We start from the raw sequence: 129,457 nt of genomic DNA on the forward strand, positions 1-129,457 counted from the left end.
AAAAAGGACGCCAATTTTGTTTGGGAGCCACGTCGCACGACCGCGCAATTGTCTGTTAAAGCGACGCAGTCCCGAACTGTAAAAACCCCTTGGGTCTTTAGGCTGCATATTGGTCCGGGGCTTAAGTGGTTAAGGGGGTTGATCTGAGGTCTAAAGAGGGGCTCATCAGAGTTTGAAAAGTAGTTTACAGGAGAAAAGGTAAGAAAAGAAAAAACTCTCCCATCCACCAATTGCCTACTTCCCCCCATCTTCCTCACCTAATTATTCTCAAAATCTTTCTTGCTTGCCCCAACCCACCAACATATACAACTCTCTTCTTATTTAATGCTATGCTCCTCCAACTTGCTAAACTCTTGCCTGCCCATGGGAACTTCTACAAACCTAATGCCAGGAGCCTTTTAAGAGGGAATATGCCTCCATGGCACCATGCATACACTATGCTGATAATAATATGAGTTTTACACAGTTGCACTGCTCAGCCCACAATGCCATTGAGAGAGTCTGTTATAGACGCAACACGTCAAGTGGAATGAGCAGTGTGATATCACCACGTTGGACACATCCAAAGCACCAGCTTGGATTCCCGTACTAGCTAGTATCTGTGGAGTGAGTTGTGCATTAATGCTCTTGACTATTTATAAAGCTTGTATATGCATCTTTTAACTTAAAAAAAAAAAAAAAAAACATTGGCTGATTTTATGCTATTGAGCTTTCTTTTGATTTATAGTATGCCCTGGATCATATGTAATGATGTATTGGATGACAGCTTTAAAAAAAAGGATATCTGTGTAGCGCCCCTCTGCTTTCAGCATGGGCACTACGCTAAAGTTAATGGGGAATGGGAGAGTTACCTTGCTCCCATTCATGGTTTGCTTAAATTTTGGGACTTCTGTCATTCCAGAAATGTCCACTGGGACAGTCTGTGGTCCAGGGGTGCAATACCACCCCTGGCCTGCAGTTGGCGCCAGAGGGGTTCTGGCAGAGCGAGTTTTCCCCAGCAGCCAATTGGAGGAGTTTTTCCCTCGCGGGGCATTCTGGGGGAGAGTATATCTGTGACAGGGGTCATGTGTTAAGAAATCTTCGCGGGGTCCCCATTCCAGGTGCGGTATCCACCTTCAGGGTACGCGCATCCATGGACCCCGCCGGCGCGGCCCACCTGGCCAAAGCTGCAAACTGCCTCGAACCTCATCCGGAGGTAAAGGGGGACCCCAGTGCTTCACTGGGTTCCTGGACCTGTTGAGAAAATCCCAACCTGGGATCAGGTGTCCGGACCGCTGACAGGTATGATTGCTGTCATCCGGGGGCCTATATAGGAAAAGTCTACTGGGAGGATTAGCTCTCTTTATTCACCTAAGTCCTTTATTGAAATTGGCCTGTGGCAGAGGCCCTAGAGCCAGGTCAGTGAGAGAGACCTGTTCCTCCCAGCTAATTCAGAGTGATGCTTCGGCTGCCAGGCCTATCATAGGGGTCTGTCCGGGGGCACTTTACCCACTCCAAGCCGAGTGGCGACGAGTAACAAAAATTGGTACTATACAGAGCAGTACTGACTGCTCCATTTGATATCCAGGCCTGATACCGCAGGTTTCTCTTTCTTTCCTTCATCAACCTTGACCTTTCCAATTTATGTTGATGTTGGCCGTGTTTGGCCTGGACAATAAAGCATTGAAAAACCCTTTATTGGCTGTCTGGACCTTCGCTCACTACCGCTGTTCTCACAACTACACCCCTAGACAACGCCAGGGTAACTTAGTAGGCCAAACCCAAAATCAACCAGCGACTCCTTCGGGGGTGAGCGCTACACGTGGGGGCTCGTCCGGGATTCAGCCATTACCATTGGCAACCAGAAAGTGAGATTATTTATTAAAGAGCGAAGAGCGTCTGGTGTTGTGTACTTGGAACTGTCTGGCAGCGAGGGGGTTAACCTTGCATCGCTAAGCTTGGGCGTGTGTGCGGCCTAGCACGCGCCTGCAACGTGTCCGGACAAGTTCATTTCAAGTGGGCGGTGCCACCCTCCCCTGCGTGCAACGTATGGTGTAATTTTGCGCCAAATGAGGAGGAGAAACGCCCCAATTTCGTGCCAAGGGGGCAGAGCCACCATTTTCTTCGAACAGGACGGATCACTGTCGGAGAGATGTCCAAAACTTCGAAGATCTCAGCTGCCCTAAGATGCCCCGTGACTACACCGAGGCTGCCCTCTGAGCCTGCAGAGCTCGTAGTGCCCGTGACGGATACGGGCATTCGGCTGTCCACGGCGGGACAGTTTGTCTTGTTGTCCTCCGAGGGGACAGAGATGTTGGGCCTCTTGTGCCCCAGATGTGAAGAGCTGGCCGTCCTCCTCCTGCCCTTTGGCCGATGCCAGCAATGCCGGGCTCCACTGTTTGTGACCATTCCAGTGGTCGGACCCCCGCGGGACTATCACGTGAACAGGTCCTCCGGAGCCATCACTGCGGAGGTAGAGACCGCGTGGCCAGAGCCCATTGCTCCGGCTGAAGGAGGATCCGAAATCCAGGAGCTGAGTGTTGTTCCCTTCGCCTCCTCCACTAAAGTCCCATTACCGGTTGCTGGGATCATTTACCCCCAAGAGGTGAGCCCGTTGGATGGGATGGGAGAACTGAGCGACTTCATGGCCCGCGCGGCCTGCTTACAGACCGAGACCACTCATGAGACCGCCTCGGCTGGCGCGGCCTCCATTTGATGCGTGCCTGCTGGAGAAACATCTCCCAAACCGATCGACTGGGGGGAGATACGGAGGACCATTCGATCTAATCCAGCCACAACCTTGTTAACCTACCTTCCCACTGGAGCAGAGGACTCTTCGAACCTTGATCGTTGGTCAGAAGGCTTCCAGACGGATGATGGCGATCTTCCTGACCACTTATTCAAGCCACGATTCCCCGAGCAGCAGGGCTATGGGGAATGTTGGGGCTCCAGGAGAAGAAGGAGGAAGAAGCGCCCGGTTCAGGACGCATCCTGCGGGCCCAGTGGCCCATGTTTGCCTTGAGGAGCAGGTGAGCCCGTTGTGTGTTTTCCTTTTAAACTAGACTCACCGCTCCTCCAACCCGGGACATGCCGTCCTGTGCGGGGTACCGATGTTCCCGTTGCCAGGCCCTGTGTGTGATTAGGCGAGCTGCCTAATTTGGGTGCTCACCCAAGGAAGGGGAAAGTTACGGACAAGTATGCCCCCCACTCCATTTAAATTTTCTTCCCAGTTTCCCCTTTTCCCCCCTACTTCTCCAGAACAACATAAACTGTTGTGCAGAACTCTTGGGAGGGGTTTGGGCTCAGTCAGTTAGAGTGGGGACTTTGCCAACTTTCTTTGAGCAGCTTTGGAACATTCCACCAAAAGAAAGAAATATTTTTGTATTCACTTCCCTTTGCTGCTATTTTTGCACCTTTACATTTGTGACTGTTGCAGTACTAGTGCACTGACCGCTAGGGGCAGTGTTCTGCACCGTTCTTGTAGGGTTATACTGTTGAATTTTAACTTTGATAATTCTTGCACAGAGTATCTTCCACAGCACTTACAGTTTAGAGCTCTTTGGGGGAGGAGACTTTGCGTTCAGGCTTGAGCGTACAGCCTTAATCCCAACCTCAGAGGTTGTAAATATTAGAGAGTATATTGTACATCCTGTGTGCTTTCTTGTGTTTTTTTTCTCCTATATACAGGACTTCTTCTGGACTCACCTGCTATCAAACACTGCGGAGAATGGGCAGATAGATAGCAGGGTTGTGTATGTTGTATGTCTTAGGCCATTTTAAGAATTGTATTACCATGTGTGAATTCTGTCCTTCCTTCTTTTCCTTTTTTTTTTTTTGCAGGTATCAGGTCAGCATTCGGGCTCGAATGCTTTTGGACACTGGGAACATTTCAAGTGGGGGGAGTATGTAGCGCCCCTCTGCTTTCAGCATGGGCACTACGCTAAAGTTAATGGGGAATGGGAGAGTTACCTTGCTCCCATTCATGGTTTGTTTAAATTTTGGGACTTCTGTCATTCCAGAAATATCCACTGGGTCAGTCTGTGGTCCAGGGGTGCAATACCACTTGGAGGAATTTTTCCCTTGCGGGGCATGCTGGGGGAGAGTATATCTGTGACAGGGGTCATGTGTTAAGAAATCTTCGCGGGGTCCCCATTCCAGGTGCGGTATCCACCTTCAGGGTACGCGCATCCATGGACCCCGCCGGCGCGGCCCACCTGGCCAAAGCTGCAAACTGCCTCGAACCTCATCCGGAGGTAAAAGGGGACCCCAGTGCTTCACTGGGTTCCTGGACCTGTTGAGAAAATCCCAACCTGGGATCAGGTGTCCGGACCGCTGACAGGTATGATTGCTGTCATCCGGGCTTTTGGATGTCTGTCTACAAAATGGTTACAAATAAATGACATGCATAAAATATGCTAAATTCACACTTATTCTTATGAGAAGAGTTTTGTTGAAACGTGTGGCGACAGGGTCTGTTAAGGACTCAGATGCCATTGTACGAATTACATACTTGTCACTTACTGAGTCTAGTGATCAGTTAGTACCCCCAAGCTTACTTATGCTATATCCTAGCTCTCTCTGAATATTTGAGAGTATGCTAGGGCACAGGAACAAATTGATTATCCAACCTAAGGCTAAAGCCGCTAAGCAAAACCTAAAAAAGCTCCCTGATACCTAGCAAGTTCTAATTGCATGAGGTACAGCAACAATCAGCACTGTGAAGCAAAATATGCTATTTTAACCAAATCTATTGCTTTACTGTTCATTCTCATTTCAAGCACGGTTACTGAGGCTACATGTTATTTAAAAGATAGAGGTTACATTACTTTTACACCATACCATTTACATATTTAGGTTTTCACAAAAGAATACAGATTTAGCTGCATACTTCTAGCTAGATTCAGGATGGCGAGCTTTATGTTAATTTTGGTTGACCTGACGTGATTGACGTTTTTTTGGAACGGCGCATTCGCGCTGTCCGCCTACATATCCCAGTGTGCATTGCGGCAACATAAAATCCCTATTCACGGACGACTTACGCAAACGACGTAAAATTTTCGAATTTCAACGCGGGAACGACGGCCATGCTTAACATTACTATTCCAGCTATTTGATGGAATAACTTTAGGCCTGATAATGCGTTACGTAAACGGCGTATCTGTACAGCGTCGGCTGGGCGTACGTTCGTGAATAGGCGTATCTACTGATTTACATATTCTACGCCGACCGCAATGGAAGCGCCACCTAGCGGTCAGCCTAAAAATTACACTTTAGGATACGAGGGTGTAAGACACTTACGCCGCTCGTATCTGAGCCTAATTTAAGCGTATCTGGTTACCAGAATACGCTTAAATTAGCGCCAACGCAAATTCTGACTTAGGCTGGCGTATCTACTGATACGCCAGCCTAAGTCTCTCTGAATCTAGCTATTAGTCACAAGATATAGTTATATAGGAGAAAAACTATCACATTCCAGAAAGTCACTAACATATAAAGAATAACATACCTCCCAACTTAAGACTTTCGTAAAGAAGGATAGCTTGTAGAAGGGATAATGTGGTGTGCTCAGTGTGGCGCAATGAAATGCAGGCATGGCTACATTGCACAGAATATTAGGCATGGTTTAAAGGAGTATAGTTAAAAACTGAGTTTACACAGAGAATACACTTCAGAGATCTAGTGGAGTCCATGGCTTGACAGGTCATGGTGGCTGGTCATACACACCCATCAACCATAGCATTATGACCAGCCACCATGACCTGTCGAGGCATGGACTCCACTAGAAGATATTCTGAACAAGCTATTTATGATCTCTGTAATAGGGATCCATCTGATCTGGTAAGAGGCCATCCTTTTTTTCTTGTGGACGGAGCACTTTATCAGTTCCCTTTGAGAACTGGTAGACACAGAGTGGAATATATTTACACATTGATTCATTATACACATTTTATGTGTGGACTTGTTTATGGACTTGAGTTTAATATACATATTTTTTAGCACTTTTTTTTTTTTTTTTGCACAATGCATTTTTTACTGTATTTTTTTCCACTAGTGATGAATTAGAGTATATTTATATATATATTACTTGTGTGAGCACTCATTATAGAAGTGATTGTATCAATGTATTCACCAATATTGCTTGTTGTTGTTATTTAAAGGAACAGCGCACCATTAGTAATTTTTGTTAGTGCTGGGAAAATGCCTGGCATTATTGGTCAAAAGGAAGAAAAACACCTAAGGGGTTTATTTACAAAAGGCAAATCCACTTTGCCTTACAAGTGCACTGAAAGTTGCTGTAGATCCGAGGGGGACATGCAAGGAAAATAAAAAACAGCATTTTTGCTTGCACATGATTGGATGATAAAATCAGCAGAGCTTCCCCTAATTTCAGAGCTTCCCCTCAGATCTACAGCGACTGCACTTCCAAGTGCACTTGTAGTGCAGAGTGTATTTCCCTTTAGTAAATCAACCCCTAGTTTCATTGGTTAGTTGGAAAAAAGTGCCTTGCCTCATCAGTCACTGGGAGAAGAATTCCCAGCATCATTGGTTAGTGGGGAAAAAATGCTTGCTTTAAAGGAACACTAAAGGTTCGTTTTTTATTAGATCAATTGATTGCTGTAAGCTAGAGCATTTAAATATCACTTTCCTCGTTTTTCCTTTTGACCTCCAAAATACAGTAATCCAGGTTTGAAAATGCCATTTCCTGTCTCTCCTCTTCTTGCTTTCCACCAGCATCTGAGCCGTTTTGCATGGTGCAAAGCAGAATGTGCTCACCCCCTCCCTATGACTACAGCTCTGCGTGAAGATGGTCTCTTATCCCTCACAGGCATGGAGGCTAAGCCTAATGGGAACTGTAGTTCCCATTAGGCCGTGATGTAGCAAGAATGAATGTGCACCGCAAACCAGGAAGTCAGTGAGACTAACGATTCAGGAGTGCTGGAGGTGAATAAAACAGCTCGATTTCAACAGGTATCAAACTAGTTCTAATGCAAAACATTACTTTTTACTTTATCAGCTACTGTCAGACTTTAATTTAAGAGGAAAATATTTTTGTCTTTACAACCCCTTTAATGGTTGTGGGAGGAAAAAATGCCTCAACATTAGTTAGAGAAAAATTTGTTCTGGCATCAGCAATAGTAAAAAAAAAAATACCCTGGCTTCAGAAAGAAGTCAGAATCACAGGTAATTTGTTACAACAATAGACAGTGCCTACACACTGTCATTCAGTAACAATATTTGAAATTCACTGCTATAAGCAAGTATAGTATGTAAAAAAAAAAAAAAAAATCCTGATCAACTCCCCAGAGCGGTAAAGTGTTACCATGGTAACACTGTATTGCTCTGGTCACAGTATGTTAAAAAAAAAAATACATACTGTCACCAGTTATTGTCCCTGACCACCACACTAGTTATCTGAGGATGCTGTACTGCACTGGTGACAGTAGTGAAAAATAAAAAGTAATGTGGGAAAAACTATTTTTTCTTCATTTTCTAAAACAAGAGGCAAAAAAATGACAGCTTAAAAAAATGCGCCATTCCTCTTACTAACTACCTCAGACGGTCTACTTTAAAAAAAAAAAAAGGGTAATTTGGGGGTTATTTGTACTGTCCTGGTGTTTTTGAGCCTCAGGAAAGTAGATGGGCCATCAGTACATCAGGATTGATCAATTTTTTATATATATATAGTATACCATAGTTTGTAGATGCTATAACTTTCATATCGACTAAATAATATACACTGATTTTGGTTATTTTCACCAAAGAAATGTAGCATAATACAATTTGGCCTAAATTTATGAAGAAAGATTATTTATTTGCAAAATTTTATAACAGAAATAAAGAAAAACTTTTTTTTTTTTTTTTAAATGTTTGGTCTTTTTTGTTTATTTAGCAAAAAAAAAACAGTGGTAATTAAATGGCACCAACAGAAAGCTGTATTTGTGTGAAAATGTCTTGGTAGGTTTGCAGTTGTGCCAAACTCTTTCCATTTTTTATAACCTAACCCTGCTTTAAACTTCTCCACAACTTTACCCCTGACCTGTCTGGTGTGTTCCTTGGCCTTCATGATGTTGTTTGTTCACTAAGGTTCTCTAACAAACCTCTGAGGGCTTCACAGAACAGATGTATTTATACTGAGATTAAATTACACACAGGTGGACTCTATTTATTAATTAATAGGTGATTTCTGAAGGCAATTGGTTCCACTAGATTTTAGTTAGGGGAATCACAGTAAAAGGGGACTGAATACAAATGCAGATATGTATTTGTAAAAACACAGCACAGACACAATTATATCAGCAAATATACTAAAGCCCATAACCAACATCAAAACTCAAAAACATAAGAAATTGCAAAAAAAAAAAAAAAACGATTTTTACATCACTTAAGACTTACGCAAATTGGTTAAATGATTCTCAAAGGGCTCAAAATTATTACATTTCTCTACCTGTCCAGTAATGAAAGAGTGTATTTGTTGGAAAGAATGTCAGCTATTTCTGCTGATCCAATGCCAAACACCTAAGCATAAGAAATGTAGCATAGCAGACTAATTCAAACATAATAGTCATTGTACTCAGAAGATTATTTATTCTGCAGTATGACAGTACAGAAGAAGCCACAAAGGAAGCAAAGGCATTGCTTGGTGTTTCAAGTTTCAATCCATCTTTCATCACCAATAGGAAACTTATGACTGCTGCTGCCACTCAATTCTTATCTCTGGGTGTGTTTGGCCAACAACTTGATGCATGTACATAATAGACCCCATATATACTCCTTAATAATCAGAGCAACCCTCATGTTTCTGACAGGTGTGTAGCGCCTGTGTACTTTCGTACAGGTGCTATATTCAAATTTAGTGGAATGAGAGAGTTATGTTACTCTCATTCTGTGATTTGACAAATTTGGCTGTCGCCAAATCTGGATTTGTTCTGTGGGTCAGTCTGTGCCCCAGAGATGCAGTCTTATCTCTGGGCGGCAGGTGGCACCAGAGGGGTCCAGATGGAGCCGCTTCTTCCCAGCAGCCAATTGGAGGAGTTTTCCCTTGCGGGGCATGCTGGGAGGGGTATTTCTGTGGTGGAGGCCGTTGTTCGGGGGTTCTTCGCGGGTTCCTGGTTCCAGGTGCGGCACCCACCTTTAGGGTGTGCGCACGTCACGGGCCCCACCACTATGGCCTACCTGGCCGGGGCCGCGTGCTACGCAGTGTTTCTGACTCTGGGCTCTCATAGCCCGTATGCTGCAAAGGTCCCCAGTGACTTACTGGGTCTCCACTTCTATTGAGAAGATCCCAAGCTGGGTGATGTTCGGTGGGGGATCGGTCTGAGGAGAACCCGGAGGCAGGTGATCCAACAGGGCTGTAACGAACCATCAGGGATCTGGGCACCGGACACTGACAGGTCACATTCAAGCTGTCAGTCGGTGACCCCGAAAAGACATACTGGGAGGATTTGCTCTACCATCCTAACTTCCAAGCACTAGGCCTGTGGCAGAGGTCTCATCTGGACACCCAGGGCCAGATTCCAGACAAGGCCAACAAGGCCAGGCCTTGGGGTGGCAGTGGGTGCAGGGGCGGCACTGCGGCTGAGAGGAGAGGACACTTTCACTTTCCTTTCCGGAGTTCCCCCCTGTCATATCACGGATGGTGAGAGGAGAGAAAACAGAGGAAAGAGGAGGTGAGATGGCAGCAGCAACCCCCCCCCTGGTTCTCAATGTCATTTTGTCAGACCCCCCAATGTTCAATGTCACCCTCTCTGCTTCTTAATTTTCGGCAGCAGCAACCCCCCACCTCTCAATGTCATATTCGGCAGCAAAAACCCCCACCCGCCCTTCGTGTGTTGCCGAAATAGTCCCCCGCCGGACAATGTCTCCCCTGTACTGCGCAGGCGGGGGCGGCATTGAAGGACTCGGCCTTGGGGCGGCAAAGGGAGTAAATCCGGGCCTGTGGACATCCAGATCTAATTTAGAGCCAAGTCTGTGGCAGAGACTTGTTTCCTTTCCCAGAAGCTTTAAGTGGCGCTCTGGCTGCCAGGCCTGTGAGAGGGTTCTGTCCAGGGGCACTTCACCCACTCCGGCTGGAGTGGCGACACATTCAAATACCATTGCTAAAGGGCAGGACTGCCTTTACTATCAATGGCCTGATACTTTGAAGTTGCTCTTCCTTCACCAACCTATCCTGTCTACCTCAAGTTACATGTTGGTCGCGTTTGACCGGGAAAATAAAGCATTTGAAAACGCAATCAACGGTCCTGGACATTCTATCATTGCTCTCAGCACCATCATCACCCCTAGACTCAGTACAGAGGTAACTTAAACACGCCGATCCCAAATCTAATCAGCGGCTCCTCCGGGGGTAGCGCTACAGGTGTATGCTTCCTCCCAGAATATACATCTGTTTTATGGACAGATGTATTAACAGTTTTTCTAATGACCAAAGGCCCAGATAGTTACCTTACTGTTGTATAGATTTTGTATTGTAAGTGCATTTTTTGCATAACATAGATGAGCATAGTCATCAAAAAAGTGTCCCCCCTTTCACTTGCTTTCTTCCTTTCAATGTTATGTTGAAATACTGTGTAAAATAATTTATTTGCATAAATTGTTTGCGCATAACTGCTTTCGTAATAACAGATCAGGGAGAGTGGGGTATAGGCCAATATAAATCTGCCCTCCAAAAATACCATTCCTGTCTCCACGCTGCCAAACAGACTTACTTTCTCACTCTCATTAACACCCTGTCACGCTGTTCCCGTCAACTCTTTTCTACCTTTAATACTCTACTTCGTCTGCCATTACCTCCACCCACTCATTTTCTCAATGCCCAGAAGATTGCTAATCACTTCAAAAATAAGATTGAGACAATTCGTCTGGAGATCTTCTGCACTCTACAGATATCTCCCTCACTTTACACTGTGTCCTGTACAATCAATACTCTTGTTTAACCCAACTACTACAGAGGAAGTCAATAAACTTTTTTCTAACGCCCACCTAACTTCCTGCCCGTTGGACCCCATTCCTTCTCAAATACTACGGTCACCCTCTGACTCTATTCTACACTCTTTAACGCATATCTTCAACCTCTCCCTCTCTACTGGCATCTTCTACAACTCTCTAAAACATGCACTAGTCACTCCCACACCAAAAAAGGCCTCACTGGACCCCACCAATCTTAACAACCAAAGACCCATCTCCTTACTCCCTTTTTGCCTCTAAACTCCTTGAACGTTTAGTCTATAACCGACTGAGCGACCACCTCACCTTCTTGATCCCCCTACAGTCTGGATTTCGTCCGCAGCACTCTACAGCACTCTACAGAAACTGCTCTCCTAAAGCTAACAAACGACTTACTAACAGCTAAAACCAACAGTCATTATTCCGTACTCTTACTTTTGGACCTCTCCGCTGCCTTTGATACAGTTGATCACCCCCTCCTCCTCAAAAAACTCAATTTGCTTGTTATCCATGGTTGTACTCTCTGTTGGTTCCAATCTTACTTATCTCACCACACCTTCAGCGTCACTTACAACTCAACTTCCTCCTCTCCAACACCTCTTACCGTTGGCGTACTATTCTCGATTTACACCTCCTCCCTAGGTCAGCTAATGGCCCCCCATGGCTTCCACTACAATTTATATGCCGATGACACCCAAATATATCTCTCTACCCCTCAGCTCACCCCATCAGTCTCCTCACGCATTACTGATTTACTAACAGACATATGAGCCTTGGATGTCACACCACTTCCTCAAAATGAATCTAAAACTGAGCTCTTAATATTTCCTCCCCCACATTCCGCTTCCCCTGAGTTCTCTGTCAAGATCAATGGAATAACTATCAGTCCGTCCCCACATGCCAGGGTACTAGGGTAACCCTAGACTCTGAATTGTCCTTTCAGGCCCACATCCAATCCCTGTCCAAATCATGCTGCCTTAGCCTCCGCAACATCTCTAGAATAAAAACCCCTTTTTAACCAATGTCACCACCAAGCTTCTAATTCACTCCCTGGTTATTTTTCGCCTTGACTATTGCAACTCACTCCTCATTGGATTACCTTTACATACACTATCCCCCCTTCAGTCCATAATGAATGCCGCTGCAAGACTCATCCACCTTACCAACCATTCAGTGTCCTCCACCCCTCTCTGGCAATCCCTGCAATGGCTTCCACTCACCCAACAAATAAAATTCAAAGTACTAACAATAATAATTAACATCACTAATCTAGTCTCAAAATACCAACCAATCTGCTCTCTTCGGTCCTCTCAAGACCTCCTGCTCTCTTGCTCCCTTGTCACTTCCTCCCATGCTCACCTACAGGATTTCTCCAGAGCTGTTCTCATTCTTTTTAACTCCCTACCCCAATCTGTCTGGCTGTCCCCTAATCTATCCATCTTTTGACAATTCCTGAAAACCCTTTTCTTTAAAGAAGCTTATCCTGCTTCTAACTAATGCACTGTTTTTCCCTTTTCAGATTATAAGCACTAGCGAGCAGAGCCCTCTGATTCCTCTTGTACCAAATTGTAATGTCTGCCTTCATTTTGTTAAGCGCTGCGCAAACTGTTGGCATTATTCTGTATAATAATGATAATAATAATAATACAGGCACTATTTTCAGATGGCTTCAAATCAACAAGTTACACTTTTTTTTGCAGGTGTGTAACAGATAAAATAAATCGTAGAAATATCTCATACATGACAGCCATTGACATGGTACAAGAATCAAATCAGAGAGGCAGGAAAATAATGGGTGCCAATCAGTAAGCAGTCACAATGAGCAGCCTTAGTAAAGAGAAGCAGTGAACACGTAGAAGTCAAACAGTTAGTCAAACACATCATTATATGAACCATAGGTTCCTCCCAGGGTGACATATCAGGGACTAATCCTGTTTACCTAAAAAAATTCCCTAATTCCCGGAAGAGACCACTCAGTCATGGGGGTAAGTCTAATGCAGGGTGTCAGTCTGAAGCCGGTGCACTGCAATTTTCTTTGTTTGGAGAGAAAAGAGGAAGAAGAGGAACGAGCAAAGAGGAGAAAAGAGGGCAAGAGAAAAAAAAGGGGGGGGGGCCATACCAGTGAAGCATGTTGTACCTACTATAAGTGGCATAGGTTAGGACTATTGGAGGAATTTGTCGGAAAAGCAGTAAAGGTCCCAATGCTCCTCTGATTTGTCCCGCAGAATCAAAGTCAGGTTTTCCATTTGCTCAAAGTCATCTACTCGTGCAAGCCATTGGGCCACTGGTCGAATGGACTGTTGTTTCCACATACAAGGGCTGCATTAAGATGCTTGAGAAGGGATTTATGATACCATTTCCTAGGAAAGGGGGTAAAATTAAGTAGAACCGCAGGTGGATCGTCCTGCAGGGAGACATCTGTTAATATATGGATAAGTTGGAGTCCCGGTTGCCAAAAGGACTGCAACTTGGGCATTCCCAGAAAATTTGCAGGATGGTACCCAAGTGTAGTCCACAGAGCTAGCATCTGATTGCTGGGGAACAATTTAGCTAGAACCAATGGGGTACTGTACTAGTACGTGGGTATTTTATAGTCTCCTGATATTTACTGTAGAGAGATGACTTATGCGCAAAGAAAAGTATACACTCTTTTTGAGGTTCAAAAAAGCGGACTCACAGATCCCTTCCCTTTTCGCCAAGTAAGACGGGTATGATGTGGCATGTAAATCGGTGATGCTTCATTTTAAGTTAATAGCCAGTTAATCACTGCATTTCAACATCAGAAATGTTGATAAACAGTGGGAAATTTTGAGAGATACTGTATGCCCATTAATAGCTGGCTCATTAATTTATTCTGAGGGGTGAGTGTCAAGAGAAGCACATTTCCAGGACAGGTATTTTGATTTAAATCCTTGTTGGCATCCTTCAAGCTGAGTTCATTTCAAAAACCTGTCAAAGTTCCATGGTCACTTTTATTGATGCCTTTGTGTTGATAAAAAGCTTTGTGTATATGGCCTGTCAATGTGATAGGCCTAAGCCATCAGCCTCAGCTTTATTGAAAAGTCTAATGCAAAATGAAAAACATTTTGACAAATAAAGGCAAATATATTTGTGAACATAATGTGCTTAAAGTAGAAGTAAACCCTTTTTTTACAGTTGTACCTACAGATAAGCCTATGATCAGGCTTACCTGTAGGTACTGTGAATATCTCCTAAACTTGCATTCACACTTCATGCAGCCAGTGATGTCACTGGCGCATGCGCTCTAAAGGGATGGCATAGCTGTGCCATCCCTTCAGAGCTCTGCTGTCCGCATGCACAGGAGTGTCATGAACCCGGAAGGGAGACCGGGTGAAGATGAAAGCACCTTCCTTCTAAGGTAAGTATTGTATAATGTGCTAGTATGCGATACAATCAGTGCCGATCCTGACCTCCCTGGGGCCCTAAGCAAAATTACGAAAATTATGAAATGATGACATGTCACATTAAAGTTGAAAAGTGTGTGGGGGGGGGGGGGGGGGACTGCCGACAGTGACATGTCACATTAAAGATTAAAGTTTAGAAGGGGGGAGGGGGTGTTCTGTTGTTAGAAATTACATCTTACAGTAAAGTGAGAAGCGGGGGGTGCTGACTTCTTACCTCTTCTCCCATGCAGCCAGTAAGTTGAGAAGCAGGGTGAGGGGCTGAAAATTACTTCTCACCAGGCGGGTCCTCTAGTAATTTTGGGGGCCCTCTGCAGCTTTGCGGGGGCCCTAAGCGGCTTGCATAGTGAGCCTATAGGGCGGATCGGCCCTGGATACAATTGTCTTACAGGGTTTAAAAAAAGAAAATGCGGTTCATTACCGCCTTAATTCATTTTTGGACTTTGCTCCAGAAAGGCTGAAGCAGAATTCTTGCGCACAGGCAAAACATAAATAAACCACAGACAATAAAGAAGACTTTTTTTGTCTGTGATGTGAACATTTACTGTTGGATTTCCATGGTTTGCAGGTGACGCTGGAAGAAAGAGGAGACCACAATACCCCATATCTAATTTAGCTGTGGGGAAAAAAATTATTGCCCTAAAATATCTGACAAAAAGAAAACACGTGTTTTCCTTGAAAATAGGTCAGCAGTAGATGCTAGTTATGGCCAGTAATTCTCAGAACTGGGATCTCAGCACTGTTACTTTATGAAGCTGTTATCATAAGAATATGACAGCAATATGCTGCATGACAGGTAGAAAGATTAGAGTAGAGTCAAAGGTTAAGGGTTAAATTAAAGTGTTAAGCCCTGTACACACGATCGGATATCTGATGGAATCTAATCCGATGGATTTTTTCATCGGATATCCGATGAAGCTGACTTTCATCAGTCTTGCCTACACACCATCAGTCAAAAATCCGACCGTGTCCAACGCGTTGACGTAAAACACAACGACGTGCTGAGAAAAATTACGTTCAGTGCTTCCGAGCATGCGTCAACTTGATTTTGAGCATGCGTGGATTTTTCTCTGATGGAGTTCCACACAGACGATCGTTTTTTTTCTATTGTTTTTTTTATCAATAGGAACATTTTAAAACATGTTCTATTTTTTTTTCATCAATGGAAAACAAACTGATGGGGCCCACACACGATCGGTTTGTGCAATGAAAACGGTCCATCGGTCCGTTTTCATCAGACAAACCGATCGTGTGTACAGGGCTTTAGTCTGCTTTCACACTGAGGTGGTTTTCAGGCGTTTTAGCACTAGAAATAGCCTAAAATACCTGAAAACCGCCTCCCCATTAATTTTAGTGTGACTTTCACACTGGGGTGGTGCAGTTGCAGGTCATTCTGAAAAGTCCTGCAAGCAGCGTCTTTGGAATGGTATACACTGCTTCCAAAATGCCCTGCCCATTGAAATGAATGGGCAGCGCTACTGAAGCTTCTGCAAAGCACTTCGGCAGCGCCGCAACATGGGCACTTTTAGCCCTTTCACAAGATGTGGGAAGACAGTAAATGAGTGGACTGCATACAGTGTGAAAAATATAAGTAGATGTGGATGGTATACTCCCATGGGCAATAAGTTTAAAAGGCTAAAAATAAAACCTACATGGCTCACGTCATTTTTATAGCACTGTTTTATGTATAAATGCCAATGGTCCCAAAAATGTGTCAAAGGTGTCCGATGTGTCCGCCATAATGTTGCAGTCCTGATAAAAATCACAGATAACTGCCATTACTAGTAACAAAAAAAATTATAATAAAAATGCCATAAAACCACCCCCTATTTTGTAAATGCTATAATTTTTGTGCAAACCAATCAATATACGCTTATTGCGTTTTTTTTTATTTTTTTATTTGGGATATTTCTTATAGCAAAAAGTAAAAGATATTGTGTTTTTTTTTTCAAAATTGTCGCTCTTCTTTTGTTTATAGCGCAAAACATAAAAACCACAGAGGTGATCAAATACCACCAAAAGAAAACTCAATTTGTGGGAAAAAAAGGATGTCAATTTTGTTCGTGTACAGCATTGCACGACCGAACAATTGTCAGTTAAAGCGATGCAGTGCCGTTTCGCAAAAAATGTGCATTGGGCAGCCAAATCTTCCGGGGCTGAAGTGGTTAAAAAGGGAACAAAAATGGACTCCAGATAGAGAGATATAATTTTGCCCCTGTACAAATCATTAGTAAGACCTCATCTGGAATATGCAGGTCAGTTTTGGGCCCCAGTTCTCAAAAAGGATATTGGAACTGGAGAAAGTGCAGAGAAGGGCAACCAAACTGATAAGAGGCATGGAGGAGCTCAGCTATGAGGAAAGATTAGAGGAACTGAATTTATTCACTCTTGAAAAGAGGAGATTAAGGCCTCTTTCACACGGGGTGGATCAGTAATGACATACGTGGCTCCATAGAGGAGCACGGAGCGCCTGCTCAAGTCCGCCAAAAAAACTGCCAGGCGGACCTGAACGGGCCACCAGTGTGAAAGAGCCCTAAGGGGGGGATATGATCAACATGTACAAATATATAAGGGGTCCATATAGTGGACTTGGTGTTGAGTTATTCACTTTACGGTCAACACTGAGGACAAGGGGGCACTCTTTACGTCTGAGGAAAAGAGATTTCACCTCAAAATACGGAAAGGTTTTTTTCCCCAGTGAGAGCTGTGAAAATGTGGAACAGACTCCCTCCAGAGGTGGTTATGGTCAGCTCAGTAGATTGCTTTAAGAAAGGCCTGGATTCTTTCCTATGTGCAAACAATATAACTGGGTACTAACATTTATAGGTAAAGTTGATCCAGGGAAATCTCGGGGGATCAGGAAGGAATTTTTTCCCCTTCTGTAGCACATTGGATCATGCTCTGCTGGGGTTTTTTTGCCTTCCTCTGGATCAACTGTGGGTATAGGATTGGGTATATGGGATTGTTTGATATTATTTTTTAATTTATTTTTATGGTTGAACTAGATGGACTTGTGTCTTTTTTCAACCTGACTAACTATGTATCTTTGTTATATGGATGGCGATGATTCTCAGTCAAAAGTCAAGCCAAAGGTAAAGTTTTGGTAGGTTCTGTATTTTTCCAGTGAAATACCACTGCCTTTTTGGCATAAAAAAAAGGGGACAGAGAAGTGTTTTTGGGGTCACTCTTATCCCTTTCTATGAGAAATCTTTCAATAGACATCCTAATGGAGTGAAAATATTTGCCAGTGCTAGTATTTACAAGACATACTAATTGATGACATAGTTACTTGCATGCTAAAAATATCATCCCTTTTTTTTTCCCCTGTATGAATGGAGTATCCATCTGCCATTGCATTTTAACTTTGAGATTTGTCTTCAAATTGTATTAAATCTTAACATAAGGCATTAGAGTGTTATTGAGAGGGGTGAATAAGGAGCACAGAAAAGAAAGTTTTGCATTCAGTTCTAATTTAAAGGGGTTGTAAAGGTAAAGAAATGTTTTCCTAAATATCTTCCTTTACCTTAGTGCAGTCCTCTTTCACTTACCTCATCCTTCCATTTTGCTTTTAAATGTCCTTATTTCTTCTGAGAAATCCTCATTTCCTGTTCTTCTGTCTGTAACTACACACAGTAATGCGAGGCTTTCTCCCTGGTGTGGAGAAAGCCTCTTGAGGGGGGAGGGGCGAGCAGGAGAGTCAGGACGCCCACTAACACACAGTTCCTTTCTCTATCTGCAACATAGAGGGCGTCCTGACTCTCCTGTATTCCAAGGGAGGGAGCGAGCACGACACTCCACACCAGGGAGAAAGCCTTGCTTTACTGTGTGGAGTTACAGACAGAAGAACAGGAAGTGAGGATTTCTCAGAAGAAATAAGGACATTTAAAAGCAAAATGGAAGGATGAGGTAAGTGAAGGAGGACTGCACTAAGGTAAAGGAAGCTATTTAGGAAAACAATTGTTTACCTTTACAACCCCTTTAAAGTAGGGAAGTGTATTAAGATCTGTCAGAAATTTTTTGGGTGTCTGTGTTTTTAGTGAAGATATTGCATAGCCTTCTGTCACAGGTTACACTGTTATTTGCCAGAGGAATTGAAGGAAAAGTACTTCAAAGTGTTGCAGTCAGTAAAAACGCCTGAAAGATAACAAAACCCTTCAAAGCACAACTAAAATGTTTTTTTAGAGGTTGTGATCACTTCCAATAATTTTTTGATTCAGTTGTCAGAAAGTAAATTCAGAAAGCAGACATTTCAAAAAGCTGTAACCCTTCACAATTGACCTATAATAGTCCCATTGACCAGAAGTTAGCCACAAAAGACAGGAGTGGGTACCGACAGACCCAACACTTTGGAGCAGGACACCATTACCCCAAAAACTAAGCTGTAGGGGTTCCCATACTCTAAACTACAACTTATGCCCCGTACACACGATCGGAAATTCCGACAAGAAAACCGTGGATTTTTTCTGACGGAATGTTGGCTCAAATTTGTGTTGCATACACACGGTCACACAAATCTTGTCGGAAACTCCGACCGTCAAGAACGCGGTGACGTACAAGATGTACGACGAGCCAAGATCAATGAAGTTCAATAGGCAGTTCGGCTTTTCTGCTTGATTCTGAGCATGCATGTTTTTTTGTGTGTCGGAATTGCATACATATGAGCGGATTTTCCGAAAAATAGAGAACCTGCTTTCAATTTTTGTTGGCGGAAATTCCGACAGCAAGAGTCCGATGGAGCATACACACGGTCGGAGTTTGCGACCAAAAGCTCACATCGGACTTTTCTTTTCGGAATTTGCGAATGTGTGTAATCATAAGTCATAAGGCTCACTTGTATGACTCCACGGATGCATGATTTCGGATTGCAACTTTGTATGAGTGCGACTTGGATGCGACTTTAGCTTTGACCAATAATAATAGACAACTGTTGCACAACTGTCGCGTGTATAACATTCAGGTCAGACTTTCATGCAATTTTTGAGGGCTTACATTGCAGTCTAAGGCAATCAAGCTGCATGAAAGTCGGACAAAAGTAGTTCAGGAACCTTTTTTAAGTCGCATATATTTTAATGGTTGTCATTGTGTCCAAAGTCGCATGACAAGTCGCACAAGTGTGAATGGAGCCTAAATCAATATGCAGCTTCTAGCATATGCCTTAATGGTAAACTGTCCAACAGTTTGACAGTGATCTCTAAGGCCCCGTACAAACACATCGAGTTCCTCGTTGAGTTCAGTGTGGAAGCCGCCGAGGAGCTCGGCGGGCCGACTTTCCTCATTGAACAACGAGGAAATAGAGAACATGTTCTCTTTTCGGCCCGACGAGTTCCTCGACGGGTTCCTCGCTGAAAAGTGTACACACGACCGAGTTTCTCGGCAGAATCCAGCTCCGACCGAGTTTGTGTCTGAATTCTGCCGAGAAACTCGGTCGTGTGTACGGGGCCTAACACCTGTCTTGCAAGAGGAAAAGATCAGCCAGGTCACTTTTATGTGTATTCTCAAAAGGAGATATTTGCAGCAGACAGTTGAACTGGCCATTTATAGACACCCTATGGGTACCTTAACCATGCACTTATGGGAAGCAATCACCAGGATCTGTTAAGTTTGTTGGAGGCAGATCTAAACACTGTAATTTACCTTAGCCAATTACTATTAACTCACACAATGCAACCCTGATCGATAAGGTGTCCGTGCATTAATATGTACCTATCTGGAAGCAATAAGTACAAAAGCACAAAGATTATAATACCTGTAAGTTAAACATTGACAAAGGCAATGTCAATATTTCACACTCAGATGTTCTATGGTTCAAAGGGAGAGAAGCCTATACTTGCCTTTTACTGAGCAGGTAAATCTCTATGCTGCAGTCAACAAACAACTGTTATTTAAGAAATGTTTCTTGAGATTGGCTCCTTAAAGGTTCCAGGCCTTTATAGGTAAGGTTTACTCAAGAACATATAAACATGTCAATATTTGTATGCGGTGATCACTGCGTGACAATTATTTACACATAGTGCATTGTGATGAATTACCAGGTATTAAATCTCCTTCCTTGTCTCCTGCCAATATATGATTGACTCAGAAGGTAACGCATTTGTTTATCTTAGACAATGGAATAGTTTTCTAATCAAAGTACCTCCCTCCATAAGTGGATAGCCAGTGTGCATCTTTCAGCCATCATAAACATGTTTCTATTGCCTGATCCAGCAGAGACTACCTGGGCCGGTGCTCCCATTAGGTGAACTAGGCAGCCGCCTAGGGGCACATTGCTGCCTAGCCTAGCTGGGAGGATTCAGGGCAGCCCGGATGGATCAGTTTGGCGCGGCTCCGCCGGAATAGTGCTGCCTCAGTGTGTGCTCTGTCTGTGCTGTGCTGATGATCCCCGTCCTGAGTGTCACTCAATGTGTGCTGCCTCCCTGTGCATAATTGCTGCTGTGCAGTGCAGTGTACAGGGAACAGTCTGTCTTGGCAGCGCTGTGTGTGCATTGGTGGTGAGTGAGTCTCTGCTGCCTGCCAGACCCCGCCATCCCTGCAGTACAGGCCCTCCTTAAGGGGGATCGGGCACATGGGGGGGGCCCGAATAGTAGGGAAAACCAGCTGTGAGCAATACTGGGAGGGGGAGCAATCACAGGAATGATGCCCTGTGTCCCTCCTTCCGCCGGCTTTTAGCTGCTGCTGGGAGGAAGAGACACATACACAGGGCATCTTTCCTGTGATTGCTCTCCCCATCGCACCTAGGGTTGCCACATTTTTCAGCCTGGACTGAGAAGTTTTGGGGGTCTCTGTAGTGGGAATTCCCAGGTGTCCCACACTAAACAGTGCTGTTCTTCCCGGTGTTCATCCCCACCTTCCCGGTGAACTGCACTCCCCCCTCTCCACTTCATGGTCAGCAGCTGGCTGCGAACTTTGATGGCCATGCCTTGCTCCTGGAGGGCCTGTTTCTGCTCTTCACACGGACATCACTGACATTTGCTGTGGAAGACCTAGCCCTGGGGGACCTTCAGTGCCAAAGCCTAGTATATGGTGAGTGGAGGCAGGAGGCCAGCTATGAGCTGAAAAGTGGACTGACACCTGCCAGCTGTAGTCGAACCAGAGCTCCCAGCATGCCCTGACAGCTTCTGCTGGACTTCTAGCCTGCCCCTATACGTCTATATACTGCCCTAGCCTGTCCATATACCTGCAGACCATGGCTGGCATGAGGAAGCAAGCCAGTGCCGCCACTATTTGTCTTAAGGCCGAGTCCAGAGGCACAGGTGCAGGCCTGTGGAAATAGGTAGAGAGGCGCCGCAAAAATCTCAGTCAGGGGGGCAGCCAATGGGGGCGAGCAAAATTAGGTTTCGCCTTGGGTATCAAAAATCCCTGCATCAGCCCTGGAGACTACTTCAGAGTTACTGAATCCAATGTGCAGTTTGTTGGTATATAGAAAATAGGTTTGTTTTTAAGAAAGTGAAAGTCAAATTCAATAACTGTACTTTTTAGGATTCAAAGATTTCCCAACATATAGGGCCTTTTTCTACAATACCATATGTAAAATCCGGATCTGATGTGATTTCCAGGAAAGTAGAAAGTGTCCTTTTATGAATCTCGATTCTGTGCCAAAGCTGCAGCTTGTTTCAGTCCTTAACTGCATTATCCTCTATTAAGCCTCTTATGTTTCACAATAAATCAAGCAGATAAAATATAATACTGGTACTTATGTTATTTTATGTAAATTGATGTAATGTGATTTTGGTCTAAAATTTACCAAGCACTGGTTGCAATGGTGATTGCTTGTAAAATATTTCACTACACTTCAAACATATCAAAAACACAGTGTTTCAAACCACTTTTGGTTGAAACACAATAAGGACCCCACTTAACTTAGGTTTTGGGGGATAAAGTATGTAAACATTGGAGAGGCAGTGATATGAGAACTAGGGTATCGTAGCAGGAGACCAAGTGGATGTATGAATTGGAGTCTTTACATCCACATGGCCTCGATATTGATTTGAACTGCATTATAACAGATTACTACATTTTAATGTGGGAACAGTAGCTATCGAGTGTGGGTTAATAAATACATTTTTTCTGGTGGAATTTTTTTCTGGTATGTATATAAAATTCAAAATATTGTTGTGTTTGATACATTATATTTTACTATTAAATATAAATTTTTTAGGTATGCATTTTTAGGTATCTTTTTGAGTGATTTTTATTAATTGAAGATAATTATTATATACTTCTCACATCACACCATGAATTTTAAAGTAAATTGGTAAAATAGCTGTTTATATGGGGCAACGGCATCAAGTAAACAATTATATAGGTGCCATAGGCAGCGAACATGAAATGTTTTATTGATGGACCAGATTGCACCAACTGCCCCTTTGCCTACCGCCTTCTGATGTTTATTACCCCAGGGAATATTTGCCTTGGGTTGGGTAAGACACAGCCAATGGGCCATTTCATATTAGGAAGCTTCTTGTGTGCTGCACAAAGCATGATTGGAAGTAATTAATGGCTGTTGTGAAATATGGATTTGATCTTCAATAATATGGTGTAATCTAAAACAGCTTTTTTAATTTATATGCTAAAAAGGGAGGTCGTGAGAAGAATCGTAACTGTGAAAAAGAGCTGAAAAATATTGTTGCTCTGTGAAAATTATTAGAACTTACCCAAATAAATTATTAAATAAAATATGCTTTCATCACATATATTTTAGCAATTCAGCTTCCGCAATAGATTATACAGTTTTCTATTATTGATACTAGAAAAGAGCATGGTGCTATACATTTCTCAGCATAGCATGTATACATTTTTTTTTTTACATATTTTTGTGACACATTATTATTATGTAGTAAAAGCTTAAAAAACATAATTCTAAAAACAGTGTATATTTTTATAAATTAAAAAACATTTATTTCATTTTAACTTCAAAAATTACAAAAGATAATATTTAACATTTATTGCAATCAGATGTCAAGAAGGTTGACAGCTGAGCCAAGATAAATCTTGCACCCACTTCCCAGAAGCAGTAACTTTCAGCGTGTCCTGGTCAAATTTCCAGTATTTTTCACCTTTGAAAAAATAAACTGAGCCATTTGGATGAGTCAGTGCTGCATTAGCACTGAGAGGAACACCTTTCCAGTCCTGTATGCTGCGTGGATAGTAGGGCTCCACCGTCATAGATTCCTCATTGATCACATAGTACTTTTCGCCTTTGAAAATAATTAAATGTCCAAGTGGTGGAAAATATAAGGCTGTGTCAGGATGTCGCGGGAAACCATTTTCACTACACTTTTGAGGGAAACCAGCCTCTAGTCTAGAACCTTTGTATCTCCAGCATCTCCCACCTGCAAAAAAAATAAATAATATGTTATACTCTGCACAATACTGCTCCAGTTATGGACCTAAATAATCATATATTAAAGGGACTTTGTCACATAAAAATAAAAATAAATAAATAATAAAATAAAAAAAAACTCTCAGAAGCCCCATATAGCAGGAGCAATATTCTAACTCACAGGTTGTATACAGGCTCGTTCACACCATCACATTAGAAAACACATAAATGTTTGATATGCTGCATTAAAATGTAATTCAACACAAGATAATTTGTATGTTCAATTTGATTTTGTCAAACAAATGAATTAACACAAAGTATAAATAAAAAGGTTAAATGGATAAACCATAAATAATATAGGGCTGGGGAAATTAAAGATTAATTCCTCGATTAATCTTGAATTTTTTTGATCGATCAAAATTCTTGACGTCACCGGACAGCCTGGACAGTGAGACTTACCCTGCTGGATGCAAGCAAAATGCACCCATTGGATTGAGGTACCTTTGCATCTGTGGAGCAGGAGGATGCATCAGGCTCCATCAGGGGAAAGGGGCAAAAATATCCATTGTTTTCCTGTCCTAAGCAGTTTTGTGCAGACAATTCTTTGTGTATCGGCAACATCTGTTCCGTGCGAAAGACTGTTCAGTTCTTCAGGGTATATTGTCAATAAAATGCATGTCTGCTTCCAGAAAATGTAAACACTCTGGTATGTCTGCGTGACTGGCTAAAGTGACGCCTACTTGCCTACTATAAAGTGACTGACAGTCAATATACTAGATACGTTTTATAATTAAAGTTAAACTAACTTTCTACATACTTCTTAAAGTTTAATAAGAAAAAAATTGTGTGAACTGTGAAGTTAAGTCATGGATTGTGGAAACTAACTAGTGTCGGGTGATTGTATATAGTGTATACCACATTTACCACAGACCAATGCAGAGTTGCAATGCAAGGACATCAGCTAAAAGTAGTTGGATCTGTATGTGCGTTATAATTAAACGAAATTAGTCGATTAATCGATTAAAAAAAAAAAAACGATTAATCGAACACGAAAATTTTAATCAGTAATGCCGCGTACACACGGTCGTTTTTTGTAATGAAAAAAATTGACATTTTTAAAAAAGTCACTTAAAATGATCGTGTGTGGGCTAAACATCATTTTTTGTCTTCTGAAAAACGACCAAAAAGAAATTCGAGCATGCTTCAATTTTTTGTGTCATAAAAAATGATCGTGTGTGGACAAAAACGACATTTTAAACCCGTACATGCCCAGAAGCAAGTTATGAGACGGGAGGTAAAACTACCATTCATAATGGAGTAAGCACATTCATCACGCTGTAACAGACAAAAAAGCACGAATCGTCTTTTACTAACAAGTAACCAGCTAAAAGCAGCCTCAAGGCGAATAGAACTTCCCCTTTAGAGTGCCGTCGCTTTGTTCATCATTTTTCAAAAACAATGGTGTGTGGGCAACATCATTTTTAATGATGAAGTTGGAAAAATGTAATTTTTTTTCATGATAAAAAATGACATTTCTTTTCATCACAAAAAGTGATCGTGTGTACGCGGCATAACAGCCCTAAAATAATACAATAAATTTACAAATGGAGATAAATAAGCAAACATATATGCACACCATGGGATTAGGGTGGGTAATGTACAATAATGGTGCTAGCACAGTTGGGGAGAAACAAGCTAAAAACATTGTCGAAGCTGAATACAAGTTGAGGTATACTATTCCAAATTATGTGGTAAAAGGTCAACAAACCACTGGTGCAAACAATTACACAGTATAGTGCAATGACAAGGGTGACATAATTAGAGAGATAGTGGTGAAAACAATATGTGGAGCTCAACCCCTTCCTATGGTGCAGAAAAAAAATGGGGATGGGGTAAAGAAGAGGGAAGGCAAGCAAGAGGGAGAGAAGAAGGTTGGGAGTATGGCCCAGATGAGGCATCCAGAAATAGTATAGAATAGTTGAGGGCTTACTGCTGCCCTAGAAGACAGTTTGTAAGTTCAGAGGATTCCCTATATATATTCCAGGAGAGCTATGTCGGATGGCATTCTTCATAGGTGCCAACTTAGTTCCTGTGCCAGGAGTGACTATGCTTTTAATACTTTTGGTGCTTTCAGTCACAGGATGCTTTTTAAGAGCATGTTACATGCATGTATACTCTTTTTAAAATAACTCCCTGCAAATGTGAATTTGTGGACATGTAACTAAAAGAACAAAAAACAAGTTTATAACATTACATTCAGTATACCTCAAACATGTACAGTATGCCGTTTTTGTTTTTTTGGGGGGGTGTACATACGGTATTATCGGTATTTTCCTCCCGGCTTCCGGGTACTCGCTCCCGCGGGAGTGGGCGTTCCTGTGCAGTGCCGCAATGTCATCTGGGACTTCGCCCATATGATTGACGTGCCTGAGAAAAACTCCCCCCGGCGGATAAGGCGTGTCACGACTTTCCAAAAGTAGCCGAACCGCGAGTCGGCTCTATACGGCACCTGCGCACCGACTAGGAGCCGTGTAGAGCTGACTGCGCAGACGCCGTATAGAGCCGACTCGTGGTTCGGCTACTTTTGGAAAGTCGTGACGCGCCTTATCTATTCCTTTATTAGTAATAACATTTTAAAATATGCATTATTTGTAAAGGAATTTTGTAGTGCAGTTATACAGTATAGTACAGTACAGTATATGGCAGGCCCAGCAAATGCAATACTGTGTACAATTATTAATATCATCATCACACTCCACCTGCCCAGGCAGCAATACTGTACAATATAGATTCAGTGTGCACTGCAGCAGTGTCACTCACACTGCACACTGAATCTATATTGTACAGTATTGCTGGGCAGGTGGAGTGTGATGATGATATTAATAATTGTACACAGTACAAAATGTTCTAAAATACTGTATATAGTGTTTTTATTCTTCAATCAGTTAATATAAACATCTTTGATACTAAAGATGTTATAGAACGTAATAGCATTGTAGAATATAAAAAAAAAAATCTCAGTTATTTTTCCGAGTAACTAGTTACTTTGCCAATAAAGTCACTAACTCAATTACTTTTTCGGGCAAGTAACTTGTAATTGTAACTAGTTACTTTTTTAAAGGAAGATGAACAACACTGGTAATGTGTGCGGATTTTACTTTCCTATCTGTTTTTTCTCCTTTCTTTTACAGGGAGAAGAAACAACCAGATCACTCTTCCTATGCACAGAGTTGTGTGTTTGTTGAATTCTGTGTGATTGGACACAGCCAATCAGCTGACTTCAGCCAAAATCACTGGCTGAATTCAGCTGCCAAACTCGTGCTGTGTCCAATCACAACTTGGGTCAGCAGGGGGCACGCACGTGCGCATCGCCACACCTGGAAGAAAGGACTGATGTACAGGTACGTGATCGTGCCTGCACCTGCTCGCAGTATTTTTACTGTGAGTGGTCGGTAGGGGCGTACCTAGAGCATTTGGCACCCGGGGCGGATCCTAAATCTGGCACCCCCCCACCTTAAAATGTAATAATGTAATGTCCCAATGTGTCCCCTGCACACCTCTGCATCCTTAAATATCTCTTTGTCACTACTGTGTACCCCTCTCCACAACTGCACCTCTGGACCCCTTTACATTAACATTACACAGCACCCCGCACCTCTAGACCCTTTTACATTAAACAGCACCCTACACCTCTAGACCATTTTACATTACACAGCACCCTACACCTCTGGACCCCTTTACATTACACAGCACCCTACACCTCTGGACCCCTTTACATTAAACAGCACCCTACACCTCTGGACCCTTTTACATTACACAGCACCCTGCACCTCTAGACCCTTTTACATTACACAGCACCCTATACCTCTGGACCCTTTTACATTACACAGCACCCTGCACCTCTAGACCCTTTTACATTACACAGCACCCTACACCTCTGGACCATTTTACATTACACAGCACCCTACACCTCTGGACCCTTTTACATTACACAGCACCCTGCACCTCTAGACCCTTTTACATTACACAGCACCCTACACCTCTAGACCCTTTTACATTACACAGCTCCCTACACCTCTGGACCCCTTTACATTACACAGTACCTTGCACCTCTGGACCCCTTTACATTACACAGCACCCTGCACCCCTGGGCCCCTTTACATTACACAGCACCCTGGACCCCTTTACATTACACAGCACCCCGCACCTCTGGACCCCTTTACATTACACAGCACCCTACACCTCTGGACCCCTTTACATTAAACAGCACCCTACACCTCTGGACCCTTTTACATTACACAGCACCCTGCACCTCTAGACCCCTTTACATTACACAGCACCCTACACCTCTGGACCCCTTTACATTACACAGCACCCTACACCTCTGGACCCCTTTACATTAAACAGCACCCTACACCTCTGGACCCTTTTACATTACACAGCACCCTGCACCTCTAGACCCTTTTACATTACACAGCACCCTACACCTCTGGACCCCTTTACATTACACAGTACCTTGCACCTCTGGACCCCTTTACATTACACAGTACCTTGCACCTCTGGACCCCTTTACATTACACAGCACCCTGCACCCCTGGGCCCCTTTACATTACACAGCCCCCCCCCCCACAGCTCTGGACGCCTGTATATTACGCAGACACCCCCCTAACAGTTATGGACCCCTGCATGTTACACAGACCCCCCTACAGTGCAGACACCCCCCCATTCAGTGCAGACCCACCCCCCTACAGTACAGATCCCCCCATTCCGTACAGCTTCCCCCCTATTCAGTACAGCTCCCCCCCTCCCATTCAATACACATCCCCCCCACCATTCAGTACAGATTCCCCCTCCCCCTTTCAGTACAAGCTCCCCCCGTCAGGACAGATTCCCCCCCCTTAAGGACAGATTCCCCCCATTCAGTAGTACCATAATGTACCTCATGATCGGGACATGCACAGACAGACATGCACAGACTGGTCTGGTCCCCTCCCCCTGTGTAGACATGCAGGAGGAGGGGGAGGCGTCTTTACACTGCTCGAGTCCAGCCCTGGCCGAGACTGATCAGAGCCACGACCAAGGAAGCAAGGGCGGGATCCGACGGGTGTCACTCAGGTGCAGCTCACACCCCCTCAAAGCGAGCCACTACCTACTTCTGTCATCACGCGCCGCTGCCTCAACCCGCGGCGCCAGCTCAGCCTCACTGTCTCCGCTTCCGTCGCGGAGGGGAGCGGGGGTTGGTGCCTGCAGCTGCCTAAATCTGCCTCACTATCTCCGCTTCAGTTGCGGAGGGGGGCGCCTGCCGCTGCGCTGCCTAAACCAGCCTGATGCCTCCGCTCCAGTCGGAGGGGGGGCGCCGGCCTGACACCCCTCCCAGCGTGTGGCACCCGGTGCGGCCCGCCCCCCTCGCCCCCCACTTAGTACGCCTCTGGTCGGTAGGTGGTTAATTGAATATCAGCCCTTAGCTAGCAGGAAATGGTTTGTAGCTTTCAGTGCTGACATTGCATCTCAAAGTCTAGAACAGAAATATCAAGCATACATATCTCCCTCTTTTGGTCTGATGTACAGGGCTTTAAAAAATGTACTATTTAACTATCAAAAGTGTTTTACTGCGCTAATCATTATTAATCTAACCTCAAAAATATTGCATTTGTTCATTTCAAAAGCCAGTATAAAAGGAAACATAGTGGTAAAAGAAAGAAAAAAAAAACACTTGGGGGTTTACCAATGACTTTGACTCTGTGTATTAATTCTCCAGTTTTTAATTCTCCAGTTTTTAGTTTTTTTTTGTATGTAATCAGTTCTTATCATAGAGAAAGAATGTGAACTACAACAAGACCAGAAATAGGTCACACGGGGGGGACAACCATTAAAGCGGGGGTTCACCCTATAAACCCCCAAAAAAAAAAAAATGTTTCTTCTACCATAAAATCAGGCATTGTAGTGCGAGCTACAGTATGCCTGTCCCGATTTTTTTATCCCCGTACTCACCGTGTACTCGTACATCGAAGATACCGACTCCCCTCGGGGAATGGGCGTGCCTATGGAGACGGAGGATGATTGACGGCCGGCTCTGGCGCGTCACGCTTCTCCGGAAATAGCCGAAATAGGCTTGGCTCTTCACGGCGCCTGCGCATAGCCTGTGCGCAGGCGCCGTGAAGAGCCGAGAACTACTCCGGCTGTCTTCGGGGAGAGTGACGTGCCAGGGCCGGCCGTCAATCATCCTCCCTCTCCATAGGCACGCCCATTCCCCGCGGGAGCCGAAATCTATAATGTACGAGTACACAGTGAGTACGGGGGTAAAAAAATCGGGACAGGCATACTGTAGCTCGCGCTACAATGCCTGTCTCGATGGTAAAATCGTGTCACTGAGGGTGAACCACCGCTTTAAGTTAACACAAAATGCAGAGAAGACTATAAAATATTAATAACAGATATGAAAGAGTTAAAGTAAACTTGGGGGGGGGGGTTATTCAAACAAATCCTTGGGTCTGTTCAGGTAAGTTGTCCATTCCAGAGAGTACTCTCGTGGTTGATCTGCCTTGACGGATTACATGGAACGTAAACCATAAAAACTGACAGCATAAAATAAACCTACTTTAATGTATAAGTGGAAAAAAAAATCAAAGTCTCACTCAGAAAACCTTGCAGCTACTACAATAAACACATGCCTTATTTCCCCCCCTGCCGCTGAAGTCATCTTGACATAAATAATGTAACTGGAGAAAATCTACCTATTTGGCAGCTCAGACAGCAGGCAGTAAGCAGCTCAGGTCTAAGAATTCAACAGCTGTGCTAATTTTTTGCTAGAGGCAAAACAGCCTGGTTATTAGTTCCTGGTGACTGCAACAACAGCATCATTTTTTCAGGGCAAGTAGTGTTGCTAATTAGCTCTGTTTTCCTTGACATTTTAATGTTTTGCTCACTGTGTGACAGCACTCCTCTCACTGCGAGTGGCCAACGTCTTACAGGTATGGTGTAATGCCATCAAGAAATACTTGAATTTGTTCACAGTAAAGAGTGGGATTAGGAACACCAAGTCCATATCAATCGCTTCTCGGCCTTTTGGGTAAGATCAAGTGTAGTATCTGTTCTTATAAATTGCCAGTAGGTGGTGCTATACTAACCGTCCTGAGTACACGGCGAGGTGGAAAGGGATGGCGGTTGGCAGATGCTAAACCTGCTGGCGTGGAGGTGGAAGCCTTCTGATTTGGACGGAGAAACATGAGCCTGGATTTGGTGGTGCCTGCCCCGGTCAGTTGTTCAGGAGAGAACACTTGCTCCTCCTTCCCCTTGGGGGAAGAGGCTAGTATTATCCCGAATGTGATTAGGTGGGAGTAATGGAAGTAGCCTATTGGCGTGGGCTCTCCCCAATCTCTCAGAGCTCCTACCTTCCTGACTGAGAAGGGTGCTGCTGGTCTGGGCTGGGGGCCAGGGTCAGTTGAAAAGCCTGTGGAGATAGTGCCCCTGGAGTGGCAGTCCAGGGGTGCCATACCTTGCACAAGTGTTTTGAGAGGGACACTTACAAGTATGGCGCTTTGGTCACATCTCCACATACACTTTTTTACCACATGCCTCTAGGGCCGAGCCTTTTGGCTAGGACCAGTGGAATTCTTGTTTCCTGGCCGGAGGGCCGGCCATCGTATTGCACGATGGTCACTTTCCACTCACATCTCCCACCTTCCTTCTCCCCCACTTTCTTTTTTATTTTACCCCGTGTTATCACGTTTCTGTCTTCTTTTTGTTGGTGCACTTTGTGTACACTTTATGTGTGATTAGTAGGGTGCAGGTCCTCGGGCCAGCCTTGAACGTCTTGGGAGTAGGTGGACATGGCCTTCTGGCGTAGTTCGCCTGCTCTCATGGGGTCTCCCTTCAGGGGAGCCCCACCAAGGAGGATTCTGTTTCGGCAGACCCTCCAAGGAAGTTGGGTCCGTGTCGGCTTCGGCTGCATGGACCACTGTTTGCTCTAGTCCCCGTCAGGAGCCTAACGCCCCGGGGGATCAGGTCCTTCGTGAGGAGGACCGTTTGACGCAGCACCCGTTGCATGTTTTTGTGATTACACTCTTTATGTGTGTGCACATTTTTTCTGCACCGGGTGGAGTTTTTGAGGTTTTGTTTTGCACGCCACAGGCTTTTCAATAGAAAAAAAATATAATGGACATCACACGTCCCGCGGTCTCGGCACTGGACTAGTGTGATGTCCATCATAGGAGTCGGGTCCCGGAGGCAAGACTTTTTGTATGTCACTCGGTCGCGCTGCATAAGCAAGAGATCGTTCCCTGTTGCCTGTGGAAACAGCTCAAGGCTAATAATGAATTTAGGACTATCGAGACTTAGGGATTTTTGGGGACACACTCGGGGGTCCAGCCCCGTCAGCCCCCCTCCTGACGCCACTGGTCAGGATTATTCTGTTTTATTCTGCTACACTTTCCCTTTCCTTATTGCTAAATCTTGTCTGCCTTTTGCTTCAAATATAAGACTGGCTTCACACCTATGTGTTGCGGTCATGTGTGGTACAATACACAATGATATGTACTGCGGTGCCATTTAAGAATAGCATTCCATGAATAAGTACAGTACAGTAACCTGATATGCACCCATGCTTTGTGGGGTGCTGCAGGAACACTTTGTCTGATGCCATGTGTGGCACTATTTTAAATGAATGGACTGCCTTAAAGCTGAACTCTGGGCAAAAACGTTTTTTTTTCTATGACCTTGTTGCTGATCTCCTATATGTGTAGAAATAGTTTCCACCATCCCTGCAAAGTTTAATTTTTGATGTCTTATTTTCAGCCTGATGTGTATTACAGTATATGTGACGTTACATATGACAGAGACCAGTATTGTGGCAATATTGAAGTTAATTGAGATTTCCATACATTAGAGGGTTTCACATTATTGTGTTATTGATTAGTAAGTTAGCGCTGCCCTTTTTTTTCTCATGACGAAATTTACTTGTGCCACATGCTGATGTAAAGCAGAATGTCCTGGCTCTTTCTTTCTGAGGTGAGGCTAGGGATGTGCTCATATACACCATACAAGCACTGATTACTGTTAGAAAGATCTCAATGCTACAACTGGAGGAGGATTATTTATAATACTGAATTACAGCAGAGTACAGTGTGTATAATATATAATTATGGACATGTGTCTACAGTTCGGTAATGATTACATAAAGCAAGTAAGGGCAAAATGTTTCTCTCCTGTTGTGGCTGGGTGGGGAGAGCACAAACATGCTTTGCATTTATATGGCCGTAACCTACCTATCCTGCTGTGCGTTACAGAGTAGTGTGTCTGGCTGGCTGCAGAATGAGGGGGTGAGATTCATGTTGAAGTGGGCTTGTTCACATTTAACATGCAGACAGAGAGGAAAATCCAATTAGACTTTACTCTTCAATGGTAAGGCATTTCACAAAATGTAATAACTTTTTAGTGTTTTAGTGTTTTGTGTGTGAGGGTGTACTAATGGGCGATTTTTTGCTTTAAAAGCAACAAATGTTATACATACAAAAAATAAAAAATTGGGGAACTAGGGAAAGTTCCTTCAACAACTTCATGCAATGTAGAAAGAAATGTTAAACAAACAAGTCCAGTCTTAAAAGCAGACCATCACTCCCCTACATGCGGTTCCCTTCCCTTTTTTTCAGTTCAGATCACCCTTCTACCTCCATTTTTACCCAAGAAAGAATAGACATGTCCTGCTCATGCAGACTCCTGGACGTCTCTGTCACATATCTCCGGAGGCTGCAGAAGTATAGATGTATACTTAGTATAGGCTAGAGCAGACCTGAAGGTGCATCATTGGGGTGGGCTGCAAGAACCCAGAAGACACAGTGGCTCCTGATGACATAATAAGGGAATATGTCAGAAAGGGTACTTGGCCTGTAGCAGATGATCACAGTAGGACAATGCTTAATTTACTGAGCAGGCAAGGACCTCTGTTACTGTATCATTGTGACTGGCGTAAGGACACTGCTGCCATTAACCTGTTGCTGCTAGCAGAGACTGAGCACATAGGCACTGCCCATCTAACTGGCAGCATTATTTACTGCATGCAGGTTCTACTGGAACTTTACCTATGTGTACCATCGTAAAGACTGGGCCCCAACTTCAAAAGAATTTTTGTCTGTTGTCCAAAGTAAGAGGTACCTCTTTAGCAGACCTCAAATTTAATTGCTAATGTTCATATAGCGTACACTCTAAAATGAATATAGCCTACTGTTTACACAGTATTAATTATCATGGTGGTTACTGTTCCTTAGACCATTGCTAATTGCCGATTTTCTGGATTAAGTTCACTCTTTTTTAGCTGCATAGAACTCCATTCCTTGCTGCTATAGCCTGGTAAGCATATTGTCTAGTGAACAATGATTGATCTAATCCTTTACTTACTCATGTAAGTGCATACTGCAGCCAGTAAACTCGCATCCTGATACCCTGCACATAACTAAAGTTCAGTATCAAAATTGCAACCTGTGACAATATATTGGGTTCATTTATGTCAATCTAAATTAAGGTGACCAGATTTTTTTAATGAAATCCGGGGACATATTTTTTTTTTACTAGTAATGGCGGCAATCAGAGACTCTCTGCCCGTCACCGCCACCACCCACCTCACAGCCTGTCAAGTCTTACTCTCCAGGCCCCGGCTACTACTGGGTGGGGAGCGGAGGAAGATCGCAAGGAGATAAGCAGGCAGGCGGCTGGCCGGGATTTACGCCAAGGCAGAAGAACATGCAAACGGAGCTGAATGGGCATGCGCCCGAAACTGAATAAATATTTCCTCCACTCCGACCAGCACATGATCATCAGAAAGAGGCACAGGTAATTGAAAGGAATACACCCCCCTAAGCTAGTAGGAGCGGCGGAGCGGTGGTGTGTAATTCCGATTTTTTTTTTTTATTCTGCACTGACTGTCTTGGAAATTGCCCCAGCCCCTGTTCAAATCCAATTCTGGGACAAAACCGGGGACAAACTTGGTTCAGGGACAGTGTTCTCAATCCGGGGACTGTCCCGGGAAACTGGGGATGTCTGGTCACCCTAATCTAAATACCACATTTAAATACATATTGGCAGCTTCCCACACTTGTAAAAGTACATATTATAGTATTTTGTATCAACACTTCACTGAGCTTCTGTTTCACCTGGTGATCCTCTCAATCTGTGCATAGGGCTTCATGTTGCAGGGTGACAATACTCACCCATTGCCTGGCAATGTAGCAGTAGTGCTGTCATCCTTCCAGTGGCCTCTCATTTTAAAACACTATGGGGGTTATTTATGAAAGGCAAATCAACTTTGCACTACAAGTGCAAACTACGGGCCAGATCCACAAAGAAGTTACATCGGCGTATCTATTGATACGCCGCGTAACATCTAGGATGCTCCGGCGTATCTTTGTTTTGTATCCACAAAACAAGATACGCCTGAATGGGGGCTAGATCCGACTGACGTACATCTTAGTACGCCATCGGATCTTAGGTGCATATTTCCGCTGGCCGCTAGGTGGCGCTTCCGCTGATTTCCGCGTAGAGTATGCAAATTAGCTAGATACGCCGATTCTCAGAACGTACGTCTGGCCGGCGCATTTTTTTACATCGTTTACGTAAGGCTTTTTCGGCGTAACGTTACCCCTGGGTCTATGAGGCGTACGCAATGTTAAGTATGGACGTCGGGCCAGCGTCAAATTTTACGTCGTTTACGTAGTTTGCGTAAAACGTTTGCGAATAGGGCTTTGCGTAAATTACATTCACGTCGAAAGCATTGACTATTTGCGACGTGATTTCGAGCATGCGCACTGGGATACCCGCAGGGACGGCGCATGCGCCGGTAACTTACGGCGCAAATTCTTTATGGATAAGGAACCTCCACACTAAGTTACGGTGGCGTAGTGTATCTGAGATACGCTACGCCCGCTTATATTTACGCGGAAGTACGTGGATCTGGCCCTACAAGGGCAAAGTGCACTTGAAATTGCACTTGGAAGTACAGTCGCTGTAGATCTGAGGGGGACATGCAAGGAAAATAAAAAAACAGCATTTTAGATTGTACATGATTGGATAATAAAATCAGCAGAGCTTCCCCTCATTTCAGATCTACTCCTCAGATTTACAGCGACTGCACTTCCAAGTGCACTTCACGTGCAATTTCAACTGCACTTTGTACTTGTAGTTTGCACTTGTAGTGCAAAGTAGATTTGCCTTTTGTAAATAACCCCCTATGAGTAGCCATGTCAATGCACAGCATGCCTGTATTCTAACCTTGGCAGTGCATAACATTCTGCCAGTCACTTCTAGGCACACCTCCAGCGCCACTTGCTTCCTATTGCTGCAGGTAATACAGAGAGTCCAAAGACCTTAAAGTGGAGTTCCACCCAGATATTTTTTTTTTTCATACTCACCAGAAAGGGCTGTTGCCATGCGGAAGTAGCTCTTCTGCCTCTTCACCCACTGCAGTCCTCTTCTTCTTCGTCCTGCGTCGCAGTGTCTTCTGGTGAATGGGGCGCGCTGCCTTCTGGGAACTGTGTGTATCCCAGGAGGCAGCCGCCCATTCACAAAGCGCTGTGCGAGTCGCGCATGGGCATTACGAAACGGGCAGTGAAGCCGTAATGCTTCACTGCCTGTATCCCTTAGTCAGGATGGATTAATTGTTCAGGATGGAAGCGCCAGGACCGAGCGATTGCGGGCCCATCATCGCTGGTGCCTAGGACAGGTAATTGTCCTTATTAAAAGTGAGCAGCTACACTGCTTACTATACAAATAAATAAAATCCTGCGTGTTTCAAAAACTCAAGTTTTACATACAGTTTTAAATGCAAAAATGCATACTGTGATTCAATTTAGCAAAGGTAAGGGTCTGTTGTGTGATAATGTCCTCCGATAGTATTGAGAGTAACCGGCTTAGATATTTCCCCTAAGTGGTGTGTCTGCAAATGAATTAAAACGTTGTCAGCTCTGGAATATATGGCTATTAAACTGCAGCCTTCATCATAAGTTCTCACCTTTAAAAAAATAAAATTTGCCATCTGATCCTGACACTGCGGCAGCTTCAACAAATGCTGGAAGTCTCTTCCACCTCTGTTGAGTGAGCTGAGGCCCTGAGACATTTCCATTCAAAGTCACCATCCAGTAGTGTCTGCCTTTGAAGACGTACAATGTTTGTTTCAAATCTGTAAAACCAAAACAAATTATTTTAGCGTCAGTGATGTTTTAGTGTAGTGAAAACACAAGCTTAAAGCACAGCTATGGTCAAAATGGAAAATCATATATTCATTTCCACATTGTATTTAAATTATTTCTCACCAACTCCTGTTACTCCAAATGATCTTGAATGAAACCTACTTTTTGAAGATCCCCAACCATTTAGAGTATTTCCATGAATAATGTGACTATGTCATGTGGATATGCACTGCTGCATCACAGAATTCATAGAGCCTGCCTTCTGAGCTAAAGGAGTTTCAGGAGGCGGAGTCAATACAGGAAACACTGCTTTGCAGGCAGCAGGGTACCATGGGATATGTAGTCCTTAGAATTGAAAAGAGGTGAAGCAGCAAAGCATGCAGGGAATCCAGAAAATCGTAGAAAGATGACCAGCAGACATGCAAAACTCACAACATGAAAGGAGATCTTTCAGGTAAACCTGTATTGGATTGTCAGAAATAATAATTGTTTGTATTGTTATTACAAGGCTGGTGATATAAAATGAATGATGTGACCATAGATTTCATTTAAGGTAAGTATTATGATACACAGAAGAGTTATCCCTGAAAGCATAGGGCCCTAACAGCTGATACCACTTGGTACAGCGTTCAGCTCCATCCAGCAAAGCCTGCCATAGACCACGCCAGGCTGGCTGCAGCGGAGCTAAATGCTGGTACCTGTCCCTCCTGGACACACTGAAATGCACTACAGCTGGAAGGGGCCCAATAAGAATTCTTTCCATAAACATTTAGAGAAAAATGTATGTATTAATTATTGCTTTTTATGTGTGCAATATTTTTCCCTTTTCAGCTGGCCTCTACAACATACTAATACTTTGCATAATGTACTGTCTTTTAACTGTGGTTTTATTGCATGCTTCTAATCTTGTGTAATTTTTAATTATAAAAGAATGAAATCTCTGCCTGTTTATAATTAGAGAAGTTCTTACCCCAAGTGACAGCATCAAACATGGACTGGCAGTAATATGGTTTGACTGCACCATCTGTGACTCCTTTCTTTTCTTCGCTCCACTCTTCAAACCTGGTGAACTGTTTTCCAGGCAGCTGCACCAGCCTACCACTCGAGGGCGCCCCTGTCACACAAGCATAATGATTATGGATAAAGCCATTTCACAGAGATTTTTTTATTTATTTTTTGCAGTTTAAAAAAAAAGCTTAGTAACAAAAGCTTAACAATTAATTTGTTCTAATTCATGAGATCTATTTTCGATCAATGTACTTTTCCCTTCTAGTTACAGATTTCTAATATTTGTTTTATATATTTTTAATGTATTTAAAATGGTCAATTCTAATGCTTAGTAGTTAGCACTTCTGCCTTGCACCATTGCGGTGCTGCTTTCAAATCCCAACCTGGGGCCAGATTCACAGTGGACTTACGACGGCGTACCTCCACGTACACCGTCGTAAGTCCGAATGTGAGCCGTCGTATCTATGCGCCTGATTCTCAGAATCAGTTACGCATTGATTTGGCCAAGATACGAGCGGCGTAAGTCTCCAATGCTGTCGTATCTTGGGTGTATATTTACGCTGGCCGCAAGGGGCGCTTCCGTAGATTTACGCGTTGAATATGTAAATTAGGTAGATACGCCGATTCACGAACGTACTTGCGCCCGCTACGCCATTTACGTTAGGCTTACATCAGGCGTAAAGTATGGATGTCGGCAAGTGTATCTTTTTACGTTGTTTACGCAAGTCGCACGTGAATGGGGCTGTGCGTAGGTTACATTCACGTCACAGGCATTGGGCCTGGCGTATCTTATGGAGTAAATTCAACGTGATACTGAGCATGTGCGCGCATGCGCCGTTTGTTAGGCGTGTCATTTACGTGGGGTCACGATTAATTTACATACAACACAGCCTTTTTTGAATTAGGCGGGCTTACGCCGGCCAATTTACGCTACGCCGCCGCAACTTATGGAGCAAGTGCTTTGTGAATACTGCACTTGCCTGTCCAAGTTGCGGAGGCATAGCGTAAATAGGATACGCTGCGCCCGCACAAAGATACGGCCAGATACGTGAATCTGGCCCATGGACACTGTCTGCTTCGAGCTTGCATGTTCTCCCTGCGTTTGCATGGGTCTACTCTGGGTACTCAGATTTCCTCCCACAATCCAAAGACATGCAGGTAGGTTAATTGACTCCTCTCTAAATGGGCCCTAGTTTGTGAATGTATGTATGCAAGATAGAAACCAAAGATTATAAGCTCCTTATAGGCAGGTGACTAAATGTACATTTTGTAAAACTCTTAAAAATTAAGGGTGCTATATAAAATACTTGAAATGAATAAATGGGGGGAAAAAACTATTATTCTAGAATCAGTGGTCTATCATCTATTTATGCAAGGTGCTCACTGCACATGGGCCCACTGTGCTTTGACCCATACTGCAACCATGTATAATCTGTCCCTGGTTGGAACCTTCTGCAGCAGGTGAAATTTCAGTCAGGGTGGATCAGTGGGTCGGTGGGGGCAATTACAAGCACCGATCTCCCATGTATGGCTTTCAATGAAGCAGCTGAAAGACGCTTCTCCTCCTCTCCCTCCTGAGGATTGGTGCTTGTAACTGCCCTGCCCCCACCCCGCACCAATCACCCCTGACTGGTCCATCCGATTGCCATTCTTTTTAGGCCCCCCTGTGTGCTCCTCCAGCCCCCCTTATCCCCCTGCATCGCTGACAGCTTCCCTCCTCTCCTTTCCCACAGGGAATGTGTCAGGATGGAGAGCGGAGGACTCTGTTCATTAATAACTGAAGCACACTAAACTATATTTACGATGCTTCATTTTATGAATGAACAGGAGCCTCTGTCTCCCATTCATTCATCTTCAGTGCTAAGGCTGCAGAGAAAGGGACTGGGGAATCTCTGACACTCTACTGATGCTGTCCAGTGCCACCCCCCCCCCCCTCCAAAATCATTGTGAAAAAATACAAAAATAAATTGCAAAAAAAAAAAGAACTACTGACACCATCCTGCACATACTACCCACCTCCGTACACTCCGCAATCCTCCCCTGCACATACAACCCACCTCCATACACTCCACCCTCTTCTTCTGCACATACTACATGCTGCCATAAACTTTGCACTCTTCTGCACATACTTTCCACCACTGTACACTCTGCACTCTTCTCCTGCACATACTACCTACTGCCATACACTTGGAACTCCTCTCCTGCACATACTACCCACCGCCGTACACTCCACACCCCTCTCCTGCACATACTACCTACTGCCATACACTCGGAACTCCTCTCCTGCACATACTACCCACCGCCGTACACTCCACACCCCTCTCCTGCACATACTACCTACTGCCATACACTCGGAACTCCTCTGCTGCACATACTACCCACCGCCGTACACTCCACACCCCTCTCCTGCACATACTACCTACTGCCATACACTTGGAACTCCTCTCCTGCACATACTACCCACCGCCGTACACTCCACACCCCTCTCCTGCACATACTACCTACTGCCATACACTTGGAACTCCTCTCCTGCACATACTACCCACCGCCGTACACTCCACACCCCTCTCCTGCACATACTACCTACTGCCATACACTCGGAACACCTCTCCTGCACATACTACCCACTGCCATACACTACATTCCCTATTTAACATTACCACATTCTGCACTATGCAAGTCATTTCAGACCCTATTTAACCACACCCGCGTTAAACCACATGCAATATTTAGCACAATTTAAACCACGCCCACTGTTTGCCACTGCAATTTTTTTTATCCATACCTAGGACCTACTTTTGATCTTGCACACGGACCCACTGATTTCATAATATGTCCACATAGAGTGTACAGTTGGCTCCTATAGATTGCTGTTGGGGATCGAAGCAGTTGTGCCGAAACGTTAGCCCCTTGTACCCTTTTATGTGTACCTAATAAACAATTTACTAAAGGTTTGTAAGAGGATTGGAATTTGGTCTTACAGATTGCTGGCCTGAGTGGGTTTTGCCTCCAAACAGTGGCAGGTAACTTAAAAAGATTATCCCATCCACAAAATATAATTTCATGTGTTAGTAGATGTTTCTGTGCTGTATTATTTATGAAATTATTTATTTATATTATTTATATTATTAATCGCTTATGGAACTGTCAGAGCTGCGTATCTCCCAAGGCCGGTACAAGGGGGCATTCTCACACTCCTTAATACTTTTTTACATTCATTTTAATTTCAAGGAGAATATTGTGTTAAAATTGCAATACCATGGTTTGCAAAAGCAAGACTGCTCCACAGTGGGCAGGGAACCGTGATGGGGAAACATCACATACTGAGTCCTTAAAGGCCAACAGTAAGGAGACAGCATCTACCCATAACTGATATGTCTGATTTGGCCAGACTAGACTTCTTCTTTCTTACACTGTTGTATGTAGGTTACAATAAAACGTTGTATATACTTTTTTGGCTATGTCCATTCATTTTTAATTTACATTGTTTGGCACCCTAATGTGCTTACATTCAAAAACACATCTGAACCCTATCTCACTAGAACACATGCAACAAACATGTGCTGGCTTGCATTATGTTGGAAAAAAAACCTCAGGTGCCTTTTTGTGGTTTGTCAAGAAAAAGCATTAATGCACATGTTAGCGCACATGCAAGAGTGGGTCCTTAAAGTTACAATCAACAGGTCACAATACTAGAGACAATCCTAAAAGAAAAATAATTATATAGGGCAGTTTACCAATTCTTTAATGTCATGGCTGCATTCATCTTTTTTTTTTTTTTTTTTGGCTTTATTCTTTTATTTTCACCTGGTAAAACAGCCAGTAATTCTGTAATTTTTCAACTCCCATTAACATACTAATCCCATTAACATACTAATAAGGACCATTTCACACTGATGCACTTTTGATGCTTTCATATTGACCTACAATGGAAGGTGCCCTTTTGGTGTGCTTTTAAAAAAACTGCACCAAAGATACAGCTTTCAGGACTTTTGAAAGCGCAGCGCGCCCGCATTGTGAACAGTTACATAGGATTTAATAGGAAATCATTTTTCAGTGTTTTTTTTCACCCTGGAAAAGCATTGCAAAAGCGCACCAGTGTGCAAGGGGCTTTAGAGGGTTGAGACAAACCATTTAACACTGACAGAGGTGCTTACAATAGTCAGCTTTTATTTATGTAAAACCTTTATCCCAGCAGGAAAAAAACAACTATTGCTGCAACTGCTTAAAAAGTGTTGTCTGTTCGACTTTAGTTTGTCGTAAGAATACAAATTTGGAAAAGTGATGTATGTCAATGTATTGTATTGTAATGTAATGTATTCTTTTGTTTCCGAGCTTGCATGATTTTTTTTACGTACAAATACTATACTGATTACATGAAAATCGCCATGTTATCTTACGAGAAATATTTTTGTGCTTGTCCTTTTAGACAGGAAATGTGTAACTGGACAGATCACCAGGTGAAATAAAGGAAAAGCAAAACAAACAAAAAAACGAATAAAAGGAAATAAATGTAGCCACCACATTTAGGTAAGAAGCAAATGAATACAATTTGTAACAATTTTTTTGTTTTTGAAATTAAAGCTGAAGTTTAGGCATGTATATTTTTACATTACTTGGACCAATATAAGTATGTATGTTCCATATCTGGCCGATCCCTATGAGAGATGGCAATCCCTCTAGTAGTAGCTGCTACCACAGCTGGCCTCTGGGTTCTGTGCCGAAAGGCTACACCTCTGCTTACAAAACACAGGCGGTTCCCAGGCAGGGGAGCCATTGAAAGATCACTTTCCATGTTCTCAATAATTGCAAAATGTTTTCTGATTGGACAAAATAGAGATTATGATGTCATCACCCTGCCTCTTCACCACTTCCAATCAGGGAACACTTTTCTGGGAAAGCATTCTCTGAATGTGATCCGGTTGTAGTGTGTTTCCAAAAGTAGTGTGTGTGATTTGAGCCCATTCAAAATGATTGGACTCAAATCGCACTGCCCTTAATTTGCATGTGAATTGTGCAGGATATGCGATTCATAGGCGATTATTCTGAAACTTAAAGGGTTAGTAAACCCAGGCCACTGCATTGACTATATCCGGTCTTCCACAGTACACAGAACATGGAAATGCAATTATTTTAGTAAATATAAACTGATAAATACCTTTCTCATCAGCAGTATATAGCAGTCTTGTGATTTCTATCAGTTCCTAGTGAAGCTTGTAGGAGTTTTCATACTGCACTGAGCTGTCCTATGAGGCTGCAGGGCTCCTGACCCTCTGTCTGGACATGTCTGGACAGTGCCGATTGGCCCTGTGCTGATCACATGCACTCTCCCAAGAAAAAGGAAAAAACCTCTAGCAATACATACCAAACTGAGCATGTACAACCTGACTCCAAGGGCTCTGTCTTATCTGGACTTGTCCAGGGGGACAGTGCAGGGAGGATCTGTGTATACAAGATCAAGCAGCCTTTTAGACAATGCAGAGGATTAACCCCCTCAGTGAGTATAACAAGCATGCTTTACTGCATATGCAGACTGATTTTACTGTTGTTGGTTTAGTAACACTTTAATGTTACATCTTAAAATAACTTGGTGTAACTTTTTTGAGTCTCAAAATGTTACTACATATCTCACCAGCTGTATTTAATTTTTTGTTGCACTGGCTGCAAAAACAGAAGCTACTCACAGCCACCAACCAAGTTATTTATGAGCAGTAAGATCCATATCATGCATATTTGTCAAAGAAAATTACCATAGAGATTTTGGATGGCAAAGATATCATCAAAATTCAGCACATATTCTCTGCCTAATTTTTTGTAGTATGGAGACATGAGGGCATTTTTGAAGGGTGAATGCTGAAGCCCAAGCGTGTGCCCAATTTCATGTGCCAAGACAACAAACAGATTTCTGCCCTTCCCATTCAATGACCAGTGTTCAGCATTGTCAAAGTGAGCTTCTCCTCTTCTTGGAAAAAAAGCATGAGCCAAAGCACCACCTGCCAGAAGACATAAGTCAGTTAGTACAAAGAATGTGTCCTGACAATAAGCAATGCTAAAGCATCAAACATACCTTTAATTTATAGAACAATATAGGGTAAGATTGCCACCTGTCTAGGATTCACCCACACAGTCCAAGTTTTGAATGTGTCCGGGTTTCAGTCTGCTTCAGGTGGTCAGCTTCTAGTTATCAATCGGCAGTTGCTTTCATTGGTCAGGTCGAGAGGACATCATTCCCACGTATGTGCGGGAGTTTAGTCATTTTGGCATTGCCAAACTTGTACAATCCGCTGTATATGCACAGCTCACTATATATGGACAGACAGACAGGTAAGTAACTAAATGGGTAACTAAACCCATTGATTTACAGTTTAAAAAAACAGTTACATTCCTGTAATGTGCTGGGAATGTAGCTGTCACATTGGTTGTGCTCCCAACCAAAAACTGTCAAAACATTAAATGGCTGGTGTCATAAATGATCACATGTGCAGCATCATGGCAATTGAAGATCAAACAGAGGCCAAGATGGCAGCTTCCTTTGCTGAAAACAAAGGGGTAGTTTAGTTCTGCTTTAATGCAGAGGAAACATAGGATGTCTCTTTTGCATTAAAAATGCTGTCTGTTTGCCCTGTCCCTAGCCCTTGTCTGTTTAAATATTGGAGTGTGATTTTAATAAAACATATTGCTGTACTATTGGAGATTTTTTTACTTTTAATATCTAACATTTGAATATCAATTTGAACCACTTCACCTACAGTAGGGAGAACAAGTATTTGATACACTGCAGATTTTGCAGGTTTTCCTACTTACAAAGCATGTAGAGGTCTGTAATTTGTATCATAGGTACTCTTCAACTGTGAGAGACGTAATCTAAAAATCCAGAAAATCACATTGTATGATTTTTAAATAATTAATTTGCATTTTATAGGATGACATAAGTATTTGATCACCTATCAACCAGTAAGAATTCCGGCTCTCACTGACCTGTTATTTTTTCTTTAAGAAGCCCTCCTGTTCTCCACCTGTATTAACTGCACCTGTTTGAACTCGTTACCTGTATAAAAGACACCTGTCCACACACTCGATCAAACAGACTCGAACCTCTCCACAATGGCCAAGAGAGCTGTGTAAGGACATGAGGGATACAATTGTAGACCTGCACAAGACTGGGATGGGCTACAGGACAATAGGCAAGCAGCTTGGTGAGAAGGCAACTGTTGGCGCAATTATTAGAAAACGGAAGAAGTTCAAGATGACGGTCAATCTCCCTCGGTCTGGGGCTTCATGCAAGATCTCACCTCATGAGGCATGTATTGTGAGATCTTGGCCAACAACCTCCTTCCCTCAGAAACAGCATTGAAGATGGGTCATGGCTGGGTCTTCCAGCATGACAACAACCTGAAACACAGAGCCAGGGCAATTAAGGAGTGGCTCCATAAGAAGCATCTCAAGGTCCTGGAGTGGCCTAGCCAGTCTCCAGACCTGAACCCAATAGAAAATCTTTGGAGGGAGGTGAAAGTCCCTATTGCCCAGCGACAGCCCTGAAACCTGAAGGATCTGGAGAAGCTCCGTATGGATCCCTGTTGCAGTGTGTGCAAACCTGGTCAAGAACTACAGGAAACATATGATCTCTGTAATTGCAAACAAAGGTTTCTGTACCAGATATTAAGTTCTGCTTTTCTGATGTATCATATACTTATGTCATGCAATAAAATGCAAATGATTACTTAAAAATTATACAATGTGATTTTCTGGATTTTTAGATTCGGTCTCTCACAGTTGAAGGTTACCTATGAAAAAAAAAAATTCCAGACCTCTACATTCTTTGTAAGTAGGAAAACTTGCAAAATCGGCAGTGTATCAAATACTGGTTCTCCCCACTGTAGCATCTCAACCTCTTGAAGTTCCAAGTGCAAACTGACCTCTATGAATGCAGTGAGGTGCTACATTTTGGCGAGTGCCTATCTGGATTCCTTGGTGATGGTGGTGGCCTTACACAACTGAGGCAGAGTGGATACACCAAGATGCACACATGATATATGCTTATTTGACCTTATTTGTATTTTGAGGGCAGCACATCTGGTGAGTCGTGGCACTTTATGTATATTGAATTTTAATTACTATAAGATGGATGATGATGGAAGCATATATAAAAAGAAAACAAATCAGAGCAATAAACTAAAATGACCCTGTTGATTAATAGCAACTGACCCTAAGGTAAAATGTAAAACAAACAGTGCAGTGCTAAATTCCAGTCCACATATCAATAGGAAGCCCATTTGTGAGGTCTTCAGTGATGATACATGAATACAGCATGCAGGTGACTTCGTGGGTATACAAGAAACCTCCACCAATAATAAGGATGGTCGCTCACCTTACGAAGTGGACCCTATAATAATAGCGGGTCATATGCACCTTCTATTATGGGCTAAAGTAGATGATTCAAAGCGACAGCCAACCAATCCGGGATCAGAAGACTGAATTACTCCATGGTCGCAAGAGAACATATTAACAATATAAAAAAGGGATTCTGCCACCATAGCTTGTCCGAACATTTCAGACTACATCACCATAGGCACCCCAAACAACTCAAATTTTGTGGGATAGATAGAATTAGTAGACATTGGAGAGGGACACAGAGAGAAGAGCCATTTCCCAAACAAGATAAATTTACCAGATGGGCACATTGATGTCTAAGGGGTCAAATGTAGAGATGGATGTTAATTGTTTTATCGCATATTTTTAATAACATTTGATGTAATAGGGCTATCTCCAAGAACACCTGACTCAATGTGGACATATGTGCCTACCAGGGTGGTTATAAGCAAAGTGGGGTAGACCTAAATTATTTCTGATACAAGTGCCTAGCTTCCCATATAAAATACATATTCCTAATCAATGTTTATGTTCATTTTTATTTACATTTATGTAAATTCATGGTCCATGTAGCTATATGACAACAGACAACCTAAGGATTTAGACTATGGATATATTCCTTATCTAGTCACTAGACGGTGCTATTAACATGGGTTTGTTTTAGAAAGATACAGGAATTAAAAAAAATTGCACTATACTGGATAGATCCCTTATATAGCCACTAGATGGTGCTAACAACGTGGGTTTGTGTAGAAAGACATATTAACTAAAGCTTGAATCATAATTTTAGTTATTTAAGTTATTCATTACACATTTAATTTTAAATCATTTTTAATTTAATATGATTCAGCTCCCTTAGACATTAATCACAGAATTTCTGAGAAGCCTAGAGACCAGGGTGTTCCAAGATGGAGGATTATAGGTGAGATGAGGTTTGGTACACCTTTAAGAATACAGGAAGAAGATATGACATCAACAACGCGTCAAATGCCTGCAGGTGGTGACGTAAGACGCAAGTTGATGCACACTTCCAGTTTCCAGTTTTTTATTTGTTTCAGCGTGTTTTAACATGTTAATAGACGTTATTTGTTTTTTATGAAAAATAAAATGGAATTACGTTATATATTTTTTCTATGCCGGTTATTAATACCCTTATGAACGTATGCTGAGGACAACTTGAGTTATAGCCCGAGTCACAGCCTGGAGGACAACAAATTTTGCGGCATATCAATTGAATGGGTCATACACTATGAAATATTTCTATTAGGAGAGATCAATCGGAAAATAAATCTTTTTTTTATTGAAGCCTGGATGGCCACCATTAAAGACAGGATCAACCTGCACTGAAATCCCCTGTGAACTTGAAATACGAAGTCTGGGTCATTTGAACTAGTTTCTAGATTATCATATCTCAGTGTTTCAATAACAAAGTTTAAAAGAGTGAATGGTTTAGCACCTGGTCCATCAAATGCATGCCTGGCGCCATCATTGTGCTCTCCATCGAAGAAAGCCAGACGAATGTTTGCTGGGCCTCTTGTAACCTCAGAGAAGGTCAACGAGGAGACATTACTCCACAATTCAAACGCTGCTTTAACTGCCTGCCTCACCTGATGCTGAGACAGGTACCATGGCCAGTTCACAATCTGATAGGTCAGCTGATGTTTGTACCATTTACCTGGAACAAGAAACACAAAAACACATTTATACTCAATTTTTCTATAAATGGGGCAGATCAGAAATGATAATTGCATTGACGTTTTATGAAAAAAAATAAAAAAATACATGAAAATGGCAAATTTATTTCATGGCAGCATTGATTTAAAAAAAAAAAAAAAAAGTAAATTTACTTTTAATGATAATAGAAACCAGTTCAAATGCAAGTTTTCTAACCTGCATGAGAAAATAATCCAAGCATGTGATGGGTTGCAATGTATAATCTCCTTTTTTTATGTCACCTCCTTGAACCCTGCCTTTGCAGAAAGCACTGGCCCAACGTTGGGCCAGTGCTTTCTGCAAAGGCAGGGTTCAAGGAGGGCATCTGGTGTGTGTGTGTCACCAAGCCTGATCGTGTGAAATCTCTCATTATGTAAATGGTCCGCAGGCATGATACGTTCCCTTAGACCTCGTGGTATCATATTACTTTCTATTAACGCACTATGTGGTTTCCTACCATTTTTTATTTTATGAACACATCAACGCCAAATTGCTAAACTGGAGTGGATCTGATCAGGATCTTGTCCCCTGGAGCTCTTATGCTGGTGTTAGTAGCAGTGTCTGGAATAGTCTTTTCAAGGAAGACTTTAAACATCCTTATACCCTATGAGACCGTTGAAAGCCCGGTCTTTTTCTCTGGTAAGGAGATTTCATTTCCCACACATTGGGTGCCCTTTTATCTCCTCTTCGGTGGAGGATCTTTTCACATGCAGATATTGTTGGTCACTTAAATTGGACTCAATTCACTGTTTTATATGGACTATGTTTTATCACACCCATAGACCAATTGGATGGGTCCGATATTTTGAATGGTTTATTCCTTATTCACTCATTGTGTTCACTCACATTATTATTTGTCATTTCTTTCACACATAATCTTCAAAGGTTAAGTTATTAGCGCTGTATTATCTTGTATTTTGTGTTCTTTTGTTTACTATGGTAATTAGTAATTAATACTGGCAGCTTTTTTAATTCACACGATCATTTAATTGATTTTATTTTGTTAGCGCAGTGTTTTTTTCTGTTAAGACAGAGAAATCCCTTAACATCTTATAACTGCAGGCCTCAGTTCCAAAGCTAAAACCACTGCTGACCACAAAGAACATACAGATGCTCGTCTCACATTTGCCAAAAAAATCTTGATTATCCCCAAGACGTTTGGGCAAATATTCTGTGGACTGGTCAGACAAAAGTTTAACTTTTTGGAAGATGCATGTCCGGTTAAATCTGGCATAAAACTAACACAGCATTTCATAAAAAGAACATCATACCAACAGTCAAATATGGTGGTGGTAGTGTGATGGTCTGGGGCTGCTTTTCAGCTTCAGGACCTGGACAACTTGCCCTAATTGGTGGAGCCATGAATTCTGCGCTCTACCAAAAAATCCTGAAGGAGAATGTCCAGCCATCAATTCATGGCCTCAAGCTCAAGTGCACTTGGGTTATGCAGCAAGACAATGATCCGAAACACACCAGCAAGACCACCTCTGAATGGCTCAAAAAAAAACTTTACGTTTTGGAGTGGCCTAATCAAAGTCTGGACTTAAATTTGATTGAGATGCTGTGGCATGACCTTTAACAACCCATCCATGCTTGAAAAACCTCCAATGGGGCTGAAATAAAACAATTCTGCAAAGAAGAGTAGGCCCAAATTCCTCAACAGTGATGTGAAACACTCATTGCCAGTTATCGCAAACACTTAATTGCAGTTGTTGCCGCCAAGGGTGGCACAGCCAGTTATTAGGTTTAGGGGGGCTACTTTTTCACATAGGGCCAGGCAGGTTTGGACAGCTTTTTTCCCAATTTTAAAACTGCATTTTGTATTTACTTTGGTTATTTTTGTGTAATATTAAAATTAGCTTGATAATCTCAATTGTTTAAGTCTGACAAATAAGCAAAATAAAAAAATAAAAATCAGGAAGTGTGAAAATAAATTTTCACAGCAATGTATACACACATGCAATATGAAACTGAATAAGATTCCGATTCTTGCGATTATTATTTTGTTAATTATGTTGACTTTTGTATTTATTACCCGGTCTTCACTAAAAATATTCAACTTGAAAATACAGTTTTTTTTTTATTGCTCTATAAAAAGCTCTGTATTTTGTTTAGCTGTCTAGCGGACAGCCACAGGATGTCCTTACAGGATAAAATGCAGGCTATAAACACATAAGCATGACAAGTCATGCAGTTTAGATCTGAATCTGTTGATTATGCTAGCACTGTTCAAACCCTTATTTATCTTAATCATAATCACCATCACTGCACTGATGAAGTGACATTAACACCCTAGTGTGTAACTTCAAAGAGACAGGAAGCTGAAGCCATGAAAAAGACTTAAGAAGACTGATAATTACAAGTGGTGAGGTAAATTGGCAGGGGAGGGTCAATAAGGAACATCCTAAATAAATGGTTCATCTACGTTGCCTGAGGAAACATCAACCGAAAGCCTGCCTAGTAGCAAAGTGTGCTAAGACAGTTGTGTTCTGTCACAGAACCAAAGTTGTATCAGAAGGCTCAGTGACTCACTATCATATTGAGACAGTTTGTCACCTCTCATCCGATGTATCATTACCTGCAGACAGTTATAGTCTGCATTCCTCACCAGCCAAACCCTACATACGCCAAACAGAGGAAATGCGTGTCCTGTTAATGATTGTTAAATTGTTATGTATAACTTGCAGGACAGACTATTACCTGAATTGCACTATTCGTTCCCGCTTACACTTTAAAACTAAATAAAATAACAATTCTGCTACTTACGACCAGGCCAATTTTTCTATATTTTTTTTATTCTTTACAATTACCTGTACAACATGAATAGAACAATAGACTCCTCAGAATGTACTGTAATGCCCTGTACACACGATCGGTCCATCCGATGAAAATGGTCTGATGGATTTTTCCATCGGTTAACCTATGAAGCTGACTGATGGTCAGTCGTGCCTACACACCATCAGTTAAAAAAACGATCATGTCAGAACGCGGTGACGTAAAACACAACGACGTGCTGAAAAAAACGAAGTTCAATGCTTCCAAGCATGTGTCGACTTGATTCTGAGCATGCGTGGATTTTTAACCGATGGACGTGCCTACAGACGATCGTTTTTTTCTATAGGTTTTTTTATCCATCAGATAATTTTAAAACAAGTTCCTAATTTTTTACCCGATGGATAAATAACCGATGGGGCCCACACACAATCAGTTTAGTCTGATGAAAACGGTCCATCAGACCAATTTCATCAGACAAACCGATCGTGTGTACGCGGCATAAGTATCAAGATGCAATGAAATCATGGGCAGAGATAATATTGCTGGTCTCATCATTTACAGGTTAGCAATGTCACGCTAAAGACTAAAATAACAATTTTATCAATTTGTTAATATATAGTAACTGTAGTGCAAAACAAAAGAAGACCCTGAAGCTTCCTAAATACACTCCGGAAACTTCTGCGTTGGAAAGATCCATATGCAAAATGAGTAAACTTCGCCAAGGTCCAATACGCACTGATCCTGAACTGTGACTTACCATTTTAAAGTTTACAACTATATGCATCAAAAACATTCTGCCCCAATTCCAGGGCTGGACATACATTGTACAAATTGTCTTATTCCATTTTCTTTAGATTTACCTTCAACTATGTGGAAGGGCCTGCCTGATTGCATACAAATTGAAAGTGTTTAGGTCTGACCTGATATTATATGGTAAATCTAAAGGAAAGTTGTACAAGAAAGCTGTAGAATGTATGGCCAGCCTTAGGCTGGGTTCACACTATTGTGAATTGAATGTGGATTTCTCTGCATCCAATTTGCATAGCCTGAGATTGTGACCGGCTCTCTATATAGACGGTTTACACATCTCCACAGTGGCTTCAGTGCGAATTGCACAGGTGTCCTGTGCATCTTTTGGATCGTTTCAAGTCCAAATTCAGACCAAAATTCAGGCTAAAATTGTCCCTTATACAGTGAATGGAGATGCACTGGACCCCTGCTGTGAGCCGCTGCAAGTTCTAGTGTGAACCCAGCCTAAAGCCTCATACACATAATCGGAATTTCCGTCGGGAATTGCGCGATGACAGGCTGTTGTCACAAAATCTGATCGTTTGTATGCTCCATCGGACAATTGTTGTCAGATTTTCCGTGGACAAATGTGGGAAAGCATGCTTAAAAATTTTCCACCAACAATTGTGCGTTGTCTGTCAGATTTTCCGAGCCTGTGTACACAAGTCCTTCAGACAATACTCCAAAGTAAAGCTTGGAAGCAATGCTCACCATAAAACAACATTAGCAGAAGTTGCCCAAAGGTTGATGCTAAAAAGCTGAAAAAACACGTAGTTTTGTGTTTGTTGGCCGACAATTCTTTGCCGTTTGTATGCAAGACAAGTTCTTGGCCAACGCCTTTCGGACAAAAGTCCTACGTGAATCAGTCCGCAGAAAATCCGATAGTGTGTACGAGGCTTTAGTCTGGCTGTAAAGCACACAAAGCAGGGGTGAGGAACTGCAGCACACTTCACACGACCCAGAAATGCACCTGTATGCTGACTACCCATCTGCTAATTTCTGCTGTACTCATGAGATGTGGTGCTTGCATTTTTTGCCCATCTCATCATGAAGGTAAATAGGTGCTATTCTACATGTAATGTGTGCAGATCATGAGAAAATGTTATGGGCATCTACCAGTGTCTGCAAACAGACACGGCTGAAGCTTGTGTGAGTGGTATTTGTAACCCGGTAATTAGGCATGTAGTACACGTCCTGTCTTGTAAGAAGTCGATTGTGAGGTGATGCTAGAGAAGGGAAGGTAACTGCAATTGTGAAAAAATGTTGGGCACAATTATTCACAGTAGACCACCTCCTGCCCGCCGTATTGTCAAATGGCAGGCAGGCAGCAGCGGCGACGGCTCTCATTCGAAGATTACGTCATATGACCGATTATCAGTGTAGCCCCAACAGTGCCCAGCAGTGATGCCAGTCAGTGACCAGTGATGCCAATCAGTGCCCATAAGTGCCACCTATTTGTTTTGATAGGTTCCCGGCTCACACGTTTACTCAGATCACCTAGGCCAGTGGTCTCCAAACTGCGGCCCGAGGGCCAGATGTGGCACTTTGCTAGCCTTTATCCGGCCCTTGGGGCACAATTCCTCCCACTGACATGAGGCACTATTCCTCCCATTGACACCAACAATGGGGCACTATATTATCCACTGATACCAATGATGGGATACTATTCCTCCTACTAATAGGGGGAACACTCCTCTTCCGATTGACCACCAACCCCGAGTCCATATGTGTTCTCTCTGATGCCGGGCCTGTGACATTTTCTTCCCTTGCTGGCCCCAATCCGGCCCTCCTAAAGTCTGAAGGGCAATAAAGTGGCCCTTTGTTTGAAAAGTTTGGAGACTCCTGACCTAGGTGATATGAGAGGAAGTTTGGTTCCCCCTCCCCTATCTTCGCACCCTTCTAGACATGTCACTGGTCCCAGAAGGCCATGGGACCATTTCCAAAACGCAGTGCAGCTTGTGCGAGCGCAGTGTGAAGCCACAAGGAGTCACAGCCAGCTCCCCATACTAAACATGCCTGCGCCGGGGACCCAAAGTATTTGTAGCTGCTTTTTAGGATGTTGTGTTCACTGCAATCATCCACCTATAGGTAGCTGAACATTTTATACTCCTTTAGTAAACCAACCCGACTATGTACTTCAACGTAGTTCTGTATGCAAGTGACAATGTTGCACAACAGCCTGGAAAGAACGTCAAGATTGGCAAGAAACACAATAGAAGTTTATACTATGTGTTTACCTGTCAAATACTCTAACATAGCATTAGGCTGAGTAATCTCAGACTGGGAGTGTGCAAGCTCTGAATCCCTTTGCACACGCCAATAATTAGTACCCATTAATCACTCAAACCCCTGCAATCCTTTCAGCTCTTCAGATAAAATTCCCAGCATTTTTGAGTGTTCTCAGCCTAAGCCGTGGGGTTTGCTCTGTTCAGGTTTGGACAAGATGTTTCTGTGATGAAAGCAGGTGGTTGAAAGCCAGTGTAGCATGATCGGCTGACTTACAACCCTCAAATGCTTCAACTTGTTTTTACACTGTTGAAGTTGCAAACAAAAGTTAACAAAATATGTACATTAGTATGGAGTTGAAATAAATTAATACACCTAAAAAAAAAAAAAAAATCCTAGCAACCTTGTTTACTAGCTGTAGGGGTGTATAGGGATTAGCTAATCTTGAGGTCAAGGGGCCCAAACATAACTGCTCCTCTAACTACTTACTTAAAAGCCAATTGATTTTTGCCTATTCGTATGTACTGTTTTAACCTTAGTAGGGTTTTAAGTTTTTTAACAAGCAGGTATTTATATAAACCACTTCATTAAAGCTCAACTCTAGGCAGAAATAAAAAAAAAAACCTTAATGCATTCTTATTACATCCTTAACCGGTTAAGACAAGGACCATTATGCAGGTTAAGGACCTTGCCCCGTTTTGCGATTAGGCAATGCATCGCTTTAACTGACAATTGCGCGGTCCTGGGACGTGGCTCCCAAACAAAATTGGTGTCCTTTTTTTCCCACAAATAGAGCTTTCTTTTGGTGGTATTTGATCACCTCTGCGGTTTTTATTTTTTGCCCTATTAAACAAAAATAGAGTGTCAATTTTGAAAAAAATGCAATTTTTTTTACTTTTTGCTATAATAAATCCCCCAAAAAAGATATAAAAAAACATTTTTTTTCCTCAGTTTAGGCCGATACGTATTCTTCTACATATTTTTGGTAAAAAAAAAAAATCGCAATAAGCGTTTATCGATTGGTTTGCGCTAAATGTATAGCATTTACAAAATAGGGGATAGTTTTATGGCATTTTTATTAATCTTTTTTTTTTTTACTAGTATCAGCGTTTTTTTTGGTGCCCCCCCCGACATTATGGCGGACACATCGGACACTTTTGACACATTTTTGGGACCATTGTCATTTTCACAGCGAAAAGTGCTATAAAAATGTACTGATTACTGTGAACATGACAATGGCAGTGAAGGGGTTAACCACTGGGGGGCGCTGTAGGGGTTAAGCGTGACCTCATGTGTGTTTCTTACTGTAGGGGGACGTGTGACGTCAGTGATCGTTGTTCACGATATCAGGGAACAGACGATCACTGACACTGCCACAGAGAAGAACGGGGAAGGTTTGTTTACACTCACCTCTCCCCGTTCTTCAGCTCCTGTGACCCGATCGCAGGACACCCACGGCGATCGGGTCCACGGGTCCTGCAGGCGCGTTCACGGAGCTTCGAACCAGGTCGCGGCCCACGGCTGGGCTCTTAAAGAGGACGTATATATATGTCCATGTGCCCAGCCGTGCCATTCTAACAACGTAAATAGTCGTGTGAGGGTCCTTATGTGGTTAAAGCGGAGCTCCACCCAAAAAGGGAAGTTCAGTTTTAAACCTCTCCCCCCCCCCCTCCTCTTTCAGTAATGGCACTTTTGAGGAGGGGGAGCTGGCACCCAGTTTTCACAGGTACCTGCACCCACTTCTGCTCCAGTCACCTAGGCAATCAGGAACTGAAGTTCTTCTCCCCAAGCAGTCTTCTGGGACACATGGCAGGTCCCAGAAGACTATAGGACCATTCACAATGAGCAGCGTGACTTTTGCATGCGCAGTAGGCACCCGGCTGTAAAGCAGCAATCTGTCAAAGTCAGGTGCCCACACTTAAAGCTGAGCTCCACCCAAAATGGGAAGTTCTGCTTTAAGCACTCCTCCCCCCTTCTATGCCACAATTAGCATGTCTTTTTTTTGGGGGGGGGGAGCAGGTACCTAGTTTGAGAGGTGCCTGGTCCCACTTCCGCTTGAATTGTCTAGGCGGTCTGAGCGGAAGTTATCCTCCCTCCCTACAATCTTCTTGCACACGTCACAAGTCCTAGAAGATTACCGACCATTCAGGAGGTGCAGCGCAATTCACACATGTACCCGGCTGTGAAGCTCAAGCTGTCACAGCCGGTTGTCCACAGTTGTAATGCCAGCGCTGGTGAGAGGAGAGGGAGAGAATCGAGGGGTTGGGGCGACCACATCGGTGAATCCTGAGAAAGGGGTGTGTGTGTTTATTAAAAGTCATCAACTACACTTTTTGTAGCTGCTGGCTTTTAATAAACATACCGTCACCGCGGCTGCACGCCTCAGTGTGAAAGCAGCCTAAAAGCAAAAGAAAATCCCAAATTTTGGGTTGTCACCAGAACAGGACTAGAGGGTAAGTCTTTCAATGGGGACTTTTATTTTGGTGGTCCTGGTGACAACCAGGGATTCCCTCAAATTGGAGGGATTTCATCTCACTTTCGCCAGATTGGACAGGAAGTAAATTAAATCTACCCAATGGGAACGCAGATGACAAAACAACAACAAAAAACTCCTATACTCCATCTAAAATAAAAAAAAAGTTTTGCCTTTAGTTCTACTTTAGCTCTTACAGTGTAGGAACAGTCCCACTGCGAGGAATGGCTTTCAGGTTTCTTGGAGTTAGGCTTTAACTTTGGCATAGAGAAACACAGGCCTCCTGTCCTGCTAGACAAGACTGTGTCATATGTCAGAGCTTTGTTATTGAGTATACGTACATTGTGGGCCAGATTCAGATACAAGATACGACAGCCTATCTCCTGATACGCCGTCGTATCTCTGAGTGCAGGAGGTCGTATCTATGCGCCTGATTCAGAGAATCAGTTACGCATAGATTCCCCTAAGATCCGACAGGTGTAATGCCCCGTACACACCATCACTTTATGTGATGAAAAAAAACGACATTTTCTGTGAAGTAAAAAATGACGTTTTTGAAACTTCAATTTTCAAAGACGAAGTTGCCTACACACCATCGTTTTTCTCACAATGTTCTAGCAAAGTGAGGTTACATTCTCACCACTTTTTCCATTGAAGCTTGCTTCATAAGTAGCTTCTGGGCATGCACGGGTGAAAAAACTTCGTTTTAAACGACGTTTTTTGCTACACACGGTCAATTTCTGTGAAGTAAAAGTTGACGTTTTGAAAAACGACACATAAAATTGAAGCATGCTTCAATTTTTTTTGGTCGTTTTTTAGAAGACATAAAACGACGTTTTCCCCCACACACGGTCAATTAAAGTGACGTTTTTAAAAACGTCATTTTTTTTCATCACATAAAGTGATGGTGTGTACGGGGCATTAGTGTCTTACACCGTCGTATCTTAGGCTGCATTTTTAGACTGGCCGCTAGGTGGCGCTTCCGTATGTTTACGCAAGGAATATGCTAATTAGGTAGATACGATGATTCAGAAACGTACGTCCCGCCTGCGCATTTTTTTATGTTGTTTACGTTCGGCTTTTTTCGGCGTATAGTTACCCCTGCTATATGAGGCGTAGCTAATGTTAAGTATGGCCGTCATTCCCGTGCCGAGTTTTGAAATGTTTACGTTGTTTGCGTAAGTCATTTGCGAATGCGGCTTTACGTCATTTACGTTCACGTCGAATCCAATACGTCCTTGCGGCCTAATTTGGAGCAATGCACACTGGGATATTTTACAGATGGCGCATGCGCCGTTCAAAAAATACGTAAAAAACGCGGGGTCAAGTACAATTTAAATAAAACACGCCCCCAACATCCCCATTTGAATTAGGCAGCCTTACGCCGCAACACATACGTTACGCCGCTGTAACTAAGGGCGCAATTTCTTTCTGAATACAGAACTTGCGCCCAAAATTACGGCAGCGTAACGTATCTGAGATACGTTACGCCGGGCGGATAGATACACCATTGTATCTGAATCCAGCCCTATATATTTAAAAATATTGTACTAACTGATTGCATGCTGCACCCAGCCACCTCTGAAAGCAGCAAGTGAATTTCTTCATTAAAAGGTAAACTCCCCACTACCTATCCTTCGCAACCCCCCATCCCTGAACACCTACCCGATTCCTTCACCAATCCAGTGCTGTCCTAGCTTCAGCATTGCTCTCCTCTCCTCCTGGTTTCACAGGAGACACTGAAAGCAGGGGGCCATAGGTTTTTGCTGCTGTCAGTCAAATTTGAGGGAGCAGAAGCAGGTCTTTCCGGTGTTATGTGTTTCTAATGACGCACTCAGGCCAGATCCAGAATGCATGCACAGGTGCCCCCATAGCACCCAGCTTGCTACGAAGGCACTCAGAGGAAAGAGGAGCAGACAGCTCCATCGGGAAAACACCAAAGAGAAGAGCAGCGGGACTACTCTGTATAATATGGCTGCACAGTAAGTACAACAAAAATCTTTTTCTACCTTAAATATCACCTTAAAGCTACTGGATCAGAATGACCACCAGTAGTGAAAATTTCCAGGAGAAGAGGTTTACAGGGGTAACACTATTTTCTAAATGCAGTTTCCCTTAAAAAAAAAAAAAAAACGTACTTATTCTTCCCTTGTCTGCTTAGGTTCATAATAGATTGTATGTACTCTCTGTATATTTATCCAACGTTATGTGGCTTTTCTCTATGGAATCACTGCTACATTGGTATATAGCAAGGGGGAAAAAAGGCATAGGGACCACCATATTGCTGTTCTCTAGAGCCAGCCTGCAGAAGAACATATTGGTCAGGGCTATCTCTGGTATGAGATCGGACAGAATCGTGGCTGCAGTTGGGAAAGATCATCACCTGGGCAAGTGGCTGCATTCTGGGTGCACTACCAAGCCTTGTCAAACAGCTGTCAGCCACTCATGGAGTTTGACTGGCTGCTGGCAGTGGGTCTGGGTGGCAAACATGTGCCCTACTCCCATGGATAAACGCTGGAACTCCATTCATTGGGGCTAAATGCCCAGTGTGAATGGGACCTTCCGTTTGGTTAAATACATTTCCACCAGGAAAGGAAGTGTGGGTCAATCTCTCAAACCAAAAGCCCCAGATATCAGTAAAACCCCAACAGGAATTCCAGTACTTCATCACTTTATTTAAAATAATGATTATAAAATAAGTTTTTGCAGGACAAACACCAAACTTGTCCTAAAATCTAAATTGGTATTAGATGTTCAGAGTAAGAATCAAGCAGGTATCAAATAAAAGAAAAAGGAATGAACTCAATTTTTGCTCTAATACTGTAGGTGTATTCTTAGATCCACTATTTTTGCTCCACTCTTTAGCATGAAGCACATACACATTAATATTTTGTTGGCAAACATAACATAAAGCAACGCTGTCACTCTGCCCATCCAGTTTTAATTGTTCATTGTTTTTTTTATAGCCCCACATAGCAGGATTGTTCATGCCTAATGTGCAGCAACATGTTGTAACCATCTGAATATTGGGCTACATCTGGAGAAAAGATAGATAGAAACAGCTATTTGAAGCTAACCATTAATTAACGATTGCTTTGACATTTGATCCTTGGGTCGCTAAGGGTCACCCTGTAACAGCTCACTCTGTTTAAAGCCGTGAACTGCCCATGGGACAGTTTTAAACCAATCTGTTTCCTGGTATGGACTGTAGGTGACCTATAGAATTTTCTTGCCTTTAAATTGTACTTCATTACTTCCAGCTGCCCAGATTACAAATGTTAATATACCAGCTAAGGTTCTATTACTTTGCTGCATCATATTGTAAAAGATAATAACACTTTAGTACAAATAAAGTGTTAGAACATTTTAAGAGTATAATGCCGCGTACACACAACCATTTTTAATGGTCTAGAAAAAAACAACGTTTTTTTCGACGTGATTCTTGTCAAGCCTGCCTTACCTACACACGTTCGTGAAAAAAAAATGCTTGAGCAAAGCGCGGTGACGTACAACGGCACTATAAAGGGGAAGTACCATTCGGATGGCGCCACCCTTGGGGCTGCTTTTGCTGATTTCGTGTTAGTAAAAGTTTGGTGAGAGACGATTCGCGATTTTCAGTCTTCGTGCTTTTTAGTCTGTTACAGCGTGACGTATGTGCTACCTCCATTACGAACGCTAGTTTTACCAGAACGAGCGCTCCCATCTCATAACTTGCTTCTGAGCATGCGTGTTTTTTTCACGTCGTTAAAGCCTACACACGGCCATTTTTTACAACGTTAAAAACGTTGTGAAAAATTAGAGCATGTTCTAAATTTTTAATGCCCATTTTTTACATCGTGAAAAATGCTCTGGAGCCCACACACGATCGTTTTTAATGACATAAAAAAACCCGTAATTTTTTACAACCCGAAAAACGGTCGTGTGTACGTGGCATAAGAATTGGTATTTCATGAATACTGGTTTACCAGTTAGTAAACCATTGACTCAGTAAAACTGGAATTATAATTCAGAACATTGGAGTGTTGCCTAGTAGATTATGTCTGCAGTTGGCACATTTCTATTAAGGATAGATAAGTCAAGCACTTATGCTAGTTCATACCACAATGCGCATTATAAAGCTTGTGACAGAAAAGCACTGTATAATTGTGTTACACTGCATTGCTATTCATTGTCAATTGCACCCCAACTCACATCTACAGTTAAGTGCAATGCAATGCATCTGCACTATAATGCAGCGCAATTCACAGGTGCCAATTCTCTGTGCATTACTGTGCCCTGAGAGAAAGTTTGAACCAGAACAGACGGAATCTGGAGCAGCTGTTCATGGCAAATAATCAGCTCCTATTTTTCAGCCCTCGATCACTGGGGGTGGGTTTGAAATCGTGCAAATTCGGCTGAACTCGCACGATTTCAAATCCATATATCAGTGCAAGTTGGGGGGCGATTAGAAAGGCATCTGTGCGGGTTCATGCACAGATGTCTATTGAAGTCGCCCCGAAGTCACCAAAAGTAGTGCAGGAACTACTTTTGGGAATCGGCGTCAAAATTGCATGTCAAATCGGCCCGATGTGAACATAGGCTTATTTTCAAACTGAGCTACCTGAAGATGGTAGTTGATTGATTATCCTACACAGTAGCTCCAGGTTCTGTCTGCTCCAGTATAAGCAGTCAGGGAGATATGTAGAATTTAAGAGAGCAGAGGAATAGAAGGGGCCGGGAGACACAATAGGAGTATAGAGAAAGAAAGGGGGAAAGGGAGGGAGATGGGGGGGGGGGGAGTTAGGAGAAAGGCCAATTAGGACTGGGAGAATGTTAAGTGATGTATTTTATTTTTGGATATGTGTGTATTAATTTAAAAAAAAAACAACAATAAAGATATTGAAAAAAAAAAGAAAAGAAAATGAATGAGCTGCCTAAGGAAACCTGTTTCAGTGCACAGAAACATGGTTTGAATGTCCAATTACTTGATAAAAGAGAAAACAACACTTAATACATGAGCCTCCCATCAGACATCATAGCACACCTCTGTTCTTTACAATGTGATGTGCTTTGCACATTTGTTGTGTTCTATGAGCATCACAGATTAGATGCATCTTAAAAAGTATATGCTGATGCCGCAGACATTAGATGGGTCTGTAAAGATCCATTCATTTTACCAATGTGTACATTAGCAAACACAGCAGTGATACCCACTCAATAACCAGAGGAAACTGGAATATACTTTACATTGCTGCTAAAAGCAAATACATTTTTTTATATTTTATATAATATATTTGTAAAAAGTAGGTGTGAGATATCAATTCCAAAGGAAATGGTATGCTGCCCTGCCCCCTACTGTGAAAGATCCCTATGCATAAGAGTATGCCCTGATCCACAAAATTCCCTAAGGACATGGTTGGAATGTAACCTAGGACCAGAAGCATCCTATAAGTATTCTCATATATCTAAGTATACATTCAAAAACATCTTGGCATGATAAACAAGGAGAACAATTTTGTGGGCGAGTAGTGCTCATCTACAGAGTGCTCTTGACATGACATTGATCAAAAAATATGCAGAGAGCTCAAAGTTACTATCTATTGTAGAAGAATAAAAATGTGCACATACAGAATATTTAGGACTCAGGACTTAGGTCTTAGATCTGTTAAAAAAGGCAATGTTCCATAAATTAAAACATATTTTTTAAAAAGCGATTTTCTAATTTTTACAATGAAACTTTTCAATTCACTGAATTTCATGTAAAGAAAATCCATTGGAACCAGTAATTATATTGCGTATTTAACATTTTAATAAGAAAAAATAAATATAGTTTAAACTTGTTTAACTTTTATAACTTTCCCAATAGTAAAACTAACAAATAAACTTTGGGGCTTGGATGTCAATCCAATGAGAGATGCTGTATGTCTGACAGGAGTTACTATAATTTTATACCAATTCTTAATTCATATGAAGTTTATGAACATTTATAGGATAACTCAGAGGAAACTTTGTGTAGGATCTTATGTTCTGGAGAAGACTGGTGAATTAATTAGCGCTATGTTGTTCAGCATACTGGAATGTGATGTAAACTTGGCTGGAAAGGTCAGAATGTCACCATGTCTGAATTTGGGATTTTCTGCTTCTCATTTTTCATTACACAAATGGTGAAATGGAAAAAGGGAAGAATTGTTGAAACAGGCAAAAAGGTCACTGAAAATAGGAATGCAGATTTTTTTTTAATCTAATCCATGAAGGTCATTTTAATCAGACATGCTTAAGGGACAATGGCCACATAGAACGCCAGCAGGGTAGTGTCTTAATTGTGGTTCTTGGTTTAAAAATATGCAACTCCAGACTTAATTTCCATTGTAAAAGACATATTGTTAAACATTTTTACAAGACAGAACATGGAGGCTGAAAGCATAATTTTTCAGAGAACTCTTTCATAGCCAGTAGTTATATTGTCTATAAGATATTTCCATACACGCGGCTGAATATTGGGAGGTATTGGCCGGTTCAATTGAAACCGGCCTACATTCGGCCCATGTGCACAGCAGCCAGTTGGACAGAAGGTGGCCGAACAAAAAATTAAGTTTTATTACTCAGATAAGTACATGATCTATATCAGTGATTGTTAACTTGTTATCTTCCCGACTTTTTCTGCTCAACAGCTATCCTTATTGGTAGTATATTTTATGTGTGGCCCAAGACAACTCCTCTTTTTTTAATGCAGCCCAGGAAAGTCAAATGGTTGGACACTCCTGATGTACACTAATATTACGTATTCTTGTCCCATATTGTGTTTATTATATATAATAACTCACTTTTTGTTGCATAGCGTTTCCTGCGATAGTTTACATAAAGTGGTCTATTAAACAGCCATTTTGTTTCATTGTCATCTTTCATTCCACATCGTGGTACGTGCATCTGATGTACTGTAGCTTCATCCAAGTGTCCAGTGACTGGAAGGTGATATGATCGCTGGAAGTCTCTGTAACATATCAATAATGCAATTAACTGTTAAAATTATCAAGTAACTATGTGGTCTGCATTTGTGTTAGGTGTTGATGCTAATAGAAGCATAATGTTTTTTTCTCAAGCATATCAAAGCAATAAGGGATCGAACATTACACATGGAAAAGCTTTGAATTCTAGGACCGTCTTTAAACAAAATATAATTCATCTATTGTGCTTAAATCGCACATTAGCAAGTCACAAGTCTGTTGACCAGATTTTGTCAGATAAGGTTACACGCATATACCTAAACAAATATCTACATTAAAATGACCAGTCATGAGATTGTATATATATATATATATATATATATATATATATATATACACACACACACATATACATACATACACACAGTATCTCAAAAAAGTGAGTACACCCATCATATATTTTTAAATATTTTATTATAACTTTTTATGTGACAACACTGAAGAAATTATACTTTGCTACAATGTAAAGTAGTGAGTATACAGCTTGTATAACAGTGTAAATTTGCTGTCCCCCAAAATAATTTAACACACAGTCATTAATGTATAAACCGCTGCCAACAATAGTAAGTACACTCCTAAGTGAAAATGTCCAAATTGGGCCCAATTAGCCATTTTCCCTTCCCGGTGTGACTCGTTAGTGTTACAAGGTCTCAGGTGTGTTAAATTTGGCGTTGTCCCTCTCACTCTCTCATACTGGTCACTGGAAGTTCAACATGGCACCTCATGGCAAAGAACTCTCTGAGGATCTGAAAAAAAAGAATTGTGTCTCTACATAAAGATGGCCTAGGCTATAAGAAGATTGCCAAGACCCTGAAACTGAGCTGCAGCATGGTGACCAAGACCATACATAACAGGTTTCACTCAGAACAGGCCTCGCCATGGTCGACCAAAGAAGTTGAGTGCATGTGCTCAGCGTCTTAGGCCTCGTACAGACGAGAGGATATCCGCTGGAAACGGTCCGCCAGACCGTTTCCAGCGGACATTCCTCCTCCGGATTTTGATCTGATGGCTTGTACACACCATCAAATCAAAATCCCAGCGAAAAACATCCGCGGTGACGTGGCCGCGCCGTCGCCGCGACGATTACGCGGCGACGTGCGCGACCCTGGAAGGTAAATACTTCCACGCATGCGTCGAATCACTTCGAGTCTGTACAGACAACCGGATAAGTCCGAAGGACAGGATTCCAGCGGATAGATTTCTTAGCATGCTAAGAAATTTTTATCCGCTGGAAATCCGTCGGCTGGATTTTTATCCGCTGGAAAATGTCCGCGCGGGCCCTCACACGACCGGATCTGTCTGCTGGAACTGATCCGTGGATCAATCCCAGCGGATAGATCCGGTCGTGTGTACGGGGCCTTATACAGAGGTTGTCTTTGGGAAATAGATGTATGAGTGCAGCCAGCATTGTTCCAGAGGTTAAAGGGGTGGGGGGTCAGCCTGTTGGTGCTCAGACCATTCACGATACACTGCATCAAATTGGTATGCATGGCTGTTGTCCCAGAACGAAGCCTCTTCTATAGATAATGCACAAGAAAGACCGCAAACAGTTTTCTGAAGACAGGCAGACTAAGGACATGGTTTACTGGAACCGTGTCTGTCCTGTGGTCTGATGAGACCAAGATAAACTTATTTGGTTCAGATGGTGTCAAGCGTGTTTGGCGGCAACCATGTGAGGCGTACAAAGACAAGTGTGTCTTGCCTACAGTCAAGCATGGTGATGGCAGTGTCATAGTCTGGGGCTGCACGAGTGCTGCCGGAACTAGGGTGCTACAGTTCATTGAGGGACCCATGAGTGCCAGCATGTACTGTGACATACAGTCTTTTGGAGACTGGGCTGCAGGGCAGTATTCCAACATCAAAAGAGGTGACGGATCTATTACTTTCACCACTTACCAATCGTGTGAGATAATACAGCCACTGTGCCTCTCATCTAGATATTGGTGTTGCTACCATAGCCATTCATACTGCACAACAAAAAAAAGAGGGGTAGGGGAACCTCACATTAGGTTACCCCAAATGAAAAGCGGCTACTCTGGGGAGCAAAGAGGGGGCAGTGCAAAGGCTGTTAAAATTCAATATAATTTATTACACTCAACAGTATTCACGATAAAATTAGATCTCAGTATCCTGAGAAATAAAGGTAGTCTACATGGGTTTACAATTTAACAGGTCCCACATGGAAATCGTGGGGTATGACACAATAACGACAGACATGTGTCAAACAATGTGAACATTTACAAACAAGTAACAAAAAGGTCCGGATGCCAAATGTCCATAAACTCAGAGATTGCCTGCGGTAAATGCCACTTTATGGGTTTTAAGAAAAAATGTATAAAAACAGAATCTGATATGTAAATAATCAAGGCAATCATTGAGTGTATGGTCCCCTGGGGGTATTGGAGATCAAAAAGAAGCCTGCTGAAGGGACTAATGGTGAAGTCACTGATGTGAAGTTACCTACAGGGGATCTAAACACTGGGCAGGATGAGTGTAGGGTGGTTGTATGATCCAATAACAGCGGAGTATCTTGTAAGTTTTTTAGTGTGTCCCCATGTTCACTATATTTAATTGATGGAATAAATTTGTTACAAGATTTCAAAATGAGTCTGTATACATCTGTAGAAGAATGCATATCGGCCTAAACTGAGGAAAAAATTTGTTTAAAAAAATAAAATAAAAATGTGATATCTATTATAGCAAAAATTTAAAAATATTGTATTTTTTCCAAACTTGTCACTCTTCTTTTGTTTATAGGGCAAGAAATAAAAACTGCAGAGGTGATCAAATACCAGCAAAATAAAGCTCTATTTGTGGGGAAAGATATCATTTGGGTACAGTGCTGCATGACCAAGCAATTGTCATTCAAAGTGAGACAGCGATGAAAACTGAAAAATGGCTTGAGCAGGAAGGGGGTTTAAGTGTCCTGTATTGAAGTGGTTAAATTAATATATTAATTATGTAGTACATTGTGCATATCTTGTATCACGATTAGGAATATCGGGCCAAATTCTCAAAAAACCTGCCTAACTTAAATTTCAGCAGTTAAGTTACACTGACTTAAAATTTCTACCTAAGTGCCCGATCGTCAAAGCACTTACCTAGAAATTTCAGGCCGTGTAACTTAAGTGCCGCCGTCGTAAGGCGGTCCTCCTCTCCTGGGGGCGTTTAAAATTTAAATGAGGCGCGCTCCCGCGCCGGCCGTACTGCGCATGCGTGTGACGTCATTTTCCCGACGTGCAGCGCGCGAACGTAATTAATGCCGGGCGGCTTTGAGAATTTCGACGGGACACTAAAGTTGCGACGGGTGAAAAAAAAGACGCGCCGGGAAAACAAATAATTATAAAAAAAAAATGACAGCGTCGCTCAGCATGCATTCCTGAGAGGGAGAACTCCATGCCAATTTTCAAAGAAAAAACCGGCATGGGTTCCCCCCCCAGGAGCATACCAGGCCCTTAGGTCTGGTATGGGTTGTAAGGAGACCCCCCCACGCCGAAAAATTGACGTAGGGGGTCCCCCTACAATCCATACCAGACCCGTATCCAAAGCACGCTACCCGGCCGGTCAGGAAGGGAGTGGGGACGAGCGAGCGCCCCCCCCCCCCTCCTGAGCCGTGCCAGGCCGCATGCCCTCAACATGGGGGGGTTGGGTGCTCTGGGGCAGGGGGGCGCACTGCGGGCCCCCCCACCCCAGAGCACCCTGTCCCCATGTTGATGAGGACAGGACCTCTTCCAGACAACCCTTGCCGTTGGTTGTCGGGGTCTGCGGGCGGGGGCTTATCGGAATCTGGGAGTCCCCTTTAATAAGGGGGCCCCCAGATACCGGCCCCCCACCCTAAGTGAATGGATATGGGGTACATCGTACCCCTATCCATTCACCTGGAGGCAAAAAGTAAAAGTTAGTAAACACACAACACAAGGCTTTTTAAAATAATTTATTATTCTGCTCCGGATGCCCCCCCTGTCTTCTTTATTAGCTCTATTTCCAGGGGGGGCTTCTTCTTCCGCTCTCCGGGGGTCTTCCACTCTCCGGGGGTCTTCTTCCACTCTCCGGGGGGGGTTTCTTCTTCCGCTCTCCGGGGGGGGGGCTTCTCCGCTCTCCGGGGGGCTTCTTCCATCTTCTCCCCTCTTCCGCTGTTGACTCGGCGAACCCCGGTTCTTCTCCAGCTGTCCGGTGCCTTCTTCTTCAGCGCTGGCTGCCTGCTATGTTTGTGTGTTAACTCAATTAGTAACAGGCAGCCGGCGCGGTCTTCTGTGACGTCAGGGTCTTCTGTTCTTCTCCCCTCTTCCGATGTTGACTCGTCGCATCTTGTCGCTGTAATGATGGAAGCGCGCCTTGCATCCCATTTATATAGGCATCACCGTCCCATCATGCTCCGGCAGGTACCCACGTGGTGGGTGCACGTGGGTAGGCACCCACCACGTGGGTACCTACCGGAGCATGATGGGACGGTGATGCCTATATAAATGGGATGCAAGGCGCGCTTCCATCATTACAGCGACAAGATGCGACGAGTCAACATCGGAAGAGGGGAGAAGAACAGAAGACCCTGACGTCACAGAAGACCGCGCCGGCTGCCTGTTACTAATTGAGCTAACACACAAACATAGCAGGCAGCCAGCGCTGAAGAAGAAGGCACCGGACAGCTGGAGAAGAACCGGGGTTCGCCGAGTCAACAGCGGAAGAGGGGAGAGGATGGAAGAAGCCCCCCGGAGAGCGGAGAAGCCCCCCCCGGAGAGCGGATAAGCCCCCCCCCCGGAGAGCGGAAGAAGAAACCCCCCCCCGGAGAGTGGAAGAAGAAGCCCCCCCTGGAAATAGAGCTAATAAAGAAGACAGGGGGGGCATCCGGAGCAGAATAATAAATTATTTTAAAAAGCCTTGTGTTGTGTGTTTACTAACTTTTACTTTTTGCCTCCAGGTGAATGGATAGGGGTACGATGTACCCCATATCCATTCACTTAGGGTGGGGGGGCCGGTATCTGGGGGCCCCCTTATTAAAGGGGACTGCCAGATTCCGATAAGCCCCCGCCCGCAGACCCCGACAACCAACGGCAAGGGTTGTCGGGAAGAGGTCCTGTCCTCATCAACATGGGGACAGGGTGCTCTGGGGTGGGGGGGCCCGCAGTGCCGGCCGGGTAGCGTGCTTTGGATACGGGTCTGGTATGGATTGTAGGGGGACCCCCTACGTCAATTTTTCGGCGTGGGGGGGTCTCCTTACAACCCATACCAGACCTAAGGGCCTGGTATGCTCCTGGGGGGGAACCCATGCCGGTTTTGAATTTTAAAATTGCCGTGGAGTTCTCCCTCGGGAATGCATACCAAATGCCGTCGCTGGAATGGGCCTTTACAATGTGTGACTAACTTTCCACATTATAAAACCAGCCCTAGTTTTGCGCAGGCAAATTCGGAACTTAGGCAGAAATCACAGTGATGAAATGCTTTTAAAATCTGCTTAAGTCCTCATTTGCATACGCAAAGCTGCATTTCAATGAGAAATGCCCCCAGTGGCGGATGCGGTACTGCATCCTAAAATCTGACCGTGTAAGTGTCTTACACATGTCAGATTTTCTGCCTAACTTTGGAAAAAGCCTTTTGAGAATCGTTTCCAAAGTTAGGCACAGGGATACGCAGGCTGAACAGCAGATAAGTCTGCGTATCTCTTTTGAGAATCAGGCCCATCAATTCCACATTCACAATCAGAAACAACTATACATTTTGAGCTCCTACTAGTTTTGGTGTCTTAAGTTAACCAAGATCATGAGAGACAGTGAAAAAGGTTTACATACACCATAATCGCCTACAGTTTGCGGAAACTGGCCATTACACCTATAACACCCTCCGCTCTTCTGTTTTGGCTTTCCACAAGATACTAAAATGATTCTGAAAATGTGTACTGGTTGACCCAAAATAACTTTTGTAAGTCCCAGTGCTAATTTTGAATGAGAAAGCATGGCTCACAATTGGCATTTCAAATCAACCCAAAGTTGTTCAAGGATCTGATCTGTGCAGACCACTTAAGCTCCTCCATACGCACTCATCAAATCATCATCATGTCTTAAAGCACTTCAACAGAAAAGGGTCACCTTCAAGCTGCTGTCACAAGCTGGAAACACCAACATTTCTAAAATGTCTTTGTATTCTGTAGCATTAACAGCACCATTCAAGAGAAACACCAAAACATAACTATTTGGAGTGTCTACAAACATCAATGGTCTACAATCTTTTGGCCAGATGACTTTTCATCTTAGAACGTGTTAGAGGAATGTACATAGTCAAAAGCATGCTAAAACTATACTGTAGTAATGATCTGCGGTTGTTTAGCTCAGGGTAGCGCTCGCCAGTGAGTAGAGTCCACGCCAGTCGTGCTGTTTAAAGGGTTTGTTGGTCCACTTTTATTGAAGAAAACAAATATCCAATAAAATCCATCTGTTACCTACGCAGGGGTTTTCACCAAACGCAAAACTAAGTAAAATATAATCTCCTGGCTCTCATTAGCAGCACCACTTCTCAGGCTTTGTGCCTAGGTCCTCCTGACCATGTAACAGTGTCACGTACAACCACTGTACCTTTGTTAGCATTTTCTTTCCCAGCTTCCCTGCTACTCTAGCCCACTGGCTTGGGGCTTCTGTCTACTCTATCACAGACTGTACCATGCAGACATGCATGCTTGTGGCTGCTCCCTTGCACCCACATGGACTTTGCAGGAGGATGGAGCCCAGAACCCTGGTCCTGACTACAAGAAGACGCACACACACTGACACAATCAGTCTCCTGGCTTTTTCCAAAACCTGGTCTCAGGATTAGGGATTTCCTCCCACCTAGGTCACTATGAAACCTCCGGGCTCCAGGTCCCAAAACAGATTTTAACTTAAAAAACAGTTTCCTCTAAATGAAATCATCCTGGAGCCCCTCAAAACAGTCTAGTTGAAAATCCTGGGCGACATACACTGGCACAGCTAACTGCACTGCCACACTATCAATACAATTATAACAGTTTTGGATTTAAATGTTAACAGCCTAACCAACACACTACATCGGCAAGCTCTATTGAGACCAAAATTTAGGTTCCCCTACTCCCTCTAATCAAATCTTAAATCAGGTTGCTTCACCAACAGCATGTATACCCAGGGTACCCTTAAGTTTTTTCAATGCCATTTCTCATTGTGGAATGATTTCTGTCTCACTGTGTTGGTTTTGTCCATCAGTGCAGTGAAATAAAATTCTAATTTGGGGCCTAACGGACTGCAAATGTGTCACAATGGTCTTCTTAACAGGAAACATAACATTTCCGCATATGGTTAAAGCTGCCCCATGGCCATAATTTTGTAGGAGACAGGTTGCAGGGCCTAATGGCCTGTGGATACCCATGGCTTTACTCAAATAAGAAACAGCATCTTACCAATAGGTTGAAATAGCTGAGCAGTGCCATATCATGCAGATAAAATTAGGATGGTCAATGTTGCACTTAGCAGGTTTATAATCCAGCGAATTGAATCTCCTTCCAAAATTTGCTGATGATAGCATGCTTAGTTTGCAATAAACTCTGTTGGAGGGTTCACCAAGCATCTTCAGATGTGAAATTTAGTAGAGTGGCCTATTTAAAGATAAGCTGCTGCAATTGTGGGGGATCAGGGTATGTTTAGTTCTTCCCAGAAGATATAACCATAAAATATTTTTTCCTCACATATATAAGGCATCTTGTGTGTCTCCCCATGATACTGCGATCAGAAGGGTGTGTGCATTGATAATTTCTTATAATTTTTAGTTGAGCAAAACAGAAGTGTAGTAAACACGTCTGCAGCCAGAGAAATACATCTTTCCTCCTACATCCCTTGGCAGTTATCACATCTTCATGTGGCTGAGTCTCTTCCCTCGCACACAGCTGGTCAAAGAATGCCCCTTTATTGTGCCAAATTAATGGCAGCTGTTCTTTGCCCTGGGCTAAACTCTATATATATACACAGTGCAAAATATTCAATAAATAAAATGTACACATTAGGACCAAAGATCTTCCCTATAGAAACAAATTCCAAATTTAATGAACGATGAGTATATGTACAGTTAGAAACATTGGGCCTGATTCCCAAAAGAGATACGCAGGCGTAACTGCTGTTCAGTCTGTGCCTAACTTTGGAAACGATCCTCAAAAGGCTTTTTCCAAAGTTAGGCAGAAAATCTGACATGTGTAAGACACTTACACGGTCAGATCTTAGGATGCAGTACCGCATCCGCCGCTGGGGGCATTTCTCATGGAAATGCAGCTTTGAGTATGCAAATGAGGACTTAAGCAGATCCACAACGCTTTTCATCAGCTTTTCAGCACTGTGATTTCTGCGTAAGTTCCCATTTGCTTGGCGCAAAACTAGGGCTGGTTTTATAATGTGTAAAGTTAGTCACACCTTGTAAAAGCCCATTCAAGCGACGGCATTTGGTATGCATTCCTGAGGGAGAACTCCACGGCAATTTTTAAATTCAAAACCGGCATGGGTTCCCCCCCCAGGAGCATACCAGGCCCTTAGGTCTGGTATGGGTTGTAAGGAGACCCCCCCACACCGAAAAATCGACGTAGGGGTCCCCCTACAATCCATACCAGACCCGTATCCAAAGCACGCTACCCGGCCGGTCAGGAATGGGAGTGGGGACGAGCGAGCGCCCCCCCCCTCCTGAGCCGTGCCAGGCCGCATGCCCTCAACATGGGGGGGTTGGGTGCTCTGGGGCAGGGGGGCGCACTGCAGATTCCGATAAGCCCCCCGCCCGCAGACCCCGACAACCAACGGCAAGGGTTGTCGGGAAGAGGTCCTGTCCTCATCAACATGGGGACAGGGTGCTCTGGGGTGGGGGGGCCCGCAGTGCGCCCCCCTGCCCCAGAGCACCCAACCCCCCCATGTTGAGGGCATGCGGCCTGGCACGGCTCAGGAGGGGGGGGGGGCGCTCGCTCGTCCCCACTCCCATTCCTGACCGGCCGGGTAGCGTGCTTTGGATACGGGTCTGGTATGGATTGTAGGGGGACCCCTACGTCGATTTTTCGGCGTGGGGGGGTCTCCTTACAACCCATACCAGACCTAAGGGCCTGGTATGCTCCTGGGGGGGGGAACCCATGCCGGTTTTTTCTTTGAAAATTGGCATGGAGTTCTCCCTCTCAGGAATGCATGCTGAGCGACGCTGTCATTTTTTTTTATAATTATTTGTTTTCCCCCGTCGCAACTTTAGTGTCCCGTCGCAATCCACAAAGACGCCCGGCGTCAATTACGTTCCCGCGCTGCACGTCGGGAAAATTACGTCACACGCATGCGCAGTACGGCCGGCGTGGGAGGGCGCCTCATTTAAATTTTAAACGCCCCCCGGAGAGGAGGACCGCCTTGCGACGGCGGCACTTAAGTTACACGGCCTGAAATTTCTAGGTAAGTGCTTTGTGGATCAGGCACTTAGGTAGAAATTTTAAGTCAGTGTAACTTAACTGCTGAAAGTTAAGTTAGGCAGCTTTTTTGAGAATCAGGCCCATTAGTTCTTGTATTTCTAGAATAAATCTGCCATCTTTTGCCTAGGCATTATGGTCATAAATGTAATAAAGGGAAACACAAATTTGCATTAGTGTTACTTGTTCCCTCAGGTTGAGACTTCTCCAAGATGTTGGATGGTTCAGGGTGTTTAATATCCACTGGACACCTGTACAGCCAATCTGAAGTATTTATTTTCAAGTCATTAGTTGCTTCATATTACAACCCTGCCTCCTGTTACACACAAATTAAATACCATGAACTAGAAAAATCTTCAAGGGGCATCAGAACAGCAGGAAGAGAAAGTTCCTTAATTGTATCTACAGGGTCGGGTACAGTTTGAAACCCTGTTAGGTTTCTAATAAAGGGTTTATTTTAACAAATCTTTCAAATTAATACTGCCTGTATCCCCACTGAGAAAATTTCCCCTAACTTCCTGTCCCTGTGTTTCAATGTGCAATTAAGGGGTGACATAAGTAAGGGAAAGTCTCCCCAATGTGGGCACAAGTGGAAAATAAATTCATGAACAGTTACTAATCATTCCTCATTGCATTAAAATATGTTTTGCCTGGAGCTGAGCTTTAACAGGAAAAATGAGAGCCCTAATTTTCATCCTTTTTGGGTAGTGTTGCTTGCTGTTTAAACAAGCAAGAGCTGTCTAGCTGTTACACATGCAGAAGATAGCTGAAAGTGGAGAAAATGTAGTGAATAAGGGAATTCCAAATCACTAGTTTATTAATATATTATAAAAGATTAGGTTAGTAATAACAAAACCACTACAGACCTTAACACGGCTTAACAGAGTCCTGAGCAAGAAAATAAAGTGCATATGCAAGTTTTCTACAGGGTAGATGGAATGTGGAAAAGTAGTAGGAGTGATTGGCAGGGATCAAGCACTGGTGAAAAATTGCAGCAGTGACATGTTAAATAATGTATAGACTAAGAAAAAGAGAGAGAAATACAGATGCATCACTGAATCTTCGAGTCAACACTGATTACTGTAAATGTGTACTCCTGTTTCACGAGCTTCCAGTAAAGGCATTTGATGGCATCAAACATCAGGAAATTACCAAATGGCTATAATTTTGGTATATGTAAAGAATATATTTCAAATGTATATTAATAAACAAGTCATGCTGAATATCTTTTTTTATCGCCATACAGTATATAATTCATGCTAATGTGCTTGCACTGTAGAAAAGTTATACAGTAAATACCACTTTTAAAAAAGTCAAAGTATTTGTAATCTCTTAAAAAAGAGTAATAACACATGTATCTTCAATCCCAAATAATGCATTTTATAAGCTTGAGGAACTGGTGCTTCAGATTCTGCTATCTTGGTGCCCTTTATTCATGTTTGCATGCAGAAGGGTAAAATTAACTTTGAAGACAGGATCACATAGTTAAATTAAGAGACCTTATTAAAAACAAAAGAAAACACCAAAGAAATCACCAGCGCTAAACAGTGGCAGAAGCTAGTCCAGATACTAATAGGGGGGCACAACAATTAATGAAGAAGTTTTCACTGGACCCAGTGCTGCACAGATACCATGGCTGGAACACCGGGATGTACAAAAAAAACAAAAAAACAGCGCTCAATGGGCAGGAAAGGCAGACTGTTCCACAAGTTCAGAACACAGTTAGTAAAAAATACTAGATAACAAAACACAAAGAAAAAGGGAAAACTTGATGAATAAAAATATAACCTGGCATCCACTGAAAAAACTGAGCTGAGACCAGTTTGTTCACGATCAGCATATCTTCCTATGACATAGAAAGGGAAGCGGCCGTCAAACCAACTGATGACAGGGTCATAGGGAACAGACAACTCCAGTAAATAGGATCACCGTCAAATAGGTTTACCAGAGTTGTCTGTTCCCTATGACCATGTCATCAGTTGGTTTGGCGGCCGCCTCCTCTTCCCTTTCTATGTATATGCTGATCGTGAACAGACTGGTCTCAGCTCCGTTTTTGCAGTGGATGCCAGGTTATATATTTTTATTCATCAAGTTTTGCCTTTTTTTTGTGTTTTGTTATCTAGTATTTTTTACTTACTGTGTTCTGAACTGTCTACTTAGGTTTTACATGTATATCTGCTGTCTTCACATTTATATTCTATTTAGAAAGTTCAGATCGTGTTAAGAAAATTTATTTTCCTGTTTAACACAGAGTGTAATGTCTGGTCATACAGCCAAGATAGCAAAACATTGCTGATTGGAGGAAAGGCACACAGCCCCTCTCCACATAGTTAGAGACTCTCATGCCCCGTACACACGTGCAGGATTTCCGATGGGAAAAGTTCCCGTTGAAAATCCAGAGAGGGAAGCCAAGAAACTGCTTGGTTCAGTCTTTCCCCTACACATGGCCGGTTTTCCCGGGAATCCCGGCCATGTGTATGCTCCATTGCAGTTTTTCCCATAAGAAAACTGCTAAAAAACGCTGGGAAAAAATCCGCCAGTTGAAAGAAAATGGGGGAATATTTGGGACTTTAAATGAAACTTGAAGGAAGGTTCACGCCTGTGCTGTAAGCAACAAAAAAAGGGGGGAGGGGAGAGTTTGGGACTTTATATGAGGTACGTGTGGTGAGACCAAAACAGATAATATAGGTAATAACATGTATTTGTTTATTACTAAACCATTGATTGGCATAACATGATGTAACATAACAAGCATGGTACAGTAAAATCAAGAGAAATGTTAATCACATGGCACATAGCAGTAAAAATATGCATACTGAGTATTGGGTAGGACATAGTCCAATGAAAACATGAATGGATAAAACCATAAAATGTATCAATATAAACTGGATGCATCAAGGTAGGCTCGATGTGTTTCGTGGGCTGTATCCACTCATCAGGAGCCATGCATCTATGTTCTAAAAAGAAAGGGATAGGTGACCATTAAGGCCCCGTACACACGACCAAACATGTATGCTGAAACTGGTCTGCGGGCCAGTTTCAGCAGACATGTTTGGTCGTGTGTGGGCGCGAGCGGGCCGAATTCCAGCAAACATTTGCCCGCCGGGCCTTTTCCCAGCGGACAAATATTCCTGGACGTGTTTTAAAACCGTCCGCTGGAATCCTGCCCGCTCGGACATGTACGGTCGTCAGTACAGACCTACCGTTCATGTCCAGGCGCCCGCCGTCCCTCGCATGCGTCGAATGACTTCGACGCATGCGTGGAAGCCTTTAAATGGCAGGCCCGCCCACGTCTCCGCGTCATCGCCGCGTCATCGTCGCGGCGACGACGCGGACACGCCCCGCGTAATGTTTACGCGCGGACTTCTGTACGATGGTGTGTACAACCATCGTACAGAAGCCCTCTGGCAGACATGTACGGTGAAAACGGTCCGACGGACCGCTTTCACCGTACATGTTTGTTCGTGTGTACCCGGCCTTAGTCTACTATATCAACTACCGTAAGAAACTTGGCATTGTTAAGCAGTATATAACTGGCCATACCTAGGATAGGTTTTCCCGGCGGTTCTCTTTTTTGGACGGGAGTTTTTAGGCAGTTTTCCCATTGGAAAAACTGCGAGGAGCATACACACGACCGGGATTCCCGGCCAAAAGCTCTCCTCACAGTTTTCCCATCTGAAAAACTGATTGTGTGTACGAGGCATCAGTGGTGTTTTGTAACAGGGCCAGCTGCCTGCTAATCTATTTATAGCAACCTCCCCGGACAGAAATTTCAGGCTGCTTTTTATCTGATGTGGCCGAGAATTTGTCAGGAGTTATCAGGCTGATAACAGAGGAACGGATCAGGAGAGAGCTACGGGACTTAGCTCTTTGAAGAGAGATAACAAAATACTGCAGATATATGTGCCCAGCTCAAATTTAATGAATTGGGTTTACATCAACTTTAAATGTCTTTAATCATTGCTCAAGCAAGACACAGATAAGGAAAGGTTGACACCATAGACAGGCTAGTAGGTAAAAGTAGAAAAAGTCAGGGGATGATATTGAATGTAACCACAGTACTATAAAAAGACACAGTATTTCAAAAGATATGGGACCAGAACTGAATGCCCTCATAGTCTAGCAATCACAGAATGGAACATTTTAGACTTCATAATGTACTGTAGCTTTAGCTGTAGATTTTCATATTCCAAAATACGTAATATTCAATTATTTTTGTCTGTCTGTCCTGCTAAGGAGTAGATTTCCCTTCACCTTCTGTCTTGGAGACTCAACAGAAAGTTAGAGGGAATCTCCCCCAAATTAGGGGAATTTCCATCTTAGACAGTAGTCACCAGAACATTTGTTCCAATTGGAAGATTTCCCTTCACCCTTTGGTCTAAAAAAACAAAACTCTAAAATGTAGTCTTTCCCCTTACTTTCTGTCTTGTGACAGTGGTCATCCAGTAAATAAGAGGGGCAAATTACCCCAGCAGGAACACAGCAATAAAACTTGGCAGGGGGTTTAACTTTTCCCCACTGTATCCATAAGAAATTTCTTCACATACATTTTAAGACCTGTATTAAAATGCTTTTGTGTAGTGAAAGGTCTTGTTGCAAGTATAGCTACAAAAAAAATGTTCTTATGACTATACTGCCAACTGCTTTCAGAACTCTGTACTATCTAATGGCCCGTTCTCGGCCTATTGCAGTATATCATCAGTTGATTTGCTACACTGATTGTCGAACTACCCCTCCCTGACCTCAGCTTATTTGCAGAACCTCACACAGGGCTTTAATCTAAAAAATGTCAGCATCCAATAGGAGGAGGATACTTGTACATTCTCTAGAACAAAAGGTGGTGGGATAAAGAAATAACTACATTTTTAACTTCATTGTGACAAATGCAGTAGACCATTGAGGGTGTTAGGCAAAGTTGAAGGCTTATCTGAGTAGACATGTACTAGCAAATATCTATTCATGCAGCACATTTGGCAGAAGGAATGCATTAACTTAAAAAAGAATGGTTGTCAATACCTGGTTTGTAAAAAAAAAAAAGAATTAAGACAGACAGTAAAATCACAATATTATAGACATAGGTTACAATATTATAAATATAAATTGCAATTAGTTGTATGTAAAAGTATCAAATAATATAATGTGTAGGTTTCAGGAACATACAGTATCTCACAAAAGTGAGTACACCCCTCACATTTTTGTAAATATTTTGCACAAGAAAGCCTGCAAACAGTTTGCTGAAGACAAGCAGACTAAGGATATGGATTACTGGAACCATGTCCTGTGGTCTGATGAGACCAAGATAAACTTATTTGGTTCAGATGGTGTCAGGCGTGTGTGGTGGCAACCAGGCGAGGAGTACAGACAAGTGTGTCTTGCCTACAGTCACACATGGTGGTGGGATTGTCATGGTCTGGGGCTGCATGAGTGCTGCCGGCACTGGGGAGCTACAGTTCATTGAGGGAACCATGAATGCCACAATGTACTGTGACATACTGAAGCAGAACATGATCCCCTACCTTCAGAGACTTGGCTACAGTGCAGTATTCCAACATGATAATGACCCTAAACACACCTCCAAGACGACCACTGCCTTGCTAAAGAAGCTGAGGGTAAAGGTGATGGACTGGCCAATCATGTCTCCAAACATAAAACCCTATCAAGCATCTGTGGGGCATCCTCAAACGGAAGGTCTCTAACATCCACCAGCTTAGTGATGTCAAGAGGTGGCAAGCTCTGGCATGGGCGTCCGCTGAAATTTTTTCAGGGGGGGGCGCTTCGGCACTGGCGATACACAGTCGCATTTAACCCTTTCTTTGACCGCTAGCGGGGGTTAAAAGCGCCCCCCACATTGAAATGTAAAAACATCCCACTGTGCCCCCTGCATCTTTCAATATCTCTTTATCACTACTGTGTACCCCCTCTCCACAACTGCATTACTGCACCCCTTTACATTACACAGCACCCTGCGCCTCTCGACCCCTTACATTACACAGCAAACTGCACCTCTGGACCCCTTACATTACACAGCACCCTGCACCACTGGACCCCTTACATTACACAGCACCCTGCATCCCTCGACCCCTTTACATTACACAGCACCCTGCATCCCTCGACCCCTTTACATTACACAGCACCCTGCATCCCTCGACCCCCTTACATTACACAGCACCCTGCATCCCTCGACCCCTTTACATTACACAGCACCCTGCAAAGCCACCAGAGACAGCCAAATAACTAGCACTTTAAGCAACAAAAACCTTCACATTTTTGTTTGTATATAATATATATACCCTTAAAATGCCAGGAGCCGGGTGCACTGGTCAGTGATCATAGTAACTCATGTATTAATGTCAGTGCAGGACATTTACCCCCCTCCCCCCCCCCCACCATGCTGCATATTAAAAAAATCACAGACAGTCATCACAGTTAATAATCTTCAGACTGCATCATTCCGTATGGCATGATGCCATACGGAATGCAGTCTGAAGATTTTTTTAATATGCAGCATGGCGGCGGGGGGGGGGGGGTAAATGTCCTGCACTGACATTAATACATGAGTTACTATGATCACTGACCAGTGCACCCGGCTCCTGGCATTTTAAGGGTATATATATTATATACAAACAAAAATGTGAAGGTTTTTGTTGCTTAAAGTGCTAGTTGTTTGGCTGTCTCTGGTGGCTTTGCAGCCAAGAAACTAGTATTTTCAGAAGGGAAGTCAGTAAAAGCAGGCTGGCTTTGCAGTGCAGTAATGCAACACACATTGGCACACTTTGCACATAATAATGTTTGCACTGAATTTTTTTTATTTTCCAATAATTTGTATTGAAAATTATTCATATCAAGTTTACAAAGCAAAAGCACGGACATTTTTTTAATGGCTCCCCAATGCACTAAAGGGGCACACCTGCTGCATAGTAATACACTTTGATTTTTACTATATGAAAGTGTCACACACACACACACACTTGTAAAATGGCTCACTAATCGAATAATAACAATCACAATTTCATATAGTAAAAATCAAAGTGTATTACTATGCAGCAGGTGTGCCCCTTTAGTGCATTGGGGAGCCATTAAAAAAAATGTCAGTGCAAACATGTACAAAGTGTGCTAATGTGTGTTGCATTACTGCACTGTCTGCAAAGCCAGCCTGCTTTTACGGACGTCCCTTCTGAAAATTAGCAAACAATTAGCGCTTTACAGACTGTCTGTGTCTGTGTTACCTCAACAGCGTGCGGGCTCCTCTCGGTACGGCTCTCTACGCTCCTCCCAGCCATCAGTATCACGACGTGATCCCCTCCCGGCGTGAGTGACGTCACGCCACCAGGACGAGCACCAGGCTGGACTGCAAAGTTAGGGGGAGTGAGCGATAATTGGCTGGCCGGAAAACAAGGGGCGGGGAGCGGAAGGTAAACAAACACAGTCACAGACTGACTTGATATGCCGCGGACATGAGAGAGACAGTGACAATCGGCGGCGCTGGTTCGAGAGGCGGCCGCAGATAAATCTAAATGTGTGTCAGTGTCTTACTACTGATTCTAGGGGGGGGCAAACGCCCTGCCTTGCCCTATGGAGCGGACGCCCATGAGCTCTGGTGAACTCCATGCCCAAGAGGGTTAGGGCAGTGCTGGAAAATAATTGTGGCCACACAAAATATTGACACTTTGGGTCCAATTTGGAAATTTTCTCTTAGGGGTGTACTCACTTTTGTTGCCAGTGGTTTAGACAGTAATGGCTGTGTGTTGGGTTATTTTGAAGGGGCAGCAAATTTACACTGTTATACGAGCTGTACACTACTTATAAAATGTAGAAAAGTGTCATTTCTTCAGTGTTGTCACATGAAAATATATAATAATATATTTACAAAAATGTGAGGGGTGTACTCACTTTTGTGAGATACTGAACATACACAATTTTGATGCAGACAATTATATTAATAAGTGTTTGCGAATTGTATTGGCATTTTTTTTTAAATTGGGTTTAAAGGTACCAACCTAGAATTTGGGGAAAAGAGAATCTGGAAGGAAGATTATAAAGCCATAGTTCTTTTTTCTATGTTACAAAATTGTATGTAGTTTATTGAATGCACAAGTGACTTCTAAAGTGCATATACTCATTATAATTTATTCTAATTATATATTTATTAGGACTGTTACTGATTAAGATTTTCGTGTTCGATTAATAGATTTTTTTTTAAATCGATTAATCGACTAATTTCGATTAATTATAATGCACAGAGCCAACTACTTTCAGCTGATCTCCTTGCATTGCAACTCATTTCATTAGTCAGTGGTAAATGTGGTGTACACTATTGTAACGGAATGACCCGTGACAACCAGAGACTTTGGAAGGATGGGGGTACTCCTGTGCCAGTGTCACTAATGACTTTTGGGTCTAGGGTCACCCTGTGCCCCTTTTGGGCATAGGGTGACTGAGAAAAATTAATTATAAATTACATGAGATGTGACTGATAACTGATAATTCATATTGCAGGATATCTTGAGATATTCAAGTGGTTATTCTGACCCACACCAGGTCAGTGGAATGTTTTCCTTCAATGTGAGGACCCATGCTTTTGAGGTGTTAATTGGGTATGCTCCAAGACCTTTCATTATGTATGCTAATAACACTGTTTGTGTGAAGATGCTATTGATGACAGATATGTGTTGTGAGTTAGCAGTCTAAGGGTCAGATGTCTCCTTTCAGGGGTAGGGAATTAGCATGTCAATTATGTTTAGTAAAGGAATGTGACTTCTCAGCTGTAGTAATTAGGTCATGTTAAATCGGTGCCAAAAGGTCTGACATAGAAATGTGTATTATGCAGGTGCGTACGTCTGGGGAATAATTAATTTCTCTGAATGTCATTCTCTGAAAGAATGTGATTGAAGCCCCCCATTGTGTGATGTGTGGGTGGAGAGTTCATTTGTTCCTTTGATTACTGTAAACATGCCTGTACTGTATATAAGAGAGCTAAGATACCATTAAAGTTCATTCATACATTTTGACTCAGAGAAGGGAGCTTGTCTCGTTTATTCTGGGGAAATCCATATGGATTGTGTCTGTTGGATGGTTGGAGTGTCAGATAAGCTGTCGTGGGTTGATGGAATGGAAATATCGTAAACAGTGGTGACCGTTACAACTATATACAATCACCAGACACTAGTTAGTTTCCACAATCCATAACTTAACTTCACAGTTCACACAAATACGTTTTAAATTTAAACTGTAGCACTGACGTAAGTAATTTTTTATCATTAAACTTTAAGAAAGAACGTAGAAAGTTAGTTTAACTTTAATTTTTAAACTTATCTAGTATATTGACTGTCAGTCACTTTATAGTAGGCAAATAGGGATCACTTTAGCCAGTCACACAGACATACCAGAGTGTTTATATTTTCTGGAAGCAGACATGATCGCATTTTATTGACAATATACCCTGAAGAACTGAACAGTCTTTCGTAGGGAACAGATATTGCCGATACACAAAGAATTGTCTGCACAAAACTGCTTAGGACAGGAAAACAATGGTTATTTTTGTCCCCTTCCCCTGATGGAGCCTGATGCATCCTCCTGCTCCACAGATGCAAAGGTACTTCAATCCAATGGGTGCAGTTTGCTCACATCCAGCAGGGTAAGTCTCACTGTCCAGGCTGTCCGGTGACGTCAAGAATTTTGATCGATCAAAAAAATTAAAGATTAATCGAGGAATTAATCTTTAATTTCCCCAGCCCTAATATTATTTTATATATATATATATATATATATATATATATATATATTACATACACACACACATACATACACACACACACATATACACACACACACGCACACACTGTATATATATTACATAAGAGTATACAATCAAAGCGGCCATTGAGTGATTGGAAAGCAACTTATGAGGAAAGTATTTTAGGTGGTAAGTGATGAAGGTGTAACCCTGAAGAAACCAACTCTTTACAGATACATTCATTTGGCAGTTTGCTGCATTCAGGGGTAGTTAAACGCTGCTTCTGGATGCACACAAAACTAGCCAATTCACTACCATTAGTTTGTTTGTGGCCAAAACTGCACAGAAATACTGATTTATTTAGGTCAGTATGAATGCTCTATGCATATGATCAATTTCTCGTTACCTTACTGCCACTGCAAACTTTGCTGCATTGTAGTCCCTTCTTTCTTCTTTAAGATAGCCATACTTGATAAGATAAGTCTACAAAGTAAAAAATATATATATATTTAAAATGTAATAATGGCACAGAATACAACACAGAAACAAACAGGAGTGACTAACATATTTATACAATATATATATATATATATATATATATATATATATATATATATATATACATATACATACACAGTGGATATAAAAAGTCTACACACCCCTGTTAAAACATCAGGTTTCTGTGATGTAAAAAAACGAGACAAAGATAAATCATATCAGAACTTTTTCCACCTTTAATGTGACCTATAAACTGTACAACTCCATTGAACAACAAACTGAAATATTTTAGGTGAAGGGAAGTAAAAAATAAAATAATATGGTTGCATAAGTGTGCACACCCATAAACGAATACTTTGTTGAAGAAGGGGAAAAGGGAATAGCCGCTCCATGTGGGAACTCAGATGAATATCCTCCGTTGCAGACAACTCAGGTGCAGGCAATGCACTTAGCAAAGCAGGAACATATGACTAAGCACTAGTTTCAGTGCGAAACGCGTCAGAGGTCAGGTTTTATTTTATTTTGCTGTGACTTGTAGTGCTGTCCTTCTTTTAATAAAAGGCTACAATTTGTTCAGAGTGCGGCTGTCCAGAGACAATCTTTGTTCCTATTTTGTTGAAGAACCTTTTGATTTTATTATAGCACTCACCAGAGACGCAACTATAACCTTCAGGGCCCTGGTGCAAGAAACCATGGAGGGCCCCCCTGACCTCCGGCCAGGGCCCTTCCCACTGATCCCAGGGGCAGCAGGACCTGGATAGGAGGGGGAACAAACCCCCTTTATTTTCCTCCTGCAGCCACCGAATGTCTATCTAAGGGAAAGGAGGAAAGAAGACTTTTAGTGGTGGCAGGAGAAAAATGGAGGGGATTTTTTCCTCTAAATGCCCCCCATCCAGGTGTTTAGGGGCAAAATGTGCGCTATTGCAGTTGTGACCCCTGTAGTTACGCCCCTGGGATGAGTGGCAACGGTGGTGGTGGGGGATGGGATCAGTGGTGGTTGGGGGAGGGATAGGATCAGTGGCATCGGCGGCGGCGGTGGTGGGGAGGAACAGTGGCAGTAGTGGTGATGTGGAGGGGGGATCAGTGGCAGTAATGGTGGTGATGTGGGGGGGGATCAGTGGCAGTAGTGGTGGTGATGTGGGGGGGGATCAGTGGCAGTAGTGGTGGTGATGTGGGGGGGATCAGTGGCAGTAGTGGTGGTAATGTGGGGGGTCAGAGGCAGTAGTGGTGGTGGGGGGTATCAGTGGCAGTAGTGGTGGTGGTGGGGGGTATCAGTGACAGTAGTGGTGGTGATGTGGGGGGTTCAGTGGCAGTAGTGGTGGTGATGTGGGGGGTCAGTGGCATTAGTGATGGTGATGTGGGGGGTCAGTGGCAGTAGTGATGGTGATGTGGGGGGATCAGTGGCAGTAGTGGTGGTGATGTGGGGAGGGGTGTATCAGTGACAGTAGTGGTGGTGATGTGGGGAGGGGGGAGTCAGAGGCAGTAGTGGGGGTTTCAGTGGCAGTAGTGGTGGGGGGTATCAGTGGCAGTAGTGGTGGTGATGTGGGGGGTTCAGTGGCAGTAGTGGTGGTGATGTGGGGGGGATCAGTGGCAGTAGTGGTGGTGATGTGGGGGGGATCAGTGGCAGTAGTGGTGGTAATGTGGGGGGGTCAGAGGCAGTAGTGGTGGTGGGGGGTATCAGTGGCAGTAGTGGTGGTGGTGGGGGGTATCAGTGACAGTAGTGGTGGTGATGTGGGGGGTTCAGTGGCAGTAGTGGTGGTGATGTGGGGGGTCAGTGGCAGTAGTGATGGTGATGTGGGGGGATCAGTGGCAGTAGTGGTGGTGATGTGGGGAGGGGTGTATCAGTGACAGTAGTGGTGGTGATGTGGGGGGGTCAGAGGCAGTAGTGGGGGTATCAGTGGCAGTAGTGGTGGGGGGTATCAGTGGCAGTAGTGGTGGTGATGTGGGGGGTTCAGTGGCAGTAGTGGTGGTGATGTGGGGGGGGGGTCAGTGGCAGTAGTGGTGGTGATGTGGGGGGGATCAGTGGCAGTAGTGGTGGTAATGTGGGGGTTCAGAGGCAGTAGTGGTGGTGGGGGGTATCAGTGGCAGTAGTGGTGGTGGTGGGGGGTATCAGTGACAGTAGTGGTGGTGATGTGGGGGGTTCAGTGGCAGTAGTGGTGGTGATGTGGGGGGTCAGTGGCAGTAGTGATGGTGATGTGGGGGGATCAGTGGCAGTAGTGGTGGTGATGTGGGGAGGGGTGTATCAGTGACAGTAGTGGTGGTGATGTGGGGGGGTCAGAGGCAGTAGTGGGGGTATCAGTGGCAGTAGTGGTGGGGGGTATCAGTGGCAGTAGTGGTGGTGATGTGGGGGGTTCAGTGGCAGTAGTGGTGGTGATGTGGGGGGGGGCAGTGGCAGTAGCAATAACACATTTTCCCGCATGCGTTTGGGAGACTTCAGATGTATTTTTGCAAAATTTAGCAAGGCTTGGACGTTTTTCTACATAAGAAAAGGCTTCCGTCTTGCCACTCTACCCCATATCCCAGACATATGAAGAATACGGGAGATTTTTGTCACATGTACCACACAGCCAGTACTTGCCAGATATTCCCGCAGCAGTAGACTGTGACTAAGGAAATGTCAGGAAAGACCTACTAGAACAGCTGAACTATATTTGTGGTTAAATCAGAGGCACATTAAATGATGGCAGAGCTGTCCCCAAACCCACCCTAATTATAATTTGCTGCTGCTTGTAAGTATTGGAGAACATCAGCTATGGAATATTGTTTACCCTAAAATGCTTTTGTTTACACCAACATCAATGTATCATCTCAGCATATTACAAATTGGCAACAGTTTGTGAGACCATAACCAATCCATTCTTAAACCATACAAAAGTAATACATCATGATCTCATTGATGCAAATACTTATTAGATGAGAAATTACCTAATTTCATTCACATCGATAGTCACAATATATCCTAACTACATTTGTAAAAGGTCTCAAAATAGCAATAGGTGTTATGCACCTATTGCTCACATATTCATTAATTAATCTGACTTGTAAAACCAAAGAACGCATAACCCTTTGTCTAACCAACAAAAACTCAAAATGAACTCCCATTGGTTGTAATGTATTGAGATTGTGGAGCCACATAAGACCCCTTGAAAAAATAAAAATGATCTGAAAAGTATGTTGTAAGTATCAATACCGTGTATTACTGTTGTGGAGAAATGATCAGTTATGGTCCAAAACTTTTGCCGATTTTATACTGTTATTTAATAAAATGAGAAAAAGATTGAGTGCAGCAACTTTGTGGCCTTCTACAGATTTGTGATTGTGGATAAATTCCTGCTGCTAGCACCTGTGAAAAAAAAGGGTGAAAATATAATATAAATACACACACACACACATAATTTGTGTGTATAGTATATGTCTTACTTTGTTTACACATATCACTTAGAGAAGACTGGCCAAGATAACCTATTCACTTAACAGATCAAGACAATAGGAATAAGAATTTCACACTTGTCAGAGCTGTTTCATTATGTCTAGTGCCAACTTCAAGTGGAATTGCTACAAGCCTTCTGCCATTTTCCAGGATACTGGCAGAGACAGGGAAATGAGGATTTTCCTGCAATGTGAATAGGCAGCCAAGAAACAGACTGATGTATTTTGTTAGCTTTTGTTTTCTGAAAGAAATAAAACAAAGAAAGTTTCCTCAGCAGGATGCCATGTCAGGCCTGTGTGGTTGTCACATGTAGATATTGCCTTCTGTTGCTACCAAACAATAAAAAAACATAGTTTAAACCCAACTTCTGTACTACTAATGTGGCTTCACTGTTGATATGGGAGACTAATGCCGCGTACACACGATCAGTCCATCCGATGAGAACGGACCGATGGACTGTTTTCATCGGTTAACCAAATAGGCTGACTGATGGTCCGTCGTGCCTACACACCATCAGTTAAAAAAACGATCGTGTCAGAACGCGGTGACGTAAAACACAACAACATGCTGAAAAAAATGAAGTTCAATGCTTTCAAGCATGCGTCGACTTGATTCTGAGCATGCGTGGATTTGTAACCGATGGTTGTGCCTAATAATCGGTTTTGACCTATCGGTTAGGAATCCATTGGTTACATTTAAAGCAAGTTTGCTTTTTTTTTAACCGATGGCGCCCACACACAATCGGTTTTGACCGATGAAAACGGTCCATCAGACCATTCTCATCGGTTTAACCTATCGTGTGTATGCGGCATTAGTTAATAGGATGTTCAAATGCAGTTATTTAAAGTTATGACTGAAAACATGATTTTATCACTTTAAAGCATTGAAGATAATATTGGCTGTTATGTTTAGTCTTTTAGAACACAAAAAAAAAAAAACTTTTATGATGTGTCCAATCCATAAGTCAATACAACTAGTACCGATATGCACTAACCCTCATCAGCTTTCTGATATATTCATTTACTATAGTCAATGCATATCAATAAAAAATAGAACTTCTAGACTTCTGAATTTTGTACACTGTTCTTTACCTCATTAACCACTTGACCTCCAGGATATTTACACCCCCCCCCCCCCCCCCCGTCATGACCAAGCCATTTTTTGCGATATGGGTTACTTTAATTGACAATTGTGTGGTCATGCAATAATGTGCCCCCCAAAAAAAAGAGTATGTCCTTTTTTTCCCCACAAATAAAGCTTTCTTTTGGGTTTTGATCACCCCTGCATTTATTAAAAAAAATTGCGCTATAAAATAAAATAAAAAAAAAGACCGACAATTTTGAAAAACATTTTTTTATATTATATATATATATATTTTTTACTTTCTGCTATAAAATCTAGCCAATAATAAAAATTTAATTTCTTCATAAATTTAGGCAAATATGTATTTACTACATATTTTTGGTAACAAAAAAATCCCAATAATCGTATATTGATTGGTTTGCACAAAAATTATAGCATCTACAAACAATTGGATATTTTTATTTATTTATTTTTTACTAATAATGGCAGCGATCAGCGACTCATAGCAGGAATGTGATATTGCGGCAAACATTCTGATACTTTTGACACTTTTTGGGGGAGCAGCGACACTAATACAGTGATCAGTACTAAAAAAACAGCACTGTCACTGTACTAATGACACAGGCTGGGAAGGGGTTAACATTAGGGGCGATCAAAGGGTTAACTGTGTGCCTAACCTGTGTTTTACTATACTTTGTTAGCTGCTTTTACTAGGGGAAGAGATGGAACTTATTCCCTGCTTTGCATGGGGTAAAAATTCCATCCTTTCCCTCCTGGCAGAATGTTGATCTGACATGCTTACATAGGCAGATTGCCGTTCTGCCTAATGATGGGTGCCAGGGGTCACCGGGTGCCATGCACCCATTGATCAGCTGTGCGCCCCCTACCCGGAAGTTTCAGATCACACACACACACATTATATATATATATATGTATATATATATATATATATATATATATACACACACACACACACACATTATACGGGGAGTGCAGAATTATTAGGCAAATGAGTATTTTGACCACATCATCCTCTTTATGCATGTTGTCTTACTCCAAGCTGTATAGGCTCGAAAGCCTACTACCAATTAAGCATATTAGGTGATGTGCATCTCTGTAATGAGAAGGTGTGTGGTCTAATGACATCAACACCCTATATCAGTTGTGCAGAATTATTAGGCAACTTCCTTTCCTTTGGCAAAATGGGTCAAAAGAAGGACTTGACAGGCTCAGAAAAGTCAAAAATAGAGATATCTTGCAGAGGGATGCATCACTCTTAAAATTGCAAAGCTTCTGAAGCGTGATCATCGAACAATCAAGCGTTTCATTCAAAATAGTCAACAGGGTCGCAAGAAGCGTGTGGAAAAACCAAGGCGCAAAATAACTGCCCATGAACTGAGAAAAGTCAAGCGTGCAGCTGCCAAGATGCCACTTGCCACCAGTTTGGCCATATTTCAGAGCTGCAACATCACTGGAGTGCCCAAAAGCACAAGGTGTGCAATACTCAGAGACATGACCAAGGTAAGAAAGGCTGAAAGACGACCACCACTGAACAAGACACACAAGCTGAAACGTCAAGACTGGGCCAAGAAATATCTCAAGACTGATTTTTCTAAGGTTTTATGGACTGCTGAAATGAGAGTGAGTCTTGATGGGCCAGATGGATGGGCCCGTGGCTGGATTGGTAAAGGGCAGAGAGCTCCAGTCCGACTCAGACGCCAGCAAGGTGGAGGTGGAGTACTGGTTTGGCCTGGTATCATCAAAGATGAGCTTGTGGGGCCTTTTCGGGTTGAGGATGGAGTCAAGCTCAACTCCCAGTCCTACTGTCAGTTTCTGGAAGACACCTTCTTCAAGCAGTGGTACAGGAAGAAGTCTGCATCCTTCAAGAAAAACATGATTTTCATGCAGGACAATGCTCCATCACACGCGTCCAAGTACTCCACAGCGTGGCTGGCAAGAAAGGGTATAAAAGAAGAAAAACTAATGACATGGCCTCCTTGTTCACCTGATCTGAACCCCATTGAGAACCTGTGGTCCATCATCAAATGTGAGATTTACAAGGAGGGAAAACAGTACACCTCTCTGAACAGTGTCTGGGAGGCTGTGGTTGCTGCTGCACGCAATGTTGATGGTGAACAGATCAAAACACTGACAGAATCCATGGATGGCAGGCTTTTGAGTGTCCTTGCAAAGAAAGGTGGCTATATTGGTCACTGATTTGTTTTTGTTTTGTTTTTGAATGTCAGAAATGTATATTTGTGAATGTTGAGATGTTATATTGGTTTCACTGGTAAAAATAAATAATTGAAATGGGTATATATTTTTTTTTTTGTTAAGTTGCCTAATAATTATGCACAGTAATAGTCACCTGCACACACAGATATCCCCCTAAAACAGCTAAAACTAAAAACAAACTAAAAACTACTTCCAAAAATATTCAGCTTTGATATTAATGAGTTTTTTGGGTTCATTGAGAACATGGTTGTTGTTCAATAATAAAATGAATCCTCAAAAATACAACTTGCCTAATAATTCTGCACTCCCTGTATATATATATATATATATATATATATATATATATATATATATATATATATATATATATATATATATACATACACACACACACACATATACACATTATATATATATATATATATATATATATATATATATATATATATATATACACACACATACACATACATACACACACACACACGTAATCTGGCACACCGGTGCTGCCCTGTAGCAGCAAAACTGCTATAGGGTGGACCTGAAGTGGTTAAACATGTCCATTCCAGGGTTTATACATAAAAATATGGAATATAAAGCAATTATGTTAGTTAACGTATCACAGTAATCCATAGACTGACTTAACAGGTAACTACTTTAGACTGATAAATAATCACTAGACCAATGAATAATCTTTGCATACATACTTTAAATAGTGTAAGGAATTAGCTAAGTAGCAGGGTGTGTAGGACCCCCTGGATGGGTCACAGCACAGTGAAGTGGGCATGGACAGACAGTAGGATCTTTGTGAAAGCAAAAACTGTGGTTTATTTACATGTCTGGTTACAAAGTGAAGGCATTAAAACAGGTAAAATAAAACAAAACAGAAAATAAACCCTTGCCACTTTGGACGTCTAACTACAAAAACACAGGAACCTAATGTTCTGCCACAGCCTACTGCTGCTCAGACACTTGACGGTCACATAGAAATAAACAGGAGGCTTTTAGTCAGAGACTTAGCCCTGGATCATACTGACAGCGGGAATAAAATTGTGCGACAGGCGGATCTGAACGGTCCGTCCATGTGAAGGGGCCTTAGATGTTGACCAACTATCTCTAATATGGTCTATTAGGCATGTGGGGAAACCCCTAAATTAATCAGTTGTTGGCACCTCATACACTGGATGGACCTCACATGGATAGGTAGAAATGACAGAGGGAGGACCTCTTAACGTAGAACTGTTTTTTAAATTTATTCGGCTCAATTCCCGGACGTGGACATGTCACCATGACGCGATCAAGCCTCAATGCGTTTCAGTCAAACAATGGGCCATCTTCAGGAAGCTCTAAATCCGCCATGTTAAGTGTGGGCTTTATACACTTACATTGTGATAGAGAAATTAAACAATGGTAATAATTGGTCAAATTGATGGCCACCTGCTGTACACTGCAGGGTATTTACAACCGAATTATATATGGTGAATAAGAAATCAAAAGCATTTATTAAACAAAAAGCTAAAAATAGCATAAAATGTGTATATTATACCAGTAACAAAATAGTGGTCACTAATAGGAACTGCACCCTAATCATAACCGATCATTTTATTGGTGCCAAGATCTGCAAATATCTTGTATTAGTGGGTAAATAAAAAAGAGAAATTGAATTTAAAAAAAATAAAAAAATAACAAGGGCCTTAATAAAGATATTAATTACTCACATTGAAGAAGGCTTTCCAAATTAATACATAACTGTGAATTACAGTAAAGTACATAATATAAAAATATAAAATATTAAGAAAGGGGCTCTACTCCCAATAATCTGTTTACGCCAGACGCGGCGACCCATCTGAAGAGCAGAGACATATATATATATATATATATACCACTTTTTTTCTCCAGCCTAGTAGAATTGTCTGCGGTCCCTGGGACTATATCTCTCTCATCTGATTTATCACTTGCCATTTATCTCCAATTGAGCAGTATTACTATACCACTATATAGTGGATCCTTCTCATGTCCCCATTTTTGAGCTTTTCTTTTTTGCAACTTTTCCCACTTAGACGGTGGTACTTTCACCTGTAGTTACAGGGAACCACCGCATGGCGTGGAAATCTTTAGGATTATTGATAGCAGTGGGGGTTTTATATGTGCTTGGGGTGGGGGGTCTCTTTGTGTTGTGTGGAGGGTGAATGGGTGAGTTATGGACTTAGATCTCCTTATTGGATGATCAAGCTCCAGTTTTCAATTTGTCACTGATTTTTGCCGTCTCGTTTTTGTGAGTGTATTCTCAGGTCACTTCTAGGGTACTATACCATTATTGGTTACCTGTGTGTTTTTAATGCCTTTTATGCTCTATTTTCTGATATTTAATAAAACGTAGTAATAACTCTTAAGGGTGTGCAGCAGTCATTTTTCTTTTTTTGTTTTTTTCTCTCTTGGTACATTATATTTTTGATTGCACCCCCCGACAATATCGGTGAGTACTACATATTTGATAAATAGGTGGGATTCCCATATCCTTCTCTCCTTTGCCAATAATCTGTAATGAAGCAGTTAAGATCCAGCTCAACATTCAATCCTGAAGGGGAAAAAGCTTGAAGTTCAAATATTAATTGAGTTTCCTTTTGGGATATATGTTTGATCATATTGGCACCTCTCCGGTGTCTATACATGGTGTCAATAGCATAAAAAGATAATTCATCTGGATTTTAGTTATGTGCTAGCCTGAAATGATTTGAGACATTGTTTGGGGAATCCTTTCTGTATGTTGGCAATATGCTCACCAACACGCTTGGATAGTGTTCTGGAAGTCCTCCCAACATATTGGTACCCACAGGTAAATTCCAAAATATACTTAAAGCGGAGTTCCGGCCACAATTTCACTTTTTAAATATAAATACCCCTGTAATACACAAGCTTAATGTATTCTAGTAAAGTTAGTCTGTAAACTAAGGTCTGTTTTGTTAGTTTGTTACAGCATTTAGACACCTTATAAAATAGAAATTGACTGGGGCCATCTTAAGTGTGGGCATCATGAAGCCAGACTGTATGACTTCCTGGATTTCAGCCTTGCAGATCTCGCACATGCTCAGTGCTGCACAAGCAGTGTAATAGGTTTCAGATCAGGTTTCAGCACCTGTACTGTCCAAGTCACATGATTCTTCGAGACTGGGGAGTGCACAGACTCCTGGAAAGTTACACCCACTACATTCCCAGGAGTCTGTGCAGTGTAGGTTAGAAAGCTTAAGCACCTAGGTGCAGGAAGAGGGAAGATTAACTATTCTGCCTAGCAACAACACTTTGAAGGCATCTAAAAAAAAAAAAAAAAAAATTCTTAAAGGACTAATGACATTTTTTTAAAACTACTGATGTAATGTTATATTTATGGGTGGAACTCCACTTTAACATTCTTAGTGCCACACATGATAAAATTCTTTATGGGGTACTGTTTAAACGTTTGATGAGACATAAATGATTTTCTTTGCTTTGGTGTTTCTACAGGGACCACATCTATCACACCTGAAAAAAACTTCTAAGTTGAATATAGTGTCTTGCTGTTGTTTAGAGGGTCGGGTATATTTTTAACTTGTTCACTTTTCAAGCCTGGGGATCTTTTCAGTATTTCTTTATACTTTTTTCCCTTTGTTTATATTGTTTGTTAAAACCTTTTTTTTTTTTTTAAACTTTATTTAAACTTCATGCAAAATTGTATTTTCTAAATGTGAATTTTCATTTTTTCTGGATCAAAAACAAATTGGAGAAGAAAAGTCAGAGCTTATCTGCAAACATACTAAATGGAAATGTTGGTTTGCCAGTATATAATATGATTTGCAAAAATGATATGGGAAAAGTATGTAAAATGTCATTGTACAAATCTTTGTAAATAGTAACATTACTTAATTTGAAGAAAAAACTATGGCCCAGATTCACAAAGCACTTACGCCGACGTATAACACGTTACGCCGACGTAAGTGCCAATATGCGCCGGCGTATGTGTGCGGCAGACCCACGAACCAACATGCGCCTAAAAACAGGCTACACCCCGCCGACGTAGCTTGCACAAGCCAGCGTAGGGTGGGCGCACATATGGGCTGGACGCATGGGGCTGCTCCCATTGATTAGCCATTCTAACATGCAAATGAGGGAAATACGCCGATTCATGAACGTGCGTGAGCCCGGCGCATGCTACGCGAGATGCGCGTAAGTTGTACGTCCGGCGAAAAGTTATTCCCCATAAATGAGGTGCAACCCGGCAACAGACATGCACAGGTCTGCACCAGGGAACACAAGCCGGCGTATTGTGCGTTGGACGTGTGTCTGGCTGGGCGTACGTTATGTTCACGGCATACGCGGTGATCCGACGTAGCTTAGGCAGTTGTGCCGGCGTGGTTGTGAGCAGGCGCAGGGGGGTGCTGTGTATGCGTCCACGTCACGGCGCATGCGCAGTTCGTGATACGTACCTGTCTGGCGCTCGGCCCATTATTTGCATGGGGTCATGTCCACTTCCACCTACGCCGGCGTGCGCCTCCGAAACCTACGCCACTCTGGCGCAGCGTTGGGAGCACTGGCTTGCTGAATGCAATGCTTGCCTCTCTGTGCTACGTTGGCGTGGCATGTGCTCTACGGCGGCGTAATATGCTCCTTGCTTTCTGTGAATCTGGACCTAAGTGTTTAATGTGTTTGTTAAATCCTGTGATGAATGTAACATCATAGGCCTTTTTCTCCTTCACGTTAGTTTCTAATAGTGTACTGCTCTCCATTCTTCCTACTATGTCTCTTACTTCCAGTAAGTTGTCATAAGGGTCCCCTTTATCCACAAATCTCTATGTAATGTGCAGTTCCTTCTTATGAGCATAAACTGACCTTTTGGAATAGCCATCTTCCATTTAGGGTGGTGGAAGCTTTTCACTGGAATGTAGCCATTCCTGTCTGTGTTTTTAAAATGTGTTTTAGTACTAAGCATGTCACCACATTTGAAGATATGCAAATCCAGAAAGTCTGTGTGTTGTCTATGGGAATTAAGTTGATGCCATATAGGTGGTCATTGATGTGGCAAATTTGTTCAGGGTAGTTTCAGTGCCTTGCCATAATATCATCTATATACCTGTGGTACAACCACAGGTTTGGCCATGTGTTGCCGTATATCACTTCATCCTCCCAGTGCTCACTTAAAATTATAATGGACATATTCAACTATATAAGGGGACCATTGATGTGGGAGATTTTTCAAAAATGCTGACAACTCCCAACATATTGATATGTGGTTTAAACAGCTTAAATCCTCCATGGATAAACAGATACGTACCTGGTGGGACATTGTCACACTCTAACAGTATATCAGTGACAAGATCACACCAAGAAACCATCCAAATGATTGGATCAGTAGTGTATATAGGTTTTGTGCTGCCCTAGGCCTGACTAAACTTGTACACCCTCTAATTTAAATATGACCACCCCTTTCTGTCAAGGACACACCTTGCTGTTTAAGACCCACCCTGATATTTTCGAGCTGGGACACTAGTTCTGAGGGCCTGGGGGGGCAGGGGCAATGCATTCCCTTAATTTGCATAGATATCCTCTCACTTCCTGTTTGGCTATGGGGCAGGAAGTGAAGGGAAATCTCTGCAATGGGACCGGGATGGTAAATAAACTGACAGGGGCTATAACCCTCCCTTACTCTAGCCAAAATGAAAAAAAAAGTGTGCTTAAAGTAGAACTATAGGCAACAAATTTCTGATAATTTTATAGAGAGGACTAAGAAGATATAACCATGCCAATGGTGCAGCAGAAAACATATGGCAAAGTGAGGAAGGTTTGTGGTTCAGGATGATAGGGCAGTCAAAATTAGAAGCAGCGCCCCCCCCCCCCCCAGCTGTAGAATGCCGGCCGCCCACATACCGGAAGCAGTGCAGCTGCTTTATGGGGGAGCTAGACTAATTTGCCTCTCAGCCCAGTCTTCCCCATAAAACTGGCACTACACTAGCGTAAGCCGGTGGAGACTCTTCCTGTGCTGCCCCAGGCCTGGGCCTTGTTGGCCTAGGCCAGGATACAGCATTGATCTAGGGGTGAGTGCACATCCATGTGGGGCACCCAGTCTGAGCACAAGTTTATGAAGCACGGATTAACCTTTTATTAAGCACAAGCACATATGAACACAACACATGTTGGGACTGCAAAGGACTTTTATAAGTGTATTTTTCCTTTTTTTAGGACCAATATTGTTATAAATTAGCATGGTGATTTATTTATTTAATAACATTTACCTCAGGTCTGTCAGCTGAACTCACCTCTAGATTCTCCTTATCCTTCCTTTTGGAACCATTGACCTGCTCTCCCACCCTACCTCCCCTTTGTTGTTTTCCCTCATCGTAGTCCAACTTTATACAGGTAATGTCACCCACTTTGTGGGTGGACAGTGGTTGGTATGCTGTTATTTGGTTGGTATAAGATAATTGCTGTTTGAGTCTTATGCCCTGTACACAGGATCGGTTCATCTGATGAAAACGATCTGATGGATTTTTTCATCAGATATCCGATGAAGCTGACTTTCATCAGTCGTGCCTACACACCATCAGTTAAAAAAAACGATCGTGTCAGAACGCGGTGACGTAAAACACAACGACGTGCTGAGAAAAATGAAGTTCAATGCTTCCGAGCATGCGTCGACTTGATTCTGAGCATGCGTGGATTTTTAACCGATGGATGTACCCACAGACGATCGTTTTTTTCTATCGGTTTTTTAACCATCAGATAATTTTAAAACAAGTTCCTAGTTTTTTCACGGATAACAAACCGATGGGGCCAACACACGATCGGTTCGTCTGATGAAAACAGTCCATCAGACCGTTTTCATCAGATGAACCGATCATGTGTACGCGGCATTAGTGAATAAGCATGTTGGTCTGTTAATGTGTAATAGCTGTTCTGTTTTGTATTAAAGGTTAAAGGTAATTTCATAAATAAAAAAATGTAAACCCAATAAAAAGGGGCCACTGCCTAAACTTTTCCACAAGCCTTGTTGTGTGTTTATTTTATTATTTAGGTATGTTCTTATGATATGATATGATATGATGGGTGTTAATTTGGTGTGCAATCCCATAGTTGCAGTAAACACTTCATTGTTTGGGGGGTCTTAACCATACCTGAAGAAATATATCTCTACACTTTGTAGGGTATTCCAGAAAGACAGAAGGGTTACAGTTTTGAATATTTCCTAGTCATGTAGTTGGGTTTGCCCATGGCACCAAATTCAGACAGAATTTTTTTGTCCCGCACTCTCCCTTAGTACATATCTGTATTTTTTTGTTTGTTTAACCCTTTAGTGGGACTTTGAATACTGTGTGTACTGTAGCTAAACACACTTGGACTTACAATATCTCAAAAAACTTAGTACACCCCCTTACATTTTTTAAATATTTTATTATATATTTTTATGTGACAACACTGAAGAAATTACACTTTGCTAAAATGTAAAGTAGTGAGTGCACAGCTTGTATAACAGTGTAAATGTGTTGTCCCTTCAAAATAATGTAAAACACAGCCATTAATGTCTAAACCGCTGGCAAAAAAAAGTGAGTACACCCTATGTGAAAATGTCAAAATTGGGCCCAAAGTGTCAATATTTTGTGTAGCCACCATTATTTTCCAGCACTGCCTTAAAGGGGTTGTAAAGGAAACATTTTTTTTTAATAATAAGCATCCTTTACAGGGACCAGCAGACAGTCCTTTTTTCACTTCCTCATTGTTCGTTTTTGCTCAGAAGTTGCTCCATTTCTTCTCTGTTTTATTCACTTCCTGCTTGTCTGATTTTTACTCACCACCGTGAAGGGAGGCTTTACTGCGGTGGTCAGTGACGTGCTCGCCCCCTCCTGGGAACTACATCTGTGCGGCAGGACGCTCTCTAAGTGTTAGAGACTTCAAGGAGGTGTGAATTACTGGGCGTGCCGCAATGCATACTGGGAAATGTAGTTCTTACATGAACGAGCACCACAAACCAGGAAGTGGATGAGAGAACAGAAACTAGAACGCCGGAGGTGATATAGATGAAGGAATTTAATAGGTGTTTACTCGTTTTTTAACAGAATCATTACACTATTCTGTCTGTCTACCTTGCAGACATTAATTTTAGGCAAAAAAATGATTTCCTTTACAGGGGTCAAGTCCTGGGGAAAAAAGGGTGGGAACTCCCACCCAAGATCCACTCCCCCACCAAAAAAAAAACATGATACACTCATATGCATAATTACTAAACTGCATTTTTTTTTTCGATCCACTGTATCTTAGAAATCCTTTGTTACCGGCCGCAAGTTCTTTCTAAATCCCGCGATAACTCGTGGCAGACCTCCGCAATGTCTCCTGGGAACAATGACAAAAGCTCCCAGGAGACATTGCGGCATCTAGGAAGTGACGGAATACCCCGATGAATCCATATACAGGAAGCGGACAGTAACATAAAGGATTACTAAGGTTCGCCTGCCCCTGACAGTGACTCGAGCTGGGCATCGCCGCTTAGTGAAGAATTGGCTCGGGCAGCTCGGCTGCTCTAGTCCTGCAAAGGGAACTGCGTTCCTGCTGTGAAAAAAATGCAGGAACTCCATTCCCATGCGTTCCCGCAGGACTTGAGCCCTGCTTTACAACTCCTTTAACCCTCTTGGGCATGGAGTTCAGAAGAGCTTCACAGGTTCCCACTGGAGTCCTCTTCCACTTCTCCATGATGACATCACAGAACTGGTGATTGTTAGAGACCTTGCGCTACTCCACCTTCTGCTTGAGGATGCCCCACAGATGCAGAATAGGGTTTAGGTCTGGAGACATGTTTAGCCAGTCCACCGCCTTTACCCTTAGTTTCTTTAGCAAGGCAGTGGTCATCTTGGAGGTGTGCTGGGGGTCGTTATGTTGGAATACTGCCCTGCGGCCCATTTTCCGAAGGGAGGGGATCATGCTTTGCTTTAGTATGTCACAGTACATGTTGACATTCATGGTTCCCTCAATGAACTGTAGCTCCCCAGTGCCAGCAGCACTCATGCAGCCCCAGGCCATGACACTCCCACCACTATGCTTGACTGCTGGCAAGACAAACTTATGTTTGTACTCCTCACTTGGTTGCCGCCACACATGATTAACACCATCTGAGACCAAGATAAACTTATATGGTTCATCAGACCACAGGACATAGTTCCAATAATTCATGTCCTTAGTCTGCTTGTCTTCAGCAAACTGTTTGCAGGTGTTCTTGTGCATCATCTTTAGATGAACACTTATACATCTATTTCCCAAAGACAACCTCTGGATATGACGCTGAGCAGGTGCAATTAACTTCTTTGGTCGACCATGGCAAGGCCTGTTCTCAGTGGAACCTATCCTGTTAAAACGCTGTATGGTCTTGGCCACCATGCTGCAGCTCAGTTTCAGGGTCTTGGCAATCTTTTTATAGCCTAGGCCATCTTTATGTAGAGCAACAATTCTTTTTTTCAGATCCTCAGAGAGTTCTTTGCCATGAGGTGCCATGTTGAATTTCCAGTGACCAGTATGAGAGAGTGAGAGCGATAACACCAAATTTAACACATCTGCTCCTCATTCACACCTGAGACCTTGTAACATTAATGAGTCACATGACAATGGGGGAGGGGAAAATCGCTAATTGGGCCCAATTTGGACATATTCTCTTAGGGGTGTACTCACTTTTGTTGCCAACGGTTTAGACATTAATGGCTGTGTGTTAAGTTATTTAAAGGGGACAGCAAATTTTCACTGTTATACAAGCTGTACACTCACTACTTTACATTGAAGTAAAGTGTGATTTCTTCAGTGTTGTCACATGAAAAGATATAATAAAATATTTATGAAATGTGAGGGGTGTACTCACTTTTGTGAGATACTGTATATACACTGCTCAACATTTTTTAAAGGAACACTTTGAAAACACATCAGATCTCAATAGGAAAAAATATCATGCTGGATATCTATACTGCTACGCACTGGGTAAAATGTGTTAGGAACAAAAGGATACCACATAGTTTGATGAAATGAAAATTATCAACCTACAGAGGGCTGAATTCAAAGACACCCCAAAAATCAAAGTGAAAAAATGATGCAGCAAGCTAGTCCATTTTGCTGAAATTTCATTGCAGCAACTCAAAATGGTATTGAGTAGTTTGTATGGCCCCCCCCATGTGCTTTTATGCATGCCTGACAACGTCGGGGCATGCTCTTAAGGAGGCAATGGATGGTGTCCTGGGGTATGTCCTTCCAGATGTAGACTAGGGCATCACAGAGCTCCTGAACAGACTGAGGTGCAACCTGGTGGCGTCGGATGGACCGAAACATAATGTCCCAGAGGTATTCTATTGGATTTAGGTCAGACGAGCATGGGGGCCATTTAATGGCATAAATTTCTTCATCCTCCAGGAACTGGCTGCATGCTGTTGCCACATGAGGCCAGGCATTGTCATGCACCAGGAGGAACCCAGGACCCACTGCGCCAGCTTAGGGTCTGACAATGGGTCCAAGGATTTCATCCCGATACCTAATGGCAGTCAGGGTACCATTGTCTAGCCTGTAGAGATCTGTGTGTCCCTCCATGGATATGCCTCCCCAGACCATCACTGACCCACCACCATACTGGTCATGCTGAATGATGATACAGGCAACATAAAGTTCTCCACGGCTTCTCCAGACCCTTTCACGTCTGTCACATATGCTCAGGGTGAACCTGCTCTCATCTGTAAAAAGCACAGGACGCCAGTGGCAGACCTGAGAATTCTGGTGTTCAGTGGCAAATGCCAATCAAGCTCCACAGTGCCGGGCAGTGAGCACAGGGCCCAACGTCAAAATGGATAGCTGCACTGCTAAAACCACCTATATTATTAAAAATCCATAAAAAGCAACAAACTATGCAACAAGCAACTATAATTAGGCATGAGTACACGTGAAACGCTTTGGTTCATCTCAGTCCCTCTTGCTGGGCCAAGTTTGTTGCTTTTGTGGATTTTTCATAATAAAAAGGTTTTTATGGCAGCACGGACATCCACCCATTTTTTTCTATACATTCCGCATAGAATTGAGAAAAATATTCAAAATTCATTAATATTCTAAAATATTCTAAATAAAAACACAATACGCTTTACATAAAACTACAACAGAATGTACAATGCTTTACAATATAAGGGATAGTTGGTATTGTATTTCGATCCTTTAAATTGACAGGAAGCATGGGAAAACATACCTAGGTCTCAGGAAGTTTATTGTACTTTTACATGCATATATGAGTTATATCAACATGTTTATGTATAAACCAAGAAGATCAGGGCATACTGGTCCTTTAAAGAGAAGCGATATTCTTTTTACTTTTTGATGCACATGAACAGCACAGCTGTAGTCTGAGAAACCCACTATCAGTACAGTGATTGTACTTCTTTCTATCATAAAACAAATGATTCATCCTGCTAAAACGCAAAAGAATACAACACAATACATAACATATGGTATGAAGCAGATTGTATCCTGTTAAGCTGATGATGTATACCTTCTAAAAAACAAAAACCACTATTCAATCATGAGGCAAATGGAGGAGTTTTCCTGTATCGAGAGGAACATAGAAAATGTCTTTGAATGTTCCAGGTCTTTATCAAGCAACTAAAATCCAGGCTTTATATTAGGTTGTATGCTAGCAGATTTTTTGGGGAGCTCATAACTGTATCCATTAAAGATGAAGATCAATGTTTATAGTCCTGCAGAAAAAGAATGGTATCCTCTTTAATGCCTAGCCTCAGGGGGGGAATTAGTGTTGTTTGTAGATCTTACAGCTTATTCAGTTTGCACCATGCATGCTGCTTTCCTCTACAGACATAAGAAATTAAAGTTCCAGCTGGCAGTGCAGGATCCTGGAACTACGGTCAGTTGTTCAGGACATGAAAGGCTTCCTGCTGTATGAGCCCTATACAATGAGAGGACACATCAGGACTGAGGAGAATTGTAGCTCAGCATGCACAGCTCACTCCGCACAAACAAGGAAACTTTTCCCACAAATTCCGCTACCAGTCTTCATTCTCAAAGTATTTCAAATTAATAGTTTCTTAATAAAACCTGTAAAGATAGAAATATGGGCTCTTTTAATTACTTATTTTTTAGGGTGCCGTCTCCTAGACTGTCAAGCTGACCTGCAAGGAGTATGTAGGAAAGGTGGTTTAATGCTCTTTAGAGTGTTTTCACACTCGCCACCCCCGGCCGTCGGTGGTAAAGCTCTACCGTTGTTTTTGCCGCGCTTTTCGTCTGAAAAGTGCTGGAAAAAGCTGCTGGCAGGACTTTTTTTTTGACGCCCTGCCAGCGCAGCGCCCCAGTATGAAAGCACTCAGGCTTTCACACTGGGTTTACAGCCGAAGCTTTTTTCAGGCGCTTTACAGGCGCTATTTTTAGAGCTAAAGTGCCTGAAAAACGTCTCCAGTGTAAAAGGGGTCTTAGACTTTAGGCCCCATGCACCCTAAGCATTTAGCCATGGTACATGGGATTCCAGTGTTTAGCTGCAGTTGGAAGGCACAGGTGTGTCGTCCAGACCCGCTTTTGGCAGCCGATCAAATTCTATAGGAGTCTGACAGCTTCTGCAGCTGGACAGTGCTGGTGGACCTGGTCGCACCCCAATTACCCCATGTGATGCAGATCCCCCGTTTAGACCCCTGATATTTCACCAAAGCCCCCTAACAGGGTACCTTAAAAAAAAACTGTAACATATACATATACATAAACACACACACAGTTGTGTGAAAAAGTATTTGCCCCTTCCTGATTTTTATTTTTGCATGTTTCTCACACTTAAATGATTCAGATCATCAAACAAATTTTTATATTACACAAAGATAACCAGGGTAAATCCAAGATGCAGTTTTTCAATTATTATTTCCTTTATTAAGGGAAAAAAGCTGTTCAAACCTGCCTGGCCCAATGTGAAAAAGTAATTGCCCCCTCCCATGCTGAATCATGAACTGTGATTAACAATATTTTTTGGAAAGCTGAGCTAAATTTCACTTCCCACACCCAGGCCTGATTACCATCAGACCTGTTGAATCAAGAAATCACATAAATAGAAGCTGTCTGACAAAGTGAAGCACGCTAACAGATCACAAAAAGCCACACATCATGCCACAATCTAAAAAAAAATCAAGAACAGATTAGAAACAAACTACAGTAATGTACATGTATCGGTCTAGGAAGGGTTTCAAAGCCATTTCTATCTCATGGAGATAACTTGGAACAGTGGTGAACTTTCCCAGGAGTCTCCGGCCTACCAAACTTGCTCCAAGAGCATGACAACAACTCATCCAGGAGGTCGTAAAATAACCCAGGGCAACATCTAATGAACTGCAGGCCTCACTTGCCTCAGGTAAGATCAGTGTTCATGATTAAACAATAAGAGACTAGGCTAAAACGGCTTCCATGGGAGAGTTCCAAGGCCAAAGCCACTGCTGACCAAAAAGAACACAAAGGCTCATCTCACATTAACAAAAAAAAACATCTTGATTATCCCCAAGAATTTGAGGCAAATATTCTGTGGACTGATGAGACAAAAATTAAACTTTTTGGACGGTGTGAGTCCCGTTACATTTGGCATAAAACAAATACAGCGTTTCATAACAAGAACATCATACCAACAGTCAGACATGGTGGTGGTAGCATGATGGTCTGGGGCTGCTTTGCAGCTTCAGGACCTGGACGACTTACCATAATTGATGGAACTATGAATTCTGACCTCTACCAGAAAATCCTAGAGGAGAGTATCGGGCCATCAGTTTGTGACCTCAAGTGCAAGTGCACTTGGGTTATGCAGCAGGACAATGATCTGAAACACAACAGCAAGTCCACCTCCAAATGGTTCAAACAAAGCAAAATCTAGATTTTGGAGTGACCTAGTCAAAGCCCGGACTTAAATCCAATTGGAGATGCTGTATCATGACCTTACACAGGCTGTTCATGCTGGAAAACCCTCCAATGCGGCTGAATTAAAACAATTCTGCAAAGAAGAGTGGGCCAAAATTGCTCCACAACAATGTGACAGTCTCATTGCCAGACGCAAACGCTTGATTTCAGTTGTTATCATCAAGGGTGGCACAACAACTTATTAGGTTTAGGGGGCAATTACTTTCTCACATAAAGCCAGGCAGGTTTGGGCAGCTTTTTTGCTTTAATAAAGGAAACCATCATTGAAAAACTGCATTTTATATTTACTCGGGTTATCTTTGTGTAATAGTAGTTGTTTGATGATGTGAGTCATTTAAGTGTGACAAATATGCAAAAAAAAAAAAATCTGAAAGGGGACAAATACTTTTTCACAAATATATATATATATATATATATATATATATATATATATATAATTGTAAAACAAAAGGTTAAATAAAAATACCTATGCTTAGTGCTACTTCCATTAAATGCAATATGTGCTCATTTAATGTAGGCATTCGTCCCTGGGCAAACACTGCTCTAAACGTAAATAGCACTAGGTGCACTGCCCAGCTGCATCAACTGCCAGATGCTCATACAGTTTTACAGGTGGCTGGCAGAGGGGGGGGGGGGGCTGGATGGCGCACATGTGTATCTCTGCGCATGGCTAAACACCAGAACCCGATGCAACATCCAGTATGCATGGGTCCTTACTGGCTTTGTTTATCATAAACATTCTAAATAGTTTACCAAAATGCTACACATAGAAGGACTTATAATTGTGTAGATCCATGCCTGAAATTCACACACACACACACACACACACACTCTGACAGCACTGTGAAATTGGTACCTGACTTTTCTCTTAGACAGATACAGAACTTGGTCAGCTGCCACACTGATAGTGCCTGCATATCCAAATGTTCTGGGATGCCTACATAAAGCACTGTACCTGCATATTTCACTTTGGGGTTGATTTACTAAAACTGGAGAGTGCAAAATCTGGTGCAGCTGTGCATGGTAGCCAATCAGCTTCTAACTTCATCTTGTTCAATTAAGCTTTGACCAAAATACCTGGAAGCTATGCACTATCCAGTTTTAGTAAATCAACCCCACTCTGTGGCATAGCGTGGGTTGGCAGCGCCTGGGGGAAGGCAAGTAATTTGCGCCCACTAACCCGTGGACTTTTAGATACCCCCCACTCTGATCACACCTCCCAGATATTTCCACGCTGATCACACCCCAGATATTCCCACCCTGATCACACGCCCCCAGATACACCCCCCACTCTGAGCGCGCGCACACACACACCCAACCTGAGCACATACCCTACCCAAATATTTACCAGATCCCTCCACTCTGATCACACCTCTAGATCCCTCCAATTTGATCACACCCCCAGATCCCCCTCCCTTCCCTCCCTCCACTCTGATAACCCCCTCCCCCATCACTCACCCTCTCTCCTACCGGGCGCAGCGTGGAGGTTTTTAGTTTGCCTGCATGCTTATGGTGGCTTTGGCCTTGTCTGCGCCCCTCTAAATGTTGTATCTGGGGCTCTACTGTCAAACAAGTAATTCTGCTCCAAAATATACAGGTGACTTTAAAAAAAAAAAAAAAAAAAAACATTTATGATATTGTGTAAGCTTCTGTTTAATTTCAGAATGCTGCCTCAAACTCCTGTATTCTACATAAATATGTACACCTATATCTTAGCCACTGCACCCCTTATTTCCCCCCATACATAAAAATATTTTGCAACTGGTATCATATGTATATAACTGGGTAATTAAAATGTCCTATTACATAATAAATCAACAGAAACAGATTAAGTGAACTTGCTGTTTAAGTGTAATGTAGCATTTGGCTTTTTATATGAGGTTATATACAAACGAGGCATACATAGATTCTTGCTTTCACATAATCAAGACTTGGGAAAACATATGATATCATTTGCCCATAAAAGGAGCCTAAATTAATCGTGGTAAATTCACTTGAACATTACAGCATTTAAATCATTATTCTTGGCTGCTCTTCTAGTATAAATCATCTGTGCTCCAACTAAAAGCATACACTGCATACAGCTGTAATATTTAGACGATATGAGACAGAAAACTGGCAGGGCAGGAATGGTGATCTCAAAAATTAGAATCAGTACCCATGCTCATATCTTCTAAACACACTGGGTATGAAAGGACAATCTGACAAAACCCGAAATATGCTGAAGAAAAGAAAATGGGTGTGCTGCCTCCGCTATCCTCCTTCACAAAAACGAGAGTTACCTGGCCGTCTCTGACTTTCTAAATCACTAAATAATCCCACTGCCACTGAAGTGAGAGCACGTGACCTTCATCGTTCTGGGTCAGTGATACAGAAAGTGTGGAAGCTATTAACAAACAGGCAACTAACATTTTCAGAAGGAAATCAGCAATGGCCACTTATTTCTCTCAGAGCAGGTTTCCCTGAAGGCATGGTCAACGTACAACTAGATCTTACAACCTGCCATTCTACCTGGTTATTAATTGGTCAGGACTGTTATATGTGATAAAGAGCAGATTAGATCTTAAAGTGGTTATAAAGGCAAAAAGTTTTACCTTAATGCATTCTCTGCAATAAGGTAAAACATTATTTCAAAAAGCTCCCTTATGAGCCCAATCTCAATGAAAGCACTGTGTTAGTCTCCAGCAGCTCCCCTCTCTCTTTTCTCACATGAGACTTGGAATGAGCCCACGTGATTGTCACCAAACGGTTTGCTAAGGGGGCAACCAGAAAAAAAATCACCAACAGAAGACCCCAGCAGAGGAGGTGCAGGGCCGCTCTTTGCAAAACCACAGCACATAACTTTTTTTTTTTTCTAGTAATAAAGAAGCTATATAACCACTTTAACCTCTTGGCACTGGCCACATGTAAATATGCGGCCTCTCAGTGGGTTCACCTTGATGCCGAGCAGCTGCATAGTTGCGTGCAATATTGCAAAAACAGCTGTTGGGAGAGCGCGCACCCTGCGCACTCCCGGCACAGTTCCTGGCAGCTGATGGAAAGCTCCCGATCGCAAGCAGCTTTCCGATCATGCGACCGCCATTACATCCAATCACAGTGGTCACATGATCATACACCTCCTCCCACCTCCTGGCATCCTAAACCCTTTAAAAGGTCAGAAGGCGCCAGCTCCAGGGGGTTAATGAGTTTAGATGCCACAAGTGCTTTTACCGTAGATTTGCTTATAAGGCCTGATTCACACCTATGCAGTTTTAGTGCTTTTTGCATTTTGCAGATTTTCACTGCAGTCCATTTAACATGATTTCCTATGGAACACGTCCTGTAGTGTAAATCTTCAAAATGCAAAAAGCACTAAAAATGCATAGGTGTAAATCCAACCTAAAAGAACTAAAGGAAATATTTAGGTATAGCAGTGAATCCAGCCTTAACAGGGTTGCTTATGGAACATGTTCTGTAGTGCAAATCTGCAAAAAGCACAAAAAATGCATAAGTGTGAATCCAGCCTTAAGGCCCTGTGTGCATGGGGCCATATAGGTAATACAAGTATAAAGAATATAAACAAGAAATATGGGGCCAAATTCTCAAAAGAGATACGCAGACTTAACTCCATTTTTCTAAATTTACACGGCGCGTATATTTGCGCACGATCGTCAAAACGACTTAAGCAAAGATTTCCGTATTTTCAGCCGTACTTAAATTAGTTACACCTGCGCATTCCCGGGCGCAAATTACGCTAGGCTCGCCGCTGTTTTTGATAGGCAAAGATGCAAATGAGGGAGTTAGGGCGATTCTCAGAATTAAGTGTGTGTGCCGTATTTTCCGCCCTGTGCGCACCTGTTAGTTTTTCTGACTAAATTTCCACATTATAAAACCAGCCCTAATTTTACACATGCTGTGGAAGGGTTTGCTGAAGGTAGTGACTAGAGGTTAGAGCTCTAGTTGTGAAGGTTTTTGTTTAAAAATGCCAGGACCAGCGATGATTTTGACGGCACTTGCTGCCTTACAGGCACAAAGGAGGAGGAGGAGGGCACAGAGGAGGAGGATGAGGGCACAGGCGCGTGTTTATCGGCCACGGCGTGATATTTGGCAAATGCCAGCTTATGAGGTGATTGGCAACTACCGATTTGATAGGGAGGCCATCCTGGAGATCACCCAACTCCTTCATGAGGATCTAATCGCCCCAACCCTACGTTCCCATGCCCTGACACCTCTTGAAAAAGTGATGGCAACCCTCCATTTTTTAGCGAGTGGCTCATTCCAGCGAGCATCTGGAGGTGTGGCTGGGATGGTGCAGTCAACCATGAGCAAATGTCTACATCAGGTGGTCCCTGCCATACTGCGGCGCATGAGCAACCAGTTTGTCATGCCCACCCAGGAGGACCAGCGTGTGCAAGCAATGACAGACTTTTACAATATTGCTGGCTTTCCTAAGACCATCGGGGCGATTGACTGCACCCATGTGGCACTCCAGCCCCCCCATGATACTGAACACCTGTTCAGAAACAGGAAAGGCTGGCATTCGATCAATGTCCAGGTGATCGTAGATGCACATGGCCTCATCTGGCACGTTTGTGCCAAGTTTCCCGGCTCGTGCCATGATAGTTTCATCCTAAGGCAGACCAAGATCTACAGAGACTTTGAGATGAACGTGTATGGAGACAGCTGGCTGATTGGTGAGTGACATTGGTGTCAGGTATGCCCCCCCCATGATGCAGACATCACAAGGGGCACATGCATGCCTAATATCCTCCTGTCTTTTCCCTTACAGGTGACTCAGGATATGCCTTGGGACCCCACCTGATGACCCCCTTTAGGAACCCCCAAACACCCGGAAAACGAAAATTCAATGAGGTGCACATCCAGACCCGGGCTATAGTAGAGCGGACTTTTGGCCTGCTAAAGTCAAGATTCAGATGCCTTGACAAGACTGGGGGTACACTATTGTATTCCCCAGACTTTGTATGCCAAATTATTGGGGCATGTTGCATACTGCACAATTTTGCTTTAAGAAGGGGCCTGCATGTGGAGATATGTCCTGACCTAACCCCCCACCCAGGCAATCCCCCCCCCCCCCAAACCCCTCTACCCGGTCTGCTGAGGGCCAGGCAATCAGGAGACAACTGTCTGAAGGCATCTTTGCCCAGTAAATGGATCCTATTTATATTTTTGTTTTTGCTTTGCCCAGAACAAATCACAGAGATTATGTGACCTTTAAATCTTTACTTTGCAAAATAAATGCACATTACTTATATGCCAATGAGAATGTTTATTTTTATTTACAAAACGCACATTAATTATCTCACAATGAGAATGCATGAATGCACGTCACTGTGGTCCCTAGCACAGACACATCACATGCACATCGAATTGGATTAGATCCAAGTACCCCCCCCCCCCCTTTGGTACTTGGGAGCAGTAACGCCCCGCCACGGCTCCAATTATGTCACTGTGCATTCATACACCATTCAGGAACCTAGGATGACTTCTCCCTGGTCCTGGGGATCCCTACTCCACCAAAACTGAGGGTGACACCCTTATGTTTTCAGGAATGCCACCCCTCCACATTCACACATCATTCACACACATAAACCAAATCATAAGTACAGTGTAAAAAAAATAAAAAAAATAAAAATACCCCTGCAAATTAGGGATGTTGCCGAGTGCTCCTTCTGGGCTGCCCACGGGCACGGGCACGGTCACGGTCACGGGCACGGCCACGGGGACGGCCACGGCCGACTGGGGGATCTTCACGGGGGGGGTCTGTGCAGGGGAGGGAGTATTTTCAGGGGGGGGGGGGACTGTGCAGGGGAGGGAGTATTTTCAGGGGGGGGGGACTGTACAGGGGAGGGAGTATTTTCAGGGGGGGGGACTGTACAGGGGAGGAAGCAGCCTCCCCTGGTGTCTGTCCTCCTGCTGGCCTTCCCTCCAAGGCAACGGCTATCCTTGTCAGACAGGAAGTAATGTCAGCCGTATTGGCCTGCACAGCCCGGGTATTGGCCTGCACAGCCTGGGTGAGGGCAGTCACCTCCTGGGCCACACCTGTTGTGGCGTTCCTCAGGTCCCACAAACAGGTGATGACCCCCCACGGAGTTGGTGGCCACGTCACCCAGTGACTCCCTCATTGCACCCAGGCTGCGCTCCACCTTGCTCATTGTTTTTTGTATTGCAGACAGACTGCGGGTCTGCCGGACATTGTCCCTCAACAGACTGACCGGCAGACGCACCAACCCCCCCCTGTTTTCAGGGGTCGGCATCCTACTTGCCCCTGAGGCTTGTGGCCTTGGAGGAGGAGTTGGAGTGAGCCATGGGTGCTGCTGCATGTTGGAGGAGGGTTGGAAGGGGCGACCCATGATGGTGGCCTGACTGCTGGGCGCCTGTGGGGTACCCTCAGGGGATGATTCAAAGGTCATATCTTGGCCCATCATTATTTCCTGCCCAATCAGAATATTGTCATCTTCCTCCCCCTCATCCTCCTCCCACTCAACATCCAAATTAGGGGAGTTGTGGGCATTCCCCTCCCATGGCGAATCCTGCCCTTCTTGGGACTCTGCATGAGCCTGTCTTGGGGGTGGTGCAGCAGCCTGCCCTGATGGGCCTGCAACCTCCTGACCTGATGGGCCAGCCACCTCCTGGGCTGATGGGGCTGCCACCTCCTGGGCTGATGGGGCTGCCACCTCCTGGGCTGATGGGGCTGCCACCTCCTGGGCTGATGGGGCTGCAACCTCCTGGGCTGATGGGGCTGCAACCTCCTGGCCATCTGGGGAGGACACAAAACAATCACAGGTTGTTGGATCCATACACTTGGCACATCTTCCCTTCCCCCACCCACACATGCTAATCACCAGATAGAATTTCCAAAAAATTACCTGTCCTCATAAGAGGATCATTGTCAAAGCCAGGCAGGCCCACCACCTGCTGTGGGTGGAAACACTGGGCCACTGCCCATTCCTCCTCACTCATCCTGACTGGGCAGGGTTCCCCTCCTCCAGTGCCCCTGGTATGGGCATGCAGCGTTGCCAGCTTGTTCCGGGACACGCTCCTCAAGTCATTTATTTTTTTTTGAACTCCAGCGATGGTCCTGGTCTCCCCCCCCCCCCGCCGCATTGAACCGATCGGTGATCTCTTGAAGGATCTCCTTCCTCCTGGCCGGGGTGGTGGTGTGGCTCTCAGGGCCATGGAGAAATCGCCCAAATTTCATGACGCCCTGAGCAAGTATATGCTTCTCTGCCAGGGTAAAATTAAGCTTCCTGCGCTTGGGAGCCATGACAGACAACACCCAGCAACAGGGAACTCACCCAAAAAACAAACAACAATACACACACACAACAAAGAAAATACAAACAAGCCAAAATAAAAAATATACAGACAGCTACTATTAATTCGAAAACAAACAGGCAAAAAAGGAAAACAAAAAATATAAACAAAACCAAAAAAAAAAAATTATCAAAAACAAACAGGCAAACAATCAAAACAAAGAACAAATTATCAAAAACAAACACCAACTATACCCTCCAACTCCACAAACACTTTTCTCACAAACCAATCTTACCAACAAACACTGACAAACGTTCAAAGCAGAAGCAACTTGCTTTAGGAAGGGAACACAGGGAAATACTTTTGCAATTGAAGTCTGTTTGACTGGGGCTATTTAGACACAGGGCGATCTTCAAACTAAGTACGCTTGGCCTTTTACCTATCTCACTGATTGCGCTGACCAAAGTTCTGCACATGCGCAGTGAGGTCCAGATTCGTGCGCGCATGCGCAGTACGGCCGGCACTTCATTTGCATGGGGTCACGGCTCATTACAATGAAGCACGCCCACTTCATTCCCACTTGCCATAACCACGCCTTACGCATTGAAACTTAAGTTAAGGATGGCGCAGTTTTGTGCGCAAATGCACTGAGAATACGGTACTTACGACACCAACTTAGGGCGCCGTAACTTAAATGACATAAGTTAGATAATCCTAAATTTACACATGTTTTTGAGAATTTGGCCCATGTTTCTCGCCTAAAAATATTTATAAATGGATGAGATGAAAATGGACTACATCTGTATCAAATATGAAAAGGGATCTTTTTTCTGCAGACATAAATTGACTGGGATGTAAAAACGGACATACAATAGTTTACACCCACTTACCCATAGACATACATTGTGGTTTATTCTGGATTTGTCTAAAAAACTGAGATGGAGCAAGACTGTACGTCCATGTGAAAGGGCACGCATCCCTGCTTCGTTTTTACTAACCCAGAGCAAACATGTATTCAATGATGTGTCACAAGTTAAAAACAATCATTGGAATATATACCTAGACATGTGTACTTCTATATTGACAGGATATTAGATCAATTCAATTTAATAGGCCAAAATAACAAGAAAGCGGATTATTTACTGTAGGCACAACATCTCTTCTTATACCAGAATACATAGTTGAATTGTATCTTGGACTGGAATGTTTTCTGAATCGCTGTACTCTTAAAGTCAAACCCTGGGCAGAAAAAAAAAAAAAATATCCCTTGCAATGGGGCTGTGCCCGCACTTAAAGGTGGTTAATAGCTAATTTTGTCCAAGAGAGAGGAGAAACAGTTTTACTTACTGAATACTCCGCTTCACCAGCAGATGGCACACCCCCATGATCAACCGGTGGACCGTCCCTTGGTATTCTTGTCCAGAGCAGGGATATAGACCCTGCTCTGGTCTTATTGATGTCAAGACCCTAGAATGCTAGAGTACGAGGTTGCAAAAGCTGCAGGGACAGGTTTAGCTGTGGGGAGATACAGAGGATCATTTAAATATACATGTAGCGCTACCCCCGAAAGAACCACTGGTTGATTTGGGATCTACTCTCCTTCGGTTTAGCTCACCCCTATTTATTTAGCTCGAACCCTCCCTTGACACATCAGAATTCTGGAGAAGGAGATATTGTGACCCCTGCCGGGCTGAGGTCACAATAGAAAACATGCAATATACAGTGGCAATATAGAAATGAAATTACCTGCGGTTATAGACGGTCCCTCCAGACTGAGAAAAAAAAGTATAATCCACACAGTGAATATGTTTGAATGTAAAAGAAAGATAGGTTTACTGTATGGAACTCAAAAAAAAAACAAGCATACATTCAGGCATAAACACAACTAGCCAGTAAAGGCTTGATATGATCCGCAAGGGCCCTTGCAAGGATCTGCAATTTATGTAAGCAAGGAGGAACTAACCTATGAATGGTACCATTCATCTAATCTAATGGCAGGCAGTATATGCTCGCGAGCGCCCTCTAACGGGCAGTCCTACAGAACAGTCAATATCCCTGTTGCGGCCGGTCGGTGCACGTTAACAATTGTAATCCACAGGTGGCAATCGGGGAAAAAGCCTGAGCAACAAAATGTCTAGGGTAGTTGGAAGTTGATGGATTGACCGCTCGTCAGCGTCAACCACTTCTGTGCAGCACTAGAACAGTTAAATGGGCCCATAAGTTCCGGCTAGAGGCCGAACAAATGTCTGTGGCCTGTGAAATGGCACTAGGTGTCGGTGTTAAACCAAGAGTCTGAAACCGAGCAAATGCTCTCTCACCCGACAGGCCGATCCGCCTGAGTTCTCCTCAGAAAGGGCGCGCTGACAGGCACGGCTCCACGGCACACAGGATCCCGGACGGAGGTACTCCACTGTTTCAGTGTCAGCGGGGCAGTCTCCTCAATCTTCAGGAACACGGGCCGGAGGCTGGAGTCTGGTCTCTCAGTGGATAGGCCCAGGCTTCTGGCCTAACAACACGGCGGTGCTTTTTTCGCAGCTCCGCAGAGGAGAGAAGTCCAGGTCCCGAGAGAGCGAAAAAACAACCACCCCCTTTCCTTAAGTAACCTCCCCCATAAGTCTGTGCGGAGGTGTCACATGTTCCAATAGCACAGAGCATTGTGGGAAGTGTAGTCTGTTTCTCTATGGAGTCCATATCTCCTGCTACTTGCATTCCCACAATGCATAATTTTCTTAAAGGTATCCTAAGTATTTACAAAAAATGGATAAAGTTCCAGCGGGGATGACCTGTCGTAAGACTTTGACAGGATGACCCCGCTACATACATTTCACTTTATTATTCCCCTGGGCATAAATGAGCAAGTAACCCATGCAGTACAGGCACATTTTTTATTTACCTGGAACTTGGCTTTAAAGAAAATAAAATAAAGATTTTATTGAAAAAAAGCTGTTTATACTTCTATACCTAAAGTTGTAAAGGCAAAAGGTTTATCATCTTAATGCGTTCTATGCATTAAGATAAAAAAACATTCTGTGTGTAGCAGCCTCCCCAGCTCCCCCCCCCCCAATTACCTACCTGAGCTCCTTCTCTCTCCAGTGATGTCCACAATCCCCTCAGCCATCCAGTACACTAATCTTGCTTGGCTGAGACAGGGCAGGGACGCCCTTGGCTCCCGCGGCTGTCAACCAAAGTCAGTCAGCCAATCAGGGGGTGGGGCCAGGTCAGGGCTCCATGTCTGAATGGATACACGGAGCTCTGACTGGGCTTGGGTGCCCCCTGTAGCAAGCTGCTGGCTGAGGGGCACTCAAAGGAGAAAGGGGCTAGGAGCAGCAAAGAGGGTGCCTGAGAAGAGGAGGATCCAGGCTCCTCTGTGCAAAACCAACTGCATAGAGGAGGTAAATATAACATGTTATTTTTTTTTTTAAACAAGCCTTTACAATCACTTTAAACTTCAATATGGAGCAGGTCTTCTTTTCCATCACTAAGAGTCTTTAATATTTCACACGGATTTGCAGCCAGCATCTTTCAACTCACGTCATTCTTAGACTACTAAGGACCCACTGCCAGCCTAAGACTGAATAGTAAAGTGGGAGTAGAAGACCCATGCGCTCATCGGTCACTCTATCTCTTCCTGTAATAATTTTCCTTGTGCTGCTTCTTTCACTCCCACTGAGCTCTGCTATACAGGAACTGTTTGCAATCCAAAACATACATGTAATGAATACAGAACTGCATTAATTTGTGTCTGCCTAGAGTTCAGCATTAAATACGAGAATAGAGAAGATATTTGCTGCCACTGTTAGACCCTTTGTCATAAATGGACAGTCTTTACCACTTGTTTGCCATGTAGTACCTTATTATTTCAAGATGTTTGTTGGATCATAAAATGCTGGGTGGTAGAAACTATTAGCAAGAGCAAGTTAGGGCATAGAACCTTCCTAAGACAGAACTCTAGCCAAAAATACCAGATAAAAATTATTAGCCCGTTGAAGGATAATGTAAAAAACATATTTTGCTGCAATATTAACCTCTAATTCAGAAAATTACATTCATTCATTAAATTTAGCAATTAAACATTTAAAAACTCTGTTTCTTTTACAACAGTTTCATTATTTTTCATGCACTAATATTTATGGTTTAGCTATAATACTGTGTAACTTTTATAGATAAATCCAGTTATTCAAAGCATATCCTCAGCACATACTGCAAATTCCTCAGAGCATCTGTTGACAAATGCATTGCACATATATGTGAGAAAAGACCCATTGTGTGTTTTTTGTTAGTACATCACTTTTAGATCACATCAAAATTTAACTGCAAACAGTTGTGCAACGCATTTAGCTATAGGTCATGATCAACTATACTGTGTCAAATCAGCTTGCCTTTCAAAATAGGCAAAAAAATAAATGATGTGCTCTGTGGACTCACCCAGGGGGCACTTGCCTTTTCTTACCCCCCTCATCATCATCATCAATGGCCAAATCTCCAGAAAAATGCCATAGGGGAGAACATCAGCGACAGATAACATACCCTATAAAGTAAATTGGCCTCATCCCGGAATGCTGAAGCTAATTTACTAAGGAGGTTGATAATCTTCAAACAAAAATTTGTGAATATTCACTTCAAATATTCAGTCTTGTCAAATGTAGATTCTTGGTAATCTATTTCATCTCTACGTGATTTGGTATTCAACGGTGAACGGGAATCTGCTTTTGTCATGATTAAATTATTGAAAGGAATATTTATACAATTTATTGTGTGAAGATTCTTAATTTCTTAAGTAAATCAGCCCTTACTACTCTATGTGCCATACTAGATTTCCCTCTGAGTTTTCTACATTTCAGTTTGTATAAGAGCAGTGTTCACAGCAAGCTTTTACAAAGCAAACCTTTCGAGCAGCTTTGTTGCAGGGCCTATTCTGATATTTCTGGTTTATTGCAGTGCGTTAATGCATGTTGTGTTGGGTTATGTCAGCATATTCATCTGAATGGGCTACCGGCGCACCAAAATAGACATGCACCATTTATTCCCCAACACACCACAATGCAGAGTACAGATGATGTCCTAGCGGACGAAACAAGTCGGGAGGACTCCATTGTTGCCACATTTTATACAAAGTGCTTGAATATCATCACAAATGTAAGTGTTCTGACTTCATTCAACTTTTAAAATGTAATATAGAGTTAACCTATGTGGCCGTTTATTTCTTCTATTATATGACACAACCCTTCTAAATCCATTTGGGATTCCCTGGACCATGATTTCTATGAGACAACCCACCAGGAAGTCACCTTTACCTGAGATTCTCTCTATCCTGCTGGTGTTTTGTCATCTCTGGCACAGCATCCTGAAGTCCATAAGAACGCCCAAATTACATTGTGGTTTCACCACGCAAGCCTTTTTGACCCATTGAACGTAGGTTCTCTAGGGTCCATACATTCTGGTAAGCATTTTACCTGTGGGGTGGTTCCCTTCACTTCATCACTTGCACAGATCTGCATGGTTTGAAGTCGTCACCATATTTTGAACTTTGTCAACACCGAAGTTTGATCAATCTAAGGACAGGTAGTCTTTGCATTTTTGCGCCTGTTTTGGATTTCCTGCATATCAATATTTGAGCACTTTATTTATCAAGTTTTTATGTATTTATTCATTTTTCACGTATTTATTTATTTATCTACTTTGATTAGCACTACACTTTTTTTTTCCACATTGTTGCAATTTGTCTACTTGGTGCGTCAGCAGCTTACCCTTAAGGCAGCGCGGAATTATTCTGTATACCATTCTACTTTGCTACCATGCATTGTGACACATTACATTTCCGCGCTTATTGTGACAAGTGAAAATCATGAGAACTACTTTTGGGGTTGATTTACTAATGGCAAATCCACTTTGCACTACAAGTGCGTTGCAAGTGCAGTCACTTTAGATCTGAGGGGAAGATCTGAAATGAGAGGAAGCTCTGCTAATGCTATCATCCAATCACGTACAAACAAAAATGCTGTGTTTTAATTTTCCTTGCATGTCTCCCTCAGATCTAAAGTGACTGCACTTCCAAGTGCACTTGTAGTACGAAGTGAATTTGCCTTTAGTAAATAAACCTCATTGTGTCTTAATATATGAAAAGTAAAAAAAAAAATGCAGATAATTGTCCCTCCTCCACTCCTGTTTGGTCAGGTCACTCGCAACACCCACCCACTCCATTGGGTTACCCCCCCCCCCCAGTCATCCAGCCCTGCACTTACCCCATCTAGGTTGCGGGCAGGCAGGGCTCCTATGAGCGACGGGTGGCGTCTCCTCCTCTACAGCATCATGGCAGCTTCCGCTGTGTGTCTCCTCCCTACTCCTCATAGGCATCCAATAGGATCGCCTGTCCTTTCAGCCAATCGGGTGACGGGTCTCATGACCCGATTCCTGATGGGCCGGGAGGAGGATTAGTCTGAGAATAGCAAATATTCATTCGTATATTGTCGCACAACTAGGTGGGCTCGAAGCACAGTGCTCTGCGCCCCGAGCCCACCCTTTTTTTAAGTCTAGTAGAGCCTCTGGCTCCAATAACTTGCTTAGAAAATGAAAACATGCCCATATTGGAATCCATGCATCCAGCACCCTGCATGTAGATCAAGGGGCCGGATGCATAGATGGGGGGGCACCACTTGTGTAAAAAGAGTATATGAGCTAGTAGGTTAATACATCTTCTGTAGAGAACCTGATGTCACCCCATATCTCCACATTATGACCACCAAGGCATCACATCAAGTGACATAAGATAGTTAGCCGTGACATAAAAAGAGAATCGGGAATGCTCACATAGTGTAAAACTATGACTTCCTTTTATAAAAAGATAACTAACTAACCACTCACAATAATTAAAATCAACAAGTGCTTAATAGTAAAAAATACTAATCACGGGATTCGATCTGACCACTTCTGGGTTACAGCATGCATTGTAACGTCACAAGCATAAGCTCCTCCCTACGCATTTTGTCACATCTAATGTCATCGGGGCATAGAAAATTATATAAATCACATTTGGGTACAGTGTTGCATGACCGCGCAATTACCAGTTAAAATAGCACACTGCTAAATAGCAAAAATGGCCTGGTCCTAAAGGGGTTAAAACCTTCCAGAGCTGAGGTGGTTAAGAGTGTTAGCTGGAGTCTGGCTTTGATTTGTTAGTGTATCTAAATCTTCTAGTGCAGCTAACACTCTCCCCAGAATGACAATCATAGGTTGAACTTGATGGACTTGTGTCTTTTTTCAACCTCACCTACTATGTAACTATGCTGTTGTACAAATGTGTCTCTGTTGCTGCTTCATCCAGAGTGTAGGCATTCAAAAACATGACTTGTATTAATCGCCAGATCACAACAGGAGGGAAAAAAGCCTAAAAAGAAAACTAATGCTGACATCACATCTAATGATTGGTACGCTGCAATATATTTCATTTTTCGTTTTGGGTTTAATACCGATTTAAATTCCAAATAAGAAATCTGTAGGCCTCTTCTGAAAGCATTGATTGCCTGACTATTCACACTTATCTTATAGATACACCATTTTTGGATTTGCTGTCCTGCAACCATATTCAACCTTCGCTCGCTGAACGCTTATCATGGGCCAGTGATTCAGTGTAGTGAAAAAACAAAGACATCCAGCAATTTTTGAAGGTGGTCAGCAACAACATCCTACATATTTCCCCCAGTGCAGGCTTCCGTTAAAAAATGAAAATGCATAGAGAATGGGGCTAAGAAATATTTGGTATATAAACACTTGTTCATAAAACAAGACAGATTATGCCTACAAATATTATATTGTAACATTGTATAAATCGACATGGTATATGGGCAGACTGGAGCAGGGGGTATTCCTTACCTGTGCAGTGTGGACAGCCTCCTCATTGGTATGATTGATAGATGAGCACAAAGTAATGACAACAAGGAAGAGTAGGAAGGCAATTCCAGCTTTCATTCTCAAACTGACCGATTCAGAGCCACTTCAGTGTGTTTAGAATACGACCATCACTCCTGCAGCAGACACTGGTCCAATGTTTAAATAAGCACGCTAGATTGATGCTAGCATATTAACTGGCGGCATCCTTAACCGCCTTATCTGCGATTGAAGCGGCGTTATTATTTGTACTCATTCCTGTTCTAGTGTTATGGAGATTTAAATCCATTTCTGAATTTAATCTTGCGTGTGTCCTGGAATGTGTACATTTTTTTATGGTAAAAGCTGGACTTCTTTAGCACAGGCTATGAGAAAAGCAGCATATTTTATAGCATTATCAGTAAGTCCAGCATGATAATGCAGTCCTCTGTCCAGCAGAAGTGCAAGGCGGTGAGCAGTCCAACAGCTGTGATAGGAACACATCCAGTTGTGGAGTTGTGTTCTCTCAGAAGTGGGATATGCAGCTACACATCCTTCACTGATTACAGGGACTCAGGCACCTCCCCGGGCAGGCAGGAGGAGCCCATGTGAAAGCAGCATTGCTAATCATCTGCAGTCTGGGAACAGTCACAGGAAACTCACTTGTTTCTATACTGCTCATAGAATGAATCATTTTAAAGATTCTTAACCCTCCAACGCCCTGCTTAGCTAAACTGCAGATCCTACCCAAACAATAATTGGTGTGCAAATCTGCAAAATGTTTTCACATATTTTGTATAAATAAAAAAAAATAGTAGATCATAATAGTCCAATTGTAACACTAGTTGGAGACCACAGAAAAAAAATAATAATATTGGCTACATTGTTCCTTTGTAATTAAACAGCAGAATAAAACCTGTTTTATGCTTAGTAGGGATGAGCTAATGTGTCTTTGTTCAGTTCACCAGGGAATTCATCAAACCCATCACTTATGCCACGTACACACGGTCGTTTTTCGGCATGAAAAAAAATGCACGTTTTTGTGACCACTTTTTATGTGTGTGCACATTTTTTCTGCACCGGGTGACACAGAAGGAAAAAACCTACACAGAGCGGTCTGATTTGTGTGATCCAAAAAAGACTGAGCCCTCGGCGGAAACCCAGCTGCACTATCCAGCTTGAGAGAGTCCCTTGCAGCAGTGAGAAGCGAACCCATAAATGCCTTATCCTGCTTTTTTTTTTTTTTTTTTTACTACCCAGGTACCTGGTCCATGGCTCCATAACAGAGCATTCCCCAGGGGATAACGGGGAGGGGGGCACGCCCGTCCGCAGTCCACCCCCACCCTGGCACAAACGTGTCCAGGACTAACAAAAAAAACCTCTGTGGGAATCCCAGGTGCTAACACCTGCTGCCACCACCAGCATGTTGGGGAAGGACCCAGATACTGGCCGGGATTCACAAAGCAGGGGTAAGTCATGTTAAGGTATGGGCGCGGGAACAGCGTCATATTTTACGTCGTTTGCGTAAGTCGTACGTGAATGGGGCTGGGCGTAAGTTACGTTCACGTATCTTAGGGAGTATATGCGACGTGATTCTGAGCATGCGCGCATGCGCCGTTCGATCGGCCATTAATTTACATGGGGTCACGGTTAATTTTAATACAACACGCCCACTACCTTCCTAATTTAAATTAGGCGGGCTTACACCGGCCCATTTACATTACGCTGGCGTAAATATGGGAGCAAGTGCTTTGTGAATACTCAACTTGCCTCTCAATGTTACGTCGGCGTAGCACATATGAGATGCGCTACGCCGGCACAAAGATATGCCGCTGTACGTGAATCCCGGCCAGTGACTCCAAATATTATTAATATTTACATAGTGTGTATGTATAATATGCACACCTGTCCTTACAAATAAACAAAAGCTCCTAGAGCCCTATTCAGGGCCTCTCACCCACTTGCTGCGCTGATCAGGGGTACCCAGGGGACTCACCTCAGGAGGAGAAGAACGTGTGAGAGGAAAAGAACCGTGAGGTAACTGTGCAGCATCTGCAGGGACCTGTGTGTGCCGTATACAGCATTAGGGGTCAGGACTATTCCAAGATGGCCACCGAGCGTTCAGAACGTGACTGAGGGAAAATGGCCGACTGCAATGTAAGCTGCGCCATAGCGCGGCTACGACAAAATGGCCGCCAATGGGAGTTTTAAATGCAATTGAAAAACCTCCCAGAAAATTACGCCAGTGCCGGCCAAATGGTGGCAAAATGCCGCGTTTAAACAGGAAAAGCCTCCTAGGGCTTTTTAACAGTGAAAAAAACCTTACAGGAAAGCCCCATACAAAAAAGAAAAAACACAGGTCAGATAACACAGTCCCCTCAGGAAGGCCCCCTCCCCCTGACAGCGGCAATGTTAGCAATGCAGCAGGGGAAAAGGAGCAGGGAAGGGAGTAGAAGAGGACCCCCGAACTCCAGCCATACCAACCCACCGAAGTGGGAGGGATTGTACTTACCCGTCCGTGCGAGGACTCGCTGACGCGTCCCTGACAGAACTACAACCGCAATGGAGGTAGCTGTCGGCCCGGTCTACTGTGAGTGAGACAACACCACAGCCCAGTCATATGTGGACCTTGGAGCAAAGCTCACCGGCCACCCCAGGAGTCATGGGGTATGGCGTGGCAGACCCAGCCTCTTTGCAAAGGTGTGCCCACGCTTGCTGGTGGGACTGAGTAGACTACAAGGATCTATATTATCCAGCCTGTCTCTCAGCCGACAGTTGAAAGAAGATTCTTCAAGAAAAAGTAAAATACAATTTCTCCTCAGGGCACTGGGCCCAAAGGGAGTCATACGTCCTCCTTGCTAGGCAGAACGAAACTGAGGCTGCATGCTGCAGTAAGGAGGGTTATGTCTGGAGGGACCGCTCCTTGGGCAGGGCTGTTCAACTCTGGTAATGTAACATGTATTTAATTATCTAACATGTTTCTGCCTAGTCCTCTCCTGTAAACAGGGAACATAACCCACTTGTCAAGATTCAAGGAGCTGTGTGGACAATAAGATCCAGGAGGCTAGCATCTTTCCCCTTGGACCCTCTTAAATCAGGTATTTATCCACAAGTCGGCTTGGCTTGCTTTATGATTCTTTTGCCATTAGGGATTTTTATGTATGATTTTTGGCATACATTCATTCCCTTATATATTATCCAATATATATACATATCCTTTTTTATACAGTTATTGTCCATTGTGACGAACTCCAGATCAACTGGCTGTGATAATGCCCTCTCCTGATCTAATTCACAACTGAGGAATATATGGATTGGTTCTATCAATATAAGCCTCTTTGTCTAAATCAGACAGGTACTCTTATATAACATATTTTTGGATTATACCTTCTCTTTGTATCAATTTAGAGAGATATTTGGACACATGTGTACATATGTGTCATTTATTTTTCAGATATTTACCTCTTAAGGGCTTAATATTCTGCTGTGGTTCTCTTGAGGTGTCTTCGGGTTCTGTTTTTGAAGCATTAGCTATTCCTGCGTGACCTGTTGTCCTTTCATGCTGTTGTCTTCCGATTTTTAATTTTATTTTGGTAAGTTCTTTTGGAAATTTATCATAGTGCCCCTGTTTATTTATGATTGAGACCCTTGAGCATGTATATTCTGTTAAAATCGATGTAATTTGACCAACTGTTTTCCCCTTTTCATATCATCAATTATAACTTATGTATTTACCAGTATGTATTGACATGTAAAAAGTTCTTTACAGTCATTTAATTATATGCTTTTCCCTGTTTTTTTGTTATCTAGCATTGTCTGTCTAAAGCTCCTGAGGAAACTCAAAGAGTGAAACATGTAGAGCTGACCAAAACAATGCCTCGTCTTGATTTCACATGATGTATTTAATCAAGATTTATCTATTATATTTATGTCATATAATTGTTTGTAATAAATTGTTTTCTATTTTTTATAAAACTCTGATTGTGTGAATCTTTATCTGCACCATTTCAATAGCCCCTGGGTCCTTGTGGTACCCTATTTTTGCCCTTTTTTCTTTTCATCATTCATCGGGGTGAGGTGCTTTTGACAACTGATATTTGTCCACAAAAACTTTTTTCAAGAGAAATTTAGACTTTACTGTGTCAGTTAGATGACTTTGAGAACCGTAGCAGGCGAGCGAACATCCGCATACGCGGCCTTCCTGAAGACACTGCACCTAAGGACATTGTTCCTACTCTGGAGGATGTATTTAGAGAGATTTTGGGTTTGCCTGCTACTGCACCCATTGAGATTGATCGTGCTCAAAGGGCCCTCAGGCCGCCCTCTCAGGATATGGACAACCCTAGAGATGTCATATGAAAGCTCCACAAGTATACATTGAAAGATAAGATCATGCAAAAGATCCGTGGGAAGCAATATGTTGACTTCGACGGGGGCCCACCTTTACTTCTACCAGGACATTTCCAGGAGGGCCCTCATGCAACGCAGGGCTCTTCGCCCCCTGCTGGAAGCAGTCCAAAAGGCAGGTCTGTCTTATCGCTGGGGATTTCCCTTTTATTTGCAGGCGTCCAAAGAGGGCAGACAAGCTACGCTACGCACCAAGGACGACCTCCCACATTTCCTGACCACCCTGGGATTGGAGCCAGTCGACTTCCAGGACTGGAGAGCCCCGCAAGACCATCCCGACCTGCAACACCCCCAACCATGGCTACCCACTTTGGCCTCTCCCTCAGGCCCCGTGTCGCAGTGACACTAAATGAAAGCTCCCTTCCCCTGGTTTGTCTTTTGCCTTCATGAAAGGTCTGTTCTCTAAAGGTACTGGTATCCTATTTGATCTCTATGCACAACTCAGGCCAGCTGAGTACACCAATGCCTGGAGCTGGGATCTAGACACTCAGTATGGTATTGTTTGCCCCCCTACTGGACCGTTTGCCTTAATAACCGTGACTGATCATAGGCTCCCATTGTTGTCCTTTTGGGGGAGATTAAACGCTATGGCCCCGGTTCTGGCCCGACATGCACAGTTCCCGGATTCCATGGAATTGTTCACTATCTTTTACCTTTTTTTTTGCTTTTCAAATTTGCACTTTGTTCGTCTGGGTTTTTCATTTTTTTATTGCACTTTCTCCCCCCTAGTATATTGCCTGCTTGTTTAGAGATGGTGGTGGACAGGGACTGACCCCCCCCCCCCCGCCATTTCCTCCGGTGTCGGACTGCGTTCCCCACGTAGACCGTACCTTATTAGGTATATTTCCTCATCTGGAGATGGGGACGGGTCTCGGGTGCTCCCCCCCTATAGGGCCGAGCCCGACGCCTGCCCCCCAGGTATTCAATGTTATTTGTATTGTTACCATTGATGTATTTTGTGTTTTATGCATGTGTTCCTGCCTCTTCCCTCCCTTCTGCTCTTCTTTTCCTCACTCTAAACCTCCTTATAGGACCTGCCTCCGACTCCGTCTCCAGCCCTGCACCCGCAGTCATGCTACGAGACCCGACTTCACCACGGACTCTCTATGGCATCGTTTAAGGTAATTTCGTATAATGTGCGTGGTCTTTGCTCTCCCTGTAAACGCAGTAAGCTCTGGTGGGAACTGATGCGGTCAGGGGCACACGTGATTCTTTTGCAAGAAACACACTTTACCCCCCAGTCAACTCCCAAATTGCCCACCCATCTTTATAACCAGTGGTTCTTGACCAACTCACCAGTTAAGAAAGCAAGGGGCATGGCTATCACTATTCATAAATCTTGCCCCCCTTCAGGTCATTGAGAGCAAGATCGATCCCCAGGGGAGGTATGTTTTCTTGAAGGGGGTTGTAGAGGGCCAGAAGCTTACAGTGGCTACGATATATGCCCCCTAATTCCAATCAACTTACCTTTCTAGACAGTACCCTAGATAGCCTCACAGACTTTAGAGAAGGTCCTTGATCTTGGGCGGTGATTTTAATGTAAGCCCTGACCCCCAACTGGACACTTCGCACCGACGCCCCTCTCATTCTCACGCCTTTCTTAAACATTTTCACAAATCCCTGCAGTCCCATCAGCTCCTACATAGTTGGCGAGTGCTTCATCCCTCAGATAGGGATTACAGCTATTATTCAAAGATCCACGATGTCTATACCCGTATTGACCCGATTTGAGTGGATCACTTGGCTCTAGAGCTGTTGCAGGCCTCGTCCATCGGGAGTATAACTATCTCTGACCATGCCCCGGTCACGGCCTCTTTGGCTCTGCCTTGGGGCGGGAGTAGGACCTGTCTCCGCAGTCACGGACGCCCTTTCCCACTATTTCAAGGAAAATGCCATGGAGGGAATGAGTGAGGGGGTTTTCTGGGAAGGTCATAAGGCGGTGGTGCGAGGCGAGCTGATCTCTCAGGGAGCTAGACTTAAGAAGGCCCGGCAAGCGGATTTCGCTAGGGTACTCCAGGCTCTGCAGCAGGCAGAACTTGAACATAAGCAGGGGGGGGGGGGACCCGGAGGCTTTAGGGAAGCTGACGGAATTGAGAGAATTGTTCCTACGCGTATTAGACCAGCAGGCGTGAAAGCAACTGCGCTACCGGTCGCATAAATACTATGAGCTTGGCAACAAATGTGGTCGCATGTTGGCCAGAGCCCTTAGGAAGAAACGCGCGCTCATGTATGTACAGAAGCTGCGCCTTTCCTCGGGTGAACTCACGGTCAAGTCTTCCCAGATAGCCTCTGGGTTCCGAGAATACTATGCCACCCTATATAACCTGGACTCAACGCAGACCCCTGAGGCCCAGACTGCAAGACTAAACGACATAAGAACCTACCTGACTGCGGCTGGCCTTCCCCCGGACGACCAGTGTTCCATGCTAGAATCCCCTATTACGCTTGGGGCTACGGTGAAGTCCTTGCCTAATGGGAAGAGCCCTGGTCTCGACGGGTTCACCAAAGCCTACTACAAATTGTTCCTACCCCTGCTATCGGAGTCGATGTGTAGCTATTTTAATTCTATAGCAAACGGACACACGATCCCTAGTGAGGCCCTGCTGGCCCGCATCACTGTGATCCCCAAAGAGGGGAAGGACCCCGCCGTGCCCCAGAGCTACAGGCCTATATCCCTTCTTAATGTAGACATTAAAATTCTTGCTAAGATTCTTGCGTCTAGGCTAAAACACCTAATCCCACTTATTGTACACCCGGACCAGACAGGTTTTTTTTTTACGGGCCCAGAGGCTAGGGACAATTCCATCAGAGCTATACATCTTATACATTGGGCTTGTGCTTCTCCTGATCCCTCCCCCCACCCCCCTATCTGATCCTGTCCACCAATGCGGAGAAAGCCTTTGATCGGGTGGACTGGACTTACCTGCATGCTGTACTGGAGGCTATAGGTTTGCGCACGCATATGTTAGCATGGATCATGGCCTTGTACTCGGATCAGAGTGCTCAAGTTAAGGTCAACGGGTTTCTCTCCCCTAGATTCTCGATCAGAAATGGCATGAGACAGAGCTGTCCTCTTTTGCCACTCTTGTTAGCCCTGGTGCTGGAGCCATTTCTACGCACTGTACGGGCAAACACTGATATCAAGGGACTGACGGTGGGTCATATGGAGCACAAACTTTCAGCGTATTCCGATGATGTGCTCTTCCACCTGAGGGACCCACTGATCTCTCTGCCTAACCTGATGCGAGAACTCCAACACTTCGGATCACTTTCTAATTTCAAAATAAATTACACCAAGTCAGAGATTTTGCCCATCCAGTTATCACCCTCTCTGACGGAGAGGCTACAAACTGCTTTAACATTCACCTGGGCTAAATCGTCCCTGAAATATTTGGGTATATGGCTGAGACAGTAGTGTTGAGCGGAATACGCCATATTCGATTTCGCGATATATCACGAATATATAGCCGAATATTCGTGAAATATTCGCTAAAATCGAATATTCGTGATATTTTATAAAAAAAAAAAAATTGCGAAATTTCGCTAATGCGAATTTATTGCGAACATTTTGCGATTTTTTTTTTTTTGGTGATTGGCTCTGATGCAAAAGAAGGGCGGAGAAAGTATTCTCGAATATTCGGAAATAGAATATTCTGAATATTTTATCGAAATTTCGCAAATGCGAATGCGAAATTGATTGCGAGATTTTGACAACTCTGATGCAAAAAAAAGGGTGGAGAAAGTATTCGCGAATATTCTATTTCCGAATATTCGCGAATACTTTCTCCACCCTTCTTTTGCATCAGAGCCAATCAGAGTTCTCCTACCACAGTTGTCAAAATATTTCACAACATTTTTTTTTTTGATAAAATATTCCTAATATTCTATTTCCGAATATTCGAGAATACTTTCTCCGCCCTTCTTTTGCATCAGAGCCAATCACCAAAAAAAAAATTCTATATACTCTATATACAGACAGGAAAAAGTATTCATACCTCTCTATACACAGGAAAAAGTATTCATACCCCTCTATACACAGAGACAGGAAAAAGTATTCATACCCCTCTATACACAGAGACAGGAAAAAGTATTCATACCCCTCTATACACAGAGACAGGAAAAAGTATTCATACCCCTCTATATACAGACAGGAAAAAATATTCATACCCCTCTATAGACAGAGACCGGAAAAAGTATTCGTACCCCTCTATACACAGAGACAGGAAAAAGTATTCATACCCCTCTATAGACAGGAAAAAGTATTCATACCCCTCTATACACAGAGACAGGAAAAAGTATTCATACCCCTCTATAGACAGAGACAGGAAAAAGTATTCATACCCGGAAATTGGGTATTCGCGAATACAGTTGTCAAAATATTTCACAACATTTTTTTTTTGATAAACTTTTTCCTGTGTATAGAGGGGTATGAATACTTTTTCCTGTCTCTGTCTATAGAGGGGTATGAATACTTTTTCCTGTCTGTATATAGAGGGGTATGAATACTTTTTCCTGTCTCTGTATATAGAGGGGTATGAATACTTTTTCCTGTCTGTATATAGAGGGGTATGAATACTTTTTCCTGTTTATAAAGGGGTATGAATACTTTTTCCTGTTTATAGAGGGGTATGAATACTTTTTCCTGTCTGTATATAGAGGGGTATGAATACTTTTTCCTGTCTGAATATAGAGGGGTATGAATACTTTTTCCTGCCTCTGTCTATAGAGGGGTATGAATACTTTTTCCTGTCTGTATATAGAGGGGTATGAATACTTTTTCCTGTCTCTGTATATAGAGGGGTATGAATACTTTTTCCTGTCTCTGTCTATAGAGGGGTATGAATACTTTTTCCTGTCTCTGTCTATAGAGGGGTATGAATACTTTTTCCTGTCTGTATATATAGGGGTATGAATACTTTTTCCTGTCTCTGTGTATAGAGGGGTATGAATACTTTTTCCTGTCTCTGTGTATAGAGGGGTATGAATACTTTTTCCTGTCTCTGTGTATAGAGGGGTATGAATACTTTTTCCTGTCTGTATATATAGGGGTATGAATACTTTTTCCTGTTTATAGAGGGGTATGAATACTTTTTCCTGTCTGTGTATAGAGGGGTATGAATACTTTTTCCTGTCTCTGTGTATAGAGGGGTATGAATACTTTTTCCTGCCTCTGTCTATAGAGGGGTATGAATACTTTTTCCTGCCTCTGTCTATAGAGGGGTATGAATACTTTTTCCTGCCTGTCTATAGAGGGGTATAAATACTTTTTCCTGTGTATAGAGGGGTATGAATACTTTTTCCTGTATATGGAGGGGTATGAATACTTTTTCCTGTGTGTATATAGAATTTTTTATTTTTTTTTGGTGATTGGCTCTGATGCAAAAGAAGGGCGGAGAAAGTATTCTCGAATATTCGGAAATAGAATATTTCACAACATTTTTTTTTTTTGATAAAATATTCCGAATATTCTATTTCCGAATATTCGAGAATACTTTCTCCGCCCTTCTTTTGCATCAGAGCCAATCACCAAAAAAAAAAAAAATCGCATTAGCGAAATTTCGCAATTTTTTTTTTTTATAAAATATCATGAATATTCGGAATAGCGAATATTGGCCGCGAAATTCGAGATATTCGCGAATACTCGAATATGCCATATTCGAGCCGAATATTCGCAATACGAATATTCGTGAGCAACACTAATGGACAGGTCTGACACTGTATGTGACCAATTTCCCTTCCTTGCTGACAACTGTGAAAAAAAGATCTGGCCCTGTGGACTAAGACAGCATTCACCTGGATGGGGCAACTTAGTATCATAAAAATGAATATTCTCCCACGCATACTGTTCTACATGCAAATGATACCCATGTCCTTGCCTAGGAGTTTTTTCACACAGATGTCTAGCTTGATCTCGACCTTTGTGTGGAATAATAAAAGGCCAAGAATCGCGCTCAGACTGCTGAGCCGCCCAAGGGACGCGGGGGGGTCTAGGCCTCCCAGACATTCAAAGGTTGTCCTCCAGAGGATCCTCAACTGGCGCTTCCACACTAAATCCAATCTCTGGTTCTCCCTAGAAAAATACATTGCAGGCAGAAAGTTGTCCTATGCCCCGTGGGTGGCCCGGGAACACAGGGGGCTGTCTGACTTTGCTTCTCCACTGACGGTCCAGGCTCTTCGATCCTGAGACCGCCTCAATTCCACCCTACCAAAGGCGCCCCTGTCTCCTCACTGGGAGGCTACTTGTGGTTTCCCCCTGGAGAACAGACGACCTTTTTTGGCCCTTGGGTAGACGACATCAGCGCCAGTTGTGGAAAACGTATGCAAGATGGTAAGCTGCTCTCTTTGGCGGGCCTCCGAGACCAAAGGGGGAGCTTCCCCTTGGACTTTTGGCGTCATAGACAGCTTCAACATTTCTTTATGGCACAGGGAGACTC

The 129,457-nt window shown here is 43.0% G+C and overlaps 1 protein-coding gene and 1 pseudogene across 4 annotated transcripts; one reads left to right on the forward strand and one right to left on the reverse strand.

The window, feature by feature from the left end:
- Positions 1-23,023: 23,023 nt before the first annotated feature.
- On the reverse strand, positions 23,024-119,258 carry MMP28 (matrix metallopeptidase 28). Of its 4 annotated transcripts, none has more exons than XM_040336841.1 (9): positions 118,623-119,258; positions 86,386-86,493; positions 82,731-82,807; positions 62,997-63,163; positions 47,674-47,892; positions 43,598-43,840; positions 37,810-37,953; positions 36,662-36,829; positions 23,024-23,674 (listed from the first exon to the last, which is right to left on the reverse strand). In XM_040336841.1, the coding sequence occupies exons 1-9, from the start codon at positions 118,716-118,718 to the stop codon at positions 23,301-23,303; spliced, it is 1,596 nt and encodes a 531-aa protein (XP_040192775.1). In that variant the 5' UTR covers positions 118,719-119,258; the 3' UTR covers positions 23,024-23,300. The 4 variants fall into 4 exon arrangements, with proteins under 4 accessions (XP_040192775.1, XP_040192777.1, XP_040192776.1 ...); XM_040336843.1 differs by lacking the exon at positions 86,386-86,493 and adding an exon at positions 116,207-116,350 and having other exon boundaries at positions 118,623-118,681; XM_040336842.1 differs by lacking the exon at positions 86,386-86,493 and having other exon boundaries at positions 118,623-119,256.
- Positions 30,714-30,796, forward strand: LOC120930003 (annotated as a pseudogene).
- Positions 119,259-129,457: the final 10,199 nt, after the last annotated feature.

The sequence above is a fragment of the Rana temporaria genome, chromosome 2 (genome assembly GCF_905171775.1).
Source record: "Rana temporaria chromosome 2, aRanTem1.1, whole genome shotgun sequence".
NCBI lineage: Eukaryota > Metazoa > Chordata > Amphibia > Anura > Ranidae > Rana > Rana temporaria.

Coding starts and splice junctions, on each gene's coding strand:
- MMP28 (XM_040336841.1), bottom strand. CDS start 118,718: ATGAAAGCTGGAATTGCCTTCCTACTCTTCCTTGTTGTCATTACTTTG. Junction 82,808..86,385: donor ATCCTGGAAAATGGCAGAAG/GCTTGTAGCAAT, acceptor TTTACTTTGTAG/ACTTATCTTATCAAGTATGG. Junction 37,954..43,597: donor TGCCATCCAAAATCTCTATG/GTAATTTTCTTT, acceptor CTTGTGTGACAG/GGGCGCCCTCGAGTGGTAGG.